The sequence below is a fragment of the Aedes albopictus genome, chromosome 1, assembly GCF_035046485.1.
Source record: "Aedes albopictus strain Foshan chromosome 1, AalbF5, whole genome shotgun sequence".
Taxonomy (NCBI): Eukaryota; Metazoa; Arthropoda; class Insecta; order Diptera; family Culicidae; genus Aedes; species Aedes albopictus.
In genome coordinates this window covers 59,376,616-59,520,794 of record NC_085136.1, presented here as the reverse complement: position 1 = coordinate 59,520,794, position 144,179 = coordinate 59,376,616, and the positions used below count along the sequence as shown (strand labels likewise).

Here is a 144,179-nt window from a genome sequence, read left to right as displayed (position 1 = left end):
TATCGGATTCTCCGCCCAAAAATTAGTCGAAATCCAAAATTTCATATTTTTTGAAGTCCACACACAAAAAAATGTTGCGGTTGAAAATACTATTTTAGGGGGTTAAATTAACCGCAATGTACCTACGTTTTTCAGAAGACAATATGTTGTTATTATCCTTACCAAAAATGCGGTCATTTTTACCATATTCAAAATTTTGGGCACTGCAGTAATTTTTACCATGTTTGCCGTATTCACATTTTACTACAGATATAGTTAAATTAATGAATGTTGCGTTTACACAATATATCTAAATCATAGTAAATTTAATCATATTTGACAATCTTTGTACTACGGGGACTACGGGTTACTGTGATACATGGTAAATTAGTAGACATTCTCTATAGAGAACATGACTTGGTCCGGCAAGCCCATAAACATCAATTGGTAGACGTATTGCCTAGTGAAAAGACAACGCAGATGGGCGAAAGCCAGGGGATGCGTTGATAATAGCAGAATAGCAGAATAGCAGAGCCGGCGAACGTTCGAGTACCCTGAGGTGAAAATCGATATTAGTCGGGCAAATAAAACTGATCGGTGGTCTCTCAAATCAAGAGAGTGACGTCATTCTACCACTGGAACGGGGTGAAATAGAACGCAGAATCACAACAAAACAACAAATAATGTGTCGAGGAGCGGACCTGGTGTGATGGTTAGAACACTTGACTATCACGCCGAGGACCTGGGATCGAATCCCACTCCCGACAAACTCACAAAATGTGGAAGGGAAGTGAAGCGTGGGTCCCGAGATGAATTAGCCTAGGGCTAAAAATCTCGTTAAAACGGATAAAAAAAAACAAATAATGTTGCCAGCAGTGTGTTTTTTCCGACGCCCACAGGGTTGCTAGAAGTTCAAATTAAAAATGAGCCCCGTTGGTTTGCATGAGGTGTCGTTCATGTGCCAAATACTTTTGAAGAATGTTACGTCTGTTTGTGATTTTCTTGCGTCCACTCACACAATTTCCAACCATCTCGTGCAACAATAACGCCAATGATGTTGAAATATGAATTTGTTGTGACATTCCATTTAATGCAAGATAATATCACAGAGAAACAGACTTCACACTGTAATAGTCTCGGTTTGGCTGTGATATTATGGAGAGGCAATCCGTTCAGGTTCGCGTGGTGAATAAGACTGATTTTTATTCATTAAATATTAATCTACATACGAAGCTTAACTCTACACAGCTTATTTTAAGGGGAGGTACCATATTCGGTGTATAAAACGTAGTTCAAAACATAGTCAACCAATCGCGTAGGATTTCCGTACGTCTTGGTGACGAAGGTTACTAAAAAGAAATAAGCAAGAAATTTGGGTGATGTTATGCCACAACAATCATGCTGTGTTTGGGTCGTACATTTTAGACCACCGGAAAATAAACATGTGGTAACAATAACTTCGAGTGTAACAGTTTTCTCTGGGACAACAAGTGCGGAAGGCACTTGTGGCACTCAAGTGGCGGCCTGGCTAAGCACAGTATATTTATGATTGGGCGATTACGTTTTCGTGACGATGTTTTTTATGAAGTTTGTTTTATGTGTTACGTCTGTTTCTCTGTGATATCTTTGACAAAAAAAAAGTTGATGTTGAGTTATGTCTGTGGTTGTTTACAACTTACATCTGAAGTAACGTACATGACGGCAGTACATTAGTAAACGGAGTGTTTGTTACTTCCGGTAAATATGCACTGAAAAACAGTGTCGCTAGTCAAAACGTCGTTGCTGGTTTTTGTGCTGTATCCAGAGAATAAAAAAATCGAAGATTCAAAATGAAAATTGACATTCTCATTTTTTCATTCGAGCTTTGCCACATTCATTGTCAACTGAATGCTTCTCTTTTTCCATTCAATTCCCTGTCATGAGTATTATCTTGCACATCAGAAAATAATCAATTTCTGTTAACAAACACAAAATTCGACTTGTTCGGATAAACGGGAATGGACTGTATAGTGGTGAATCCCCCGTCAGCTCATGCAGAGATAGACGTCAACAGGGGGATGACGAAGGGCCCGAATCATCTACCCAGCATTCAATTCAACATGGCGTCCAATGTTTTTGTTTTGATTGCTTAATTCATGGAAAACATGCGCTGGAAACATCGACACTGCTTCGCTGCTACATATTCTCAATTTAGTTGAAAATCGGAGTTTTCGACTAGCGAAGTTGGATTTTTCTCCAAATCCATGCGTCGGACCTAACTTCGGAAGTGGTGCGCTGTATAGTAAACCTGGTCCGCTATACAGCGCACCACTTCCGAAGTTAGGTCCGACGCACGGATTTGGAGAAAAATCCAACTTCGCTAGTCGAAAATTCCGGGATTCAACTGCAAGGACAATATAATATCGTGCAAAGTGATAAGGAAAGAGAAACAATCATCAAAAACAACGATTTCGTTTGAAATGTGTAATTTCTGAAATAAGCACTAGCAACACACGAGCCACACACCCGAAAATCAGGAGCAAGTTAGGGTAAACCGACCAGAAAGTGGGTACCAAAACGCGCCGTACCAAAAATGATGTTGGGTGGAGCGGCGATGTACCGAGTTTGACAGCCGTGTCACCCCACCGGACGTCAACCACAATAGTAGTCAGACACAATAGAGGTAATCACGTTCAAATGTATGCGTGCCTTTTTTGTAGATGTAGTTGTGAAACTGCGAGGAAAATATTTGCACTCTTGCCCCGGACGTTAGTTTTATCATTATTTACCCGTTTTACCCAAATCGATTGGGTAATATTTGCATATGCAATCTGAATAGCCTTTCAATCGGCGTGCACTTTTGTGTGAGGAAAAAATTGTGCTAGTGTTCGTGTGTTGAAATGTCACTTATCTCTATAGGAGATGCTATAGATCTAAAACACGTGAGGAATATATGTGATGCAGATGTGCTTATATGATCATTGCTTTAATATTGAATTATATCGATAAATTTATTGAATTGATTGTGGAATTGAGTTCTAATGGAATTATGTGAATGCTAGTGGCTATAGAGTGAGTGATAACTGTAGAAATTTTTTTTTTGCTATATATAACTATTTTTTCGCTCTGTAGGATAGGCATTGCTCGAATCATTGTCAGGCTTAGGGTGATCCAAATCCCAAACTATTTTTTCTTCTAAACCGTAAGTTTCTATTTGAATTTAGTCGTTATAAAATCTAATGCACTGATATCTTTAGTTAGATCCGTTATCAGAACTAGTTTGGGCTTCGTGCGTAAGGTAGTCATTCAGCAAGGAGAAAAATTAATGTGAGATGATTTGATACGCAACCTATAATGAATTCGAATACTAATTACATATATCATTTCAGCTTTGAGCGAATTGACCATAAACGCTTCAGAGAAGTTTTTCTACCAACACCTAGTCCGAACACGACTTAAGGAACAATTGAAACAGATGGTTAGTATTCCAATTAATTACTACTATACCCAAGTTTTGTGGTAATTGGAAGTTTAATCGGGAGTTATGGTCTAGTTTTGTTTCTCTGTGAAAATTGTCAGTGACAGAAAAACGAATGAATAGGTGAAAAATTCATTCACCAAAATGAATTTTATTCTGATCTTTCAGTTTAGAATTTTCAAAATTCGGTTCGATTTCACTCATTGAAAATGAAAGTTTTAAACTCTGGCTGTACCATATGATGAAGTTTGATGACCGCGTGCAAAGTATATCAAGGACAATTGAAATCCCGCTTCAACAGTGCATCCTAGAATGCAACAAAACTTCAGACGCACAAAGCTCAAGAAGCAAAATTCAAACAACAATACATTTTGTTATTCTGGTCTTGCTCACTTGTAATAAGCTTAAAATAAGAAGCTCAGGTGCGCTGGTTTTGTTTACAAATAGATTTGGCCCTCGAAATCGTGAGTAGGTGCCTAAATCGGCCATTGTGGCGGCCATTTTGGGATTCTAACAATTCTGTCCTTAACAGTTACTGCCAATAACCAGTAGCTGTCAAATTACGTTGGATCACGCAAATAAGGGGGTCTAGGAGATGGTCTTAGAGTATGAAGCCCGTTATTCGTGGTTGGAATACGACTTAACCCTTTCGGGACGGAGCCCCAAAAAGTGAAATCTTCATACAAATGGCTCAACTTTGGCTCTCCAGAACTTTTAGATTTCCCATCAAAACAACAATTATTTTTCCTCATTTAAAAGAAGTAGGGTAATTGTTCCCATCGTTGTGCTAGTACCTAATGTTGCGGTAATGGCGATTGAGCACTTTTTCGGCTGAAATTTTACCAAAAGGTATTTTTAATAGATGTAGGGGGATTAGTGGCATAATGGACAACCGGGGCGAAATGGACACCCCTGTTTTTGCCGAAACCGTTGACTTTTATGTAAAACTTTTAATGTATAAGTGTAAAGGAACAAGTCATGGTTCTATTTTTCAAAAGTACCATTTATATTGCTCCAAAATAACCAAAATATCATTGAAATTGAAATATGTTTTTCATATGGTGAAATTCTTATAATTTCGAAGCAGCATCAAATAAGCTATTACGAGTGTTTAAGTGTGTTTACCATGAAAACAAGTGAATTGTTACCTTATCTACACGTATACGAAGATTCAGCAATGGATGAAGTATTTTATTTTTGATCAGAATTTACTTAAAATAGCAATTTTAATGTTGTAGTCGATTCGGAGCGAAATGAACACTGGCAATTACGAATGGATGTACGTGCATTGCATACTATTAGGCGTTTTAGAGAGTTTGGAAAAAATCAATCCGATTATTTTAGCCTTAAGTTTATTTAATTTACTCAGATGTTACGTAAACTCGTCTAAGATGGAGTATTATATCTGTGGTATTGGTCTCCGTAAGCAAATTACTTAACTGGTCGATGTAACCAAAGAATTAGCATAAAATATGCAGGGGTGTCCATTATGCCCCGATGGGTGTCCATTTCGCCCCGTACCTTTCGTGCCAGCCCTGAAAAACACACGGTTTACAATTCGTTATTTCTTCACAATAAAGACATTCTACCTGCTGTAAATGATTGAAAGACGTAGTAAACAAGTTAGAGTTGTAAGTCAACTGATAATATGTTAAGTTTTACTCTGTTATACAGGTCTAACGCACTCATTTGCTTAGGGTGTCCATTATGCCCCTAATACCCCTATGGTGCTTAAATTATGAGATTGCACAATTTGTTTGCTTAAGATTTGCCCAAAAACCTATTTTAAAAAAATATTTTCCTTAATGTGTTTGCTGCTGTGTTTGCTGCTGTGTTTGTTGCGGTAGTGTTCCTAATGTTGCGGTATCCCATATGATTTCAATGAGATACCGCAACAATAGGAACAAATACCGCAATATTAGGAACACAATGTTCTTTCAGATAAAAACGAATAAAATGCTCATAACAACATCAAAGTGGCAATATTTCGTTATTTTCCCGTAGATTAAGGATGGATTTTATTATCTTTATTTTTCGAATTCTAGTTTTGACTACCTAGATAAATCAGAAATAGAAAATATGGAACAGATAAAACTTTTTCATGTTTTACGGTTTTTGTCCACTTTTTGTTTACCTTGTTATGGTAAATCGCACAGGTAACAAAAACAAAAGTTTGTTGGCACACATACAAGACACATACTTAGTATAAGTAATGGTTGAATTATATAAACAATTCACATCCCATAAAACAGAGTCTAAACAGGTGAAAAAAAATTGTTAAACTGTTACCGTTCAACAGTACAATTGTGTTGGTTCGTCACGAAAGGGTTAAAATGTTATTTAGATTTGCCCCTACAAAATTTAAAATAATTGAATTAAATGAAAACTACAATTATTTTATGAGAGTTAAATTACAATACACTACACAGTCAGTCAAAAACTTCCTACATCATCTCTACCAAAATATTCAACACCTACCAAAACACGATAAGGATAAAGCTGAAAACTGAAATTATACACGGTTTTGTGGTGCCAACGACAACGATGATGTGCCATTAGGCGATTTGCTACGGTTGATACGGTTTGTTGGTTTTCTCTTGTATTCTATCGGAGGCTACCACGTGGAAGCGAGTGCCAGAATCCGATGGCACTTTAGAATCGGCACGCTTCTTGCGTTGTGTGCGGTGTGGTTTCATGGCACGCACAGCAGTCAGTCACTGAGTTTAGCCAGCTAAAATTTCGCACCAAAAAGGATTTGGAGGAAGTTTGGGTTGATGATGATTTGAATATATTCCAGAGAGCAGTAGAGTCGGCGTATTATCATATCAAGTAGCATTCGTGAGCGACACGCGGAGAAAGGAAGTGAAAAGGAACACAATAATAATAAATATTTATCCTCGCAGCCGATACACAGGACACGCGGGCTTCCATTGCATTGTCGTCGTCGTCGGGATGATGAATCCTGGTCACGGACTAATCTGTGTGTATAAAAATCAACTGCGGCTACGGGTCAACCCCAAAAGTACGTAGAGAAGTCGAATAAATAGCGTAATTTGGCGACGCGTGGCGGCGTTTTATGCCGAATCAATAGCGGAGCGTGCACGCTCTTTTATGGCCCAAACGACTACCAATATTTGTATGTTTGCATTGTTATGAACAGCTAAACTGGAACTAATAATGCGCCTCGGTGACAATCGATATGCGAACGACGGAGTCTATCGTGCTAACATTCCTGACCCTTCTATACCTCCATTCCACGCAAGGGAGAAGGTCAATCATTCCACTTATAGGACTTATCGTCGAATCTTTTCCAGCGTTCCCCTCGAAAACTGCCGTCCGCATCTCCATTAAAAGGTTTTTAAAATCCTTTTCAATGATCATAATCGATACGTTCCACCATGGCCGTCTAATGGCACAGACTGCATGCGGGAGCGCACAACCCTATTAAACATTCATCCGACCATAAATCAAACGATATGCGATGCAGCGCCCAGGAAAAAATAGCATTTCACTTGTTCGCTTCGACTTTTGGGCAATAAAAGTTTTTTAAACCAAAAAAAAAAAAATCAGGAACCATCCATTATCTGATTTGCAACATAAAAGATATGGATTTTCCCTCCGGTCGATCGGTCTGTCGATTTGGGTAGATGTTTATCTGCGTTTTCAGGCATGCTAGATACAGGAGGAAAAAGTTTACAACCAATAAAAGGACCGACAGAGGTAGAGTGAGTGAGTTGTTTTAGAATTTCCAGTTCATCTGAAACGATGACGAAATGGGCAAATTTCCTCTCCGAGGGGTGAGGGAAAAATGTTTTCCGACCTGCTGGACGATTCCATTTGGTAAATCGTTGAAAACTTTGTAGTTGTATTTTTCATTGACGATCTGTGAAGTCGTTCAATCGGAACGATTGTAACCAAAGCCTATAGATTTTCAAAATGACCAAAGTTACAGCACGTGGAATCATGGAAATATGTTTGGAGGAATTTTTGGGCTGTTTCATATTGATTTCTTGTGTGACTATGAAGAAGTTTTAGAAAAAATCTTCGAAGAAGGTTTAGAAGACTTCATGGAATCTGAGAGAGCTATATCAAAAAATATGACTGAACCTGGACTGAACTTCAAAAATGGTAACCGTTGAAGCAAATTCAAAGAAGAACTCCTGATGGAACTCATTAGTTAGTGAAAAACATTCACTAGCTGAGTTGAGTTTTCAGTTGTCAAATTATCTCTAACAATAGGCCTCTTCAGCTGACAGGTCCGTGTATGCCATTGTTTACAACCGCCGAACAAAGGCGCAAACGCTAAACTGTCATTTTTATAGAAGAACTGTCAAAGGCCCGAAAAATCAGCTGATTTAAGACGTCAAATGAACAGGCCCATAGAGCTCCAGAGCTACCAACCTCGAGAAATCGTGTTTCACGTCCAAAAGTGTCGTTTGACTTCGTTTTAACTGGGCTATAGCCCACCTAACGGGTGCGCAGTTATATCGTAGGCCACCTACGTACCTGAATTAATGTATTCGCAGAATTGGTTCTTTCGAGCGAACCAATCAAGCTCAATCGTACAATGAATTAAAAATGTTTTTTTTTTCTGTGTGATAAATTCCTTGATGAACTCCTGGTGGAATCTGTAGAGGAATTTTGGGAAGGACCTCTGGTAGAATTCCCGGAGAAATCCCTAGATGAATTCCTAGAGAAATCTCTGGAGGAATTCCTGAATAAATTCGTAGAGGAATTCCTAAAGGAATTCCTGCAGGAAAAACTGGAGGAAACCCTGAAAGAATCCCTGGAGGAATTCCTGAAGAAATTCCTTGATGGATTCCTGGAGCAAACCCTGGAAGAAATCCTGAAAGAGTCTCTGGATGAATTCCTGGAGGATTCACTAGATGAAATCTGGGAGGTATACCTGGAGAAATTTCTGCAGAAACCTCTTGAGGAATTCCTGGAGGAATTCTTGGAGAAATTTCTGGAGAAATTCTTGGAAGATTTCCAGGGAGAATTCTTGAAAAAATCCCTGGAGAAACTCCTGGAGGAATCCCTAAAGCAATTTCTAGAGGAATCTCAGAAGGAATACCTGTAGAAATTCTTGGAGGAATTCTTGGAGAAATTCCGGGAAGTTATCCCTGAATGAATTCCTGGAGGAATCTCTAAAGGAATTTTGAGAGGAATTCCTGCAGAAATCCCTGAAGCAACTCCTAGAGGAATCGCTGAAGGAAATCCTTGAGAAACTTCTGGACAAATTTTGGTGGTATTTCTGGATAAATTTCTGAAAGTGTACCTGGTGGAATTCTTGGAGAAATCGCTAGAGGAATCACTGAAAGAATTTCTGAAGGAATAATTTCCTGAAGACATCTTTGGAAATTCCAGGACGAATGCCTGGAGCAAACCCTGGATAAATGCCTAAATTAATTCCTGGTGGAATCTCTTGAGAAATTCTGGAAGGGAACTCTGATAGAATTTCCGGAGCAATCCCTAGATGAATTCCTTGATGATTCCCTATATGCATTCGCTGGAGGAATTCTGAGATGAATTCGTGGAGGAACTCCCAAAGGAATTCCTGGAGAAAACCCTGGAGGCGAAATTCCAGGAGGACTCCCTCAAGAAATTCCTGGATGAATTCCTGGAGGATTCCCTAGAGGAAATATGGGAGAAATATCTGGAGAAATTTCTGGAGGAGTTTCTGGACAGATTCCTGGCGGAATCCCGGGAGGAATTCCTGGCGGAATCCCGGGAGGAAATCCTGGCAAATTCCCTAGAGGAATTACACTAGTTTACAAAATAAAACGAAAGTCGTGAACTTCTGTCAACGACCAAAATTTTTGAAGCATAATTTAGTGCTGATTTCGAAACCGTGCTTCAAAAAAAAAACAAAGTAGAACAGTTTTTGAGTTTTAGCTCAATATCGAGTTTTATAACTTTTTAAAATATGGAATTTAATAATATTCAAGTATCTTGCGTTTTGATCAACCAATTTTAAATCTTTTTCCATAAATTAAAAGCTGAATATAATACCATTCGATCATCTGAATGCAGGTTTAGCGTTAGATTGATGAAATTCAAGATATTGGTGAGTTTTAGGGACGATTTCCTTAAATTTCAGCAAGTTTTCCAAAAATATATGAAGAAATGTATTTTTTTTCTCAATAAGAAAAAACAATTTAAAAATTCTTTCTCAACATTTATTTGACATATCATATGTAGGCGAGTTACAGTAAAAAAATCAGCTCAATCGGAGCATTGATTACGTAGAATGAGATGTGTGAAGTGAGCGACTTTGCTTAAAAATAGAACAAAAATCGATTTCAAATCATCAACCTTGTATGGAAAGTCGAAAAATTTTCCGCTCTACTGTAATTTTTATCCTTCGCGTTTTTGAACTCAGGGCTTGATTCTACACCAAAAATAATCATCAGCTTACCGAGTTCAAAAATGCTGTAAACTAGTGTTATTGGAGAAATTCCGTGGAACTATTCCTGGAAGAATTCCTGAAGAAATCCTGTGCAATTCTGAGTATTAATCGGAAAAGGAATCACCCAGCCAGCGTAGTCACTGTCCGTACTTCTTGCCTCGTTGACTGCCGGATGCGAAAGAGGACAACATGAAGATGGCTACTGTTGATGAGGGCTCACTCGTATGACACCTCATGTCAAGACTCGGGTGCAGAGAAGTTAGCTCTTGTTCAGCTCCTGACACACTTAGCATTGGGAGCTCTTTCACACCCACACAAATCCCTAAATGAATTTCTGGTGAAATCTCCAGAGAAATTCTGGAAGGATTCTTTGGAGGATTTTTGAAGAATCTCTAGTGGAATTCTGGAGAATTTTCTTGAGAAATTTGTAGAGGAACTCCAAGAGGAATTTCTGGAGAAATTCCAGGAAGAATTCTTGAAGGAATATCTGGAGGAATCATCGGACGAATTCCAGGAAGATTTTTTTGAAGAAATTGCTAGATAAATTCCTAGAGGAATTCCCAGAAGAATTACTGGAAGAATTTCAGATGGAATTCTTGGAGGAACCATTGGAAGAATACCTGAAAGAATTTCTGGGAGAATCCTAAGAGGAAGCCTTTGAGAAATTTCTGAAGAAATTCCTAGATGAATTCCTGAAAGAATCTCTGGAGGAGAAATTCCTGGAGGAAAGAATCTTTAGAGGATTTCCTGGAGAAAGATCTGGATGAATTGCTGAAGGAGTTTCCGAATGAATTCCTGGAGAAATTCCTGGCCCAATACCTGGGGTAATTCCTGGCGGAATTTTTGGTGGAAATCCTGGAGCAATATCTGGAATAATTCCAGATTAGGGAAATTTCTGAATGAACCCCTGGAGGATTTCCTGGAAGATTCCTGAAGGAATTTCTAGCAGAATCTTGGGAAGAATTCATGCAGGAATCCCTGGAGGAATTCTGGCAATGATTCCTGTATAAATTCCGGGAGGAATTCCTGGGGAATTTTCTGAAGGAATCCCTAGAGGATTTCCTGGGAAAATTGCTTTGGTAATTTCAGAAGGAATTCCTGGAGTAATTCCTATGGTGAAATTCTTAATGGTATTCCTGGATGAATGGATGAGTTTTTGAATGAAATTATGGAGGGATTCCTATAGAAATCCCTGGAGAAATTCCTGGAGACATGTCTATAGGAATTTCTGGAGGAATCTCTACGGAAATTTCTTGTGAAATCTCCAGAGGAATTCCTGGAGGATTCCCTGCATAAATTCCATGAGGAATCCTTGGAGGAATCCCCAGAGAAGTCCCTGGAGGAATTCTTGGAGAATTTCCTTGAAGAACCACTGGAGCACTGTCAAGAAGAATCCCTGGAGGAATCCCTGGAGGAATTCCTGGAGGAATTCCTGGAGCAATCCCTGGAGAAATTTCTGGAACATACCTGTAGGAATTTCTGGAGGAATCTCTACAGAAATTTCTTGTGAAATCTGCAGGAGTCCCTTCTCTGATACAGAAATTTCTTGTGAAATCTCTAGAGGAATTCCTGGAGGAATCCCTTCATAAATTCCATGAGGGATCCCTGGAGGAATCTCTTAAGAAGTTCCTGGAGGGATTCCTGGAGAATTTCCTTGAAGAACCACCAGAGCACTTTCAGGCAGAATCTCTGCAAGAATCCCTGAAGGAATTCCTTGAGGAATTCCTGGAGGACCCAAGGATCAATTTTCATGGGAATTCTAGGAGGAGTTTCTGAAGATATCCCAGAAAGAAATCGCCGAAATTCCTGAGGAAATTCTGAAGAAATCCTAAAACGAGTACGTAGAGGAACTCTTGGAGGAATTCCTGTAGCAGTTCCTGAAGGAATCCCTGGAGGAGTTCCTGAAGAAACCTCAGGAGCAAATCCTGAATGGATCTAAATAAGAATTCTTGAAGGCATTTTTAAAATAATCCTGAAAGTTGTTCCTGAAAGAATCAAAGAAGGCATTCCCGGGTGAATCTCTGGAAGAATTCTTGGAGGAATTTGTGATAAGAAACTCCATGATGAATCCAGGAAGCAATCCCATAAGAAATTCCTTAGGTTACTCAGGAGAGCGTCTTAGCGAATTCCTGGAAGAATTTCTGTAGGAATCTCTAGATAAAACTCTGAAGAAATCCACGTCAGCAGTAACTCCAGGACGTATTATTGAAGGAATAGGAGTCCATCGTACTCCTAAAGATTTTTTTTGCAACCTCTAGCGGAATTGTGGAAGAACTATATGAAGAAATCCCTGATGAAATCTCTGAATGAATACCTTAACCCATTTACGCCCAACGATCTATTTTGAGATCACCCCCTACAGAAAAAAAAAACATAGCTACGCCAATGCTCCATATCTCCTTATAAGCGGAGATGAATCTGCCTCGGGCTAAAAATCTTCATGATAAAGAGACCTTAGTTAATTATTTTGTCTGTAATTCAATTTGTAATTAATAGTATTTTGAATGAAAAAATATTTTTTATGTAATTTAAGGCTTTAAGGATTCAATTCTATTCTTAATAAAAAAAAACTGTGACTGAACTTACATTTTCATTTGAATTCGTATACAAAAATATAACTCAGACAAACGAACTTTATCAGCCTATCGTTTTCTGACGTCCATAAACGACCAAAATCGGCCAACAATAGGCCAAACAAATTGCCTGTTTATATTCCGAATGATAGTGCCATAAATCAGGGTCCCGTCCCTGACTGCCAGACTCGATGAAAAGAACGATCGGAAATAGGAAAATTTTCTCCAGTTATACCACATTTAGGAAGCAGAAACGACACAGTTGCCAAACCATGTACCAATAAAAGGATGTGCTCCGTCCCACATCCATCCATGTAGATTTTCCATGGCTGCACAGACGCTGGGAGGAAATTCGCCTCACATTCAGCATCTCAGACCGGAAATATTATCGAAACTGGTTTCGTTCTATTTGGTTACCCCCCCGTCTTCGTCTCCACGCCAGAGTGTGTATTTGCATATGATTTCCTGTGGCGCGGCGGTCGATCGCGTGTATGTGTGTGATGTCGCATGTCGGTTGAAACGAAAATTGAAAGCCATTTCCGTTTGTCGCGCTCTTCCGGTCGTAATGTCGCGTGAAAAGAATTCGGTAAACAAACTTTTTCGTTTGATTCAATGGTAGAGCTAATCTATTCCGATGGTTTCCTTTTTGTCTGGGCTAATGTGCACATTGTGTTCGATAAAGATTCTTCCAAAGGATTTCTCTCAGTGGAATGAATCACTTAACCAAGGCGTAAAATGGTTTATCTTCAACACGTTTCTGCATCTTCATAATCTTCATCGCCATGACTAATAAAGCTTTTCAGCTTTGGCTTCGTGGCTTGGCCTTTTCATTCACCCTCTTATGAGTGGTCTGGTCATATAGAAGAAGCGTGAAAAGGTTGTAAATGTTTCCTTGCATCACAGCAAGAACGTAGGGGAGATGAAAAGCAAACGAAAGCAGGAGGTCGTCTCTAAATTCACAACATTACTCCATAAAAGTGAACAAACGGTCATGCATATTAACTATCACGAGACAGGAGACATAGGCATTACTCTTGGCTTCAAGCAGGCTCCTTTTTAGTTTTTTTTTCTTTGTTTTAGCGATCCGGACTGGAACGTGCAAAATTTAAGTGGCAAAAACTCTGCAAAACTTCTAGTTTTAACCAGCAGTGCTGTTGAATGTTCTTGTTAGGAATCATATTTGGAATTATTTGAAACACAGGAATATTGAGAAATGTTAGGTATGCATCAAGCTCGGAATCGCTCAAGTAATTTGAGTTCGATGCAATATTTTTCTTTGACCCGAGGCCAAGAACTTTCAAGCGATTTGCGGGGAGAAATTGATCTTTCAGAAACTAAATTGTAATTATGTATTACGAACTTCTAAACGTCCATTATGATCATAAACTCCTTAATTTATCTAGTTCATAGATGTCTAGAGATTAGTATGAACTTTTCATTTTTCAGAAATGGTTAGTATTGCATTATTTCTTTTTGGGTCTTTTTTGGACCTATTCGCGATTTTATGCGCACAAATCTCACGAATAACTAAACCTTCACACATCTTCTTGATTACTTGCTTGAATGCATCCGGAGGGAGTAAACCGAACAATAAACTTATTTCCTGTTGAGGTTTCCAAGTGGTTAGTTCAGAGATGAGTGTAGTAACCATTGCGTTGTTGACAAGCACACATGCTCGAGGCATGACACGCAAGTTTGCCATTTCATTTTTACTGAAAGTAGCAAACACCGGATTCACAAGGTTTCCTAGATAGAAAAGTAAGGTTCTTGGACTCACGTCACTTGGGCTGTACCATTTTGCAAAAGTCTGCAAAGATTGATCGTTGCTGTTCTTTTGTGCTAAAGATTGATCTGAACTATTCTAACCGTAGCCACTACCCAAACTAGGCAAGATTAAACTCTTAACAATCACAGCACAAAAAGAACAACCAGAACCAGGGAGGGTTCTGTGCAACTCAGTTTGATACATTCTGCAAAAACAAAAAAAGGCAATTTTCTCGCTCAAATTTTCTTGTTCGGTTTTGAAAAATAATCAATCTGATTTTATAGGCCTTTTCAATATGCACCGATTTGAATTGCACCTTAAGCTCATTACAAGTGAGCAAAAACAAAATCTAAAACCTGATTCATTCCACCTATTTTGAACAGAACTCTTCTGTTTTAACATATTTATTTTGTGTGATTGTGCCTTTTGGTCATTCTAGAAAATATTGTGGATTTGGCATCTAGTGGATTGGTTTCCAACATAGAATCACCCAAGAAACAGAACTAACTAAATAGCAGTTTCTTAAGCTAAAGTTTGCTTAAGTGTCGTTTGTTCCACTTTTACTCAGCGAAAATGTTTCTTGGGCATCGACCATGGACTAAACTACCAGATATGCCAGGCAGAATATTCTGGAATATGGAATCTCGTTTTAACTGCCAATCGATTAACAAATGAAAAAGAAAATAATCGAGACACACTTTGTTTGATATTCTCAATCAATCGAATAAATTAGTTCCGAAGTACTTGGGACTCATGGTTATGGATCAAAACCAAGCGTCATTTATACAACTCTAATGATACATATAGAAAGGAAAAAAAAAACGACATATATACTATTTTAATCAGTGTTGGTCAGTGTGAGTTATCTTGGCTATTAAGTTATAAATCTGCATGGTATATTGAAAATAAGTTTGTCCGGTTCTTGCATTTTCCCACAATATATAGATTCGAAGCTTTCACTTAACATACCGTCGTTGGGGGTAAGAATGGGTCAAAAAAGGATACTCCAAGATTGTTTATTATATAACTAATGCAATTGAAGTCTGAATATCTTTTTATTTGGTATGTATACTCTTCTATGTAGTAATGATAGTTTAGCATGAAAGTATCACATTATATGTTTTACTTACTAAACTACATATGGATAAAAATTGACCCAATCTCACCCCTTAGAGGGGGTGAGAATGGGTCAAAGTATTCGAAGTCGCTTATCTAAGAATATAAGTTAATTTTATTGATCATATCTAGTAAACCTACTTGAAATACAATGTAACCGCATGTAACCATGACGAGTAAAAACTTAGGTAATTTTAAAAGATGATTAATCCTCCTAAAAGGGCTAATACAACCGAAAAAATTGTTGAAATTTGATAAAATAACGTTTGTATGTTGTATCGCCATTTTTAGCCAACATAATCATCCTCATTTAAAGTTTCGACCTCCATGAGAGGAGTAGAATTACAATAAGGGAGGAGAGCATTGAAAGATTGATTAAAAAAAACAATATATTTTTTAATGTTAACCAAACTCTCTGTTATAAACTCGTATGTACATGATCATGGACCTCTATTTTGCCAAAGCAAATCATTCCCTCTCAAGACAGAAGGTCGTTCAAATATTATGTTACACAACGTTTCACATTACTAGACCCTCTTCCGCAAAAACATTTAAACGGATTTTTTAATAAATTTTGTATGAGTCCTAGCCATTAGCGGAGCCAGCTTTTTCTTTTTTCTTACTCACTCTCCTAAACATGCGGGAAAAAGAACGAGATGAAAGAGGAGGCAAGTTGCCCCCTCTTCCATCTGTTTCTTTCTCGTGTATGTTTAGGAGAGTGAGTAAGAAAGAAGAAAATGATGGCTCCGCTAATGGTCCTAGCACAACGGTAGACTTATTCTGCTTTCTTTAGTTTTTTTTATGTATTTTATGAATGATCCTCGCTTGACACTTCTTCAACATGTTTTCTAAAACAAAAAGTGCTTTTATGAAGATACGGTAAACATGGCATCACTCTAACATCAAATGGGGACTAGATAACAAGTTTATTTTTAGTTAAGGTTATAAGCACTCGATAACTTGCTTGACCCAATCTCACCCCCATTCTTAATATTTAGACATAGGGTCGAAAATACTGAATTTTTAAATAAAAAGTGCAATGACAGCCCACTTTTTTCGTTGCATCAACCAGGTAATACCGTAATACCCTGAGAGAGAGGAGACAGCTCACTGACAGCCACGATGTTTACATTTCTTCTTCTTACTTGTTTGTACAACTTTGGGCGCCGCACAATGGTTTGAAAATATAAAATTGGACAAAAATGATTTTCATATTGAGTTCGCTGCTACAAACCATGAACAATTAATGGATTCGTTACGCTGGTTTGGGAAAACTGACCATCATTATTTCATCTTTTTTAATTACAAAGAACGGAGCCGTATTTTAAATAGAAATTTTGGAAATTTGACCACCTTATACCATCAATGTGCGATTTTCAGTTGGGTTCGCGGTGACAGTTTGTGACAGGTCCTCCTTGACATTAAGTAGCACGCAATCGAAGCCAGCTGTCTCCTCTCTCTCAGGTAATACCTACAGCTAACCACTTATAAGAAAATTTATGGTTAGGTACACGGAAAAACGAAAGTACCCAAAAGTGAGTTCATTCCACCCAACTTCGAGGTTGCGTGCGGGAAGCCAATTTTGAGTTGCTGGAGTCGATGTTTAGGTAGGTAGTTTGCATTTAGGCGTATATGGCCAAAGTACCTTAAGTCATGGTTCTTTTTACTCAACCGTCAGTTAAAATTACTCAACTTTCGGTACTGTGCCACTTACTCAATTTTGGCTTCCCGCATCGAACTCTCAAAGTTGGGTTGTTTTGCTATTCACTCTCTGACAACAATAAAGAGAGCGAATGAAACAGGATGCAAAAAAGAACTCAAAAGTGAGTTTAAAAATACTTAAATTTGGGTTCTCTTGTTTTTCAGTGTACATGTGTGAAACATTACGAAGAATAATTTTTTTCAGAGTGATTAACTAGTAGTTTTATCATATGAGTTTAGCCACAAATATAACAAAAAACGAATATTGCTAAACATCTTATTCTGCATCATGACGTGTAAAAATATCTCCTCTTTGAAATAATATAAAGTTTTTGATATAAATTAGCGATGGTTGATGAGCTATTTCAAATCTCATGATTCTCCGTTTTGACCTCGGTTTTGACCCAATCTCACCCCCCAGACCCATTGTCACCCCCTCGGTCACCCCCATAGACGGTAACATCAATAATTAAGTCAACAGAAAGCAGCAAACGAATGTATGTTACATTCACGCCGTGGAGAGTTGCTTTCACAGCTCGCTCACGACTTTGGTATGCGTGCACACTTAATCTCCAAATTTGATCTCGGTAAACATGAATAACGAACTCAATCGGTAAAGGTTATTTTAACTGAAATGTCGTTAAAATTTGACAGTTCATCAAAAATAACTTGTCAAAAATAACGAAATTCGGTAATTTGCGTTCATCACCGAATATCGGCAAACTTTTTTGCCACAGCAATCGGCAATCTAATCATGTTGCTGAATTTCGGTGAAGCGCATCTGTCAAATATGAAAACGAAGCGCGTTGCCGGGTGCCATCTTGAAAAGAAAAGGATTTTTGAAGCGAATCATCGCTCGAATGATTTTCTCGTAAGTAAACCAATTGAATTCATTAACTTCATCAATAAATGGATGTCTTTCTTAATTTTCTTTGCAGTTTGTTATTTTGGTGGTGGAGCGCTGCAGGAGGAGTGTCGGATCCTCGCTTCCAAGGTGCATGTTTGTTTGCTGCTGGACTTAACAACACCGACGAACCGACGTGACAGCTAGAACAAATAAATTCAAATTTGTTGTCCGCGACGCCATGATGAAAAATAGCCGAACACTATCGCCACCTCTATAACGGCTCGCGATGATTTGATAGCTCGACACCAAACCCCCGTGTGTTCATATAGGAAACGGTTCGCGTCTGTGCTGATTTGACAGAAGCGATCGCTCGCTTCGCTGGTCGACCGTTAAATTAGGGGGGGACAGTTTTGGATCGCCACTGTCACGTCGGTTCGTCGGTGTTAACAAGCCGAAGCAAAAATGGTCCGTACCGCTCGTAAATCCACTGGAGAAAAGGCTCCCCGTAAGCAGCTGGCCTCAAAAGCCGCCCACGAAAATGCTCCCTCGACCGGTGGAGTGAAGAAGCTGCATCGTTACCGACCGGGAACGCAAGTTGCCGTTCCAGCGCTTAGAGCGTGAAATTGCGCATGTTTTCGAGACGGATGTGTTTCCGAAAGTGCCGCCGTTACTGCCCTGCAGGAAGCCTGATCGGATTGTTTGTGAGCGATCGACGCCGAGCGGGTCACCATCATGACAACGGCGCATCCGTGGAGGAGGAGCTCGAGGAGGAGTAGGAGGAAGTGACTCAGAGGAAGTGTGAAATTATGTTTTTACCGCAGACAGACGTTCAAGTTTGACTCAGCAGCTTGTGTAAAAAACATGGCCGCCACAAATTGCCAAGTGGCAATCAGCGAACAGATGGCGTTAGCGACGTTCATATTCAATCGCTGCCTCACATGTGCGTTGCGACCAACAACTGTCACCACGGTCGTCTTCCAGCCGGATGGCGGGAAAAGACCGCACGTGTTGCACGCTAATATTGCATCTTGCATTGCTTTATAGATTACCGTGCAAATGTTCAATCGTCTAAAATATTTGTTCACACGTCAAACACCAAGGAAAGTAGCAAGTAAACAAACCGATTATTCCATGCACCACCCAAAAAGTGTAACCGACGCTTAAACTTTCTAGCAGCGAAACGAACCAATGTATGCTTAAACTGGTGGGAACATATTGTGGTGTGACAAAAAATTTCTGCAGGGGGTCGAATACGGTGCAAAAAAAGCAATAATGTTTCCACATAATTTGTGCAGAGTAAATGACTTTTATTTAATGTCTAAAATCTTTTGCACAAATTAGCGCAGGACTCTTGTAAAATAGTTTACACATTATTACTTTTATTTTACATATATTTGCTTGAATAAAACTGCATTTGGATGAACTTCACTAGCATTGGGAAATCTTTGTGAATGTGACGCAAATGTAGGAATGATTTTGACAGTGTTTGTTTTGATTTTATTTTTCGGTGGGTGGTGAATTGGGTGGTAAGTAAGCGGCTGGAAGCACGTGGTTTCTCAAACTGTCAATTGCACGCGACTGCACTGTGGCAATCGGTTGCCTAGGTGTCGCTAGTGAAAATTTACATAGAAAATTTGAATAAATTTGTTCGAGCTAGAACGTCTGTCTGCGTTTTTACCATTGATGTACTGTTAAAGAAACGATTAAAAGCCAAAATGTCCTACCCAGGATTAGCGTAAATAAAATTGTTTACCTAATCATGATTTTCGTTTTATTTTACTTCTTCTTATCAATAAGCATGAAAGAAAATCAACATTTACTGTATTTCGGTAACCATGTATTGCCGAACCACTCGTCAAAGTTTGACAGTTGATCTTTGTCAAGTTTGCAGACTAGTCGGCAATTTGAACTTTTACCGAGATTTTTACCGAGCTCTCAGCTGTTGGATTCTCGGCGATTTATTTTGCCGGCCTCGGCAATTTAAATTAAGTGTGTGTGCGACCCAAATGTCGTTTGGCAAACTTTCAGATAAAACTACAAGGTTAAATTCATCCATGCATTGTTTTTTTGATAGCATGCTTCTGAACTGAGATAGTAGCAAGTGAATGTTATTCTTTTGGTATACTGTATGGTGCAGGAATGGTTTTCACCAAACATTCTATGGTTAGTTTTTATCCGGGAAGCCTCAAAACAGTGATTCACTTTCACCTTAAGGCCCCTTAGGGAACGTTCAAAAATTACGTCCAACATTTGGGGGAGGGGGGGGGGGGTGTAGGAAAGTGTGACAGTACGTGTATAAGGTATAGGGAAGTAGCGTGACAGAGGGGGGAGGGGGGGTCTAGAATTCCCGAAAAACGATGGACGTAATAAATGAACCTTCCCTTAGCGTGTCAGCTCAAATTTTGCTCTTCTTATTTGGTTCTTATTCCAAACAATCATCAAGCACGATAGTAGTTGTGTAACCTTTCTATACCAATTCCATAAACAAACAAACAAAAATAGCACCTCTTTGTCTCGGTACCTCCAATGTAAACATTTCGAGAATATGAATCATTTGAAAGCAACTCAAGCAGTAAACTACTCTACTTCAATGAATAACAAGGAAACATATCCAAATGTCACGAAAAATGTTAGATTTTTTGTGTAACAAGCTAGAAATGATCGAATTATTTTGGTACGCTCTCTCACTGTTTATGTTTGCTGCAACAGCAGTGCTGGCGGACCGCTTGGTGAAGATTTCGTAAATTATAATGCTTTGCTTATTTCACTAACAATTGTGGTAAAAAAGTTGAAAAATAATAACCCCACAAATTATTTTTGATTTCATGACGCATAACCAATGTGTTTGACTGGATTTTTTAATTGATTTCGATCAATTTCATTGATGCTTTGTCCAGCAGGATCGACATCACTGCGTGCAATGATCGATGATTGTGCGCGCCAAAAGACATCACCGCGCTGCCGCCGTCGTCGTTGGTACTGCGGTGGGTGGTAAACACCGCCAACCACATTTTAGTTCGGTCGAAGCAAATCGTTAAAAATTTCTACTTTCGAGTGAACTAATGCTTAGTAATCGTGATTACTTTGAAAGAGGCTTGTATTTGAAGTAGTGTGAATACATTTTTATGCCGAATATCTCGCGTGGAATTGATTATTTTATAGAATAAGATAAGTGTCGATTTTTTACAAACATGTATTGGTGCAATGTTGTGTAAAGTTGATTTCGGTGAATGATTTTGAAGAAGCCATTTTGCGATGACACGCTAAGGGGCCTTAACAATAATTCTCTTCCTGCACGCAGTGATGCCACATACACAGATTTACCTAGAATTACACAGATTTTTTCCCATTTTCGGCTACAGATATCTGTGATCACAGATCAAAGATTTTTCAAATAAAAAAGATTTTTAAAATAATGACAATGACTTTCGTGAATAAAAGCTTTATTATAATTTTCATGCACTCAAATTTAAATAATAAAAATTAAATCTTCTAGTTGGATGGCCTAGGCCAAGCCTCAGGCGCATTGTTTTCGACGTTCTTGTGGTTTCTGATGATCTTCAGATGCAACATGGGAGTGTTTTGGTCGACTTTATTCTAAGAACATTTTTTCCGTTTTTTTTAACCAGGCCCCTGGCATCAATGAAATTTATCGTAGCCAACATCTAACTGCCTTATACTCATATTCGTGCAAATTAAAACGAGCGTGTAGTCAACAAACGCAGCTTTTGTTTGATGTTGTGAGCCACACACGAAATCACATTCACAATGCGTGTTTGTTGGGTTTGTTCTGGCAGCACTGCACGAGCGCCGGTTACCACACGGCATATTTTGGACGATGAGGCAGCGTGCGTAAGTATCGGTTGACAGGTGTCAGAATGACAGAAGAGATGACAGAATAGGAAGAGAGACGGAGAGCCGTCAAAGGTCAGTTGAAAAGAAAACAAAAACAAATGTAGTACAGAGCAGATAGGTTGTCGATGTTAGAGGAGTAAAGTAGAAGAAATTGAATTCGATAAAGAAAATAGTATTGACTAAGTCGGTTTAGAGTGGATCGTGGTGAGTGGACGAGAAATTCCGTAATCGATATAGGAGTGAAAGGTAGATGGTATTAACCATACACGAGGAAGTAAGTCGGAACATGCACATCATAGAAGGCAAATAAAATAACGTTTAATTCAATTAGGTGTTCAGGTATCCACTTATCCACGAGCGGCAATGGCAGCGGCGGGCATAACCAACCGGTTCGGATTTTGACGTTTCTTGGGGGAAAGTCAAAACAGTTTCATTCTCCTCCTCACCCCTTCACCCACCGTTCGGTGGCGCCAACCGATTGCGATCCCCAAGAAACGTCAAAATTCGAATCGGTTATTTATGCCCGCCGCCGCCATTACCGCTCGCGGATAAGTGGATACAGTGAGGTTGTGCAGTGCTTGTACCGACGTGCGAAAAGAAGATTTACAGTTGCATCGTACAGGTAATACATAAAACACTGTGAAAATAAATAAGATGCAATTGAGATTTTTATTAGATCGAGAAGCGTAGACGAAAAGGGATACCAGGATCGCTACTAGGTATCGCGCGGAATAATACTGTAAGTACAAAATTGTGAACACATAAATCAAAATGTAACTGGGAAAAATTCAATTTGATTCGATAGGAGTTTAGTGACCTTGAAGCAAGGAGGACGGAAGAGGAAAGCAAAAAGGGGAACGCAAACTAAAATGTAAGTTATGCGAGGAAATTACTAGTTTGAAGTCATAAATTTAACATCAAAAATTGTTTATAAATATTTACAGTTTTGATCTCCCTGACAAGGTAGATTTGCAGAAACGGTTTTGTTTCTTCCTGATCCGAACAGGGTTGTTTTATTCAACTAATCGCATGCTCCTCTTACCGTACATTAATATTAAAGCGAGTTTGAAATGTTTTGTGATCATAAGCGATGAAAAAAAACAGTCTTCAAGGTGCAGCCCCGCGCGGATGTGTAGCCGTGCTCACACTCTCCAAAGAACATTAGCTTCGAGTTCATGCATGCACACGTCGGGATGAACATGCACTCGAGCTCAAGCTCAATGCTCATGTTTTGCACCGCGCTCGCAGCGGCGCTCACAGCCGCGCTGAAAACATCGGTGTTTGCAGCTTCGCACTCGTTTCGGTTTTGCACTGCGGTCAAGCTGGGTAAGGAGATCATGTTCTAAATTGAATTTTCGTTTTGTTTTGTTGTGGAAGGATATTAAATTTTAATTCATTAATTAGGATTCAGCTCTATTCAGATGACCAGGACAAGACAGACTCTTTAGTGGCAAATGTGTGCAGCGCAGTGACTTCTTTACCGGTCGAAAATTGACAGTGGATCCTAGCTTTGTGAAACTGAACTTTGTGAACGGCGCCCATATTTTGTTAGCTATTTTAGTGATGAGCCTTGTACTGCATCTTTCGAAAAACGGATTCGCAAACAAATCGAAAAAAAGTTTCCAGAATTGAAAACTATAGAGTTTTAACTACCTATTATGTTTTGAAGTGCGGGAGCCAAATTGCTACTATGGATAAAGGTGTGTAGTTGAAATACAGTGTAAGCCGGAGTTGGGGGACCGCTGGACGTTTTTTTTTTTTTTTTGTAATGTGCGAGGTGTACGGGCTCGGTGGTGTGGCGCTTAATTCGTGGCGGACCGGTTCGGCGGAGATTTTGGTTGTCGCCGTGGAGGTTCGTGGATTTTGATTTGTATTGGGGTGGTTGGGTTCGGTCCATTGCTTCTGGGGTTGCAGATGTACGACGGAACATTAGGGCTAATATTCAACGTTGCTTGTTTGTGATGAATTTAGTTAAAGCTCTCATGTTTCTCAATGGCAACATAATCCTGACACTAGTAAAACAATTCTTGAGCATCAGACGCTCATATAGAGTGTTGTGCCGGCTGGGCAGATGGGCCCATTTTGAGCGCTTTCCGCTGTAGCTCAACTCTGTTGGGTTAACTTTTTACCTACTAACATATCTTTTGGCACATGGAGGGAAACGTACAGTATCTAACTTTATACAAAAATTCAAATCATTTGGTATGAAGTTGACTTGGTTGGAGCGGGGAGTGCTCGGGATGGGTGCACCTGCTTCTGTAATGACAATCTGAAAGTGGTCCTACTGTTTCGTCGAGATGTGTATCTGGGAGCTCTGATGTGGTGGGCTGGATTTGATCGGTTCAGTACGGGTTGGAGTGGTTTCGTGACGGCTGCTGGAATTTCGGTCGAATCGGTTCGCTTGGGGCCGGAATATATGTCGTCGAGTCCTGCCATTTTTGATATGGGGGATGGCTGTTGGTATTATAGCTCTGACCAACACTGTAGAATTGCCCTCTATATATGATAGACTGTTCATGATTTATCGTAGAAAATATGTTAAAAAACACGCACAAATAGTTAAGATTCCAGTATTTGTAAGCACTTATTAGTTACTTTTATTTTATTTTCATTAAACAAAAAAAGCTTATCATCTACAATCTACACATGATTATCCGTGCGAAATCAAACTGTGGGCTACTATGTCTCAGGCAAGGATTCTGAAAGGAGAAAGAATAAATCAACACTATTGAATACTTATAATTATATTCACCTAGTCGATAACTTTTGCCACACATATAACATTAAATCGTCAAACGAAGCGTTCTAACCATTAAATTCTTGTTTTTCCGTCTCAACCATACAAACTCCTGCAGATCGATTATTTATGCTAACTATTTATCAAGGGATTCACACTGCAAAAGTTACCGACCTACCTTTTCCTACCTACCCCAATCACTGCAATCAGACTCCTCCTTGTCGTAAATTTCCAACAATTTCTTATGAAATTTTTCGCGATCCAAAGCCAAATCCTTCCATTCTTCGTAAGTCAAGTTGCCGTACCGCTCCATATTTTGTCTGACGGTATTCCGCCACGTAAAACCTGGTCGACATGATCGAAGTTTCGTAGCTCGTAGCCGGGCTGCGGCTCGTGTAGGATGCGACACAGGACGACGGCGCACATGTCCCCACCATCTCATCTGATGCATACGAACTTTTTTGGTAATTCTTCGCTTTTGCAGTAGTTTATTTATGGAATCGTTAGCCTGTCCGTCGTCGCGACATAAATTGGCCATAGCTCGAACTATCTGCCTCTCGTACCCTCTAAGAGATCTCCTACTGTACTTCGTAATAACGGCTACCTGTGTGCCGTATAACATAGCCGGAGCGATCACTGCCTCGTAGATCACCCTCCCTAGCTGCCAGGAAGGCTTATACCTCTTTAAAAACTCCATGATTGCTCGAGCTACCTTAACGGTATTTCGACATCTTGTTCGCACAGTTTTCTGTCGTTCGAGCCTAGGAGTAAGATGTATCCCAAGATAACGCACGGGATCGGTTGTCTTATAAACCTTTCCACAGATCGCAACCTCAGATATCGCTTCTGATCGTGGCTCCCGGACTAAAACCTTACATTTACTCTCGTTGAGCGTAAGTCCCACGTACGACAAATACTCGACCAACTTCGATAGTATGGTCTCAACATCATCGATGCTCTCCGCGATAATAATTAGATCATCGGCAAAGGCTAGTATTATAGGTAATGTCAAATGACCTTCCTGGTCCAATCGTAGGTTTGGTATCTCATCCGCTACCGACTCTAAAACGGCCTCCATTATAACGTTGAAAATAAATGGGGACAAGGGACATCCTTGCTTGATCCCTCGTTTCCGAATCATAGGCCGACTCATCTGACCCTGCCAGAGCACTTGCATTTGCTCCCCTCGCAAGCACTCAAGAACTCGATTGATGAACTTCACAGGAGCACCTTTTCCTTGTAAAAAAGTAGATTGTCAAAGAAAAAATATATTAAAACTACCTATAAAATTATCGACACAGATCTCGTGAATAGCCATGGACTAATCACGTCCCACTTTCTGTCGTAAATTCTAGTCTTGAAGGATACAATGAAACATCAACTTACCTCGCAAAATTGCAGGCAGCGATTCCAATGACACTTGGTCAAATGCCTTTTCAATGTCTAAAGACATTAAAACGAGTGGCTTCCCGCCATTCCAATACTCTTGCAATATCCTTTGAAGCACATGAAGATGGTCAGTAGTGGATCTGCCATTTAGGAAAGCAGCTTGATGCAAGCCCAAAGGAGTCGTAATGCTTTGCAGTTTCTCCAAAACCCAGGTGGCATAAACTTTGTATCCCGTACAACTCAAACAAATCCGCCGATATTCACCTACAGTTTTGGGGTTTTTAGTCTTCGGAATCGGTACCACCACAACGCGTTTCCATTCTTCGGGTAATTCATTTTGCTCCCAAACTTTCAATAGGAGCTGGTGTAATTCCTGTACGGTTGATTCGTCGCAATACTTAAAGAACTCACTGTATAACCCGTCCACTCCAGGAGTTTTGCCGTTTTTCATTCGAGAAACAATAGTTTCAACCTCCGCTAAAGTTGGGCCGGCGATCAGGGCTTCGCCTGCCGACTCGGGTAAGGGAGCCGGTATCTGAGATGGAGAATCAACATCATCCACCACCCAATCGCTGAGACGAATCGAGGTTGAACGCCTAGACGATGTTTTCTTTTTTTGGTGACGTTTCAAGTACCGAAATGTACGGTTAATCCTCTCACCTGTGGGATACTTAAGAAGATCCTTGAAAAATCCTTCCACCTCTTTCTCCTCATAGTCATTCTGCGCCCTTTTCAACTCTTGCCTTGCTTCCAATAGCTTATAACCCCATTTCGGATGCCCAGAACGACCTGCCCAAAAAGAATACTTCTTGACTTTGGCAAGAGCCTTCCTACACTCCCGGTTTATAAAGTAACGCGAAGGTTTCTTCAAAACCGTCTCAGCTGCACTTTGTACTTTATGATGGAGCTTACTCCATTGGTCATCTATCGAATCGAAGGATACAGGTAGGGGTTGTTTACACAACTGCTCCCTAAATTTCTGTTTTACAAGATCATTCCGTAGTGGTGCAGGGTCGATACGTGCACCAGACTGACGCTTTTCTTTTCTTCGTGGAGGAGGTGCTTGCGTTGTAGTATGACTTTTAACAACATCAAACCACATGATCTTATGGTCGGTTGAAAAGCTTTTGGGGACTACACATTGTAGATGCCGTAAAAAAAGTGTCGAATTGGTATGAGTCAGTATATGATCCACTTGACTTCTGACGTTACCGTTAGTCCACGTCCACTTGAATCCACTATTGGCTACCGATTGCGTACTGCGCACGGCGAAGGAGTATAGGTTCAGGAATAGCTTCATCTGTAACCCATTTGCATTAAAATGATCATGACCAGCGTATTTTCCAATTAAAACAGATTCAGACGAACTGAGTCCCTGGCTACTCAAATGACTGTTGAAATCACCTAAAATGATTACGCGGTCGACTTCCGATAGGGAACTTACAAGTTGACCCAAATCGGAGAAAAAAATATCCGCATCTTGATTTGGTCCGTGAACGTTGATCAACTGGAGACTGTAGGAGATGTTTTCAATCTACAATTGAACAAAATAGGCTTATATCTTGTCATCATAAATACAAACTAAATATAAAATAGAATCATACCTGGTAGGCTACCTTCAAGTATTGCACGTTGGCTCCTTTATCCTTGCTAGCAAGCAACTGCACATCCAAACCACGACGAACCAGGATGGCAAGACCTCGTTTTCGAGATCCCGATGTTTCTCCCATATGCCACTGATAGTTACTTGTCATGCACTGAAGGCAATCGAGATTTACTTCTTGAAGAGCTGCTACGTGGACAAGCCTGGACACTAAATATGCGTCAATATCATCTCGTTTTCTTTTCGCTCTACATCCATTAACATTGAGGGACGCCACTCGCATTCCTCGTGCGGGTAGCACAAGCGCTTCAGCTTCAATAGTTGCCTGAGATGCGGACTGATCACGGGCTACCTTGGTTGCGACAGCCATAGGGTCTGGCAGCAATCTCCGCCGCATTTGTGAATGCTCAGAAGAACGCAGGTGTTCCAGATGCACTATGCTCGCATATACGCTACGATCATTTGCTTCTTCCTCGAATATGTGAAGGGCGACGCTTTGCTTAATTCCAATAGGTTCAATAAGGTTAGTAACGTTCGAAGCGCTATGAACATATATCTTGAAACCGAAAAGCGAAGACATAAGAGACAGCGTTGCCAAACCGCCATCGTGTCTACCAATACGTAAACGAAGCAAAAAGGTCTCGAAGTCCTGCTCTGAAGAAATCCCCAAAGACGACAGGAACAAGCTTGTCTGATTCTCAAGTTCACTTGCGATGAGGCCTCGATAGATATTCAATTCTTCTTCAGTTGGTATCCTCCGTGTTAGTTGATGATGGAGTGCAGTGAATACGGACTGATTGGCATCTCCGATACGCACAACATCTGCAACTGTCGTGGAATTCGACAACATAACCTTGTCTGCTTCCAAATCGATAAATTGAAAGGGTGGTAATTCGGCTAGTCGGAAACACAAAACGCTGTCATAATGGGTTCGAACTCCATCAACCAGATCCTTATAGAAGATCCTATACACCGGCCACTCCGCAGTTTCGGATCGTGTTGGGGTAAATTCTACTTTTCCGTTGTCTTGATGTATAGTTATAGCTATCTGATGAAGGTTGCAAATCGCAGCTATACAGTCAGCTCCGACCCACGTACCATCAGCCCTAAGCTGCTCTAAATATCGCTGAACTTTATCCGTAACAGGGATATCGTCAGCAATAGCATCCTCAGCAAAGACCACAAGCTGTTCTGTATAATATTCCAAGTGACCGATAATCTCATCTACCGACGCTTCTCTTAGTTGCCGCTTGTAGAGCTCGAACAAATGATGAGCAGGAGTTATTCCATAAATTTGATGGACAACTGACCCAAAGAGGCAATTGCCATCCCCGGGGATACTTAACAACCAGAACCGAGACCCATGATTATCCACAACCTGATCCACAGCCATAATCTAAAATGATGATAAATACTGTAATACACCAATAAAAATTGGAAAGATCTTAGAAATAAAACCCGAGGGGCTTTTGTGTTTTGTGTTTATTTCTCATACCTTGAAGCAAGAGTAATGGAAAATTAAGAACGTTGAACGGGCAACCCAACTCCCACCAAAACTTCCGCAAAGCTGACTGAAAAATTGACGTGAAGAACTTCGCAGTAACGCTCGGAGGACGAAATTATTTTTTAACTCCGAGAAGGCTATAGCTGTAATCAAAACATAAACACAGAAAAACCAATCTTATAATCTTAGAGATCAAGTTCCCAATAAGACACGCGTAGGAATTCTAACATGACTCAAAAAAATGGGAAAAATATACACTTAAACAAATCGTGCTATAAAAATCAACAAATAAATTTTGCCTAAAGTGTAAAAAAACAATAATAACAATGCATAACAGTAATTAAAAATAAATATAACTAAAAAACAAAGAAAAACGAATCATTTGCGCTCCAATGAGAAGAAGAAGGGGTCGTATTGGCACATCTGCAGCATCGAGAGGTCGTCGTGGTCGACATGCCGTGTTTTTGTACCTAAATTGGCAAAGTGAGGAGAGTTCTCGTCGTGTTCTTACCGCGCGTCGTTGATTTCAGTGGCTGTGGGGAACCAAGAGTGACTGCATGGGAGCTTGTACAATGACGTCATCATTATCCAGTGCTTGTGGAGAATGAAAAGCGTCTTTTTCGCTGAAATTCATCAATTACAATTGGTGACTTGTTCGTACTGTGTGTGGTGCGATACTCGGCGAGTGGTGCAAACGAGTGAACATTCGATATCGACTCAAGGTCATCAAGGTAACTAGTTGAATGGAGTCATTCGGTGAGTTCGTTCCTTATTATTGTTTTATTTTTTTCTCTCTGCGATTCTCTTTCTATTATTTTAGTGGTTCCGTCTTTTGTCATAGATAATAATGTATATATTTTTACTATTATCCAGCATTTTGCGGGCGCGGGGAGCAGCTGTTTTGGCGTTTGGCTTGTGGCGTCTGGCGGCTGATTGATAAGATCGATCATCAGTCTTATCGGTCGGCTGTCGAGCGGCACAGGCGGAGCGTCGGATCGGCTGATCCCTGCCAGGGGATGAACCACATTCGGGAAGCTGTTAGCGCTTGTAAGGTGCTGGATATATATGTATGATTGGTGTTGGAATATTCTTTCACATAATCTGTATGGTTCGTTACCACTGTAACTTTGCTGTAAACAACAAATGTTCTGGATTTTATTTAGCTAACTATCTATCCCGCTTCTTTTAATATCTCAAATAGATTTTCTATATTATCGGTTTGTACATACTTGTGTATATTTGTGATTTGTGTTATCTGTTCTAATGTGTGCGCGTTGGTTTTTTTTTTTTTTTTGGACGTCAAATTTTGTGGTCGGACGTTGCTACCGTCGGTCGCTCGGGAGAAACTTGCCTCTCGTCGCGTTGGTAAGTGATCTCATGTTCTCATGGGCGTCAAATAGAAGAGTGCACCGATGAGCTGAGTTCAGTGGCAGATTTTGGAGGCGACGTCTAATCAATGGTATAGCATTGATTATACGTCGTTTTCAAAATGTATTACTGAGTTAGTCACGGTCCGAGAGTTTTGACACTGGAGCGGAGCCGTTCGCAGTCAGAATTGTTCAATTCTGATTGGAAACCGTTCACTTCTGATTGGGAGCGGCCCCGCTCTGGTGTCTTGGTTCTCGGACCGCGATGAATTCGGTTCATCGACGCACTCGTCTATCTTGCTTGCGGTGAGTGTGAAGATACAACGAATGAGAGTTCTACGCGGTCGCTGGATTGGCTCTGCTTGGAGGTCGGGGGATCTTTTGTTTTCCTGCTCGGTTGCGTTGGAAGTGGGACAACTTGTCCCATTGTTGGCGGCAACTGAATAGGAGGAAGATTGTTTGATTTCTTGGTGGGCCGGCTCGGTGATTGAGTGGGACTCTCCTCGGGGTAAAACTCGGAGAGAACGATTCGATTTTCCATCGCGATCGGCGTCGTCGTGGGTTCTATTTATTTTATTTTATTTTATTTTATTTTATTTTTTATTTTTTAGATTATTCGTTTCGTTCGATTCACATGCATTTCAGTGATGCACTAACTAATGCAAAGATAAGGCTCGGAAAGAACGAATTGATTTTCCATCACGGTCGTCGTATAGATTTCATGTTCGTCTCATTCACAAGCAGGCACGCAATACAGTAAGACAAAACATTCCTGAGCCGTTATTTTATGAGACGATTCGTACGTATTTCGCGTCAGTTTAGTCTGAAGGTTTTTGCCGTCAAACATGACGTTGTGCGTTTTTGTTCTTGATGAATAAATAATGAGCGGGTGATCGATTGTTTACTTCCCGTACAAAACGAACTATAACGCGCAGGGGCGCCAACTTGGTCAAATTATTGGGGGGGCAAAGCCTGTTTTTCCTGATTTTTTGTATGGGAAAATTTGAAAATCGTCAATTATTGGGGGGGCAAAACCATACTTGCCCCCCCTAAGTTGGCGCCTATGATAACGCGTCATATTAAATATTTTGTCGCGTTATGTATAGTAGATATTGGACGACCACCTGACGCGGGTGGTCGATTGTTTGCTTTCCGCGTGAAGCGAGCAATAGCGTTATATTCTGCATGACGTGGTTAACCGTTATGTGGCCGGCAAACTTTTTGCTTTTTTCTACATCGTATATTTTAAATGGGTGCTGGGTACCCGGGTACCCTGCCGGCCACATAAGGGTTAAATGCCAAAAGGTCATAGGGGCTGCTCATAAACCATGTAGACCGAATTTTGGCCATCTCAGACCCCCCCCCCCTCCCCCCTCGTAAACTTTTGTCCATACAAAAATTTTGAAATTTGTATAGAGCGTAGACTTTTGCCAGACCCCCCCCCCTCCCCCCAAAAAGTCCACGTGGTTTATGAACGGCCCCATATCACTTATCAAAGTGAATCCAGACCCAACGATACCTTCCCTACTAACAAGCAACCCTTCCTACAACCTTTGGTGAAGACGTGCGGTAAACGCCAACTTTCACAAAACAAAGGTTGTTATTAATATTCCTTCCTTCTTCCAACCTGACTGCAAGGACGTGGTCGGCGCCGTTATTGTACCGTTAAAGAGAGCCTCTGAAGCGTGCACGGTGAGAATTGTTGACCACTCCCAGTCAATCGTTCAGTTGATTCATTGTGCAACTATCATTGGTTCGGGTCAATCACGGAGTAGCAACCATAGATATGTGCAGTCAGCTAAGCTAAGCTAAGCTAAGCTAAGCTAAGCTAAGCTAAGCACTGCGGTCAAGCTGGGTAAGCTGAGAAATGTTCTAATGGTTCAATGCCACATTTGCAGTTGCTGTCGTCACAGTTGTTGATGGCGTGATTCACCGGCGATGATAAATTCATTTTTTTTTCTGGTCCATTTTTAAGAACCTATATTGTGATTGGGAATTATGGTATACAAACTTCGATTAAGTATGGGTTGTTTTTTTTTTATTTAATAAACACATTGCTGGTCGCCATGACGTATTTTAGGCCTCCAAAGGGCGGCTGGGTTAAAATATTGTAAGTTCTTCAGTTGGGTCAAAAAAGCTTCCGAATTAAATTTTTATATTAAGCAACATTTGTAGTGCTGAAGGTCGCTGTCGATAGTACGTACTAGCGTTGTTTTAGGAAAATTACAACACATTTCGTTTTTTTTTTTGATTTTTATTTACGTGTACTTAGGCTAATTCTACACTTACGGAACGTTTCGGTCCTTCTTAGCGTTCCAAAATAACCGTGGGGGAGGGGCGTTCATAAAGCACGTAAACTTCTAAATAAGAGGAGAGGGACAGGGGACTAGCCAAAGTATACGCTTCATTCAAAAAATTTTCAAGTGTTTGTGTGATCAAAAGTCGACGGGGGAAGGAGGGGTTCCGAAGTCACCAACATGCAAAACATGAGTGCAAATTTTTATGTCTTCACGGTCCGAATGATGATTTGTAAGGGTTACCGTTGGGGAAAATGTTGGTAAAAATGAAGAAAAGTCAAATTTTAACCACAAGATGAAACATGAACCATGTTGATCTCTCCAAATACGTATCCTCGGGCGTCACTCGCTAGCATAGCGCGGTTATCAAAAGTGCGTGTTGAAGGTAATTGTTGAAGTGATTGTGGTCTACAAAAGACTGTAGACGACAGTAAAAACGGAACTGGTTAGCACAGCATGAATCATAACACTTAGCTTTGATTAGCTGTCAACGCATGTAAATGAACCAACAACTGCTAAATATGTTTAATTCATACTGCCTGAACTGGCTCCCTTCTTCGGAAAATATGCATACGGGAAGGATACTATACGAATAGTATTGGTATACAAGAAACCAATGATTCTGCATCACACAATATAAATAATCGTGGCTCGAAAGCTGTATGGACTATTGCTGACGAAATTAATTGGATGTGTTTTAACCCTTATGTGGCCGGCAGGGTACCCGGGTACCCAGCACCCATTTAAAATACACGGTGTAGAAAAAAGCAAAAAGTTTGCCGGCCACATAACGGTTAATGGCGTGAAATATCCAACGATTTTTTTAATAAAACTGAATCAACTCAGAAGTTTTTAATTTGTGATCATAGAATCATATCTATAGTTCCATAATCTATATGGTTTTCATTGTTTTATCCATGAAAACTATCTTATTTTAGGCTTATTATGAGGAGTTAGCCTTATGACTGTTAATTTCCGACTACTGTGAAGGAAAACTGCTAATAATTCTAAAAATAATCCAGGTTTCGATATGAATTAAGTTGGGCCACTTGAAATAGGGAATTGTAGATGTAGTTGAGTAAAATTATGCTTTGAATATAGCGTGAATGGACAATAAGGCTATAAGCTTATTATGGTCTTGTGAACCATATTTGTCTAGAGTTTAATGTCGTAACTTGGTTTGAGCATATCTTTGATGAATATAATTTTGTTTCTTGTGGAAATATCAGCCCGTAAGCTGTGAAATTTGCAAATGTTGACGATCATTGGTTTGTGCAGAATAAAATGGTAAGAATTCAAAATCAGGTCAAAATTTTATCTTGAGGAAATAAAAACTTAATTTTTCTTATTCTTCCTACAAAATACAATAAATGAGCTTCATTTACAGCTCTTACTTCTTAGCTTCTTACAACATTTTTTTCTAGGTTAAACCGTTTTTGATCTGCAGCCGGTTGAAAGTGTACCGATTCTAAAGTGCGCAGGCTTTAACTTTCCGTTTTAATTTCCCAAGTGTTTTAGTCGAAATCATCGCTGGCTGCATGTCCATGATACACACTCAATACTGGGAGCGGTTACGCCAATAACAGAAGAGGACGCTAATCACAACAACAAAACTGCTAAAAAGAATTCTTGAAGATTGTACTAGAGGAATCCATGGATTTTTTTTTTAAGGAATCTGTATTGAAGGATCCCAAGAGCATCCTGGAGAAAACTGAAATCACTTGAGAAATCCTTGGTAAAATTCCAAATAAACGTTCTCTAGAGGAACCCGTGGAAGAAACCTCTGGAGGAGTTCCCGGGTGAATCCCTGGAGTAACTCATATAAGAATCATTGGTGGATTTGCTATTGAAATCTCTGAAGAAATCTCTATCGGGATTATAGATAAAATTCCTGGGATGTGCTCCTTCAATTCCAAGAGAAGTCCTAGAAGAAATAAATTGCTAATTGTAGCATGATTCCCAGTGAATTTGAAGCAAAAATTTCTAGAAGAATCTCTGTAGGAATCTTACATGTAGCGTCACATGTTTGGGGATGTCTTACTGTAAATTTACTTAAAAAAAGACACAACTTTGGCAACCAGTTTCACTGCAATTACCATGAGCAGTCTTAGCAGCAATCATATCACTCCGTCATGGGGGGACCTTTTTTCAAGAATTAGCAAAGAGCACTAGGATGTAGCATTTTATTACAGATCTGTTTCTCTAGGCGGGTATCTCGCGCGTATGAATACGGCTGCATGCGGGTAAAAGCATTGTGGATTTACTGTCTACTGGCTATTCCACCGGTCACTTCAGTAGGGCCTCCAAAAGTAGCCGTTTAATAAAAAGAGTGACTTAAAAATGAGCTTTAACATTTTTTGTAAATGCGCGATTATTTGTTGACACCAGCTACTCAATAACGTTAATTTTTTGAAAATTAAGTTGACTTTAATATGAAAACGGCTAGTTTGGAACGGTTGCTTAAGGCGAAACTGGTTCCATTTTTTTTTACATTTTTGGTTTTTTATTTTGAATGAAATAACGAAGCAATATTTTCAAAATCGGTTTTCGTACACATGTACAGTAAGGATCAAGGTATCTCCTGAAATTGTTTCGTCGTGGAGAATGTTTTTCGTTGCTGCAAAAACAATTTTTAAACAAAATTTCACAAAAAAGGTTGATCCATATTCTACATGTCCAGAGGTGGGCACATTTGCCGTTAACCGTTATCGCATTTTAGATGAACATTTGCCTCTATTTCCATAAAGACCACTTCAAAGTTCTCTATCAGTGTTCTCCAATCTGCTAGTTAGGTGTACCTTTCTATTATAGATATCATTTAAAAGCTTAACCCTCATGCGATCGCGGTGTTGTATTTTGTACAACACATTGAAAAAAATCTCGCTTTTTGCACTCACCCAACAGTGGTGGCCAGCCGCGCGAGTTACGGAAGGATAAGTTAATTAATTAGGGGGACATTTAGCCATAGCTATGAAGGCGTGGGAATTCAGCCTCATTGAACTGGCTGAGAAGCAGGCCTTGTTCCAGCAGAGACGTTAAAAAAAGAGTTCCGGCTATTACCAACAATAATCAGAATAATCTCAAATTGAACCATACGGATCTTAATGATCCATAAGATCCTAACGATCCTAACGAATAGTCGACGAGCAACTTAGTTATTAATAACAAAATGGGTATACATACTATTTTTTTAAAACGGGGAACTGTAAAGGAATATTGTGTCCATGTACTGGTGTATTTAGATAAGATCATGGTGATGATATTGTAAGCCTTACTATGTCGGCATGGTAATCGGCGGCTGCGTGAAAACCATGCGGCTAAAGAGCAACAGCAACAAACCCAGGAATCAACTGTGGCATATCAAATCTAGTCACTAAAAAATAGTACATAAACATTGTTCTCGATCACTTGAGAAACCGCACACCGGTGTCACGCAAGCAACGGCAATCCACCTAGCTCTAGGATATTGTCCTTGCAGTTGAATCCCGGAATTTTCGACTAGCGAAGTTGGATTTTTCTCCAAATCCGTGCGTCGGACCTAACTTCGGAAGTGGTGCGCTGTATAGCGGACCAGGTTTACTATACAGCGCACCACTTCCGAAGTTAGGTCCGACGCATGGATTTGGAGAAAAATCCAACTTCGCTAGTCGAAAACTCCGATTTTCAACTAAATTGAGAATACCTAGCTTTGCCACCGCGCACCGCCTGCCGAAGAACGACAAACACAAGCTGGCTAGTAGGCTCGCACACACAGCTTAAACACTAGGCTTGAGCCTGAGTTTTGCGCTTGAGCTCGAGCGCGCCGTGTTCATTTTTTCCTTGTCTGCTCGTTGCTCTCGACAAACACGAACATGAGAGAGAATGCGCGCTCGGGATGAACGCGCATTTGCAAAATTGAGCTCAGGCTCAACGCCGCTCGTGTTTTTGGGAAGACTGTGAAAAAACGATTCCAAAAGCTGATCAACAAACCAAAATAAACGTTAAACAAAAAATTGTTGATGTTTTCGCATTTGACAGTGGGCGCTATTTATTGGCGCCCAGGACATCCTGTCTACCATGATTCCAATGCATTGATATAGGCCGTGTCAGGGGCCTGTTTTTAACAAATTGTTCAAAAATATTCGATTTTGGAGACATTAACCTATCACAGATTTTTACTAAGATTTTCTGAAATTTCCTACAGATGAAAAAGATTTTTTTTGACCAAAATCACAGATGAAAACCGATAAAAATGTGGCAACACTGCCTGCACGGTATCCCACACGCGCAGTCGCAGGGTTGTTAGGAAGGCAAGTGTTTTTGTAAATTTTGACGTTTCTCCCTTTCGGCCGGTGCTTGTTGCGCTGCCGATGCGAGATGCACGTGCGTCTGTTTTGATTCTGCTCATTCGTATGCTGTGTTGTTGATTGAGTTGAACGTGATTCTCGCGCGCGTGTTCCCGTTTTGAAATTGCGTCGATTTTTGTGAAAATTTTTGTATTAAAAAGTGCCAAAATATGGATCTAATGCTAAGCAACTTCATCACCGACGATGGTCCGGTGTTGGAAAAGGTAAGTGGTGCTGATTTTGTGGGTAATTTCGTAAATTTTACACCGAATTACATTGTTTCAGAAAAAGAAGAAAGGGGCCGGAACGGATGACGGTGGAGGGAAGTTCTCCATGGTGTTCAGTAAAAGCCAACCGGTCAAGGCTGTCGTGGCTAGGAAAAGACCTTCCGTTGCACTCAAACCTAAAACTCAGGAAGGTGAGAAAGTGGTTAAGAAACCAACGTTCTCATTAAAGCCACCGGAAGCTGTGCCGGTGAAGAAGACAGTTCCTCCGGAAAAGAAACCGGTTTCCTTCCTAGATAAGAAGAAAGAAAAGCCATTTGACTCCGGGCAAAAGAAGGAGAAACCAGAGGGAAAGACCCCGAAATTTTCCCTAACGGAAAAGTTTGAAGAGGTCAAAAAGCACCGGAAGTCAAACATGTTTGATCGGATGAAGAACGATATGCCCAAGGTGGACCTCCCGGAGGTACACCCGCTGACGGAGAAGGTTTTTAGCGATTCCACCATCGACTCACTGGACATCCATCCGCACTCGAAGAAGAACATTGCAGATTTATTGCATTTTAAGCACCTGACGGTGGTTCAAGACCTATCGATTCCGAAGATACTGGCCGGGAAGGATGTTTTGATTCGGGCGCAGACCGGATCCGGAAAGACGCTGGCCTATGCGCTGCCGCTGGTGGAGCGATTGCATTCCCAGGAGGTGAAAGTTTCCCGATCGGATGGCATTCTGGCGGTGGTCATTGTTCCGACGAGGGAATTGGCCCTGCAGACCTATGAGCTGTTTGTGAAGCTGCTGAAACCGTACACGTGGATCGTGTCCGGATATTTGAGTGGCGGTGAGAAGCGGAAAGCGGAGAAGGCCCGGCTGAGAGCTGGGTTGAACATACTGATATCGACTCCGGGGCGGTTTTGTGACCACTTGAAGAACACGGAATCGATGAAGATGAATGCGGTGCGGTATCTGATTCTGGATGAAGCGGATCGTTTGCTTGAATTGGGATACGAAAAGGACGTGAAAGAGATAGTGGAATCCATTAAGGCAAACCGTAACGAAGACGATTCATCAATTCAAACGGTCCTGCTGTCTGCAACCCTAACGGCTTCCGTCAAAGAACTGGCTGGGCTAACCCTGAAAGATCCGGACTATGTGGACACGAGTGACATTGCTGTGGAGCGTCGGTTCGACAACGTCGAGGACATGGAGGAGCGGATTACCATTCCGGCTACGGTCCGGCAAAGTTATATAGTTATACCTCCGAAGTTGCGATTGGTTACCCTAAGCGGAGTGATTGCTTACGAGTTCAACCGGCAGGCCAACAAGTGCCTCGTCTTTATGGCCACACAGGATATGGTGAGTAGTTACTCTGTATTCTTTCACAATTGTATGTACATAAATAAATGCAAAAGTTTTAAAAGACATCTGCTTACAATAGACAAATCTTGCATTTATCTATTGGATAATATAGCCGAGACAGGGGATAGGGAATCGCGCCACTTTCCACTATAACTCAGTCAAATTTGAACCAATTGACATAATTTTTGGAATGCAGTGAGATAGGTATAGTATCTACCCGTGTACAACATTTCAAGTCAATTGGTTCAAAATTGACTGAGTTATAGTGGAAAACAGACGAATATAGAAGCCACCGCCCAAGTAGCGTGATACCCTACTAATTTAACAATGGCATACGCTTGAAAATATAACGTTGTTAAAAACGTCAACGTTCTAGCGGCCGTTTTTAGGTTGTAATGTTCGTTAAATTACTCTCAGTCGACCATCAGGAACTTCTTCAGGTGTTTCTTCGGGAATTTCCTTAGGAATGTCATCGAGATTTCCTCCAGAAGATACTCCAGGAATTCCTCTAGGATTTTCGAGATTTTCGCTTGGAATTTCATCGGGAATTTCTTCAGCTATTTCTTTAGGAATTCGAGGTTCTCCTTCAGGGAATTTCTAGATGTATTTCTGGATGATTAATTGAAGCAATTCTTGGAGATATCTCTAAAAGAATCCTTGAAGGAATTTCGAGGGAAATTCTGAAGAAATTTCTCAAAGTATACCTGGAGGAATTCTTGGAAATCCCCAAAAAAATTCCTGGAGGAATCCCTGAAAGATTCCCTGGAGAAATTCCGGGTGGAATCGCTGAAGAAATTTTTGAATATATCTTTCGATGAATTCCTAGAGAAATTTCTGGAGGAATCCCAGGAGGAATCCCCGAAGGAATTCTTGGAGGAATCTCTGGAAGAATCCTTGAAGGTATCCCTAGAGGAATTCCTGAATAAATTCTCGAAGGAATTCCTAAGGGAATTCCTGGAGTAATCTCTGAAAAAAAAAATTCTGAAGGATTTCCTGTAGAAACTCCTGGAGAAATTACTGTACAAATTTCTGAGCGAATTCCTGGAGGAATTCCTTAAACTATTCCTGAAGATATCCCTGGAGGAATTCCTGAAGAAATTCCTGGGTTAATTCCTGGAGGAATTCTGGGAAGGTGTCCTGGAGGAGTCCCTGGAGAAGTTCCAAGATGAAATCCAGGAGGAATGCCTAGAAAAATCCCTTGAGGAATTCCTGGGGAAACACGTAGAAGAATTTTTAGAAGTTCCTCTGGAGGAATGCCTGTAAGCATATCTAGAGGAGTGTCTGGATGAAATTCCGGAGGAATCCCTGACGGAATTCCTGGAGGAATATCTGGAGATCTTGGAGACTCAGATCGCTGGAGGAATTGATGGGAGGGTTTCTGGATAAACTCCGAGAGGAATTTCTGGAAGATTTTTGAAGGAATCCCTGGAGAATTTCTTGGAGAATTTACTGGAGAAATTTCTAGAGAAATTACTGTAGGTATTCCTGGAAACATTCCTTGATCAATTCCTGGAGGAACTTCTGAAGGAGTCCCTGGAGGAATTCCTGGGGTAATTTCTCGAAGGATTCTTGAAGAAATGTTTGATTAAGTCAATTTCTGGAGGTATTCCTGGAGTATTTCTTGGTGGAATGCTTGGAGGTAAGCCTAGAGGAATCCCTGGAGGAATCCATACAGATATTTCAATAGAAAACCCTGGAGGAATTCTTGGAGGAACTTTTGGAGGAATCCTTATCGCAATCCCTACAGATTTCCCTTGAGGAATTCCTGAAGGAATTACTAGTAGAATGCCTCGAGCAATTCCTGGAGGAATTACTGGGGACATTCCTGGAGGTATCTGTAGACAAATTCTTGGAGGAATCGCTGCATAAATTCTCGGAGGAATCCTTAGAGTAATTCTTAGAGAAATCCCTGAAGGAATTCCAAGAGGAGTCCCTAGAGAAATCTCTGGAAGAATTTCTTGAAGATTCACTGGAGCATTTCCAAGAGGAAGCCCTGGAGGAATTCTTCGGGGAACCCTTGAAGATATTATGGAGGAATCTCTAGAAGAGTTCTGGAGAATCTATTGGAATTCCTGAAGGAGTTTTTGAAGGAATACTTGCAAGAATTCCCTGAGGAATTCCTGGAAGAATTTTTAAATTCGCGGAGGAATTCCTCGATTAATTCATGAAGGAATCCCTGGAGGAATTCCAAGAGGAATGCCAGGAAGAATTCATAGGCTTCCCTACGGCAGTTCCTTAAGGAATTCTTGGAGGGATTCCTGAAGAAACCCCAGGAGAATCCCCGGAAGAATCCCACGAGAAATTCCTAAAAGAATCTCGAAACTTAACAGTTCCTGGAGGAAGTCCTGGATTAATTCCTGGTGGAGCTCTTAAAGGAATTCTAGGAGGTATTCCTAAAGAAATCCAAAGAAGTGTTACTAGAGGAATCCTTGGAGGAATTTTTAGAATAATCCCTAAAGTTGTTCCTGAAAAAAATACAGAAAGAATTCTTAGAGGAATTCTTGATGAAATTCCCTGAAGAAGACCGGAAGCAATACCATGAGAAATTTGCTAAGGAAATCCTGGAGGAGCTTTCCTTACGAAGAATTTCTGTAGGAATACCTAGAAAAAATCGGAAGGAATGCATGTCTGCAGTAATTTCTGGATGAATTATTGAAGGAAATACAGAAATATTTCGAATGATTTCATATGGAAAATATATGGAGATTCTTTAGATTTTTTTTTCAGGAACTCTTAATTATTGATAATCTTGAGATGGCTCGAATTAAAAAAAAACTGGTTGCCAGGGGGCACGCCCCCTGACCCCATCTGGCTACGCCCATGCCCAATGGAACACACGGAGAAATTTACAATTAAGTTACTAGAGAAATTGCAATTGAAATATTTAGCGATTTTTGTTGGAACTTCTGGAGAAATTTTTACCGGAACTCCTGAAAGAATTTTCAAAAGAGCGCCCGGAGGAATTCCAGAAAGGTCTTTGAGCAATTGCCGATTGAACTCATGAAGCAATTCCCAATCCAAACCTTGGAGGAATTTCCAATGGAACTATTGGAGGAATTCCTAATTGATTTAATAAAGGAATCGCTAATCCTACACCTGGAGAAATTCCCAAGGGAACTCTTGAAGAGAATCCCAATAGACTCCTGGAATTCCAGATGGAATTCCTGAAGAAAATTCCAAAAAATTGAGGAATCGCCAATGGAAATCCCTGAGGAATACCCATTAGAACTCCTGTAAAAATTCTCGAAGAAACTCGTAAAGGATTGATTACAGCAGGGCTTTTCAATTAAGTGCTGATGTGGTTACAACAAGATTGCTGCAGGATTCGATGAATTCTTGAGGGATTGTCGATAATACTCTTGAAGCCATTATAGAGGAAACTCCCGGATGAATCCTGAATGAGCTGTCCTAGCTTCGGCTGGACATATACTAAATCCTGAATGAAATTCTTGGAAAAATTCGCCATTAGAATTCTTCAAGAGATTTCTAATGGAAATTTCAGCGCAATTCCCAATGCAGCTCGTGGTGAGATTATCGGAAGAACTCCTAGAAAAAATCTAATAAAAGCTCTTGAAGGAGTTCACGCAGCAATGTTTCTATGGAACTCTTGGTGAAATTTTCGAAGGGCGGAGAGACGAACCAGCCAAGGGCTGAAAGTCTCTTTAATAAAGACAAATCAATCAAATCAATTCGAAGGTGAGGTTCCCAAAAGAACCCTTAGAGGAATCCCCGGAGGAACACCAGGGGGATGTTAAAGCATCTACTATAATAATTCTTGAAGGAACTTGCAAAAAAGTTCTTAAGGAAACTCCTGAAGAAATTTCCGACAGTACTCATGCAAATATTCTCGAACGAACTCCAGAAATAGTTCCCATTTCCAAAAGAACTCCTGTATAAATTCCATGTGGAACTCCAGAATGAAATGTTGAAAAAAAAAACATGAAACTGACCCTAGAGGATATGGCGAAATATTTCCTGGTGGGATCTTCTATGAAAATCCTAGGATAATTCCCGAACTCCAGGAGAAATTCCTGAAGGAACTTTTGGAGAAACTTCCGATGGAACTTTCTGTAGGGAACTTTGACAGGAAGCCCTGTTCTGGGGTTCCTGGGGAATTTTTAAGGAACTTTCGAAGTAATTGTCAAAGGAACCTTTGGAGAAATTCTCGTTGAAACTTCCGAAGGAATTGCCAATGAAACTCGTTGGAACCATTGGAAGAATTTTCGATAGAACACCGGTAGGAGATGCTAATTGATGCCCCGGAAGAATTCTCAATAAAGCTATCAGAAAAGTTGCCGATAAAACTCTTGGAGAAAAAAAATCCTCGGAGATTTTCCAAGGAAATTCTGAAGTAATTATTGGAGGAACTACTGGAGAATTTTCCGAGAATCTTTTGAACAAAAACAAAAAAACTTCAAGGATTTTCTGGAAAAACTTTTGAAAGAATTTTTAAAGATTTTTTTAGTAAAAATGTTGCAATTTCTCGAAAAAAATCATTAAAGAATTTCCGATAGAACTCCTGGAGAAATCCCCGATGAAACTACTGGAGAAATTTGGGGGAGGGGCAGTCTCTGAAATTGCAACGAGCCATGTATTAGGTATGGGAAAATGGGCTGCGAGTAGACCTGTGCCCCGCGCCACGCCGCCGCCGCCGACACTTTTTGTCCCACGCCGACGCCGACGGACATCTCTTCAGAAGTTTCTTCAGAAAATCTTCCAGAAGGATTCAGTGATGCCTACAGGGTCCAGAATATCCATCAGGGATTTCTACAGAAAAATCTTCAGGAATGCCTCCAGGAGTTTCATCATTGATTGTTTTTTTTTTCAGCAGATCTCTCAGGAAAATCTCAACAGGAGTACCTTCAGGGAAAACCCCAGGAGTTCCTTCAAAATTCTTTCAGGAAGATTCAGGGATGCCTCCTAGAGATACATCAGAAATTGATAGAGAAGATCCTTCAGGGATTCCCATAAGAAGTCCTTCAGAAATTAGCCTGAGGGTTCCTTCAAAGATTCCTTCTGAAGTTCCTTCAGGAATTTTCACAGGATTTTCTTTAGGAACTAGTCCAGGAGTTCCCTCAGAGATTCCTCCAGGAGATTCTTCACAAATTCCTCTAGAATTCTGAAAAGGGATTTCTCCTGACGTTCTGTAGGGATCGCTGAAGGAGATCCTTCAGGGATAACTCCGGGAGTTTCATCAAGGGTTCCCACAGGAATTTTTTACATAGCATCCCTCCTGGAATTTCTTCAAGAATGTCTCCTGAAATTCTTTCGGAAATTCCTCTTTACTTCGGGGTGCCTTATGAACATTTTCCAGAGATTCTTTCAGGAGTTTTTTCAAGGTTTGCTCCAGAAGTTCCTAAAGTTCCAGGTCCAGGAGTTCGTTCAGGGATCTCCCCAATAGCTACAGGAGGGCTCAGGTATGCCTCCAGGTATTCATTAGGAATTCCTTCAGAAGTTCCCTAAGCTATTTCAACAGAAGTTCGCTATGCTTCCTGGAGATCCATCAAAAATTCCGTAAGTACCTTCTTCAGGAACTCCTGCAGGAGTTCTTAAGAAATTAATCTAGTAGTTCCTGCAAGAATTTCTTCTGCAGTTCCTTTAGAAATTCCTACACAAGTTCTTACATAAATCATTCCAGGAGTTCCTTCACAGATTCCTCAAGAAGATTCAGGGATCCTTGCAGATGTTTCTTCAGAGATTCCTCCCAAATTTCCTCAGGGATTTCTATACAAGTTACTTCAGAAATCTCTCCAGGAGTTCCTTCAGAGAATTTTATAGGAGTATTCAAGGATACCTCTAGGAAAATTCAGGGATTGAGTGTGCGGTAGTTCGGCAGCAGCAAAGTTTCGCGCGCTCGCTTTGCTAGATTTTTGCGAGAGTGAGTTTTTGGAGGCAAAGTGTACAGGCCGCGTATTCATTCGGTCGTCGTCGTCGTCTATTTGACTGCTCATCTTCGTACGGGGCGATTTATGATACGATAAATGCAACAAACAACATTTTTTGCGATTTTAGTCAACAGACATTGAAATGTTCGTCACGTCAAGTGTCGGCCCAAGTTCCAAAGCCACGTTGATTCAAATCACTTTATTTTCTCTTTCGTTAATTTTCGCACTTCGAAAACTATCTGAATGGTTCGTCATCTTCGATGTCGGCATGTGTTTTGTTTTAGTCCAAATGAAAATAAGTGGTTTGATATTAATAGGGTTGCATGAATCACTCCACTTACCAAAGTGAACTCATATCATGCGCCCGTTCCCCTCCCCACTAACAAAAAGTCCTTCCCATGACAGACGTGGAGACGCAGAGGTGATCTCGGTCTTTAGTAAGCAACGCACGTCATAATAACATTCCTTTCCTTCCTCGATGACCGTAAGGACGTGGCCGGCGCCGTTATTGACCTAATAAAGTTTGGAATTCTCGAAGATGCACATTGAGGACGGTAAGCTACTCCCAAGCTCCGTCTGTTGGTTCCTTGTGCAACTTAGATTGTTCTGGTCAATCACGGAGTAGCAACTACGAATAGTACGGTCATCTATGCTCATGCTCATGCTCATACCTCTAGGAAAATTCAGGGATTCCCTCAGAAGTTTTTCAAAATTTTCATATATAAGAGTTCCTTCTAAGATTCCTTCAGGATAGCCTTAGGGGATTCTTCGAGAAGTTCCTTTACGGATTCTGCCAGGAGTTCTTCCCGGGATCACTCCTGGGGTTCCTTCAGATTGTTGATTTAGATTGAGATTTTTCCTAGAGGACTCACGGACACCTCCAGAAGTTATATCAGAGATTTCTCCAGAAAGGCATTTAGGAATTCCCACATGAGTTTCTTCGGGGAATCTTGTAGGAGATCCTTGAATAATTTGAATTTCCATAGGATTATAATCAGGCATATCTCCAAGATATTCTTGAGGGATACCTCCTGCAAATCTTTCTTCCTACTCGTAAATTTTCTGGGATTTCTCTTGAATTTCCTTCGGGGGTTCCTGCTGGAGTTCCTTCGTGGATTCCTCCTAAAATTCTTTCGGGGATTTCTATAAAAAAAAAAACAATTACATCGTCTTCGACCTTGCGGCCTCTACAGACTGAACGTTACAAACATTTGACAACGGACAACACATATTACACCCAGTGGCCCAGTGGAGAATTTTCCGTGACGAAAAGTTTTCCCCGACTGGTGCGAGAATCGAACCCACACTCCGAGGCTTACGAGACACCTAAACGACTGACACCGTTAACCGCTCGGCCACGAAGCCCACCAGAGTTTCTTCTGATATTCTGAAATTCCTTCGGTGATTTCTCCTATTTCTCAGTTCTTCTTCGGGGATACCTTATGCATTTCGCTCAGGGATTTCTCTTGGAGTTCCTTCGGGAATTCCTCCTGGAATTCCTTCGAAGATTTTTCCTGGACTTCATATGGAGATTCCTTTCGGAATCCCTTCTGGCTTTCCTCTTGAAAATTCTTAGAGTATACTGCTTGGAAACCCTTCGAAGATCCCTCCCAGAATTCTTTCATGGGTTCCCCTAGGATTCCTGCAGGGATTTCTTCTGTATATTTTTCGGGGATTTCTCCTGAATTTCTTTCAAGAAACTCTCCTGGAATTTCGTCGGGCATACTTCCTGGACTTCCTTTGGGGATTCCTCCTGGAATTAATACAAAGATGGCTCCTAGAATTTCTTCGAGGATTCCTCCTGAAATTTCTTCGAGGATTCCTGCTGGAATTTCTTCGGAGATTCTTTTGGTTTTCCTTAGGAGTTTCCTCTTGGAATTCTTTCGGTGATTCCTTTTCGATTTTTTCGTAGATTTCTCCTGGAATTCCTTCTGAAATTCCTCCTTAAATTCGGAGATTCTTCCTAAAATTCCTTCGGTTCTTCGGAGATCTCTTCTGGACTTCCTATGGGGAAGGGGTTTCTCTTGAAAAACCCTTGAGGATTCCGCTTGGAATTCCCAGTGGTCCCCCTGGGATTCCTGCAGGGATTTCTCCTGTAATTTCTTAGGAGATTCCTTCTGGAGTTATTTGGTGGATTCCTCCTGAAATTCCTGCGGGGATTCTTTCCGGACTGCCTTCGCAGATTCCTCCTAACATTCCTTCCTCCTGATATTCCGTCGGAGATTCCTCATAGAGTTCCTTCGGGATTTTCTCTTGTATCTCCTTTGGTGATTGCTTTTGAAATTTCTTCGGAGATTCCTCCTGGCATTCCTTTGGGATTCCCTCTTGAAATTGCTTTAGTGATTCCTTTTCGTATTTTTCTTTGGAGTTCTGAATTCCTCCGGGGATTCCTCTTAGAATTCTTTCGGGGGTTCTTCCTAGGATTCCTTCGGGGATTCCTGCTGGACATACCCCTGGATTTTCTTCGACGATTCCTCGTGGAATGCTTTCGGCAATTGCTCCTGGAATTCTCTCAGGGGCTTCTCCTGGTCGGAATTCCTTCAGAGATTTCTCCTGGGTGTTTTTCGTTGATTCCTCCTAGAAATCCTTTAGGGATTCTTTTTTGAATTCACTTGGAAATTAGCACTGGAATTCTTTTGATGGTTCCTGCTGGAAATCCTATGGAGATTCCTGCTTGTATTTCTTGGGGTTCCTCCTGGATATTTTTCGCTGATTTCTCCTAGAAATCCTTAGAGGATTTCTTCTCGAATTCCTTTAGAAATTTCCGCTGCATATCCTTCGAGGATTTCTCCTAGAGTTTCCTTACGGATTCATGCTGTATTTCTTCTAGAATTCTTGCTTGAATTAATTTCGGAATCGTCGCGGAATTCCTTCGGAGATTCTTCCTAGATTTCCTTTTAAAATTCCTCGATAATTCCAATCAGAGATTTATTTAGAAGTTTCTGCAGGGATCTCTCTAGATTCTTGAATCACCAAAGATTCCTGCAGAAATTCCTTCAGAGTTTCATACAGCAGTTCCTGCAGAGATTCGTCCAGAATTTTCTTCATGGATTCCTCCAGGAGTTTCTTTAAGGCTCCTCCTGGAATTCCTTCTGAGATTCCTTCCTGAAATCATTCGGGGATTCCTAGGTGTAAGTAGTTCGACCTTATGATCATCGCAGTGAAGGACCAGAAATAATAAAGGCATTCTTCAAACGTATTAGTTTATGTCATGAATGGTCATTAAAAAGCTAAACAAAATCTAGAGCGTAATGACAATTTCTTCGCTTTGCTTTGGTCAAATTTTGGTCACGCCGATTCACGCCGCAACCGCCGCCGAAAGTAGCCACCGGCGTGACGCCGCCGCTGTCGGTTAAAAATAGTTGGCGCACAGGTCTAAGAGGGGAAGGGGGTCGGTGGCCAAAAAATGCTACGTCATTTATGGACGACCTTTTAGCTGGCTTGTGTCAGGGTTTACAGGTATACTTTCCTTCCGAAGGATTTTGCATAATCACCCATACCTCTGATGCAATCTATCAAACCATAGAATTGTCGTTTGAATTCCTTGCAGAAACCTTATAGAAATACATTAGGAATAATTAGGAATATTACCGGTCGTCCCAACAAAATTCTACTGGCTCTGTTGACCCTAAATGAGATATCTTTTTTCTGTCCAATAAGCTATCCTTACATCACACACTACATGTACCTACCTATATTGAGGAGAATCTGATTTTCTCCACTATATCTTATGATCCTCACAGGTTGACTTCCACTACGACGTCATGGTTGAAGTGCTCACCCAGAAAAAGCCCGATTCAGATGATGAGAAAGATTCCGACGATGACGACGACGACGACGAAAAAGCCATCAGCGAATCGGAATCCGAACCGGACGACACCAACCCCTCCGACATAATCCTCCTCCCGAAAGTGTCCTTCTTCAAACTGCACGGCAAAATGACCCAAATCGAGCGCAGCTCGGTGTTCAAAGAGTTCCGTGCCGCCAAATCCGCCGTCCTCCTCTGCACGGACGTAGTCGCCCGCGGAATAGACGTGCCCAGTGTGGACCTCGTCGTCCAGTACCACGCTCCGCAAATCCTGGCCGATTACGTCCACCGGGTGGGCCGAACGGCCCGGGCCGGCCAGTCCGGAAAGGCTCTGCTCTTTGTCGAACCGGCCGAAATCGAGTTCGTCAAGTACCTAGCCGCCAAGCAAATCAAACTCGCCGAGGAACGGGTGGATCCGATTTTCGGCCGGATCGGGGTGCTCATTAACAGCGTCCCCGGCCGGAAGAACAAAAACAAGGAACAAGCGGCCATCGAGCTGCAGCATCGGTTCGAAAAGCTCGTCGCCGGGGAGAAGCAACTCTACGGGTCCGCTAGCAAAGGTAAGTGTATTATCTGTATATCTGCCCAATAATTTGATTTTGTGTGGAATGTAATGTGTACGACAGAGGACCGCGTTTCCTGGCATGGAGTGCTCCTAATTAGAGGCCTACAATGGGAACGAACGATGGTCTAAATATCGTTAGATTTAATTGGGATTATTTATTTGCTCATGTGGCGTTTTCGTTGTCTTGTCGTGGGGAGTAGCGAACACAAACATTCGACATTTGTGGGTGGATTCGTTCTCATTACTTGAATCACATTACAAATAAGTGAATAAAATGAGTGAACAATGCGTATCGCTGCAGCGCGCCGCTTAGACGGAACGATACAAATACGGAGAGCGTTCGAATGGTTCGAATCCTTTATGCCAGTTGCTTGGCATTGAATTATTTTCGAAATGGATAAGATAATGAAAATTATTTATTGATGATGTACTGTGGGTTAAGCTATTCTTCAAGCAAGGGGTCAGCGAGATAGAGAAGGATGAGAGAGGAGACACTTGCCAAGCACCTTGTTTTATATTTTATTTCATTTATTTATTTGTACGCAATAATTTGTACAATATGTTTTTTTAACCTTCTTCGTGCATTAGCTTGCGCGCACCTCGCTGACCTAGTGCACGTTCAGGGGTCATAATGACCCTAATGCACGAAGAGGGTTAAAGATCTAACATTGAGACACGGGAATCCTTACAACAATAACGTACATTGTTTTATATGTTGTGTTGCTGAGTAATCAAAAGGCCAAAGCTACAATTGGTCTTCTAAAAAACAAATTCAAGGCACTACCACGTGTATGTAATCATAAGAAAGGCTCACAAAAAGGAAGGAAAACTAGTCAAGATCTCTTCAGCGAACAGTTTTATTCCTATCGATGTTGCTTTTAGGCTAGAAATTATCGTAAGTATCAATAGATCAACAAATTTGGGGTACAATTCGACTTACAGTTTCGTTGACGATTTATGTTTTGTCCCTTCTCGACTTCCACTCATAATAATTATTACATTTTCAAATTCACGATATGATCTCCTTTGTAGGAAATATTCTGATAATTAATAATGCAATTTGACATAGTTTTACTTACATACAATCCAGAGTAGAATAAAAACGTAATTTCCTCCGTACTATAACGTTACTTTTCCGTACTCTTAGTTACCCAGTCAACCAGTGATCGTATAAGATGTTGCATAAAATGTTAAAGTGGAGGCGATATGCGTACATTTAACATGCGCCTGAATGGAGGCATGCACGTATATGCCTCCACATTATCATCAAATGCAACATCTTATATGATCACTGGTTGTCTGGGTAGCTATTGAAACTAATTATGGCTTAGAAATTATTAGGAAATAATTCATTTTTCTTCGTACTTATATTAGGAATCAAATTATACAATAACTAGAAATTATTTCCTCAAAATTATCAAACCACCAAACTACGTATGCAAAATATTATTTGTTTGTTGAATTCTGCAACTCATTTCATCTGAACACCCTACGCTATGTTTTCCCTTTATCGGTTACATGGTTTTAGAAAAATTCGAGCTTGTTGTGAGAGAAATGCAAAAACGTGTGTTTTCCCATGTAAAACCCCATACAAACTTCAAACACGATGCGCAAAACGTAGACATAACCGATCCTGCCCAAATTTTGCACACTTATTTGGGTCTTGAAATGGGATCAAAAAAGCTTTGATCTGATGGGATACCATTGAATTTTTCATGTTTCCATATAAACGATGACCCACTCTAATGTGCATAGCCTTTCGATTGGTACTTGTTGCGATAACATTTCGCGACTGTATTTTAGCGTATACAAACCGCTAAGTGGGAATCAAGTTTCTATCGAGGTTCAGAATAAGAAAGGAAAGTAGTGCACTTGTTAATTATATGAATTGAGTGGCGCGAATTAATTCGAATAATGCATTTTCTTTGATTGAAAGTGTAGAATAAGTAAGTAAAACCAGGAAATAGTTGGATAGTGTACTAATGAAGTGCCCTTCAACCAAACTACAGCTAACACCACATAGATTGGGCCTGGGAATTTATTAATTTGCCAGGATTCGGCAAAATCGATGCCAGCTGACGTTTGCCAAACTGGATGATAGGGCAAAGATGAAGGTTGAACTGAAAAATTGTAATATGACCTTACAAACATTATTATAAGTGAATTAATAAAGTGTTTATTTTAGCTTTAGCTTATCCACCCATCTGGACGGTTTTGATTTGCTGAAAGCATTTCATCCCACGACCATTTGCTCTACCCTTCGGCAGCAGTACTCGATGATCTGCTTATCCAGATTGTCACGCAACCCCGGATGTGCTCGAAGTCGGCGCTCCATGCAGTAAAACCTTCTGGCAGCCATGTCATAACTTGGTGGAAACTCGAACTCATCGTAGCGCCAAAGTAAACCAGTTTCGTAATGCCCGTCGTTGCCCTTCCTTGTGGTTTCTAGTAGAATAGCTTTGGCCCGAGGATCTTCAACGCCTTCTGGCAAAGGTCCGCTTACTATTCCTACGTTTTCAGCTGCAAAGAATTTCTTTACCAAGTTGTGTAACTTTTCATCGGTTGTGCACTTACATATATGGAATGAGTGAGACGCGTTAGATTCGGCCATGCTGCCGAATACTGTCTAGCCCAGTCTAGTCTTGGTCGCTACAGGCTGATTACCACGACCTTCACGACATTTCAACGGAACCGCAAGTTGCAGCTTAGGGCAGTTCAGACTTTAAACATGTCAAAAATTCAAAGCTCCCATATGTTCATTACATTCCTTGGTGCAAAACTAAAGTCCTGTCAAATTTTCAGCCATTTCGGTGGTGATTAAATGGTGGCCCAAAAGCAAAATAGGTTTATATGGGAATTACTATGGAGAATTTTTGAAAAAGGTTCTCCTCGTTGTAGAGCTTCACCACATGGATGAAGTCATAGGGTCAAAGCCGAATTAAATTCTTCAGACTTCAATGATGAATGTTGCCGAAGACTGCAACTCGTTTCGACTCACGAGACAGAAGTTATTAATCGATATTCATCCATGCATGCATGAACAGAAGACCACAGCTCGATCGACATGCTTGACACGCAATCATAGTATGCGTGTTACCTTCTTGCGCAACTTGAAGGGAATCATGTATGAAGGATTCTATAACATTCCCCAGAATTCCATTCCCCAGAATGTACCATTCCCCAGAAAAAAATAAAACTATTGCTTTAATTCTGAATGGTTTATATTAATAGCTAAAAATCAAATATTTGTTCGTAAAAAATCACCGGAAGAAACATCCTGCCAAAAATTCTTATTTGACAAGAAAAACTTCGGAAATAAGCATGATTTGCCTTTACAATTTAGGCTATTGGTATAATTATTGGCATCGCAACTGCTTACTTTTTCAACATACATTTTTCCTTCTTTTCTGCATAGGCTGTTCTTTCGAATTGTACTTTTCAGTAAATTATTAGTTTATTAGTTTGACGTTTGCTCACTACTGCCATCTAGTTGATGATTGGCCAAATTCATTCCTTTTAGAATTAAGCGAACCTATTTCCGAGACTAAAATTTAAATCGAAAAATGTTCGAAGTGTTACGTCTGTTTGTCTGTGGTGACATTGTTTTCCTTGCGGCATTCAAAAGCCCAACACTGTTCCTTTTTTTAAACAAGCTTTTTTTAGAATTTAGGCAATTGGTACAATTATTGGAATTATAACTGCTTTCATTTTCAACATAGACTTTTCCTTCTTTGCTGCATAGGCTGTTCTTTCGAATTGCACTTTTCAGGAAATTATCGGCATCACAACTGCTTACTTTTTCAACATAGATTTTCCTTTATTTTCTACATAGGCTGTTCTTTCGAGTTACAATGTTTAGGCTAGTTACAATCGGCACCACAAGCACAGATGTTTAGAAATTTGAAAAAAAAAGTTATAATAAATATAACAGCAATTTAACACCGGTGGTTGTAATAATGCCCATAATTTCCTGAAAAGTGCAATTCGAAAGAACAGCCTATGTAGAAAAGATGGGAGAATCTATGTTGAAAATGTAAGCAGCTATAATTTAAAAAAAATTACTAATTGCCTTAAATTTAAGAAGAATATTGTTTAAAAAGAAGGAACATTGTTGGGTTTTTGAATGCCAAAAGGAAAACAATGATACTTTTTCCCTTCTTCATTAAAAATATTTAGAATTGTTGGCATTAAAACTGCTTATATGTTCACTTTTTCTATTCCATTCCATAGTGTTGGAATAATGATGAAAGCCCTTCTCATACCGCATGAATGAAGAGCCTTTGAAGCGAATAATTAGGAACAGCCATTGGGATAGATCCCTCCAACCGTTTGCAAAGAAAAACGTGGTCAGTTGAGTCTTCAGTATCTTGTACACTGAACAACATCAGAAGAATATGCGTTTTCTCTGTAAATTTTGTACATCACTTTTAAAACGTTATTCATCGTAAAACAAGTGCTGCACAATTTTCACAAATCTGTCAAAAACAAAACATTTTATAGCAACGCAACTAACAGTTTGTGAACTTTCAAGATAGGTTTAAATATCAACATGCAACTGTGTACAATGGTAATTAAACGTTTGAACCATTGTAGAATATTTTTATGGATATGTATGTATGTATACATTTTTACCTTAATTTGTTACATATACCGTACAAGAAATAGATATTTGCTCGTAATAACACTATAATGTTAAAATCCTTGCCTATAATACTTATGACACACATGTGATACAAGAATCACTGTACAATTGCGCTTGAAATGAGTGCCATACTGAAAATTCTCTCAGTTCAAGTCAGTCTTGTTAGAATTTTCTTGACACTGCGTACCGTTTGTAACTGCCGATGGGACGCTCCACGAGTCCTGTGGCATCGGCGTCCATACGCCCAGGCCAGCTCACCTTTGAAGTCCCTCAGGGTCGGCATTGACCAGGGGGAAACCCGAGCAATCCTACACTTACCTGCCAACTGAACAATTAGCGAACAATAGGGGAGGCCAAATTAACAGTTTGGAAGAAACTCTCTTGGTTTTTTTTTTAATAAAAGATATAAGTTTAGATAACCTACATATATTCTGGGTCGTGAAGGGTTAGTTGTACATGCTTTTGTTTGATCGTTGGGGCCCATTGGTGTCGATGTCGGTGGAAGGGGAGGAGAGGACGTACCTGCTGAAGCACATGGCGTCGTCGCGGGGTGTTGAGCCACGGAGAGAACGGAGAGGACGGCGCCTCGGGCGCCGGTTAGCTTCTAGCCGGATTCGGAATCGACGGTCGAACGCCCGATATCGGTAGTGGCGATGGCTGGGCGGGATGCTTAGCCGTTGGAGATGCACGCCGTGCACAATAGGGTGAAGGGCCAAAATCCTGGCGAAAATTCTACCATTCCCATAGACCATTGACGGTAGGTCTAGGGGTCTGTAACACAAGTTGCTAACGACCCTGGCACGGGATCGTAATAGCCACACTTCAAACTTATGTCCGTACTACACTTCACTTGGGCTTGGCGGCACCCTTTAAAAACACATGTGGCTTCTTTGCTATCCCAGACTACAATCTCTTTACAATATCCACTCTTCATCCGATAATCCTCATCTCGCGCTTAAAATCCTCGCTCCTCACTCTCCTCCCATCCTACTCCATTCATCCCCTCCTTCCATAGTCTTTTATTTCATCAGGTTTAGTGTTATCGTGTTCACATTTCTTCCCTTTCCAAAACAGGTTCAAAACTAGGGGTACATCATTCGGTTTAATGGAATTTTGAATTTAATTTACTAACAGTGATTCTCAAATTATCTTTTTTTTTTACTAATAATACTAATATAACAAAGTTTTATTTTAAATAATTGCATGAAAAAAACTAATTTTACTAACATATATTTTATTTATTTTAATTTTAACACAAAAAAGGTTTATATTTAACAAATCTAACAAAAAACTAACAAAAATTTTAAACAAATAAACATAACTTGACCTCTCACTTTTATTGTTGCCGATATTGTCGGTAACACGTTGTACAGGAATCATACTCGTATCACATGTCTGTCCGGGGTAAACATATCATTATGATCAACATTTTACTGTTTGTGTATCGAATTAAACTTTTTAGCAGAGTATATTAAGCTTTTCTGGGGAATGGATTTCTGGGGAATGGATTTCTGGGAAATGGTACATTCTGGGGAATGGTACATTCTGGGAAATGGTTTTCTGGGGAATGGAATTCTGAGGATTGGTATTCTGGGGAATGGTTTTCTGGGGAATGTTATAGAATCGTATGAAGATGCACATGCGAGTGAGAATTTTTTTAATAACTTTTTACCCGATTGTCGAAATGAGTTCCGGTCTTCGGCAACATTCATCATTGAAATCTGAAGAATTCAATTCGGCATTGACCCTATGACTTCATCCATGTGGTAATGCTCTACAACGAAGAGAACCTATTTCGAAAATTCTCCATAGTGATTCCCATATAAACCTATTTTGCTTTTGGGCCACCATTAAATCACCACGGAAATGGCTGAAAATTTTACAGGACTCTAGTTCTGCACCAAGTATTGTAATGAACATATGGGAGTTTTGAATATTTGACATGTTTAAAGCCTGAACTGCCCTAAGCTGCAACTTGCGGTTCCGTTGAAATGTCGTGAAGGTCGTGGTAATCAGCCTGTAGCGACCAAGACTAGACTGGGCTAGACAGTATTCGGCAGCTTGATCAGTCCGATTAACAACCTCGGAGTTGCGTTCTCGTAGCTACAGATAGGCAATTTCTGCAAATGGGGAAAGTTTTCTGCCAACCGGACGTAATCCAATGTTTGAAGGGGCAAGTCTAAACGTCCAACAGTGCACACGTTCTTTAAAGGGAAGCGTTTACCACTCCTGGCTCCACTTTTCTCCAGGTTGATCTTTCTAGAGTTTGACTCTTCTCTAGTGACGTTCGAAGTCTACTTCAAACATACAGATTTCTTTGTTCACCTTCGACTTCCAGCAGATCGGCGATTTGTTCGACGATTAGCGTTAAATCCGATCCTTCGTCCTCCAGTTGCGTTGTTTTGCCGTACAAAACAATAGGGATGATCCTCAAAATCGTTACGCTTCTTGGTTGACGGTGTACGGGTACTACGGCGATATCGGATGATTCGGGAACGTTTGCTGAGCAGTGCACTGTGGGCGTTCAGGAACGACTTCTCCTTTGAGTTCTGCTGCTCGTTTCTAGATGATTGTTGAATATCGAGATCACTGAAATGCGTAAGGTCGCTTGCTGCTGAAATGATCTCCGTTTCCAGGTCGGCAGCAACCACATGCTTCTTGTAGAGTGCCCAATCCAGTCGGATATTCGCAGGAAGTTTACCAACAAAATCGTGCAGCAAGGAAGGATTCGTAAGATAAACTTGTTGATTGGCTGCCTTCAGATGTTGAACAACAATCCCGAAGTTTATCAGCGTTTCTAGCCTGTACGACTTTGGTGCCACTTTCGCACTCTAGTTAGTAAGGACTGAATACGCCATTATGAATTTGCCGAAAAATGTTTCTAATGTATCCAAGACTTGCGGAACCGAAGATGGAAGCAGCAGATTGCTTCGTACTAGCACCAATGCATTCCCACGGATCTAAGGCTTCGAGGCGCTGTAAAATCTCAATAGGAGATATATTACCTACTACAATGTCTTTGGTCGGTTCTGGAAGGAAAGAGAAATAATCGTATTCTCGAATATTATTTTCATGAGTTGTATAAATGTTCTGGAAGAAATCGGCGAATAAATTACTTACATCATCTGATTTTTTTTCTACCTTATCATTTAATTGCATATTTGACGGAAAGTTGTTGGATTTTTGTTTGTCTTTTACGTATTCAAAAAAAAAAAAAAAAACAATTTAGGGTCTGACTTGATATTGCTTTCAATTTTGTTGATATCGCTGTCATGCGCTCTTTTAATCTCTAAGTTTAACTGATCACATATTGACAAGTAGAACGCAAGGTTTGAATCGTTCCTATTGCGTTTGTAGGCTTTATGAGCCTTTTGTTTTCTATTTTTAAGATTTACTATGTCATGATTGTACCATACTGGTACTCTATGTATGTTCACTTTCTTCCGCTTTTAGGAAATGTCTGTTCAATTATATCGAAGATAGTACGATAGAATATATCGACACCCTGATCAATGTTTGAGTCACGAATAAGTGTCTGCCAATCTATAAAGTTCAGTTTTCTTTTAATGAGTTCAAAGTTAGCATTTTTGTAATCGAAGCTTGGTTCGAAAAAAATATCATCAGGCCTCACCGAGGTACTATGTAATGGAAAATTCAATTGCGGTATGAAATTTTCCATTTTGCCATAGCGGGCTTAATGCTTCTGTCACACTAAAATCATCAGTCATATTAGTGCGATTATATAGCTGCCAACGATAATTCTGATGATGGTTGGAAGTGGTTCAAGGCCACTGTGCCTTTCGTGTGCATTATAGAGTATAAGTGTCTTCGGAAGAAATGTCAAACATATCAGAATGAACAACTTTGCAGAAGAAAGTTTTCTTCTGTGACGCTTCTATAAAAAGCTAAAACTGGTCTAGATCAGTTGCAACTTATCTAGATCAATTATTGAGTCACCAGATTTCAGTCAAAACTCTTACAAGACACTTCTCTAAAGACACCAAATCTCTAGGATGCATATCCAGAGCACTAGAGGTTTTGTCTGTCCATAACTGCGATCTGCCCCAGTGTGTGGAGCAAACAAATTCAAATCGATGTCTTCCAATTGGGTTGTTTAGTGAATAAAATATTGCTATTTTCTATAGCCTAATCCAGGGGTTCTCAAACTTTTTCAGCCTGCGATCCACTTTTGATTGTTATAGAATTTAGCGACCCACCAGCCCGTTTTTTCATAACATAAGTCATTTTAAAATATTTGGACTAAGTTTTTGCACAAATATATTTATCGCTTTCATTTGTTTTAGTGATTACGTAATACGAAGCACTTAATCCTACATTTTTTTATGTTTTTTAATGAACAGTGTACTTTTCATACTTTGGAAAAGTCAGAATAAGGTTAAAGTACCTAAGTGATTAGTTTCAGTGAACTCAGATAAATTTGCAAGCTTCTAACTCGAATTTAATCAGTTTGGCTTCATTCAACACCAGAACACCACGGATTTTAGGTGATCTATCACACATTTTACGTACTTGTTTTACTTATATTTTGTTGATATCTTTTTTCTGTTCTTCTGATATCTGTAAAAGTTCAATTTAACGAAATTCAGAATAATGTTACCAAAGTTCGGCAAAAATAAACAAAATATTCGGTAGAGATTACCAAACATGCATGGAAACCAATGTCGAAATTTGATAATTTTGAAATTTGTTGTTTGGTATTTATATATTTTTAACTAACAACTTTGAAAGAGAGAAAAGCTCTTTAAAGTGATTTTAACTATTTTTAAATTTTGCTCAAGAGACACAAAACCTCTTGATCTTTTCCATTACAACGTTATAAAAAATCTAAAATCTAATGACTCCTCCGGAAACAGTATACATAATGGAATCGCGATCTTGATGAAGGTTCGTCAAGCAATAAACAAGACCCAAGGTACTCTGTCTGCAAGCAGATCAGGGATGATATTCGTCGTGTCTAATGGACGTAGTTCTCAAAATCTTTAGTTCTACAGGGGATACTCAAAATAACTGGGACAGGTAAAATTTTCACTTTTCAAAAAATGCTCAACTCGCTGTAACTTTTTGAAAAGGGCATCAAATATTCTCAAATTTTTACTGTAAGTTCATCAACTAGTGTGTATCAATGGTTTAAATTTGGAAAAGATCGGGCTATTCTTCACGAAGATATAAAGATTCTTGAAAAGGGTATAATTATTCGATAGCCAACTTTGAGCTTTTATATCTCCGGATTCAATGAACTGATTGAAATGAAATTTTGACCATTCATGACTTATATGATGAACTCGAGCCTAGCTATTTAGCACTGTAGTTGGAGGAAATGCCAATGCAGAACCCGTAGCTTCCGGGAAGGTAAGCCCAGCTCCCTGGGTTAGTGGGTTGGTGACAGGCCCTGCGAGCGTCAAGATCATCATAGGGGATCTAAACGCTCAGGTAGGCCAGGAGGAGGAATTCAGACCGACGATTGGAAAGTTCAGCGCCCACCAGCTGACGAACGAAAATGGCCTACGCCTCATCGATTTCGCCGCCTCCAAGAACATGGCCATTCGTAGCACCTTCTTCCAGCACAGCCTCCCGTTTCGTTACACCTGGAGATCACCACAACAAACGGAATCGCAAATCGACCACGTTCTGATTGATGGACGGCACTTCTCCGACATTATCGACGTCAGGACCTATCGTGGCGCTAATATCGACTCTGATCACTACCTGGTGATGGTTAAACTGCGCCCAAAACTCTCCGTTATTAACAATGTACAGTACCAGCGGCCGCCCCGGTACGATCTAGAGGGTGTGCTCGATGTGGCCCCTCTAGAGGACTGCTGGAGTACAGTCAAAGCAGCCATCAACAACGCAGCCGAGAGCACTATCGGGTACGTAGAACGGAGTCGACGAAACGATTGGTTCGACGAGGAATGCAGAGCGGTTCTGGAGGAGAAGGATGCAGCGCGGGCGGTAATGCTGCAGCATGGAACCCGACAGAATGTGGAGCGATACAGACAGAAGCGGAAGCAGCAGACCCGTCTCTTCCGGGAGAAAAAGCGCCGCCTGGAAGAAGCGGAGTGCGAGGAAATGGAACTGCTGTGCCGTTCACAAGAAACACGCAAGTTCTACCAGAAGCTCAACGCATCCCGCAAAGGCTACGTGCCGCAAGCCGAAATCTGCAGGGATAAGGAAGAGAGCCTCCTGACGGACAAACGTGAGGTGATCGAAAGGTGGAAGCAGCACTTCGACGAGCACCTGAATGGCGAAGAGAATGTAGGCACGGAGGACCAAGGCAGCGGAGAAAATGACTATGTTGGTGCAGCAGAGGACGGGAACGAACCAACCCCCACGCTGAGGGAAGTTAAGGATGCCATCCACCAGCTCAAAAACAACAAAGCGGCTGGTAAGGACGGTATCGCAGCAGAACTCATCAAGATGGGCCCGGAAAAGTTGGCCACCTGTCTGCACCAGTTAGTAGTCAAGATCTGGGAAACCGAACAGCTACCGGAGGAGTGGAAGGAAGGGATAATCTGTCCCATCCACAAGAAAGGCGACAAGTTAATGTGTGAGAACTTTCGAGCGAACACCGTTTTGAATGCCGCCTACAAAGTGCTATCCCAGATCATCTTCCGTCGTCTTTCACCTAAAGTAAATGAGTTCGTGGGAAGTTACCAAGCCGGTTTCATCGACGGCCGGTCGACAACGGACCAGATCTTCACCGTACGGCAAATCCTCCAGAAATGCCGTGAATACCAGGTCCCAACGCATCACCTGTTCATCGACTTCAAAGCGGCATACGACAGTATCGACCGCACAGAGCTATGGAAAATTATGGACGAGAACAGCTTTCCCGGGAAGCTGACTAGACTGATAAGAGCAACGATGGACGGTGTGCAGAACAGCGTAAGGATTTCGGGTGAGCTATCCAGTTCATTTGAATCTCGACGGGGACTACGACAAGGTGATGGACTTTCCTGCCTACTCTTCAACATCGCCCTGGAAGGTGTTATGCGACGAGCCGGGCTCAACAGCCGGAGTACGATCTTCACGAAATCCAGCCAATTTGTCTGTTTTGCGGATGACATGGATATTATTGCCAGAACATTTGGAACGGTGGCAGAACAGTACACCCGCCTGAAACGTGAAGCAGCAAAGGTCGGGCTGGTGGTGAATGCGGCTAAGACAAAGTACATGCTGGTAGGTGGGACTGAGCGAGACAGGACAAGCCTTGGCAGCAATGTTACGATAGACGGGGATACTTTCGAGGTGGTAGAAGAATTCGTCTACCTCGGTTCCTTGCTAACGGCTGACAATAACGTGAGCCGTGAAATACGAATGCGCATCATCAGTGGAAGTCGTGCCTACTATGGGCTCCAGAAGAAACTGCGGTCAAAAAAGATCCACCCCCCCCACCAAATGTACCATGTACAAGACGTTAATAAGACCGGTGGTTCTCTACGGACACGAGACATGGACGATGCTCGAGGAGGACCTGCAAGCACTCGGAGTTTTCGAGCGACGGGTGCTAAGGACGATCTTCGGCGGTGTGCAGGATAATGGTGTGTGGCGGAGAAGGATGAACCACGAGCTCGCTGCACGGCGAACACAGTATCCAGAAAGTAGCCAAAGCTGGAAGGATACGGTGGGCAGGGCATGTTGCAAGAATGCCGGGCAACAACCCTGCAAAGTTGGTGTTTGCTAACCATCCGGTTGGTACAAGAAGGCGTGGAGCGCAGAGAGCACGATGGGCGGACCAGGTGGAGCGTTATCTGGCGAGTGTTGGGCGTGACCGAGGATGGAGAGCTGCAGCTGCAAATCGAGTATTATGGCGGCAAATTGTTGATTCAGCATTATCATGAATTTGATGTGAACTAAATAAATGAAAAAAAATGAAATGATGAACTCCTAAAACGTTTAACTTAACTTTAAATTTTTAACAACAGAAAAAGTTATAACGATTTCATTCATTTCACGATTTTTTAGTAAATTCATCACTTCTAATATGCATCCCATTACTTTTCAATTTATTAGCGGCTATGTTGTAACTTTCCTTCAAAACACATTTATATATAAGTCATTTTGAGGGAAATTAATTGAACTATAATTTGCATCTTGAATTTTGAAACGATGTTGAAGTTTTGGATAATTTGGTGTTTTATTAGAAAAATAATCTAATCGTTTTAATTTTCTTCCGTGTTAAGAATTTTAAGTGAAGTCAAAGGTTTTTCATAGCTCATTATACAAGTCATGAATGGTCAAAATTTCATTGCATTCGGTTCATTGAATCCGGAGATATAACAGCTCAAAGCTGGCAATCGGATAATTTTACCTTTTTCTAGAATCTTTATAACTCCGTGGACAATAGTCCGATCTTCTCCAAAATTTACTGATTACTGATACACAACTAGTTGATGAACTTACAGTAAAAAATTGAGAATATTTGATGCACTTTTCGAAAAGTTACAGCGAGTTGAACATTTTTTGAAAAGTGAAAATTTTACCTGTCCCAGTTATTTTGAGTAACCCCTGTAGCTGCCGCATTTGGCATGTGAATCTTACTGAAATTCAAACTGCAAGCAACAACTGGAAGCCTTTCTTTTTTCAGAGCACAAATAAAATCTATAATTTTACCAGAATAGTATACCGTCTGATTGAAAACTTATAGTTTCAGAATCGATTTCAGAATGCAGACAGGAGTTTGAAAATTCAATATAATCCAAACCAAGACTAGAATACAAAAATATTGAATGGTTTAAGAAGAAATCTCATGTTCAAAAATAAATGCCGAGAGAATATTTGAAAATTAGGTAACAATATATAGAAACAACTGGACATTATGTTAACAATATCATTCGACATAAATTAATGAAGACATTCATAACAATATTGACCAAACCTTCGCGACCCACCACAAATCAGCCCGCGACCCACCAGTGGGTTGCGACCCATAGCTGGCCTAATCGAAAGACCTCATTTTTCTGAGTATAACGTGATTTTATTGGATTCTAATACCTTTGTTTTGATGGTTAAATTAACAAAACCGTTTTAGTTTTTGTGGATAGAATGACAGTTCAATCGATAAAGTGACAGTTCGACCCGAACAAAAAAAAAAATCCCCATACAAACTTTAAATGCATTTAAAAATAGTTCCCGAACTCCAAAAAATATGATTTTTTGGATTTCGACTAATTTTTGGGCGGAGAATCCGATTATGGAATAATCTAGATACCCCTAAAGAACCCAATTCGTCAGCAATTCAGGCCAAACATGTCTGAAGGTCCTATCTGCAGAAGAGAGGCTCTCTTTGGTTTCCCTCTCTTTCGTTAATATCTCAGCTGTTTATTTGTATTATGATTGTCTCCTTGCATTGGACGATGGTTAAAACAATCGTCTTTTGATTTGTACTGCAAAAGTAGTTGAAAAGTGTACCATTACATTGCAATAATTGAAAGAGAAAGCGAACAAAGAGAGTCTCTCAAATGCAGATAGGACCTATTGAAATGTTTGGCCTGAATTGTTGAGGTAGGGCATATCAAAGGAGCTTGTAGCTTTGTCTCGAAACTGGTGAAAGCGGCAGACAAGGCTTTTAATTCATCTAACATATTCATATTGACAGGATTTGTATGATGAACCTCCTTACAGTGATGAAGAAGCTTATCAGATTTTTCAGTAGTCATAATTCCGATGCCGTCAATTCCATTTTGCACTGAAACCATCGATGACGTGAGTGATTCAATTACTTTAGTGTTAACAACTTCTAGCATGTCGTCGAAAAATGATGACACTTGATTTTTGATGGTGGAAATAGCAGCAGTGGTGGAGGTAGGGTCTGGGACCATTTGGGCAGGAGCACCTATTTTGGGCACTTGCTGCTATAACTCAGTCCATTTCAAACCGATTAACCTGAATTTTTGAACACAGCTAGATACTGCGCTTTCCTGATCGTGTTTCAAAAATCAAGTCAATCGGTTCAAAATTGGCTGAGTTATAGCAGCAAGTGCCCAAAATAGGTGCTCCTGCCCAAATGGTCCCAGACCCTACCTTTGTTTGCTTTTTTTAGCTCGCTTTTTATGCAATCGAGCTGAGCCTCAATGTGGTCAAGCGCCCCATGTAAAACGCTATCGTTCAGCAGTTTTTGCGTAGACCGATGATTCAATTCAGTTTGAAGTTTAATTTGGTCAGAAAGAAGTGACTGTTGGCATATCAACTCTTTTATATTAAGATCCACACTAGCGCGAGATTGGCACTCACTACATGCTGGAATCATATATTCACTCACCAAGCCTTCATGCTCTAGTTTGACTCCGATAAAAGCAGCATGAAACCGCTTTCAGCCAAATCCATTGAAATTAAGAGGTGCATCAAATCAATTTTGTGTTTTTCGACTATTTTTGAACTTCAAAAAATCATAACTACACTAAAACTTGTCAAAACTTAATTCTTTCGACAGAAATTGAAAGATATACTTGTTTGCTACAAGTTCTCCGAAGAACGCATGCCAATAAAATTGAAGGAAACATATGTAATTATCATATTTGTAATCAGAAAAACCTTAAAAAGTTGATTTTTTGATAGATATTGTTCTGGCCCGTGCAGAAGGGAATTACAACAGCATAAGAAAATGTGTTATTGTAGCAAAATAACTGAGTAATGAAATAGGTTATTTTCATGTTATTAAAATAACAAATTATGTTATAAACTTGGCTGTCATAAGCGGCCAAATAACAAAAATCATAACAAAAAAATGTTCCTGGAATACCAATTCAATAACATGTTACGTTAGTTTGATAACAACATAATAACAATGGATTTGGGAAATATTTCAATAACAAATGATGTTATTTTAAAGTTATTGATAACAATCCGAAAGCAAAATTAGTTATGATATCAAACTAATGACAAAGTTAGTAATAAAGCTTATGTCTTGTACCATTTGGGCAGGTGTAACTATTTTTGGCACTTGTCGTTGTAACCAAATTAATTAAAATTAATTGGCACACGATAAGTTGCGTACAGTATCTAACCCTATACAAAAATTCAAATCAATTGGTCTGAAATTGACTCAATTAAAGCATCAAGTGCCAAAAATAGGTATACCTGACCAAATGGTACAAGGCCTTAGATGAATAACAAAACAAGCGTTTAGAGCATATCAATAACCATTGCTAGTTATTATATAAAATCAATTGAAAATTGCACAACGAAAAATATAAGATGAGAAAATTTCTAATAATACAAGATGTACAAATCATGGCTTGCTCACTGTGCCCCACCTACAATCTTCATTTGCAAAAAGAGAAACTACAGAAGAAATTATATCAAGATACTCTCTTCTTGGTGTAACGTCCCCATTGGGACAAAGCCTGCTTCTCAGCTTAGTGTTCTATGAGCACTTCCACAGTTATTAACTGAGAGCTTTCTCTGCCAATGACCATTTTGCATGCGTATATCGTGTGGCAGGCACGAAGATACTCGATGCCCAAGGAAGTCAACCGTGACATCACCTAATTCCAATCACTTTTTTTTTGTTTCGTTTTGGTTGGTTTCGTTCAGTTCCAATTAGAGGAACTAATTAGATCATACGCACGGTAAACAATTTGATGTAAACAAAATTTCGAATTATGTAGTTTTGATTTCAAAACTTGTTATTGTTGTGCTATTGTTTATTAACCTTCGAGCGATCGCGCTGTTGTATTTTGTACAACACGTTGAAAAAATCTCGCTTTTTGTACTCAGCATTAGCGTGGTGCTGGCGGTGGTGTCCAACCGCGCGAGTTACGGAAGGTTAACTATTTTTACACTCTCAATAGTATAATAATAACTTAATTTGTTCCATAACAAAACATATGATAAAAATATTATTTTATGGGTGTATAGGGGAGATCGGGGAGACTTGATCCCTTTTTCTTAATTTGCCTGTAACATTAAGAAAAAACACAAAACTAGATCCATTTTTCGTACAAAATGGCAGGTACACATCTATTGCAAGTTTATACACATCAGAAGAACTTTAGATTATTGTTAAAGTTTTCAAAACTGTGTTTTTATGGAGGCATGTCTTATGATGTATTTTTCAAAAATGGGTCACAATTGATCCCCTTTTGAGCACATGTTTAATTTCAAGGGAAAATAACTCCAGAAGCTTCCTGTTCATTTTCTTTTCAAGTTTTCTTACATTTTTGATGAATATGGTGTATTTGAAATTATAAGATTTCCTTAAATTGTTAAGGATATGCCGTATTTTGAAAATGGGGAGACTTGATCCCCCTTTTAATGGTGTGTAATAAAATAATAATTATCTGACACGTTTTATCATTGAACATAATAGAATTCCGAATAAATAGAGGCTTCCAAATAGAATTTTATTTTTCACATGTATACTGCCGTAATTCTGCAAAGTGACGTAAGCGACATTGATGGTTTTGGTTCATTTTTTGGTTATTATGCATAAAACTCTTGGTCATCCTCTAAGTTTCTTTCCATAGATGATAGATTACGACTGGGTATTGCATTCTAATACAGCAGGCATATCACAGCGTTATTTTTACACCAGATATTATATATAATATACACAAAAATATCGACATTTTCAATGGCGCTTACGTCACTTTGCAGAATTACGGCAGTATAATGTGTGTGTAATCCTCGAGGGATCAAGTCTCCCCATGTCACTGTTGTATACACTAAGCTACATTAATTGAAATATTTATATAACAACCTTATTTGGATAAATACGTTTGATAGTGTTTTATTTATACTATGTGCTGTGAAATTTTGACACGATTTGGTTCAATTTTCACAAAGTTATTGAGATTTTTCGGAATCGCCTAAAAGATTTCTGAAGGACTGAAACCAAACCATCAGCCATTAAAAAATAATGCAATACACAATTTGAATCAATTGTAGCCAAAACATTGTCGTCTGTCCAGATGTTGTTTTGGAAAAAATATGCTAGAAGAAAACTGTTTTTGATTCCGAGAAAATATGGGGGGAACAAGTCTCCCCAGGGATCAAGTCTCCTCAGTCTCCCCTATCAATAGCTTAATCATAACAAAATAAGATTGTCGAACAAAACATGTAATGGGAAAGTAATGGTTTGATAAGTTAATAATAACAAAACAAGATATAAAAACAGATTATGCGATTTGATAGTTATTAGTTTGATATTCCCCTCTGCTCGGGGGAACATCCTAATATACGTAGTAAGTTGGATATTTTTAAACGGCATCGTATTCTCTAATGTTTTGTGACTATTTGCTTTTTTGACATCAATGCTGTAGGAATTGAGCAAAAATTATTAAAATTCGTGAAAGCCAATTTCGTCCAAAAAACTAGCTTTTCGGAGGCAATCACGCTGCGGCGCGAAATTGTACTGAACGTAGTAACTTTGCTTCCTTGCGGTTTACCTTGGCTACCCATTATCACGGGTGTAAACAAACAAGCGTGTTGGCCCTCAATATCAATGCTGACGCGATGCCACTTTCGGCGCGCCCAAGCATGATTGCGCTCGAAAAGCTAGTTTTTAGGACACTATTGGCTTTCTCGAATTTTAATAATTTTTGCTTAACTCCTACAGAATTCAGTAACAAATTTTGATAACGACGTATAATCAATGGTGTAGCATTGATTATACGTCGTTTTCAAAATTTGTTACTGAATTGATGTCTAAGAAGCAAATAATTACAAAACATTTGAGAATATAATACCGTTTTAAAAAATCTAACATATTACGTATATTAGGGTGTTCTAGAACAAAATCTATCAAAAAATCAACTTTTTAAGGTTTTTCTGAATACAAATGTGGTAATTACACATGTTTCCTTCAATTTTATTGGCATGCAAAGTTCGGAGAACTTGTAGCAAACAAGTATATCTTTTAATTTGTGCCGAAAGAATTACATTTTGACAAGTTTTAGTGTAGTTATGATTTTTCGAAGTGCGAAAATAGTCGAAAACACAAAATTGATTTGATGCACCTCTTAATTTCAATGGATTTGGCTGAAATTGACCTACGCCGACGGTCTAAGGACTCTTAAGGTTCAGAAAGACTGGAACCGATTAGCCTTGGACCGAGCCTAGTACAGACGAATGATTCAATCATCGTAGGTTTACCGCTACGACTTGTAGCCTATCAAGTGTCATGGATATTTTCATAAAATAAAAGATTCGTAATCAGTAATCTCACGCTCCCATATTCATCTTATTCGAAAACTAGCGATTACGGCACCGATTGATTCCGTTCTTTTTGTTTTCATGCGTGCTCACTCCTAACAAAAATACAAAAATAAGAAACAAAACAAACAACGCTTCAATCCTTTGTTTTTCGTAGGATGAAAATGGGAGCCACATGCTTGATAAGGCAACCAGTACCCTAGACATCATCAACATTGTTGTCACTTCGTAAAATGGCTCATAGGGCACTGCATGAAAATATCTCCTTCTCTTTCACTCTTACAGAGATTTTGTAAACAACAAGGCCAAGAAACGTCAAAATCCCATACAAAATCAAAACAATGCAGTGCCCTATTGGCTTACTACTGTGGCAAATATTTGTAGTTTCTTCTCAGCTCCGTACTGGACTGAGGTCAAGAAAAATGCCGCGCTTGCTCATTTCTTGAGCGACTTCCAGCCTGAATTTTCCGCGCGTCGAGATAGGCCAAGAAATTTCTTGCGATGTGCGTACTGCCCATAACACTGTAATCTATAAGTTTTAACTCCTCAGAAACAAGCATACGTTGAAAATGGTTTAAATGATCTATTCTGAAATCTTTCAGAACGCATGCCTTAAAATTCGACTGATTATCGCTCATTAACAGATAATCCAATTTCGAAGCGAATCGTTTGAGGTTCCTTTTACATATAACAATCGAATTAGCCTTCCAACGGAGCGTTTGTCTCACCGAAGAACTCACATATGGTAACAATATCAGTCAGCTACTTCCGAGAGTTGGCATGCAGCGCACCCCTAGCTTGTGCAACAGATCTCCCGCGGCTTTCCATTGACTCGCTAACAATCTGCCAATCCAATCTGGTTAACTCGAACAACAATTAGGATAGGTATTCGCTTGGGCACGAGCTCCGCTGTAATTCGATATTTAAATGCACTTTCAATATAATGGAGATGGAAAAGACGCGGCGGGTTTTTGCAACTAAATTATTTTGATATTTACGTCAATTGGCTGCCGTCGTCATCGTCGTTAGCGTGCAGCCGCCCATAATGGAAATGACCAGAAGCAAAATTCGCACCTTCTTTCGATTGTTTTCAAAACTGCGTGAAAGCTCGTGCCCTAAGGCGCCAGCCAATCTCTCGTGTGTTCGATTCCCGGTGCGCGAGGCTTCCTATTGTTGTTTCGGGGTTTTCAGCGCTCCCTAATCGTTGAGACAGAACCAAAAAAAATCAAAGCAAGCTGACTGACTGTCAATTGAATGAATTGTTATTTATATTATTTGATAATAATTGTCCCATGGCTATTTCTCGCTTTGGCACTTTTGTCGCAGCAGGCATTGATTTCCCCTTGGTGAAATTTTCGTTTGCGCGCACAGAACAAAGCAGGCGAGGACAGCGATTGCGGACGATAGAATAGAACACCCGAAATGGTTCCGTTATATTATGGTAATAGCAACAATATCAACTTCAATACAACGGCAATAACGAGATAATAAATTCGGATCCAGAATCTACTGTGTAGAGGGTTTTAGGTACCGTATCGGGACGGCCACGCTGTTGTAGACAACGACCCTCTCCGAGACCAGCAGCAGACATGTCGGGTTATTAGTGAGGAGATCTATTGTCGCTTATTCGCGATTCAACGAGCCGAGCGCTGGCTGAGTGGATTGAGAGTTATTTCTAGTGAATTTAATTACGGTTAAAAACACACGTACCTACTACCTAGAGCACGGAAATGTGCTCGGCAGAGCGTTTTGGGACACTTTTCGGGGTGTACTATGAACGGTAGTTCTAATTGAACATGGTAGTACGGGAACGGTGTTGCTATGATTGGACTATATGTAAAAAAATGAATCTTCAAAGTTCTTCTCAAATTTCTGTCAAAATCATTTTAAAATATGCTGTAACTTATTCCACAAACACCTAGAACCCTTTTAAAATAAACACTGAAGGATGGACGGTCTGGGATAGTCAAAAATTACTCTACGGAGATTATGGACGCCTTATGAATTCTTAAAATTTTCTCCAAAATATCTCCATATTTCCCAAGTATTCCAGTATCTTGCGTAGACTTTTATTTGCAAATTTGTTGAACACACCCGGGACGATCTTCTTTTGGTAGAAATGCAATATCTTTTTTGTTGTAAATCATTTTACCCTGGAGTCTTTTTTATAGTGAAGGGGAATAGTGCTTAGAAATGCATGGTACCTCCCCCTTTGTACCATCCCCCTTTTGCTGGTAGCCGAAAATACGCGGCTTTTTTTGTATTTTTTATAATTCTACATGTTTTTGTTCAAATTTCATTGTTAATCATTAATAGTTTTCACTATTCCTTGACATGCAATGTATTACTACTATCACAGTCTGATGAAGTTTTGATCCCAGTGCCCAGAGCCATTCTAAGGCCTCCAAATTATTCCGAAGTTTGTTCCACAAATCCAACAATCTAAACCAAATTTTATACACGATGAATGATCACAGAACATAGTCTACAGTATACAAGAAGTCTCAAAGCACCACTAAAAATGGTACATGAACTGGGTGATCTAGGTCAACCAAACTACTCTGGAGTTCATTTTCTTAAGATCTACAACATCTACCGTAATTTGTGTTTACTCTGTTCAAGAAATATAGTCACTTTGATGTCCATTAGACCTCGCAATGCTACGAGCGACTCAATATTGTGGAAGTTGGACATTCCGTGAAATACAAATGGCCTCCAATAAACTTTGAAGTTTGGGCTACAATATCTACATACTGGATCATGCTTTAATTGTAAAAAAAAAAAATCGTGGAATGTAGTCTATACTGCTGATGGAGCCTCAGTGCACAACTTTAATGGTTTTGGTACATTCATGAGGTATTCCAGGCTTTCCAAACTGTTCTGGAATTAAGACCTTCAAGGTCTACAGGCTCTACTTTTGTTTCTCTTCATTCATAATTCACAGCATAATTCTTTCACGATTGTGTCTGTTGAACCTCATAATATTACGAGTATCTCTATGTGTTGCTATTTGGGTTTCCAGTGGCATACAAACGGATCCAATGTATTTTTATGTATGGGTCGCAATATCTGTAAATCTTAGGATATTTTTATTGCAGCGAATGCTCGCGGAATATATTCTACGCTACTCTTAGAGCCTCAGAGTGCAATTCTGATAACTTAGCAACATTCACTTGGTCATGTAGGTTGTAGGTCATCCAAACTATTCTTGAATTTAGACCTCCAAGCTCTACAAGCTCTACTCTTGTATCTCTTTACTTTATCAATGTAATTCTTTCACGATTATTTCTGTTGTATCTCATAATACTTTGAATATCTCTTTGTGTTATTGGTGCATCCTTTGGCATACAAATGATCTTTGTAACATTTTGAAGTGTCGGAAATTACCCAAGAATTCCTCCAGGCGTTCCTCGGAAATTCCTCCAGAAGTGCCTCAGAAATCTATCGTGATGTTCTCCGAGAATACCTCCAGGACATCCCTTGAAATCCTGCACGAGTTTTCCGGCAATTTCTTGGAAAGTTCTTCAGGAGCTATTCTGGAATTCCATCAGGAGTTCCTCAGAAATTACTTCAAAAACGTTTCGAAAAATCCTTCTGGAGTTCCTCGGGAATTCCTCCGGGAGTTCCAGGAATTCCTCACAGGGATTCCGTCTGAAATTCTTCCTGGAATTCCATCAGTCATTCCTCATGGAATTCCTCCAGGTATGCCTTCAGAAATTCCTCAAGGAATTTCTCCTGGATATACTCCAGGATACAATCCAGAAATCCTTCCAGAAAATACTCCTGGAATTCCTTCAGGAATAACTCCAGGAATTCCTCCTGGAATTTATCTAAGAATTACTCTACGAATTCCTCCTGGAATTACTACAGGATTTCCTTTAGGAATTGTTCCGGGAATTCCTCCAGGAATCCCACCAGAAATACGTGAATTCTTTCAGGATATACTCCAAAAGTTCTCGTGGAATTACTACAGGATTTCCTTTATGAATTGTTCCGGAAATTCCTCCAAGAATTCCTCTAGAAATTCCTCCACGAATCCTTTCAGGAAATACTTTAGAAATTCCTCCAGGAATTGTTCCGGGAAATAATTTAGGAATTTCTCGCTTGAATTCTTCCAGGAATTACTTTAGGAATTCCTCCAAGAATTACTCCATGAATTCTCCAGAAATTCCTCTATAAAAAAACTTCAAAACTCCTTCAGGAATTCTTCTAAGAATTCTCCCTGGAAATTCTTTAAAAATTCCTTCACAAATTACTACATGAATTCCAGAAAGTACTCCAGAGATTCCTGCAGGATTTCCTCTAGAATTTTTTTTCTTGAAATTCTTGAAAAAAATCCTGGAAGCATTCCTGTAGGAATTCTTGGAGGAATTCCTGAAAGAATTTTGGAGGAATTCCTGCAAGAATTCTTCAAGGAATTCCTGGAGAAATTCCTAGATAGATTATTGGTGGAATTCTTGAAAGAAGTCTTGGACATATTTCTGAATGAATTCTTGGAAGGAAACTCTGGAAGGGATTGTTGGAGAAATTCTTGGCGAATGTCTTGGAGGAATTCTTGGAGGATTTCCTAAAGAAATTCTTGGAGAAATTCCTGGGGTGATTCCTAAAGGCAGTTCTGGAGGAATTTCCGAAGGATTTCCTGTAATAATAATTTCTGGAGGTATTCCTAGCAGAATTTATAAAGATCAAATTTCTGGAGGAATTCTTGGAGGATTTTTTGACAGAAGTATTCGAGCTACATACGATTTCCTCCAGGAATTCCACCAGAAATTGTTCCAGGAATTCTTTCAGGAAATGCTCCAGAAAGTTCTCGTGGAATTACTACAGGATTTCCTTTAGGAATTGTTCCGGAAATTCCTCCAAGAATTCCTCCAAGAATTCCTCCAGAAATTCCTTCGAGAATTTCTCCAGGAATCCTTTCAGGAAATACTTTAGAAATTCCTCCAAAAATTGTTCCGGGAAATAATTCAGGAATTTCTCGCGTCCTCCAGAAGTTATTTTAGGAATTCCTCCAAGAATTACTCCATTAATTTTTACAGGAAAAACTCATGGAAATTTTTCAGAAATTCCTCAAAAAAATAAAAAAATAACTTCAAAACTCCTTCAGGAATTCTTCTAAGAATTCTCCCAGGAAATTACTACATGAATTCTTCCAGAAAGTACTCCAGGGATTCCTGCAGGATTTCCTCTAGAAATTTCTTCTAGAAATTCCTGAAAGAATTCTTCAAGGAATTCCTGGAGAAATTCCTAGATAGATTCTTGGAGGAATTCTTGAAAGAAGTCTTGGACATATTCCTGAATAAATTCTTGGAAGGAAGCTCTGGAAGGGATTGTTGGAGAAATTCTTGACGGATGTCTTGAGGAATTCCTGGAGGAATTCTAGGAAGATTTCCTTAAGGAATTATTGGAGAAATTCCTGGGGTGATTCCTAAAGGCATTTCTGGAGGAATTTCTGAAGGATTTCCTGTAATAATTCTTGAAGGTATTTATTGAAAAATGCCTGGAGCTATTCCTAGAAGAATTTATAAAGGAATCCCTGGTCGAATTTCTGAAGGAATTCTTGGAGGAATTTTTGACAGAAGTATTCGAGCAGGTCTTGGAGAAATTCTTTTTAGAGATCGTATCGGAATTCTTGAAAGCATTTCTGGAGAAATTCCTGGACGGATTTTTTGAGGAATTCTTAGCAGAAGTTTTGGAGGAATATCTGTAGAAATTCTTAGAAAAAATCCTGGTGGGACTCTTTGAGGAATTTTTGATAGAATTCTTGGAGTATATCCTGGTTAAATTCTTGATGGAATTGTTGGAGGAATTCTTGGCAAAAGTCTTAGAGGGATCCCTGGTGAAATTCTTGGGAAAAATTCTGTAGGATTTTTTAGAAGAATTCCTGGAGGGATTCTTGGAGAAATTCCTTGAGGCATTCTTGCTGGAATTCCTGGAGGTATTTTTGGAGGAAGAATATTATAAGAGGAATTCTTGGATGAATTGCTGGAGGACTTCCTGAAGGAATTTCCAGAGTAATTTTTGGGGGAATTTCTGGAAGATTTCCTGGTAGAATTCTAAAAACAATTTGTTAAGGAATTCCTGAAGTAGTTCCTGGAGTAATTCCTGAACAAGTTTCTGAAGTAATTTCGGGAGAAATTTTTGGCGTAATTCCTAAAGAAGTTTCTAAAGTAATTTCGGCAGGAATATTTGGTGTAATTCCTTATGAAATTTTTAGAGGAATTTCTGACGAAATCCCTGGAGGAATTCTCGGACGAATTCTCACAGTAACCACGGGAGTATTTTTTTAAAGGAATTTTTAGAGGTTTCCTAAAATAACCGGGAGGTATTTATGGAGGAATTTCTAAAGGAATTCTTGAAAAAAAAAAATCATTAAAAATCCCTGGGAGAATTCCTGGAAGAAGTTTCTGGAGGAATTCCTTGAAAAATTTCTTCACGGATTCCTGGAGGTATTTCTGGACAAATGCCTGAAAGCAATCTTGGATGAATCCCTCGAGTAATTTTTGGAACAATTTCTGGAGGATTTTCTGCAGGTTTATGGGTAAATTCTTCGAGGAATTCTGGAGATATTCGTAGAGGGATTCTTAGAGAAATAACATATAATGTTGGGATTGTTTAGTAGATTTAATCATTAGTTTCTTATACTTCCTTGATCAATCGACTGGTGAACGACTCACATCAATGACGATAGTTCAGAAAAAAGAAAGTCTTCTTACGTTTTCTGATGTTCCGTAAACTAACAATAGTAATAAATTTATTGCAAAAAAAAACTTCCATTTCAAACACCGTCACCAATAATGAACAAAAGAGAAGAGTGAGAGAACAATCCAAATTGAAATAAATTCATAATATTTCATATCCTCCTGTGGCTCTAATATACCGCAAAATGATACAGAAATGGGAGACGCAGCCACGAGTAAATAACAGCGTTCCTATTCGCGTGGAAAGGGAAATTTGTCGTATCTAGTCGGATTGCTGTTATCCAGCCATCGACGCCCTACGAATTGAATCGTCGTTGATGTGGCGCATTCATGCAGCTATATCTCTTCCAATTAGTCAGTTAGGGGTGGAAATGAAATTAAGAGGATAATGCATAAAACCAATTGTAATACACATGACAGAACAACAACTGTTGGAAGGAGACTTTCAGTGAAGTCAAGAGCGTTAGACAAACTCGACGGAGTAGGCGATTATGGTTCTGGTGGTGGATAATTGATTGGCGTATATTTCTTTATGTTTCTTCATTGACTGGGTAGGTGTAGTTTTGGGAGAAGTGTATTGTTTATCGTTGGCCGTATATTAATTTGGTTATTGCGATACTGATTTTTTATTTGGGCCTAACTGACATTTTCGAGTTCTCTTCATCGATCCTCTCTTTGTGTTATCACAGAATGTGTATTGAGTTTTCCAAAGATTTTTTGGTTGAAATGCGAAGAAGACGACTACATGTTGCTATAGAAACAAAAAGAATTATGATTTTGTTTGTTTTGATCAAGTTATTAGCAAAAGATAGAGTCGACGAAGAGAAATCGATCAAGCCAGTTAGGCCCTTATAAAAATCATTGTCGAATTGAACTATTACTTATATTTGTATGTGTGCAAACAAACTTTGTTGACGTTGCATATTGAGTTGTCCAATAGTCTCACGAAACCTACTGCAAGCCTATCCATATACACTACCCGTCATAAGTACGGACTCACAAAAATTATTGCAACAATATTGCATCACCCTGACTCACCTCGATATCTCAAAAACCCGAGGACTTACAAAGATGCGGTCTTCAGGAAAGTTATTCAGAAGACCAAAAGCAATAACTTTTCTCAATGCGGCATATTTGTAGGTGCTCTGGTTTTAGAGATATCGAGGTGAGTTAGGGTGATGCAATATTGTTGCAATACTTTTTGTGAGTCCGTACTTATGACGGGTAGTGTACGTGAGAACAAAAGAAGTTCTTACAGATAGATTACCACGGGAAATCTGAACACAAACCACTACCACATAGGAATTTGGATTGGTCAATGGGATTTACCACAAAAAGTTGAACAAAAAGTGGCCAAAAACCGTAAAACATGGAAAAGATTTATCTGTCGCATATTTTTTTATTTTCGATTTATCTAAGTAGTCAAAGCTAGAAATTGAAAGATTGAGAGTAATTTTTCCAAATGAGGGATAACAATTCTCGCGTTTAGTATCATACAGGCGTAACTGCAATGATCGATTTCTCTTCATCGATTTTCTCTTTGGTTAATAACTTAGCTGGCAAAACAGTTTCGGTTGTTTTCATTGTTCTAGATGCTAGTCCTAGTTGTCCTTCACCGTAAGGTACCAAGAGATTATCCGAGCATTAGACGAATTCCCCGGAATAATCCGAAGAGAAAATCGATGAAGAGAAATCGATCATTGTAGATACGCCCGTATGATACTCAGCGCGAGAATTGTTGTTTTGTTGGGAAATCGAAGAGTTCTGGAGAGCTGAAGTTAAGCATTTTGCATTTTGCGCTCCGTCCCGAAAGGGTTATGGAGGGCGCGTGCTAAAAAGAGGTGTAACTTTGGTTCTAGTACTCCAATATATTATGAAATTTGGAATGTGTATTGTCTAGCTAGTAGATTATGCAAAAAAAAAACAGTTCGATTTTTCATCCGCGCAAGGTATGTGATCCCTTCACTAAAAAGCTGCAACATTAACATTGTCCTTCTTCCCATCAACGCTACAGCCGACCGTCTCTATAGAGATGAGTGACAATTCAATACACGAACATTAGCGCGAGTTTTTCCTTACACAAAATTGCACGCCAATTGATAGGCTATTTAGATTGCGTATGCAAATATTACCCAATCGAATTGAGTAAAACGGATAAATAATGATAAAAATAACGTCCGAGGTGAGAGTGCAAATGTTTTCCTCACGTATCACAACATCTACAGGGTGCGGCAGGAAAAAAATGCGAAAAGTTCAAGGCGCTATTACACGCTGAATATGGGAAATATATGACTATTTTTAATGACAGTGTATCAGTCAACGTCTATATTCTAGCACTACAAAATAAAAATTAACATATTTGATTTTTAACATGTGATAATGTAAGCCTAAAAAATTGGTATCAAAAAACTGCGCGCCCTATGGCCATACGACAAAATGGCTATAATAGTAAAAAAATAACTTCATTTCAATGAAAAACCAAGCCATACAAGTCCAGAGCCATGTAGTTTCACATACCAGATGAAATAAACACATATATACGATGATATTGTAGAGAAAATTAAAAGTTTTGTTTTATCAGATATGAAATTTAGCGACCTTTTCAGTGGTTTGAAATTTTGATTGTCTTCTGCTTCAGGCGCCGTCTTGTAAAGGTGTGTGACCAAGAAGGGATTTTTCAACTTTTCAAAAAATTGGCCTGTTAGAGATCGTGGAACGTTGAAACATAGATTGGTTATCCCTTTTTAAGGCAGTGGCAACTATATTGCCTCCTTATACGCATATTTTTTTTCTGTTCGTTTAGAAAATTTTTACAACTTCTGTTTTATCTGATGGACACATAAGGCCTTTGTGAACACTCATGATTTTTTTGAGCCATCACAAATATGAATGGGCTTTTTTAGAACAAAATGTCTCTCCAAAAACTGCCATTTTTGAGTGCATAAAGGTTTATAAGCTCGAAATTCTGTTATGGTGAGCGAATTGAAAATCGAATGATGGGGAATGAAAGACCTATGTTCCTTTTACTTGTGGACAAAATTTCAACTTGATTGCTTAATTACTTTTAGAAACTTAGCCTTTTGAAAAAATGTACTATAATAAATGGGCATGTACTAAAATTGTATATTTCACATTTGACCTCAATTTTCAATCATTCCATTATAGGATTTTTTTCTTTCGATTTGAATTTAATAAAAAAAGTATTACGAAACATAAAACGTCCTAGATACAGTGCCGGATTTAGGCTTCGGGGGGCCCGGGGCAAACTTTATAAAGTGGGCCCCTAAAAACAAAATTTTGAATATGTCAACTATAAAAATGTATGAATATGTCAACTATAAATAAATATATTTGATTTTTAACTTGTAATAATGTAAGTTGGGAAAGTGAGTATCAATAAACTGCGCGCCAATTGTCATTAGACAAAATGGCTAATATATTACATTTTTTAAATATAATAAGATGAAAACCCAAACCATACTAATCCAGAGCCATGTAGTTTCATTGAAATTAGCACATGCATTTGATGATATTATGGTTTGAAAACGATGATTGTCATCAGTTTCAAGCGCTCCCAAGTAACAATTCCATCGCTGATTGGTTTTGTTTGATTTTTATTAATGTTTTATTACAGCAATAATTAAAACTCACAGTTTTATGATTGCTTTTATGAAAACCATTAACAAAATGTTTTATAGTATACTTGAAGATATCTATAAAGACAGATTTTAAGAGTAAACAAAACTTTCCGATATGTAAACCTTCTGGTAATCATTATTACCGCAATAAAACTGTTAAAACTCTCAACAGATGGCGATCCGTTCGATTAGTAACGACATCTGTTGGTGGAAAAGCAGAAACTGCGACACTGCTAGGTTTATTGTGGTCATCATAAAAGTAAACTTGCTTTCGTTTTATTTTTGCTGATTATGGTGGTCGCCATATTGAAGATTTAGCTTACGTAAATGAAAAATAGTTAATTTTGCTTAAATTAGCAATGAATTGGTAGTTTGCAACCATTTTCATAACATGCTCACATAAATAAACTCTCTCTGCTGAGTTTTCTTGTGATCCGGAATAGTTTTATTAAATTCACAAATTGATTTATTTCATTTCAAGATGATAATATTCACTATTTTCGAAGCGCATTAATTTTTTGATTCTGCAACCCCGATATTCACGGTAAATTCGAATGCGCATAAGCCTACCAGCACAATAACTACTAGAATACTACTTTGAAATAATCGCTTTCTACTTACGAATGATGTATCCTCCTGAACTTTACGTGCCATCGAAGAAGCTTCTCTGCATCTTTAGCTGTCACAAAGCTGTCATAGTTTTTGTTGAAAAAAAAAACAACAACAATCGAGAATGGGAAATATTTCAACTAGGTTTTAAAACGGGTTTATTGCTACTCTTAATGCGGTTTGCAAAACCTCTCCGAGAGTGGTCCACTTAGCCGGAAGATACTCTTAAAGAGGTTATCAAGAGGTTTTGATGTATGATTCAGTTTTATTGCAAGTTTTATAAAATTGGTCATTAAGATCTCTTGTAGAGCCGAACAAAACTTAAAATGTTACTTGGGCTGTCTTGTAAAGGTAGTGACAAAAACGAAAAAAAGAATCAAAAAAATTTCAGAGAATTACAAGGGTGCGACCATTCATTTGCAAAGATTTACATTCACTTGCTATTATCTCAGTTCAGAAGCATGCTATCGAAAAACAATGTATGGATGAATTTAACCTTGTAGTTTTAACTGAAAGTTTGCCGAATAACATTGGTAAATTAGATTCACGCTGTGGAGAGTTGCCTTCGCAGCTCGCTCACGACTTTGGTATACATTTGCGATCCCAATGTTATTCGGCAAACTTTAAGATAAAACTACAATGTTAAATTCATCCATACATTGTTTTTCGATAGCATGCTTCTGAACTGAGATAATACCAATTGAATGAAAATTTTTGCAAATGAATGGTCGCATCCCTGGAAAGTTAGGCTGTTAGAGATCATTGAACATGAAAACAGAGATTGATTTGACGCTAATAAGGTTTGAAGTTGAAAAACACCTTCGCATTTTTCCTGCCACATAGGGTACTGGTTAACTTCCTAAGCATGTGGCTCCCATTTTCATCCTACGAAAAACAAAGGATTCAATCCTGTTTGTTTTGTTTCTTATTTTTGTATTTTTTGTTGGAAGTGAGCACGCATGAAAACAAAAAGAACGGAATCAATCAGTGCCGTAATCGCTTGTTTTCGAATAGGATTATTATGGGAGCGTGGTATGTTTGCACCAAACATGATAAAACATAGGATTTTGATATAAAATTATCAAAAATTATGAAACTTTTCAAGTGAAAATTTAGTTATGAAATAATCTGAATGCCTTAAAAGAACCCATTTATAACAGCTCTAGGACATCTATAAAATTTAATCGTCTGTTGAAGTGCATTTTATATAATTTTGTTGAACAAAATATACAGTGCTTCAGGATTCTTGAGGGGCCCCCCTAATCGGGGGGCCCGGGGCATTTGCCCCCTTTGCCCCCCCTTAAATCCGGGCCTGCCTAGATATGAAATAAGCATACGTTAAGGGCGGGTTTCTTTAATTTTTATCACGTTGAAATCTTAATCTTTTGAAATATAACTTTTCAACCTTCGCTCAAAATTAAGTTTTTCAGCCAGTTTTCAAAGATTATGTTGTTATATGAAAAGGCGAATAAAGTATATCTTTGCTAATTTTTTTATGTGTATTGCTGTTTGCTTGACAATTTGCAAGAGTCGCGAATTTCCAGAGAAATACTAAGTTGTAAGGAAAATTTAAGCTTTAAGTACTGAACATGAAAAATGAAATAAAAGTTGGAAACTTTGCTAAGCAAAACACCTGGTTTTCTTTATGCTCCTAATTCTTATATGTAGAAAGAACATAATGAGAAAACTTACGAATATTGTTTTTGTTGTAAATTGAAAATAATGACAGCTTTTTAAATAATAATATCGAATCGAACCTGAGAAGAAATAGCCAGTACACACCTTTTTAGACAACTGAGTTACTAACTATAAAATTGTGTTGAAGATTACAAATCGATAGAGCTTTTGGAAACTACAGAGTATGAAAACAACCTGCAAAAATATGCATCGAACGTAGTAAAAAGGAACACGTCATATGTGATGGGAATTTTTGAACATTCTCAACGTTACCTTGCAGATGAAAAGAATTGCGTACGCGAATTGAACTCAGGTCCTTTGGGTGTGAATATCACGCTCTAGCAATTTTGGCCATCTTAGCTTGTTGAAGCACGGGGTTTGTTTTTATAATTTCGGTGAAAGGCGGAAAGGCGCCTAGTGTATGGAACACCGGTAATTGAAAGGTTTTTTAAAGAAATTCTTGCAGAGATTCCTTGAGAAATTTCTAGAGGGCATTATTAAGATATTCCTTGATTGATTTCTCCAGGAATTCTTTTGAATAGATTTCTATGAGTTCTTTCTTAAACTCCAGCAAGAAAAACTTTACATACTCTTTTGTTTGAGAAATTATCTAAAACTTCTTGTTGACGGATAACTCCATTAATATCTCCACGGATTCTACGGAAATTCCTTAAAAATTCTAAAGAATTTATTTCTGGGATCTTTGCAAATGTTTTGTAATGCGTTCCACCAAGGATTTCCCGAAATGTTTCTCCAGATTTGCCCAGGAAGTTCTTAAGAAACATCTTCTAGGATGTAAAAAAAGAAATTCGAGTTAAGTACTGTTCCTTTCAATTCCACTAAGAATTTTGCATCCTTTGACAGATACGTATTTGGATCTGAACTGTAAGGCCGTCTTCGGTATCTCGTACTTGACTCGACTGGACTTGACTGGAGTCAAGTCAAGTACGAGATACCGAAGACGACCTTACAGTTCAGATCCAAATACGTGTCTGTCAAAGGATGCAAATTCTTAGTGGAATTAAAAGGAACAGTGTTTCACCCGATTTTCTTTTAACTTACCACTAACTTTACTTCCTCTAACTCTTTCTTTCAGATTCAGTGATTCTTTCTTTCTGCTTAGATTTCTTCAGAAATTCATATGTAAAGATATATTTATCTCCAGAGATTTCTTCAAAATTGAGAAGATCCCTCATTGAGTTTTCCTACAAAATAAAAAAATCTGAAATTCTTCAAGTTAATTATTTACAAATCCTAACGGGATTTGTTCGGAAACTCTTCCCAGGGTTCTCCAAGACTTTTTTGAGAAAATCGTTCAGTGATTACTGCAGAAACTCATTCATGTTTTTTTTCAGTAAAAAAATGAAAAAAAAATCTTGATACACTTCTGGAGTAACGATATCAATGAAAGAATACTTGAGAAACTTCTGCAGTGATTCCTGGATAATCCGTGGAGGAATTTCTGAAGAAAACTCTTAAAAAATGCAGACGTTGCAGACAACGGTACTTGTACATTTTTTAAGAAATCCTTCATTGAATTTCTAAAGATTCCCTGGAGGATTTTCTGAAGGAATCCGTGATAGAACTGCTGGAGGTACTTCTGAAGGATTCATCGAAAAAAGAATCTCGTGCAGTTTATGAAGAGATTTCTTGAAAGAATTCTTTAGAGAACCAATAAAGAAATTAAAAAAAAAAAGATTTTTCAAAGAATCTTTGAAAAACCTTGAGAGCCCTATACAAATATTCTTTGAAACATTCCTAGAAAAAATCTTTGAAAATGCAGCAATTGTTGAGAGAATCATTTGGAAAAAAATGAAAAAATCCCTGAAGAAAGGTCTGAACAAATCCAAAGCAATGCCTGGAGTAATACCTCAAGGAACTATAAGATTCCTGGAGGAACTTTCCAGAAAAATCTTTTGAGAATTTCTAGAGGAATTTCCAAAAAATCCCTGAAAAAATGGAGTAATCCTTTAGGAAAAAAAATCAAGTAATACTTTCTTGAAGTTTATTTTTTATAACATTTCTTTTTTGGTGTATTTTAACTTATGCTAGTTCTTCATACAAACTGATTTTGATAAAATCTCTGAATGTATGTTAAAGAAAATATCTCCTGAAATTGCATCTTTTAAAGATACGTGAGAAGAAATTATTGGAGAAACCCCTGTAGAAATTCATTGATAATTTTTTGGAGAAATGTTATAGAAAAACTCCTGAAAAACATTTGAAGGAATTTCTCCAAAAACATTGAAAAAAAATATATTAAGAAATACAAGCATAACTTATCTAGCAACCGCTGAAGGAATGTTCTCTTTAATCCTTTAAAGAATCCCATGAGGGTTTTCGAAAGGAATTTCTGCGGAAACTGGTGAACCAGTTTCAGGATATTTTTTGAGAAACTCCTAGGCAAGTCCCAGGGAAAATTCATGGAAGACTTCCTGGAGAAATTTTCACAGAAATCCGGCGACGTGTAAGTTTGGAATTATTAAGAATATACATATTTATTTTACTATGCAAAATCATGACGTTCTGCTATTTACACCATTTAGTGAAAACTTACTGCAATTACAAATGTTCGTGCACAATTCGGGACACAAAAATTTACATGTTCAATACACAAATTTCTTACGGGGTCTGACTGGATTTACGGAAGCTTGATGTTTTTTTTTGGATTTCAGTCACAGTTTCAAAATACAGACAAATGCAGATTTTCTAAAATCCCGATACAGATTTTTGGAAAAATCACCTGGCATCCCTGCTCCAAACCAATCGTCATGTCCAGCACACCTCCTACAGCGCTACGATACCGAATCCGCGGTCCTTCAGTAGATCGGCAAGTATGCGGGTGCTCCCAATGAAGTCGGGAAATCGACAGTTTCTCGTATACCGAGTTTCCAATCGCAAGTCCTTTTTGTTCGCAGGAGTCGCACAGTGGTTCCATTTGTTCAGGGATGCGGTCATAAATCATTTTCTTCGTTTTTTGAAGGGCAGAATCCATTATAAGTGACCAGAAATAGCATGTTATGACTAAAAAAGGATATTCCAGTTCATTTTCATGATCATCACTTAAAAAATATGAACTTTGAACATTTTTATTTATGATAAATGAAAATACCATTTAAAACCTTTATTTTGCACGGAAATCAGTAATCAAATATTTTTAATTATTATGAAGAGTGGGTCGAATTCTGAGGAATTTCTGCTAAGTATTGCACGTTAAGACATGTATAGTACGACAGTATCATAATAGATTCTTGTGAATAGAACCAGTATTAACACTATAATTGTGATTTTATTAGTACATAGGTTCTATTTATACTGCAATAAAATAAATATATGAAACTGAATATTTTTTTTTTTTCAGAAATAAGACAGTTTGCATTGTCGAAACATAGAAAAAATCATCACATATCAAACTAGCAGGTATAACTACAGTACCTAATGCCCAAAAGCGATAATCTTGAAACAATAGTAACAACAGTGCAATTACAGAATCAATTACTTCTGAAATTATTTCAAACAAATATTCAGGATTAATTCACAAAACGTACGTAAAAGGAAATTTTTCAACCACTGCTTTACACAGCTATATGTCATATAATTCATGGGCCTGCGTTTTGCACAATAAAAAAGATTCAAGTATGTTCCAGTCGTATTTGTTTCTTACAATTGCATTGCAACTGCTATCCAGTAATATAGTAAGTGGAATTTTAATCATGTATAGCTCTAACCCAATAAAAGAAATATATATAAATACCCCTCGTCATTGCAATTTAATCGGCGCCTGCTATTTCAAAAGAAATCAATTTGTACACTAAGATATAACGTTAATGAATTTATCAAGTATTCCGATTTGGGAAGGAAATATGAGGAGCAAATACGCTCTTTTAGTAAATATGTATTACTAAAAGAACGTGTTTACTCCTTCTTCTTCCAGCACTACAGTCAGTACCTGAATGAATTTTGAGGATTTTTTTTAAATGTTGGCTTCAATAGCTCCAGAAGTGTATATTTTGTTCATAATTAAAAAAAAAACTTTTCAAAGATTGTTTTCAAATAAAATATCCCTCAATTATTGTCAAAAGCTTTGAAATATCTCCTGTAAAAATTTCAGTCATTTTGGTACGCATTTCAGACAATTACAGAAATACTAGTATATATATATATATATATATAATTTTGTAGTTATTTTATTACATATTTTTTATAAAAATAACGGGTAACTTCCAATACATCCTGCAAGCTTGTATGCAGATATTTGCAGCTACAACCTTCACAGATTGATTTTCCTACTCAAATCTGATCATTTGCTGGCGGACGATTGATTAAATATGGTTAAGAACATGTTTGAAATGTTACATGAATTTTTATTATGTATATATTTTATTGGTAAAATTATGTGCCTATTGCTCACATCCCCATTGGTCCGAAAACATCCAGACCCGGTTTTTTGCGCTTTGAATTGGAAGATAAACATCTATTCTGATTCTTTGCGTTGAAAACCAATTGAAAATCTACTTGGTTTTGTTTTACGAAGACGCAAAGTACAACTCAAAAGTCATGTGATTTTTTCGACAAATTTTAAGAATGTAAAATTGCATATCAGTACCCATGCTCTCATGCAAAATATGCATCACAAATTTACATAAAAATGGATTTTCTGCATTCTTGGGAACATTATTGATTTATAAAAATTATACAAACTCATAAATTAGACAATCAATTTTTCGATTTTTGGCCTATGGCGGTACCACTGTGAGTCGTTGCCGTTGTTTTCATTATTCTGTTGCTGATTTTCCATTGTAGTAGTTCTTTTTAACAGCTGACTCGCAGGGCCGGGCACCAACTTCCTAATTTTCTGGACGACGATATGGTACACATTTGAGCTTAGAGTCCTTCACTGGCACTCAGAGTCGATGAGGTACCCCAACATAGGGAACAGACGCTGTTGTAAGCCGCTCCTCCTGGAAAACGGACGCTAAGGTTTGCATAAGCAATCTTCTCTTTCCTGTCAGCCTACAACTAAAGTTCCCACTCTGGTTGATTACGTGGCCTTCCCTAAAGTTGCAGCCCGGCTGAAGCCATGAGGACCTTTTCCCAACTAGAGACATATTGAAATTATATTACTTTGACAAAAAATACTTCATAAGACTAAACCTTTCAAATGGAGACGTTAGGCACGAAAATCTTACTGATTTCCCACGAAATTCGATTCGAAATTGAATAGCCACTCCACGCCCAAGAACCGATTCATCGTCCAGCAGCTTCAAAATGTACATTGTTTCACAAAGTCACAAATCTTCCAAATCTGTATACCACGCCTCTCCGTCCACTCCTCACCTTATATATTCAAAGCCACAATAATTGAACCTCCCGAATGAAACCACCACACCATTCAACAACTCATTAACCATCCATTAGGAAGCTTCTACCGAATAAGTCTCGCATTTCCCACCCCGTTTGATATATGACCTCCGTCCGTGTCCATACGGCTCGCGCTCTTCACATTGACTGTTGTAACTCTGGCTCAATGACTATGATCCCGTCCCGGCCGTGGTCGTCGAGAAATTCAATTACCACTTGAAAGTACCACACCGCTGCTGCTGCTCACTCGCTCACCTCACCGTCTTACCATAATACTTAGACGACCGACGACGATTTATCGATATATTCTCCGAATGATTCTATCCCAAGTCATCAGCATCTCTTCTTTTGAGAGGAACGGAACCTGGGAATCTGTTCCCCCTCGGCGGCGGCGCGACGGCAATTCGATGCGTGATGGGTGCCAAAGTGGAAAATATTTCCCGTTCATTAAATGTAACTTCCATTAATTATTGCTTCCTTCTCCGAGGCGGTGGTGCGAGAAGCTAGGCTAGGGGTTGGGAGAAGTCAAGAGTCAAGATATTCCCTCCGTGTCGTCAAGGAGTGCGTGTGTGGCTTGCTGTTGCTGCTGACGGCGAACAGAACAATCACCATTTCAAATCCCATTAAGCATTCTCCCGGAGTCGGGAGTCACCGCAAAACGCCTCGACGACCGACCGACCGACCGACCGTCGATTGCTCACAATTTCCCATTCAAATTTACATCAATTCAATGCTTGATTAATCTCCTTCCTGATGTGTTTTCCTTCCCCCTTCGGGGTTAAATCTCTTCGGATCTCGGTGCACGACCGGCGGCTTTGCTACGACCTCCCGTGTTTCGTGCCGTACAGCGATCCAAATGATATAATAATTGTTACCGATTTCTAAGGTGGTACTTTTGTAAATCTGGAGAGCACTCGTACCTATTCGTAGCACTTGAAAAAAGTGCCCGTGGAAAAATAACCGAGATTTATTCATCTAAGAATTGTGAGAGATTTTCTCACAGCCATTCCATAGAAAAACGATATAGTGCATCTCAAATTGTCGTGAAACTTGGTGGGCTTGTAGTTCTTCGGAAATAATTAGACCCGTATTTTTTTATTTCGTCATTAGGGTGACCAATTTTCATATAGGGTGGTCCAAATAATCAAAGTTTTTCAAAACTAAAAATTTTTCAAAAATCGTAACTTTTGAACCATTTGACCAATTTTAAACTTCTTTTTTTTGTTTGAAAGCTATTGAATTGTAGTTTTCAGGAAAAAGTTAAAGGGGCTAAAATGTAAAGAGTTCTATAAAATATGCAAATATAATATTTTTTTCACGTTTTCATGGTCTCGGGACCAAAGAGGTACCCTGGTTTTATATTTTTATCAGAAAATTCAGGAAATTTGGCGTAACATATCAAAAAATCAAAAATGTTTGTTGTTCAGTTTTTGAGATATGATTTTTTGAATATAGAGAGTCATATATTTTAGTACTAGCTACTCTTAAATTGCTTGAAATTGCAAATTCTCATAAAACTATGCATAGTATTGCTTTTTAAAGTGATTCTTGGTGGTTTTGGTATCCATAATATTATAAGGAATCAAAATATAATCAAATTTGAAAAAGTGTCTTGTATGGGAAAAATTTGACCTTTTATTTTAAAAAAATCATGTCTCAAAAACTAAAAAACATACATCTCTGATTTTTTGATATGTAACGCCAAATTTCTGATAAAAATATAAAACCAGGGTACCTCTTTGGTCCCGAGACCATGAAAGTAGTACTCTTTACATTTTAGCCCCTTTAACTTTTTCCTGAAAACTACAATTCAATAGCTTTCAAACAAAAAAAAAAAGTTTAAAATCGGTCAAATGGTTCAAAAGTAACGATTTTTTGAAAAAAATTAGTTTTGAAAAACCTTGATTTTTTGGACCACCCTATATGAAAATTGGTCACCCTAATAACGAAATAAAAAAATACGGGTCTAATTATTTCCGAAGAACTACAAGCCCACCAAGTTTCACGACAATCGGAGATGCACTATATCGTTTTTGTATGGAATGGCTGCTCAATAACATTGATTTCTTTGGAATATACCTAGGAAATAACTAGGGAAGTGGATTCATCTCGGCAGGGGTTCCAATTTGGGCACTTTTCTGCTATAACTCAGCTAATTCTGAATCAATTGACATAATTTTTGGAACGCGATGAGATACGTATAGTATCTAGCCGTGTACAAAATTTCAAGTCTATTGGTTTGGAATTGATTGAGTTATAGCAAAGTGTGCCCAAAATACCGGCCGCAGCCCAAGTGGTTCGCTACCCTACATACATTATCCGAAAATTTCCTCGAGAACTTTCTTGAAATTTACTTCACGAGCTCCCTAGAAAATCTCACGTAATAATGTATGGTTCTCTCAGAATTTCCCTGGGGGTTTCCCGGTTTTCCCCGAAATAGCTAAAGAAGTTCCTCTGATTTATTTCCACAAGTTCCATCAATAAATCCGGGAATCACTCCAGGAGTTCCTCGGATATTCCTCCAGGAATTTCTTGGTAATTCCTCCAAGAGATCCTCGAAAATTTCTCCAAGAGTTCCTCGGGAATTCCTCCAGAAGTTAATCGGGAATTCCTACAACAGGTTTTCGGAGATTCCTTCAGGAGTATCTTGGAAATTCCTCCAGAAGATCCTCGGGAATTATTCCAAGAGTTTTACGGAAACTTCTCCAAGAGTATCTTGTGAATTCCTCCTAGAGATCCTCGGGAAATCCAACGGCAGACCCTAGGGAATTCTTCTAGGAGATATTCTTCCAGAAGTTCCTTCGAGAATTCCTACAGGAGATCCTCGGGATTCAGTTCTTCGGAAATTCCTGCATGAGTTTCCATGCAATTTCTACAAGAAGTTCCCAAGAGTTTATCTTGGAGCTCCCAAGGAAATCCTTTGGGAGTTTCATCGAAATTTCTCCACGAGTCCTCAAGAATTTCTCCAGGAATTAGCCGCAAATCCCCCCTTGGCTTCCCCACGAATACCACGGGAATTTCTCTAGAAGCTCCTGTAGTAGCTGTAGTAGAATCCCGCCCTGGTTCCCTGGGAATTTCTCAATGGGTTTTCTGAAAATAACTACATAAATTATCCGAGAAGTCCATCCAGAATTTCCACGAAATTTACTTCAGATAATCTCTGTTTCCATTAATTTGAGAGACTGCATGCCAAATCATGTTTACTTCAGAAGTTCACCAAGAAGTCCTCCAGCAATAAGGCATGGTTCTCTCCAGGATTTCTCAGGTGTGTTTCCAGGTTTTCCCGAAAATTCCTTGGATTTCCTTGGATCCTTGGGAATTTCTCTACGAGTTCATCAGGAATCCCTCCAGTAATTTCTACTGGGGTAAAGGGCGAACACGATGAAATTGCCACACAGAAAATATTGTATAACCTTTGATTGCGTTCGCCAAAATAGCTAATTTTTTTACCATGAATAGTATATTATGTGTAGCTAATACCATAAAATTTTCATTAAAATCGGTTGAGTATTTGCGGAGATATCGTTGAAACAAGGAAATTGCCACTTGAGAATCTTGTGCAGACAAACATTTTGGAAAATATCACTTTTTTGCCGTTTCAACGCTGGCGCCAAAAACACTGAACCGATTTCAATGAAAATTTTTGTGTACGTAAAGTATGTATGTAGAAGTAGTTTGTCAAAATTTGATTCAATTTGATCATACCGTTAAAAAGTTATAGCCATATATGTCGCACTATGTCACAATAAGCAGATGTGGGTTTTGGTATAGTAAAATTCAAACTGCTCTTACTTTGAAAGTACTCAACAAAAATGGCTGAAATTTTCACTGTAAACAGTTTAACACAATTTTACACTGTCAAAGTTTTATAAAAAACGGGACAGTGTTACCAGTTCTACAGTCAAAATAGTGCACGCGGAACTAAAAATGGTCAAAAAGTACCTAAAATTTATCTTGAAGCGATTTGAGCTTTGGAAATTTACTAGAAAAAGTACTGAACCGATTTCGATCAAATTTTTACCACTTAATTGATACTATGTTAAGAATATCGAGTTAAATTTTCAAACGTTTTGATGAGGTAACAAAAAAGTTATAGCCTAAGTAATTTTTTGAAATGGATGCACAAATTTTCTAAAATCTCATTTTCTGATATCGACAATATATGCGCCGATTTTAATGAAAATTTTATGGTATTAGCTACATATAATATACTATTCATGGTAAAAAAAAGCTATTTTGACGAACGCAATCAAAAGTTATACAATATTTTCTGTGTGGCAATTTCATCGTGTTCGCCCTTTACTAGTACTAGTACCCTAGGGTTCCTCGAGAACCCCTCTAAGAATTCCACGAGAATTCCCCGAGAATTTATTGAGATTTTTTCCGGCAGTTCCCCGGGAATTCCTCTAGGTTCCCTGGAAACCAAATCCAGGAGATTCTCGCAAATTTCCGAGGATTTTCTGGAGTTTTTCATAGGAATATCCAGTCAAACTTCTGATGAACTCTTGAAAGATTACTTGAGAATCTCCTGGAAGTATTCCCGAGAAAATGCTAGAGGGATTCTCGAGGAACTCCTAAAGGTATACCCAACAGTATACCCGCGGAACTCCTGGAGAGATTCCCGTAAAAATCCTGGAAGAATTTCCAAGGAAGTCCTGGAGGGATTCCTGAGGAACCCCTAAAGGAATACCCGAGTAATTCCGAGAGAAATTCTCAAGGAACTGCTGAAGAAATTCGCGAAGAACTTTGGAAAAAGTTCTCGGCAAACTCCTGGAGCAATTCCCAAAAAAATCTTGAAAAAAAATCTCGAGCAACTGCTGGAGGAATATCAAGGAACCTCTAAAAGAATTGTCAAGGAATTCATTTTCATTTATTTAGTTCAACATCAAATTCATGATAACACTGAATCAACAATTTGACGCCATAATACTCGATTTGCAGCTGCAGCTCTCCAACGTCGGTCACGCCCAACGCTCGCCAGATCGCGCTCCACCTGGTCCGCCCATCGTGCTCTCTGCGCTCCACGTCTTCTTGTACCAACCGGATGGTTAGCAAACATCAACTTTGCAGGGTTGGTGTCCGGCATTCTTACAACATGCCCTGCCCACCGTATCCGTCCAGCTTTAGACACTTTCAGGATGTTGGGTTCGTCGTAAAGTGCAGCGAGCTCGTGGTTCATCCTTCTCCGCCACATACCGTTCTCCTGCACGCCGCCGAAGATCGTCCTTAGCACGCGTCGCTCGAAAACTCCGAGTGCTTGCAGGTCCTCCTCGAACATGGTCCATGTCTCGTGTCCGTAGAGGACCACCGGTCTTATTAGCGTTTTGTCCATGTCGTCCGCAAAGCACACAAATTGTCCGGATTTTGTGAAAATCGTTCCCCGGTTGTTGAGCCCGGCTTGTCGCATCACACCTTCCAGAGCGATGTTGAAGAGTAGGCATGAGAGTCCATCACCTTGTCGCAGTCCCCGGTGAGATTCGAATGAACTGGATAGTTCACCCGAAACCCTTACGCAGTTTTGCACACCGTCCATCGTTGCTTTAATCAGTCTTGTCAGCTTCCCAGGAAAGCCGTTTTCGTCCATGATTTTCCATAGCTCTGTGCGGTCAATACTGTCGTAACCCGCTTTGAAGTCGATGAACAGGTGATGCGTTGGGACCTGGTATTCACGGCATTTCTGGAGGATTTGCCGTGCGGTAAAGATCTGGTCCGCTGTCGACCGGCCGTCGATGAAGCCGGCTTGATAACTTCCCACGAACTCATTCGTTTTAGGTGACAGACGATTTAAGATGATCTGGGATAGCACTTGGAAGGCAGCATTCAAAATAGTAATCGCCCTGAAATTCTCATATCTCAAATGATCGCCTTTCTTGTGAATGAGGCAGATTATCCCTTCCTTCCACTCCTCCGGTAGCTGTTCGGTTTCCCAGATCCTGACTATCAGCCGATGCAGACAGGTGGCCAACTTTTCTGGGCCCATATTGATGAGTTCAGCTGCGATACCATCCTTACCAGCTGCATTGTTGGTTTTGAGCTGGTGAATGGCATCCTTAACTTCCCTCAGCGTGGGAGTTGGTTCATTTCCGTCCTCCGCTGCACTAGCGTCATCGTTTCCTCCGTTGCCGTGGGCTCCCGTGCCTACGTTCTCCACGCCGTTCAGGTGCTGATCGAAGTGCTGCTTCCACCTTTCGATCACCTCTCTTCCGTCTGTCAAATGGCTTCCGTCTTTATCCCTGCATATTTCGGCTCGCGGCCGTTGCGGGATGCGTTGAGCTTTTGATAGAACTTTCGTGCTTCTTGGGAATGGCACAGCAATTCTATTTCTTCACACTCCGCTTTTTCCAGGCGGCGCTTTTTCTCCCGAAAGAGGCGGGTCTGCTGTTTCCGCTTCTGTTTGTAACGTTCCACGTTCTGTCGAGTCCCTTGCTGCAGCATTACCGCCCTCGCTGCATTCTTCTCCTCCAAAACCGTTCTGCACTCTTCGTCGAACCATTCGAGGACTCTAGCAGTCCTCTAGAGGGGCCTCATCGAGCTCGCCCTCGTCTGGCAACGCGGCCTCGAGATTCTGCGCGTATGCTGAGGCGACATCCGGTTGCCTCATTGTTGATGACGGAGAGTTTTGGGCGCAGTTTGACCATCACCAGATAGTGGTCGGAGTCGATGTTGGCGCCACGATAGGTTCTGACGTGGATAATGTCGGAGAAGTGCCGTCCGTCAATCAGAACGTGGTCTATTTGAGATTCCGTCTGCTGTGGTGATCTCCAGGTGTAACGGTAAGGGAGACTGTGTTGGAAAAAGGTGCTACGTATGGCCATATTTTTGGAGGCGGCGAAATCAATGAGTCGTAGGCCGTTTTCGTTCGTCTGCTGGTGGGCGCTGAACTTACCAATCGTCGGTCTGAATTCCTCCTCCTGGCCTACCTGAGCGTTCAAATCACCTATGATGATCTTGAAGTCGTGGCTTGGGCAGCGATCGTACTCGCGTTCGAGCTGCGCGTAAAATGCGTCCTTGTCATCATCACTACTTCCGGAGTGTGGGCTGTGCACGTTTATTATGATGAAGTTGAAGAGTCGGCCCTTGATCCTCAACCTGCACATTTTTTCGTCGATCGGCCACCAACCGATCACGCGCCTCTGCATATCACCCATCACGATGAAAGCTGTTCCCAGCTCACGTGTGTTGCCGCAGCTAGGTAGATGGTATGATTACCTCTAAACGTTCGCACCATGATGGATCCTGTCCAACACACCTCCTGCAGCGCTACGATGCCGAACCCGCGGTCCTTCAGTAGATAGGCGAGTATGCGGGTGCTCCCAATGAAGTTGAGAGATCGGCAGTTCCACGTACTGAGTTTCCAATCGCAAGTTCTTTTTGTTCGCAGGGGTCGTGGCCGTTGGTCTCGGTTCGTATTATTCTGTTGCTGATTTTCCGTTACAATGGTTTTTTACGGCTGGCTCGTAGGGCCTGACACCAACCTCCTACTTTCCGGAGGACCATAGTGCACCTTAGAGTCCTTCCCTGGCACTCGGACGTAGATCAGCCGCCCCTGACATGGGGATCAGACGCTGTTGTGAGCCATTTCTCCTGGAGAACAGACGCTCAGATTTACCGAAGCAAACCCAAATTTTAATAAAAGACTTAGACATATTTTCCTTAGAAACCAGCTTTTTATGGGTGGTTTGATTGCATTCAAAATGTTCGGTTCGCGTGTGTGAGAAATTATGCTGATTTATGGCTGGGGTTGCCAGAGTTACTTATGAGCTTATGAGATTCCATTGGGGCTTTATTAGGTGTTTTTTTTTTTCAAAAGTTTCCTTTGGAATTCTTCCTTCAAGTGCTAAGGGGATTCCTTCTAAAGATTCCGTTATGCATTTCTTGAAGAACTCCATACGTAATTCCTCCAGATAAAGAGACAAACCAGCCAAGGGCTGAAAGTCTCTGAAATAAAGACAAATCAATCAAATCCTCCAGAAGTTCTTTCTAGGGTTCTTCTTGGTTTTTTTTACTGGTACCGTCGTTCGGGGTGACATTGAGCCTAGAGGGTAGCATTGGTCCATCGATCCCACGGATTTAATATAAGTCGGAGAATTCGACGGAGGATGCAAAGTATCTTAGAATTATGTATTCTTGTAGTCTAGCACACAATGTGTATTCACATAGCATTTTAAACGTGCGGAAAAGTGGCCCATTATCACCCCACTTTGGCCCAATGGCACGACGGTACCTTCCATAATTTCCTCTGGAGTTCATCAAGGATTTTCTTCTGGGATTACACCTGGAGTTCCTTCTGGTGTTCTTCCTGCAATTTTTCCTAGGGATATCTTCTGGGATTCTTCCAGAAGTTCTTTCCGGTATAATTTCAGGAACTCTTTTCAAAATTTCTTCAGAGAATCTTCAGGCAACATCCAGGAATTGCATGCGGGATTTCTCTAGGCGTTTCTTCTGTGATTTCTTCAGATTCTAATCTAATTACTTGAAGAAGTTCTTCCAGGTTTCCTCCAGTAACTCCTTCTGGAATTCATTCACAAACAGATTTCGGTATTGCTTAGAGACCTATTTTCGGTAGGGGAACTGGGGGTAAGACGCCCACGTTGAAACCGGAATTTTTCCAAACGTTATTCTGGAGTTTTTTCTACATTTTTCTGTAGTTTTGGCATTCAATAGTACAAAAACGGTAGAATATTATACGGAATATTTTTTCTGGACATCCTAGGTCATCCAAACTATTCTTGAGTTTAGATTCTTAAGTCTATGGGTGCAACGGTAACTTCTTTCATTATACAAAGCTACGATTTGTAATCTATCATGTCCAGAAAGTCTTCTGAAAATTTAATAGACAGTATCAGATCAGTCGGGGTATCCTAGGTCATCCAAACTGTTCTTGAGTTTAGATCCTAAAGTCTACGGGTGTAACGGTAACTTCTTTCATTATACAAAGCTGCGATTTGTAATCCATCATGTCCAGCAAGCCTTCTGAAAGGTAAATAGAAAATATCAGATCAGTTGGGATATCCTAGGTCATCCAAACTGTCCTTGAGTTTATATCCTTAAGTCTATGGGTGTAACGGTAACTTCTTTCACTACACAAAGCTACAATTTGTAATCTATCATGTCCAGTAAGTCTTCTGTAAGTTCAATCGACAGTATCAGATCAGTCGGAATATCCTAGGTCATCCAAACTGTCCTTGAGTTTAGATCCTAAAGTCTACGGGTGCACACTGGGGCAGGATTGAAAATACATGGAAAAACCTCTAGCTCGTCGAGATGTCGAGATCCACACTTGGTGTCTTCAGAGAAATATTTCTATGATCAAGGTCGATTTTCTGAACGGTAGCATATTTTTCTTACGTTATTCGCATAAAAGTCCTATAAGTCATTTTGGCCACCTTTCATTTTAGCGGTATGGTGTCTTCGGCAAAATTGTTCGGCTATTTATGCTAAAAAAGTTTGCCGAAGACGTCAAATTTCCAAAGCCTACTGTTCTTGAGATATTAGTCGTTTTATAAAATACCTACCTAAAATCGAGTTTTTTAATTAAATTACGTTTGTAAACAAATTTAATGTCCGTTTTCAAGTTATAATAATGAAAAATACTAAAATAAAACATATATCAAAGAAATTAGTTGGAAAAAAACAAAATATGCATTGATTTTTTTTATAGAAAGTTCCTGAAAATCACATAAAATGTATATAGGACGTTCTTGCAGTCGGGCAAGTTCGGGCAAGTGTTTTCACCGGCAATCACCCAAAAAATACATAAGCTTTCATGTAATTTTTTTTCACCGACATGATATTTGATGATTTTTTTCAAAATAGCGTTCAAAGTTTACTGTTTTGTGTTAATTAGTTCAACATTTTTGCAGATATATTACCATGTTGCATGATGTCAAGTAAACCATGAGTAGTATAAATGCAATCTACGTTACAGGTTTAGTTATTTTTACAATCAGTACAATCAGTTACAGGTTTAGTTATTTTTAAGCTTCAAACAAATTGTTAAACATAAAAATGTCCGAAAGGCCAATAAAAGTGAGTTTTTAGATCATTGAACACACAAACAATATTTCTATTAGACACATTCCACGCACTTCTACACCGTGCTTTTTGAACTTCGTTGAACGATATTTTAGTGCTACAGCTATCGATTTTTAATCTTTTTGCACCAAAATGAAGATTATTACTTCTATTTTTCTTGTAGCATTTGAAACTTTGATAAATGTTCCGAAAAAGTAGCAAATTTGTTGTCGTTAAGTCAAAATTTGCCGTTTTTTGCGATGGTGTCCCGTTACGCTCTATTTCTTGATGTTTCTTGAAGTAAAAAGTTCCAATTCACATTTGCAAAGCATTAAATGAAGCTTCTAATCAAATCTGATCGTTTGATATACTGGTTGGCATGTATTTAACAACATAACCATTTTTGGAAGCAAAAGTTTGATTCTCGCGCAAAACGTAACGCGTGGAATGTGTCATTAAATAAGATTATATAAGATAATGATAAAACCAAGGCTAAATGGCGTGTTTAGGACATTTTTGTGTTTTAGAATTTCGCCGAAGACACCATACCGCTAAAATGAAAGGTGGCCAAAATGACTTATAGGACTTTTATGCGAATAACGTAAGAAAAATATGCTACCGTTCAGAAAATCGACCTTGATCATAGAAATATTTTCTCTGAAGACACCAAGTGTGGATCTCGACATCTCGACGAGCTAGAGGTTTTTTTCCATGTATTTTCAATCCTGCCCCAGTGTGCACCCGTAGACTTTAGGATCTAAACTCAAGGACAGTTTGGATGACCTAGGATACCCCGACTGATCTGATTCTGTCTATTGAACTTACAGAAGACTTACTGGACATGATAGATTACAAACTGTAGCTTTGTGTAGTGAAAGAAGTTACCGTTACATCCATAGACTTAAGGATATAAACTCAAGGACAGTTTGGATGACCTAGGGTATCCCAACTGATCTGATATTGTCTATTTACCTTTCAGAAGGCTTGCTGGACATGATGCGAATAACGTAAGAAAAATATGCTACCGTTCAGAAAATCGACCTTGATCATAGAAATATTTTCTCTGAAGACACCTCGACATCTCGACGAGCTAGAGGTTTTTTCCGTGTATTTTCAATCCTGCCCCAGTGTGGGGTGTAACGGTAACTTCTTTCATTATACAAAGCTGCGATTTGCAATCCATCATGTCCAGCAAGCCTTCTGAAAGATAAATAGACAATATCAGATCAGTCGGAATATCCTAGGTCATCCAAACTGTTCTTGAGTTTTGATCCTAAAGTCTACGGGTGTAACGGTAACTTCTTTCATTATACAAAGCTACGATTTGTAATCTATCATGCCCAGCAAGTCTTCTGAAAGTTACAAAGGTTGTTTTTATCAACTAACCTACTGTTATGAAGCCCATAATATCCCAAAACATATAACAACGCGCATTGTTTCTCTAACTGCTTTGGTAAGTACAGTGGATTATGTAACACCTTAACGTAGTGGCAAAAGCTATTATCACAAGTGTAGACCTGAAGCTATGGCCTCCAGAGTAGTGATGTTGATCTGGAATATCTCAAAACTATCTTGAAATGACTCATGATATGCCAGAGGGATTACAGATTATAGTCCAAAGTTCATTGTGAGAACAACTACTGTTACTATCAAGAGCTAAACTTCAAGATAATTTGGACGACCCTCAATGTCCCAAAGGTTCATAATAATATATAGAAGACTTCAGGTCGGTCCAGTCACCGCTATTGATTATGAAACGTTACTCAGTATGTCAGATATAGCTGATGTTACGAGTGTAGACCTGAAGCTCTGAACTCAAAGATAGTTTGGCTGACCTGGAAGGAACATTCCCATAGTGTTTCTAAATGACATTTGAGATTTCAAGAGCTTCACGGATCTCAGCAGATTATTCTATGCTATTATTTATGATGAAAACAAATGAAGTTTTTCTTAATGATTTGAAGGACTTAATTACAGAACAGTTTGGACGACCGTGAATGTCCCAAAGGTTTATTACAAAAAAGTAGACTTCAGATTGATCCAGTAACTGCAGTTGATTATGCAGCGTTACTCAATATAACAGATATGGATACTGTTACGAGTGTAGACCTGAAGTCCTGAACTCCAAGGTAGTTTGGCTGACCTGGAATATCCCTATAGTGTCTATAAATGACATAGTAGATGTCAAGAGCTTCACGGATCTCAGTAGGTTGTGCAATGCTATTAATTGTGGCGAAAATACATAAAATTATTCTTGTAGATTTGAAGGACTACACTATAGGACAGTTTGGAACACCTAGAACATCCCAGAATATAATATACCTTTTGATATCCTTGATAAAGGCTAAATGGATACATATACACCAAACCCGCATCCAAATTCAGCTTTTAGAACAACTGGTATGTCAATTATTTCGTTTTTGCAGTTTTTCGGTGTTCAGGATGTTCTAGGTAATCAATGAAGTCTCAAATACAAATATCCCCATTTTTCCCTAATAGAGGACTCAATTTTCAACAACTTTGCCGGAGACAGTATTCTGTTTTATCGAATGGGTGTACAGTCGTTTCTATGTTGGGGTCATATATGAACCCTCCGGCTCCAAAGGGTTAAGGAAGAGTCCAATTTTAACCACGAAACACTTCATAATACACACTTTTTTGGCACTAACATTAAGAACCAAAATCTTTTTTTGAAGTTTTTGTACAATTTTTTAAGTAAAAATATGTAAACTCTAATGTAAAGAAGCATTTTTATTCCTATTTTAACGATTGCAGTTGAAAAAAATGCTGAAAATAACGTGGTTTGCCTAAAACAAGGGTGGCGCAACTTGCCCCCTATGGGCGTTATGGCCGCAGTTCCCCTAATCCTAAGAGAATTCTACCGGGAACTCCTTCTGGGATTTCTCCAAGAATTTCTTCAGCGATTCTATCGGGAACTTTTTTCCGGATTTCTCCAAAAGCTTCTTCCAGCCCAGGAAGCCTCTAGAAATTTCCTATAGATTTTTTTCGGCAGTTCCTTCTTGGACTCCTTTTCTGGATTCCTCCAGGAATTCCTTTTAGAATCCCTAAAGAACCTTCCAACAGAGGATTCCCGGAAGTTGTGGAAAATCTCGTAAGGAATCTCAGAAGGAATCCTTAAAGACGTTCCTGCAGAAATCCGAAAAGAAATTACTGAAGTAATATCAGAAGTAATTTCTTTAGGAATCGTAGTTAGGATTTCTTGCGGAATCTTGAATAAAATGAAAGAATTCCAAGAAAAATATCGGAAGGAAGTTCTGGATGAATTCAGGAAGTCCTGGAGGAATCATACTACTGCTTTCAACCCTGAGGAACCCCAGACGGCATTATAAAACAATATCTGATGGAATCCCGGGAGGATTTCCTGGGGCAATTCTGGAAAAAAACTTCTAGAGGAATCTCACATGAAACCTGTTATTGGGACCGATCATAAACCACGTAGACAATTTGATTCATTTCAGACACGCATCTCCTCTCGTAGACTTTTGTCCAGGGAGGAATTCCCGAAAGAATCACTGAAGAAGTAATTGGAGGAATACCGAAAGTTGTTCCTGAAGGAATTCCGGAAGAAGTTCTTGGAGGATTCCCGGAAGGATTTGTTAGATGAAGCTCAGAAAGAATTCCTAGGAAAATCCCAGGAGTAAACCGCATAACATTTTTGGAGGAGTGCTGAAGAAACACCAGGGTGCGATGACGTCATATTTTCGATTCCTGCATCTTGTACCTGTTGAGTATGACGATTTCGTTCAGTGCACCTATGGGAAGCGAATACCGCCGACGGCGGATATCATAATCAATATGCTTGTAGTTGTAAGATACTATTGGATACAATGTTTACTGTTGTTGTTGATAGCCCTTTTGAAGAAGAAATACAATCACCTATTGTTGACATGGGATATAAATAATACGAAGCTAATAAACGGGATCATTCGAAAGTTGAACAACAAACCTGGTGTTTAGTTTATTTCAGTTGGCGACGAAGATAAAGTTCGTAGTGCGGTAGTGCGACGGCGTTAAAGCCTAATAGTTGGCAGTGTAAATAATCGGTGATAGAACAAAAGCGGTGCATCGAACATTCAGTGCGAAAGGAGCCATTGGTCGCGAAGTGAATTCTAAAATCCAATTTGGCGAAATTTCGGTCGGTGGAAAAGCTATTCAGGCAGTGAAAATTGTACGGGGTGCGCACAAGGTGAGATCTTGTCCGGCGAGTTGTGCAATGGTAGAAGAAGTTATTGGGAAAGAGTGCTAATCGGAGTTATTTTGTTTCCATTTTGGGTCAGCCGGTCGTGTAGCGACGCCGACGTGTTGTTTGTTCAGGGTGAAGCTGGTGTGAAAGCGGTGGCTTAGCGAGGTCGGAATCTGTTGACGGAATTCTAGCTGGTGGTTTTGCGGATTGTGAGGTGCATACGGTGTTTGAGAAGTTTCGGGGTGCTGTAGAACGTCGAGCCGGTAGTAGGACCGGGCACATCAAGCAGACGGCCTTCTGTGGAACGGATCGGTTAATTGAAGGAACTGTGCAACGAGGATTGTTTTCGAACCGAGTCTCGGACATCTTGGAGAGTGGTTATAAGGTACGTGGTTTTTCTCTATTCTATTGTTTTTCCTTGCTGTTGCAAATATTTATACCTTTTTATTCTGGTGCAGTCAACAATGGCGTTGATCGGCACGATTGATCCGTACGTGCCAGGCACGAAATTCACTAACTATGTGGAGTTAATAGACTACTTTTTTTCATCAAATAACATTGCGGATGATCGCAAGAAAGACATTTTCTTGAGTTGTGCGGGTCTGGCAGTTTTTGAGGAGCTCAAGCTGTTGTACCCAGCTACCGACCTCAAAACACTATCGTACGCGGAAATCACTAAAAAGTTAAAAGAGAGATTCGACAAAATTGATTCGGAGATAATGTTAAGATACAAATTTCGTTGTAGACGCCAGAGTCCAAGTGAAAGTGGCGAAAACTTTATTTTAGCGGTGAAACTTTTAGCAGAATCGTGTGATTTCGGTGCTTTTCGAGACTCAGCTATTCGAGATCAGTTAGTTTTTGGTGTTTACAATAGGGAATTACAGAAGCGGTTGCTTAACGAAGAAGACCTCAATGTCCGTTCCGCGGAAAGAATAATTAAGGGTTTTGAAATGGCGAATAGTAATACGCAGTATTTCCACTCAGAATCAGGCGAAAATCATGGCGTAGTCAATTCGGTGAAATATAGGCTCGGAGATAGGCAATCCAGGGCGGATAGACATGATCGCAGCCGGAGTAGGTCTATGGACAGACCCTATTATAGGAATCAGGGTTCTCGGAGTAATTACAGGCAAGATTACAGGAGGTATGAAGGACGTTCGAGGTCGGGCCACAGGAGTTCGAGTCGAGGCAGATATGCAAATTTTGTGTGCCATTTCTGCAAGAAACGCGGCCATATTCAAAAAAATTGCTATCGGTACTTAGACAGCCAGAAGAGTTCCGTAAAGTTCGTGAAGGAAGTACATACGGAGAAGGAAGATGAAAACGCTGCTGGAGATGTTCACGATTACTTCAAACGGCTTCGAGTACAGTATGACTCCGATACTGAGGAAGAAGATCGCCATCGGGTCAACCCTCGTCTCGGCCCACAAGGGGCAGGTGAGAATTCAGAATAGCCAGACTGGACGAAGGCGTAATAGTACGCTCCAGGTTCAGCAGCCTAACTGTGAGCATGGGAAAACGCAGCCAAACCGAGAGGAAATGGAGGGATTGCAACAGGACGAAACGCAACAACGAGGATCAAAGAGAAGTCTCACGGAACGGGATGATAGCGAGGATGAATTCTACGGGTTCCCGTCCAGTGCAGAGCAACCGTTGCCAGCAAGTAGTGAGTTGCATCCCAAATCCTTGCAGCAGCAGTTAGGGCAGCATTCTACATCTCAAACCTCAGTGCTACGAAGATCAAGCAGATTAAAAAAGAAGAAAATTGACGACGCTTTTGTCTATACAAAATGAACTAAAATATTTATACAATTTAATGAAGTATGAAATAATATTTTGAACTTGTACATAAACTTTCTTAATTCAATCAAAGGGGGAAGGTATTGTTGAGTATGACGATTTCGTTCAGTGCACCTATGGGAAGCGAATACCGCCGACGGCGGATATCATAATCAATATGCTTGTAGTTGTAAGATACTATTGGATACAATGTTTACTGTTGTTGTTGATAGCCCTTTTGAAGAAGAAATACAATCACCTATTGTTGACATGGGATATAAATAATACGAAGCTAATAAACGGGATCATTCGAAAGTTGAACAAACCTGGTGTTTAGTTTATTTCAGTACCAATGTCCCAATCCCAGATGAAATCCCTGGTGAAATTGCTGGTACGATCTCAGAAAGAACTCCTAGTGTTATCTAAGAAGAAGAAAATCCTTGATGAATCCCAGATGTAACTATAGAAGTAGATCTGGGAAATCCCGGAGGGAACATTTGATAGATACTAAATAAACCTCCAGAATAAATATCTCTGGAAGCCCCAACTACTGGAGAAGTCCTGGAAGAAGTTGGTGGAGAAACCGCGAAGTAATTCCTGGAGAAATCCCGGATGAAAGTCACGTGGAATCCCAGAAGAAGTTCCTGTAGTTTAACATAGGCTATACCTAAACGTAATACTCTTTCTAAGCAGCTTGTCCTATCCTTTGGATGTTACAATAAAATAAAATAAAAAACTGTAGAGGACGAAGCTCGCTGCTGCTTCCTTAGTTGTCGTTCGCAAACATGTCGGGTATCTATCTGCCAAACTGCATACTTTTTCGCTTTGACACTTATATCCTTGTCTATCTTTGCCAGCATGCAGCATGAGATTCCTACATTTCTCTAAGGTGTACAACTAACCATTCTTTGCCATTCCTCAGCAGTTGTAAGGACGTCGCCAGGACAGCTCTCGACCGTTTGAGGATTACGTCATGTTTGTCGAAGAGTCGGATAATTGATCATCTTTCTTTTAATTCATTGTCATCTCAATATTCTTATTCTCTTTTCTTTTCTTTTCATATATGTCTGTTTTAGCATTCGTCTCCTGGGTGCGGTACTACTCCAACTTCCCGAAGGAATTGCGACGGATTTTCTCCATCAAAGCGGTCAACATGGGCCATTACGCCAAATGTTTGGGTCTACGGGATCCACCGAAGCAGTTCATGCGGCAGCACACCGGACCCAAGGATGGCGGAGAACAGGAGGGGAATGATGGCAGAGGTGAAGGTCGCCCCAGGAAGTTTGGTGCTCAGAGGGGACGAGGCGGTGGAGGTGGTCGCGGTCGAGGAGGGTAAGTACATTGTTTTAAATTAACTTTTGGTCATTTCAGGTTTAATCAAATCATCCCTCGTCTATTTCACAGCAAACCATTCGCCGGTAATCCTCGGAAGCGATCGTTTACCGCTGCCAAGGGGGGCGGCTCATCGGGTGCTGGCGCTGCCAACCGGAAGCACAAAGACCTTGCCAGCTACGCACAGAGCTCGCGCATGATCAACACGTCCGAATTTGCCAGTGGTTTGGCACCGGCTCGGAAAAAGCCCCGAAAGAACTGATTCTCTGCTGCCGCGCGCCTGGTTTGTAAATATCCTACCTACTTTCAGCGCAGGAGATGAAGCAAAAGTGGAAGAGAGTATGTACATCATATTTGTTTTTATAACAATCAGAGTCGATTGATCGAGTGTAGGCAATATAATTCGCTTTACAGAAATAAATTAAGGAAAACCAACGCTAAAAATGGTTATTACCTATTATTGGCTGGGGTGGCGCCGGCGCCGGCTTCCACACTGGCGGCAACGGCGGCGGCGGGATGCAACCGAAACCGAAAGAAACGAACAATGATGAGGCGGATAAGTATTGTGGGTCAGAGCCGAGCAGTCAGCAGAGCCAAACAAACTAATAATAATGGTGGTAAAAGTGAGTGCGGTTCGGAATCGGGCGGCGGCGGCGGCGGACTCATCATCTTCATCATCATCATGATCCAATGAGTGGTACCAAATTGGAAAAGCGGTAAATCGCTTACGCAAAAACCGCAAAACAATTGGCCTTTTGGAGGGGGAGGGCGGGAGGGAATTGGCTGCTTGCGCCCGTCAGCATTGATCGATTTGACTGGCCATGGCGACGATATGGATCATGCAAACGAGAAACGGCTACCGAACTGGGATTGATTGAGGTTGGTCAGGTGCGTGCAGGGATGCTAGCCCGAGTTACATTCTCATTGATTGACTTTTTTAAGGATTTATTGATTAGGTCTCTCGAGATTTTTATCAACCCTTAGGGAAGAATATTTGAAAGAATCTGAAATTCTGAATCCATGGATCTATCTAACAATTGAGTCTATGATTCGTGATTTATTCTTGATTCAATCCAAGAATTTCACCAGGGATTAATCAAGATATTCCACGAAGAATTTATTTGGTAGCAGTTCTAGGGATTTCGGGAGTGCCTCCTCCGGGAATCTCACCAGCAAATATCTATACAGGAATTCATGTAGGATTACTTCATGTATTCTTACAGAGATTCCTCCATAAATTACTCTTCAGGGGTTCCACAACATCATAAAAGATTCGTCCAGGAATTCTCTGGAGATTTGAACAGGGGTCCCCAAAAGCTTGCTTTCATGCCGAATTGAATGCAGAATGAACTCTTTTAGGGGCTTATCGAAGATTTCCTCCAGGAATTTTGCTAGGATTTCCAGGGTTTGCCAGATCGGCAATTCCTCCAGGCATTTCCAAGAGTTCTTCTCGGAATGTTTCCACGGATTTCGATAAGGATGTCTCCATAGATTTATCTGGGTATTCCACAAAGGATTTTTTTTCCTATCAACAATAGTGAGAGTATGCGACCGAAGGAGGTGGAGAGTTGTGAACAAGAACGTAGATGAGGTTGACTCTTCATAATCATTACATGTTCTGTAGAAAAGTTGGTTAACGCGCCTTGTCTTGCGAACTTGTGGAGACGTGGGTTCAAATCACATCAGAACAGTGTGTTTTTTATTTCGCAATTTTTCCATCTCAATTTGTCTTATTTTTCAAAAAACTGTGCCTATGCACTTTAGGCATTACGTATGTGTAACATACCATTTCGATTGGTTATCCGAAAAACATAAACATTCATTGTGGACACGAATGCCAACTTATTTGGTAAAGTGTCTTTAATAAAATATAATAATAATAATAATTGATGTGTTTAGGTTCAGTGTGCATTAAGATGCAAATGTTAAGCGTGCAACAGACGATTCGAATTCGTTAAATGGGAGAAGGTCTGTCGAAAGGGAAAATAAAACTTGGATTCATTCCTATCTGAAAGTTAGCTAGAAGCAGTTCAATTTTTATTTCTCTTACAAAAATCACAAACCTATGTTTGTATGCGAGCTTAGTATTAGTGAACGTGTTAAGTACAACAGGTCTGAACTGGATCAAAAAGAAAAACGGCATAAGTCCCTAACGCGGACTTTTCAGCTGGCGACGAGTGTGAAAGGAAGAATACTTAAGAGCAAGTGACAGTTTAACAGCAGGCTGAGGATTCTCGGCGAAGAAGTATCCTTGTGCCCAACGGTGGAACCGCTGGAACGTTTTTTTTATTCGTACGGCATTCTTCGGACAGACGCCATACCGGCGGTAGATGCCATGCCATTGCAATGTGATTGCTGGAAGCTTTCGTGGAATGATTTATTTTGCGACGTACGACAGCAACCGGTAGTAAATTTATTTGACGAAAGCTATCAGTTCCATTTGAGTGCGGTAAGTTGTGCAAAAAGATATAATGAGTTACTGTTAGTGAAGTCGGCACTTTCTGATCCCCAGTGGCTTGTGGAAGCGCCATTTTATAAAATGGAATAGTGAATGGCGCATTGAATGCAATTTCCTTGTACTTTAACAGCAAAATAATACACCAAGAAATTGAAAAGAATAGTGGCGTAACAAATGCTTTGTTATTTGCTTTTATTGACAGTGGTTTTCTTTTATTTATTTAGAAAACAAATCAAGGACTAATTAGTCAACAAGGATCGTCAACGTGGGGCGTTGTTGAATCATCTCTGATGGATATTTGTACAGTTTCTCAGTAGTACAACCAGTACAGTTTTATTCCGATCGGCTCTTCGCTGCCGTTAATCGCAAGTCAGCCCCATCTGCAAAAAGTAAGCATTGAGAAGATGGACTCTGAAGTTTTCAAATTCGATTTCTATGTGAAACTTAAAAAAAACGCCATGAATTGAAAAATTCTGCTATCATCATGAAACTTTCACACATTGTTAAAACGTAACAGTGAAAAATATAAAACTGGCTAAAACAGTGTTAAGTTTTGTATTGCAGGGTACACAAGTTCGTAATGGGACTGACTTGCGATTACATTTCATTATGGGACAATCTGACTTGGTGTTGTTTTTTAACTTTACTGAACAAACTATATATTTTTATTCACGCAGCTGAAAGATCATCCCAAGAAAGGTCGAAAACGGCCATTAACTCATTTTTGTCCAAAATGCAGATGGGACTGACTTGCGATTCACGGTAGTCCGGTTGTACCAAAACCTACGTCTAGTGTTGGGAATACTCACTTGTGAAAAATTATACTCACTTGCTTCTATCTCAGTCCAAAAGCATGCTATCAAAAAATGATGTTTGAAGGACTTTTAGATTGTAGTTTAAGGTGAAGATATGGCGAAGCCACAGGTCAAATTTTCAAGAGCACAAATCTGAAGAACCGAAAGTCGTATTGCTCTGAAAATTTGATCGATTGGTAACCACCAGTGGGTTACCAATCGATTAACTTTTTAGCGAAATCCTACGTTCGGTTCTTCAGATTTGTGCTCTTGAAAATTTGAGCTGTGGCTTCGTCATATCTTCACCTTAATCTGAAAGTTTGCCGAGTAAACCAAAGGTCGCAGACGCATATAAAAACCGTGAGATAGCTGTGAGCACAAGGTGAGTATAAATCACACGTATTTTACTCACCTCGTACTCACAGCTCTCTCACAACTTTGGTATGCGTCTGCGATCTTTACTTTATTCGGCAAACTTTTAGATTAAACTACAATCTAAAAGCCCTTCAACCATCATTTTTTGATAGCATGCTTCTGGACTGAGATAGAAGCAAGTGAGTATCACTCTTGCAAGTGAGTATTCTCAACACTGCCTACGTCAACTGACGGCTTGCGAGGTTGTCGAAGGGCGAAGACCGCGAGTGACGAAATCTTTATCTTACCCTTGGTCGGCAAAGGCTAAAGGACATCCTCGGTACACACTCAGATTGAAATTCGCTGTTCGGTAATTATTTTAAAGGAACAATTCGGTAAAGTGAAAAAAAAAAAACAACCGCACTGTGAAAGGGAGAGATTACCGTATCCTGTAAAAAAGTACCGAAAAAGTTTGTACATCTCACGCTTTATGACCGAAATACGTTAAACTGTTTGTTTTGTCAAAGTAGTCGCATTGTCGATGTGATTTCTACTCCAGTTAACTTGTTTGGTGAAGTTGAGCTGATATTATTTGTTAATAATAAGTAAAGTGACCCAATAAAAGTGCAACGATTGTAACAGATCCTATCATCGTTTCCGCAGCAACAGCGTAAGTGTTCATAAATTTATTTTCATAATTTCGCACACAAATAAACAACGTGACGTTCCAGGTGCTCCTGCGTTCCATTAACACGAAAACTTGGCTAGCTGATAAACGCTCAAGCAATCCATCAATGTTCCAGCAAATATGTTCCGGAAAGTATGCTACTTAACTACGTTGTACGAAATTCTGCCCAATAAATTACTAAAATGCAAACTGTGTCTGTTTTTTTTCCAATTCAATAATGTACCGAAGTACTGTAAACCTACAAAAGAAAATAAATAACTACCGGAGTTCTACGGTAACCCACGACTCACAATTACCGGAGAAATTCGGTAATTTTTGACATCTCGTCGAAAATCTAAATTACCGTACGTTCGGTACTCGTTTCGATTACCGAACGTACAGCTGTTGGGAGTTCGGTAAAAAATTACAGTATACTGTAAAAAAATCTAAGTGTGTAAGTTGAATTCTTTTTATCTTTTGGAATCAGTTAAAGCATTCTTCTGTAAGATTCCATTGTTTTCTTTTAGATTTTTTTTTTACAATTGGTAATCGCTTTTGTGGTTTTTACAATTGAACATGGCTCAATCCAACATAAACAGTACATTGGAACCTTTTCCTAAGGGCAATTGCTTTGGGGAACGTTGGTTGGTTGAACGTTTGGGCTTCTTTTTGACATGAACAAGGTACCCGATGAAGAGAAACGGGCTCATTTAGTTACGTTGGGTGGTCCTACAGTTTTTAGGGTACTGAAATTGTTGTTCCCAAATACGAATTTGACGGAAGTTGCATAGGTATACGGAAATGATTACTAAATTGAAAGCACGTCTAGATAAGACCGAATCGGACTTAGTGCAAAGGTTGAAGATTAATTTAAGAGTGCAGCAACCGGATGAATCCCTGCAAGATTTTGTGTTGTCTGGTCAACTTCATGCTGAATTTTGTAGCTTTGAAAATTTCAAACAAATGGCCATTCGGGATCGCATTGTTGCTGGAATCCGTGATAAAGCACTTCAGCAAAGATTGTTGAACGAAGAGAAGTTGACAGATTGGGATTCTCTCCTTATAAGCAAAAGCAATGGCAGAGCAGAATATGGCGGCATCGTGGACAGGACAAGGAAAATGCTTTAAATTAAAGAACATGCATAGGGACGCGGTAAACATGGTCGACCAAAACACTTCTGGATCCAACCCGGACGAATTCTTGAACGGTCTGATGAGCAGGATGCGAACGGATTCGGAAAGTGATGATGATGCAGATGGTGAGAATGGAAACAACTCTTTTCAATGTATGCTTGTGTCGTGTATTTGTAAAATAATTGAGCCTTGCCTTTTGAGAGTAGAGATCGATAATGTTTTGGTTAATATGGAGGTGGATTGAGGTTCGTCTGTTCCTGTTATGAGTAAAAAACAATACTTTGAAAATTTTACGAAAGATTTAACGAAAAGTTGAAGAAATCTGGTAGTGGTTAATGGTGCAAGAAGTAGAAGTTTTGGTAAATTTCAAGGGGACTTCGAAGTTTTTAAAACTTTTGGTACTGAATTGCAATAACAGTTTTATCCCTTATTAGGAAGACCGTGGCTAGACGTATTTTTTCCCCACTACTCAAGACGTTTTTGCCGGCTTGGCTGGATGCAAAGTATTTTGCTCATTGGACCTGGAAGGTGCCTACACACAATTGTCATTATCTGTGAGATCTAAAGAATTTATGGTGATCAACACAGCTATACAGATATAATCGATTACCACAGGGTGCAACATCCAACGCATCGATATTTCAGCAGGTAATGGACCAGATTCTTAAGGGCGGACGGGACGGTCGGGGAAATATCCGCCATTGCTCTGTTTCTACTAAGATGGTAATCTCAGATTCTACTTCATATTTTGCAACAAAAACCTATCACTGTGTATTCTCACTTGCAGTGCATATGCTGATTGTTTTTCAGCATCTTCAGTGCGATAGAACTCGAGATTACCATCTTCAAAATCACGAGGCAAATTGTTAGAAAGAGAGGCAAGATAGGAAAAATAACACGGCGTCCCGTTTCACCTTAATGGAATTGAGAATGTTTCGGTGTATTTGGATGATGTGTTGATTGCCGGAAAAGATTTGGATGATTGTAATGTCGTTTTCGTTTTTGCGGTGGAGCTACACCGGTGTAGCATTTTTGCACCGAAGGTGTTCGTTTTTGATTTTCGTGCTGCACCGGTGTAGCACTTTTTCTGCACCGCTCAAGATGGTGCAGCACTCAAAAATTCGAGAGTGTAGCAGGTGCTGCACCGTTTCCACCAATCAGCGTTTGCAAAGTTGTAAATGTTTTGGTTTTTATTCACGCACACCAATGCAACTGCACCGAAAATGTTCGTTTTTGTAGAGAAAAGTGTAGCACGAAGCACCGCCACAAAAACGAAAACGACATAAGAGAAAACTGGTTATTGTACTGGTTATTGTACACTCAAACCTCCATTTAGGTAGGATCCATTTAGGTCGAATCTATTTAGGTCCCTCCGTTTAGGTAACGTTACCTAAATTGAATTTGATTGTGTTTGCCATTATTGATGACGTCAAACCCGACATCAACCTATCATTGACCTGTTTTCATTTTGGCCGGCAAACCCAATATAGACCCAACAGTAGTTCGATGTTGGTTCAACAGTGGCCCAACATTCGATAAAAATTGACCCGACTTTGACCCGACATTTAATAATTTTTCAGTCTGGCGGAATTTTGAAGTGTTTTTCGTGTTTCGTGCCCATCTAGTTATTTGAATGACAAGGCTGACCTAAGACCCTCCAAAACCCCCGAAATGCCCCTAAAGCCCCTCCTTTCCTGAGACTCCCTTGAAAGCCCTCTGAAACTTCGCATGACCCCTTTAAATCTTCTAGTTACTCTCCTTTCTTGAACTTTTTTTCAACCTTGTACTCCATTTAGGTAATAGACTGAATCCATTTAGGTAAAAATTCTATTTAGGCAGTCCCGACTCATTACCTAAATGGAGGTTTTGGTGTACTTGAAAGACTTCGGAAAGCTAATATCAAAGTTAATTGGGATAAATGCAGATTTTTTGTTACGGAACTACACAGTAAAACCGCTCAGCACTAAAATGTGTAAGCCCTACTCATAAGTGCATAATTTCCAGACCACACAAAAATGTGTTACAGTTACACATTCTCAAAACCAGCTCGTACACTCGTCTAGATGTGAAATGTCGATATTTTTTTGTTTTCCAAGGTCACTAGTAAACCTAGCTAGATTGCTGTACAAAATATTTTGCGAATTTAACGATTTTGCGGACACAGGAGCTGATTTTGTGAATGTGCAAGGGTTACAAATTTTTGGAGTAGTCTGGAAATTATGCATTTCAGTGCTGAGCGGCGTTAGCGTGTAGTGCATCTGGGACATATAATAAGAGGAAACGGTTTAATGCCGTGTCAAGACAAAATTTCTACAATTAAAAAAGCAAAAGTGCCTCAAAATGTTACCGAGTTGAAATCATTTCTAGGATTAATAAATTATTATCACAAATTCATTCCCAATCTCTCCACAATACTTTTTCATTTGTATAATTTATTGAAAAATGACGTTAAACTCAACTGGGCAGTAATTGCGTTTGCGATGAGGCTTTTGAATTTAATGACCCAAATAAACCAATCGTCATCGTGTCTGATGCTTCAGGATATGGTTTGGATGCTGTAATAGCACATTTGGTTGATGGCGTTGAAAAACCTATACATTTCACATCCTTTTCGCTGAATGCAGCCCATAGAAAATATCCAATTCTTCATTTAGAGGCTCTCGCTTTAGTGTGCACTGTGAAAAAGTTCCACAAATTTTGCCCCCTTGATGCTAGAACTTGGTAACTGGTTCTGCGAAATTTCGAGAGTTTTGTTTATATCTGAAAATGCACCATAATAAACGAAAGTTTATTCATTGGAACTACGAAAACACATAATGATTCATCTTTTAAAATCAACAAAGTATTATACAAGGATTAGTTTTACCAGCCATTTTTATCCGCACTTCCAAAAACGAGTTACCTAGTTCTAGCATTAAGGGGGCAATTTTTTGTTGAAGATTGAAGTAATCAAGTACCCCGTACGTTATCCTAGTTACCCGATCAATACATTACCCTAGTAACCTGGTTGTTGACGAGTGTCAACAAGTGAAAATTTCTATTCATTCTCTGTTAAACCTCCGTCCTGTGAAGACCTAAAGTTGTTCTTAGTTCAACCACTGCGTTAGTTTCTACCTTCAAGAGGTTATGGGCGACACACGTAGAGAGCTGGTGCACGAAATCCCGCAGTTCATCGGAACTGGATTCGAGAACTGGAAATTTAGAGTCGAGAAACTGCTGAAGTTGGCCGGATTGCTGGACGCGGTCAAGAAGGATGCGCCAACCGTTGCAGCCGAATTAGCGGAGTTTCAAGAGATGGACGGGAAGGCAGTGAACCTTACCATTTCCTTCATTCACGACGATTTGTTGGATTTGATACGGAAGAAGGAAACGGCCAAGGACATCTAGGCGACGTTGGAAAGTGTCTACATCAAGAAGTCGGTTTCGTCACAAACGTTCATACGCAAGCAACTCGCGAAGCTCAAGATGGCGGAAGATTCGTCAATCAGGGACCATCTGAAGACGTTCGATGAGCTCATCCAGAAACTTAAGCCAGCGGGAGCGAAACTTGAAGAAGGCGATTTGGTTTCGCAGCTGTTCGTCACTCTTCCGGAATCCTACAATCCGTTGGTGACGGCTTTGGAAAACCTGGACGAAGACAAATTGACCCTGGATGCCGTAAGAGAAAGGCTGTTGGCAGAAAATGTGAAGAAGAGTGACCGCATGACCGACGTGCATAAGGACGATCCATTAGCGTTTGCTGGGAACAGCCGTGGAATGAACAACGAAAGGAGTCATGGAAGCTCCAAGGGATATGTCATCGATGTCACAAGACGGGGCATAAGGCGAAGGACTGCAGGAACGATCCAGTAGAAGATGAGTCAGAAGCAAACACAGTGAGCGGCAGAAAGTCGGTTGTGTTCATGAGCGGGAAGTGCAAGGAGAACTGCAGCCGGAGAAAAATTACCTTCAAGCTGGACTCCGGTGCTAGCAATCATCTAGTGAATCAGAAGGAGTATTTCGTTCGCTTGAAGAAACTGAAGCATCTAGTCAACATTGCTGTAGCAAAGGACTATGAACCGATTACCGCGTGGAACAAAGGACAAATCGTGGGAATCAATAGCCAAGGAGTTGAGTGGCTCATAGATGACGTTCTGTATGTGCCTGATGCAAGAGCGTATCTGCTTTCCGTAAAGAAGATGGCCGAAGCTAGAGTGAACGTTTATTTCGGGGCATTGGCAGCTGAGATGAAATACGACGGCAACATCATTGGTGTGTGTCCTGTGAGAGGCAATTTTTACAAGGTGGATATCTATCAGGATCAGGCGGCTGCAAATTTGTGCGATCAAGCTCGGGGCGTTAAAGGACCTTCGGAAAAGATGAATCAATCTGCTACCGGAAGACTTGAGCAAGAGGGGGAGAGGCCAGATGAGGACAGCGATGGTCAAGAAAGCTTCTGTGATGATGGAGAAATTGTAGACGATGCTCAAGACCCTTCGCAACTTGAACATAGTCAATACCTCGATATGGTGACCATGAGGCGCAGCAAATGGGAGCGCATGTATCCTGGTAAGTTACGACATACTTTGAATGAGAACTCTTTTACTGCATACACATTCCCCGTAGATCGACATTCGGAGATAGCACGAACCAAGCACGTGCTGGTCGGTGCAAACAGTATTGTTGCGAGACGTTCAGGATCGCAGTTCCGTCCCCGAGATGAGTCAATATCATTCGATACGATTGCTGGCCTCCCTGATGAAGCGCCATAGATGATGACGAATTCGAACGGCGTTTGGAAGTTGGAAATGCACCCGCCTGATATCGAACCGCGACAGTCGAAGCAAGTAGTCCGGCCAAAGCATCGGAAACTGACGAAGCGTAAGGGATCGAATGATTGAGAGGGGTGTTGATGATCGAAGTAATCAAGTACCCCGTACGCTATCCTAGTTAGCTAGTTACCCGATCAATACATTATCCTAGTGACCTGGTTGGGCTGCAAAACGGTGAGTCGATAAAGAGAGCGTCCAACATAGCTCTATTCCTCACAAGTTCCTACCTCATGCTTCCACGGGTCAAGCGATGACAAAGACCGCCTGCTAAGAGTTGTGTGCTTAGCTGGTAGTGCAGCCTGGGCACTGTTGTCCTTCTGACATCAGCTAGATTGAGGAGGTACGATCCGAGTGTCTGTTCACCAAGGAGGTGCGGCTCAAACAGCGTCTGTTCTGGCATCCAGCGGCTGAGTAAGAAACGCTGCACCACGCCCAGCTAGATCCAAGGTGGTAGCCCCATCAGCGTGGTCGTCCCAGTGTTGGTTGGGACGTTAAACAGAACTGGCACGATGGCCCTCCGGCGAGACAGGAGTGTTGGCGTAGGCCCAATAAGCCACCCGTAAAAATCCCCATTGCGAATAACATAGGAGAAAATACGACTCGATACAATCGGCAAAGACCCACGCGACGAAATAAGGACTACGATTGGAAACTTGGAACATGGAATTGCAAGTCACTAGGTTTCGCAGGATGTGACAGGATAATCTACGACGAACTACATCCCCGCAACTTCGACATCGTGGCGTTGCAGGAACTTTGTTGGACTGGACAGAAAGTGTGGAAAAGCGGGCATCGAGCGGCTACCTTCTACCAAAGCTGTGGCACCACCAATGAACTGGGAACAGGATTTATAGTGTTGGGCAAGATGCGACAACGTGTGATCGGGTGGCAGCCGATCAACGCAAGGATGTGCATGTTGAGAGTTAAGGGCCGTTTCTTCAACTACAGCATCATCAACGTCCACTGCCCACACGAAGGGAGACCCGATGACGAGAAAGAAGCGTTCTACGCGCAGTTAGAGCAAACATACGATGGTTGCTCGCCGCGTGACGTGAAAATCGTTGTCGGCGACATGAACGCGCAAGTAGGAAGGGAGGAAATGTACAGATCGGTAATCGGGCGAAACAGCCTGCACGCCGTATCGAATGATAACGGCCAGCGATGCGTAAACTTTGCAGCCTCTCGTGGTATGGTAGTCCGAAGCACCTTCTTTCCCGCAAAGATATCCACAAAGCCACCTGGAGATCACCCGACCAACAAACAGAAAATCAAATCGACCACGTTCTAATCGACGGTAAATTCTTCTCGGATATAACCAACGTCCGCACATACCGCAGTGCGAATATAGATTCGGATCACTACTTAGTCGCTGTATGCATGCGCTCAAAACTTTCGACAGTTATCACCACCGGCTCAATATCGAGCAACTTCGTAACGTAGAAGTGGCTCAAGACTACGCGCAGCAGTTATCAGTGGCCCTACCAACGGAAGAGCAGCTTGGCGCAGCTACACTTGAAGATGGCTGGAGGGATATCCGATCCGCCATAGGTAGTACCTCGGTTACAGCACTAGGCTTCGTGACTCCGAATCACAGAAACGACTGGTACGACGGCCAATGTGAACAGTTGAAAAACGAGAAGAATGCAGCATGGGCGAGAATGATGCAACACCGTACGAGAGCGAATGAGGCACGTTACAAACAGGCGCGGAACAGGCAGAACTCAGTCTTCCGGATGAAGAAGCGCCAGCAGGAAGATCGAGATCGCGAAGCAATGGAAGAGCTGTACCGCGCTAAGGACACACGAAAGTTCTACGAGAAGCTGAACCGCTCGCGCAGAGGCTTTGTGCCACAAGCCGACATGTGCCGAGATAATCACGGGAATATTCTCACGAGCGAGCGTGAGGTGGTCGAGAGGTGGCGGCAGCATTACGATGAGCACCTCAATGGCGACGTTGCAAGTACCGAAGGTGGCGTGGTAACAGATCTAGGAGTATGTGCACAGGATGAAAGACTTCCGGCCCCTGACCTCCAAGAGATTGAGGAGGAGGTTGGCCGGTTGAAAAACAACAAAGCCGCTGGAGCAGATCAACTACCAAGCGAGCTTCTAAAATACGGTGGAGAAGCACTGGTGAGAGCACTACACTGGGTCATTACCAAGATTTGGGAGGAGGAAGTATTACCGGAGGAATGGATGGAAGGTATCGTGTGTCCCATCTACAAAAAGGGCGACAAGTTGGATTGCGGGTACTACCGCGCGATCACACTACAAAGCGCTGCCTACAAGATACTCTCTCAAATTTTATGCCGCCGTCTATCACCGATTGCAAGAGAGTTCGTGGGGCAATATCAGGCTGGATTTATGGGTGAACGCGCTACAACGGGCCAGATGTTCGCCATCCGCCAGGTGTTGCAGAAATGCCGCGAATACAACGTGCCCACACATCACTTGTTCATCGATTTCAAATCGGCGTATGATACAATCGATCGAGAACAGCTATGGCAGATTATGCACGAATACGGATTCCCGGATAAACTGATATGGTTGATCAAGGCGACGATGGATCGAGTGATGTGCGTAGTTCGAGTATCAGGGACACTCTCGAGTCCCTTCGAATCTCGCAGAGGGTTACGGCAAGATGATGGTCTTTCGTGCTTGCTGTTCAACATTGCTTTGGAGGGTGTAATAAGAAGAGCGGGGATAAACACGAGTGGGACGATTTTCACGAAGTCTGTTCAGCTGCTTGGTTTCGCCGATGATATTGATATTATTGCTCGTAAATTTGAGACGATGGCGGAAACGTACATCCGACTAAAGAGTGAAGCCAGGCGAATCGGATTAGTCATTAATGTGTCGAAGACAAAGTACATGATGGCAAAGGGCTCCAGGGAGGAATCACCGCGCCCGCCACCCCGAATTCATATCGACGGTGATGAAATCGAGGCGGTTGAAGAATTCGTGTACTTGGGCTCACTGGTGACCGCCGACAACGACACCAGCAGAGAAATTCAGAGGCGCATTGTGACAGGAAATCGTGCCTACTTTGGACTCCGCAGAACTCTACGATCGAACAAAGTTCGCCGTAACACGAAGTTAACCATCTACAAAACATTGATTAGACCGGTCGTCCTCTATGGGCACGGAACATGGACCCTACGTGCAGAGGACCAACGCGCCCTTGGAGTTTTCGAACGGAAGGTGCTGCGTACCATCTACGGCGGAGTGCAGATGGAAGACGGGACTTGGAGAAGGCGAGCTGCATCAGCTGCTGGGAGAACCAACCATCGTCCATACCGCGAAAATCGGGAGGCTACGGTGGGCGGGTCACGTCATCAGGATGTCGGATAGCAACCCGACTAAAATGGTTCTCGAGAGTCATCCGCCCGGTACAAGAAGACGTGGAGCGCAGCGAGCTAGGTGGGTCGACCAAGTGGAGGACGATCTGCGGACCCTACGCAGAGTGCGAAACTGGAGACAAACTGCCGTGGACCGAGTGGAAAGGAGGCGGCTACTATGTACAGCAGAGGCCACCCCGGCCTTAGCCTGACCGGTAAGGTAAGTAAGTGACCTGGTTGTTGACGAGTGTCAACACGTGAAAATTTCTATTCATTCTCTGTTAAACCTCCATCCTGTGAAGACCTAAATATAAGTTGTTCTTAGTTCAACCACTGCGTTAGTTTCTACCTTCAAGATTTTTGTATGGTTAAAAGTTTTATATTTACACGGACCCACGGTGTACAACATACAGAAGGTGATATCTTCCGGAAAACTGACAGTTTTTTTTATGACGTAATTCAAATCGTTCAGAGGCGATCTAGTACTCCAGATCAATTTGATCATGTGAAGCAGGGATGCCAGATGATTTTTCCAAAAATCTGTATCAGGATTTTAGAAAATCTGTATTTGTCTGTATTTAGAAACTGTGACTGAAAGCCAAAAAAACACCAAGTTTCCGTAAATCCTGTCAGACCCAGTAAGAAATCTGTGGGTTCAACATGTCAACAACATGTTTGTGTCCCGAATTTTGCACGAACATTTCTATTTGTAGTGAGTTTTCACTAAATGGTGTAAATAGCAGAACGTTATGGTTTTGAATAGTAAAATAAATATGTCTATTCTTAACAATTCTGAACTTTAACGTCGCCGGATTTCTGTGAAAATTTCTCCAGGGATCTTCCAAGAATTTTCCCTGGGACTTTCCTGGGAGTTTCTAAAAAAATATCCTAAAACTGGTTCACGGGTTTCCGCAGAAATTCTTTTCCAAAATCCTCATGGGATTCTTTAAAGGATTAAAGAGAAAATTCCTTCAGGGATTGCTACATAAGCTATGCTTGTTAAAATAAGTTAAAATACACATAAATAGAGAGATTATAAAAAATAATCTACAAGAACCATTCCAGAAATTTTTGCTTGAATTTCTACCTAAAGGATTACTTCATTTTTTAAGAAATTTTCTCGGGATTTTTTTGGAAATTCCTCCAGAAATTCTCGAAAGATTTTTCTGTAAAGTTCCTCCAGGAGTTTATCCAATAGTTCCTTGAAAAATGCATCTAGGCATTGCTTTGGATTTGTTCAGACCTTTCTTCAGGGTTTTTTTTTTCATTTTTTTCCAAAAGATTTTCTCAACAATTAGTTCTGCAGCAATTGTTGGGAGAATCTTTTGGAACTATTAATAAGCTTAATTCAAAGATTTTTCTAGACATGTTTCAAAGTATATTTGTAGGGTTCTCCAGTTCTTGTAGGTTTCTCAAAGATTCCTTGAGAAATCTCTTTTTTTTATTTCTTTATTGATTCTCTAAAATATTCTTCCAAGAAATCTCTTCATAAACTGCACGAGTTTTTTTTTATGAATCCTTCAGAAGTACCTCCAGCAGTTCTTCCAAAGATTCCTTCAGAAAATCCTCCAGGGAATCTTTAGAAACTCAATGAAGGATTTGTTAGAAAAATCCACAAGTACCTTTGCCTGCAATGTCTGCATTTTTTAAGAGATTTCTTTAGAAATTCCTCCACGGATTTTCCAGGAATCACTGCAGAAATTTTTCAAGGATTCTTGCATTGATAGAGTTACTCCAGAAGTCTATCAAGATTGTTTTTCATTTAAAAAAAACATGAAAGAGTTTCTGCAGGAATCACTGAACGAATTTCTCAAAAAATCTTGGAGATCCCTGGGAAGAGTTTCCGAACAAATTTGTTTAGGATTTGTGAATAATGTAGGGTATGTGTGCCATCAGTAATCTCACGCTCCCATATTCATCCTATTCAAAAACAAGCGAATACGGCCCCGATTGATGCCGTTCTTTTTGTTTTCATGCATGCTCACTTCTAACAAAAAATACAAAAATAAGAAACAAAACAAAGTGCGCTTCAATCCTTTGGGAGCTACATGCTTAATAAGGGAACCAATACCCAACTTGAAGAATTTCAGAATTTTCATTTTTTTTCAGGTATACTCCATGAAGGAAATTCTAAATTTTGAAATCTTGATGAAATCTCTGGAGATAAATATATCTTCACATTCGAATTTCTAAAGAAATCAATGCAGAAAGTTCTGAAAGAAATGTAACTCTTAAGTAAAGTAAAGTTAGTGGTAAGTAAAAAGAAAATCGGGTTATGTACTGTGCCTTTGAAGTCCACTAAGAATTTGCATCCTTTGACAGATACGTATTTCGGCCTCAACTGTAAGGTCGTCTTCGGTATCTCGTACTTGACTCGACTTCAGTCAAGTCCAGTCGAGTCAAGTGCGAGACACTGAAGACGACCTCTCAGTTGAGGTCAAAATACGTATCTGTCAAAGGCTGCAAATTCTTAGTGGAATTGAAAAGAACAGTACTTAACCAGAATTTCTTCTTTTACATCATAGAAGAAGTACCTGGAGAAACATTTCGGGAAATCCTTGGTGAAACGCATTACAAAGCATTTGCAAAGATCTCAGAAATCAATTATTCAGGAATTTCTTAAAGAATTTTCGTAGAAATTCATTGAAAATATTCCTGAATGAATTTCTCAAAGAATCCGTGGAGATATCAGTGGAGTTATCCGTCGACAAAACATTTTCGATAACTTTTTAAACAAATCTTCAGAAGAGTGTGTAAAGTTTTTCTTACTGGAGTTTAAGAAGGAACCCATAGAAATCTATTCAAAAGAATTCCTGGAGAAATCTCAATCTTAAGAATGCCCTCTAGAAATTTCTCAAGGAAATCCTGCAAGAGCTTCTTAAAAAAAAACCCTTCCCATTACCGGTGTTCCATACACTAGACGCCTCTCCGCCTTTTACCGATATTAGAAAAAAAAAATCCCTGCCATGCCGCTTTTTCTGTGCTTCAACAAGCTATGATGGGCAAAATTGCTAGGGCGTTATTTTCACACGCAAAGGACCTGAGTTCATTTCACGTTTGCATTTTTTTTTCATTTCATCTGCAAGGTAACGTTGAAAATGTTCAAATATTTTCATCACATATGAAGTGTTCCTATTGCTTCATTCGATGCATCATATTTTTGCAGGTTGTATTCGTACTCTGTAATTTCCAAAAGCTCTATCGATTTTTTATCTTCAACACAATTTTATAGTTGTTTAAAAAGGTGTGTACTGGCTATTTCTTCTCTGGTTCGATTCGATATTATTTTTTTAAAAAACTGTTTTTCAATTTTCAACGAAAACATTATTCGTAAGTTTTCTCATTCAACATATAAGAATGAAAAGCATAAAGAAAACCATGTCTTTAGCTTAGCAAAGTTTCCAACTTTTATTTAATTTTTCATGTACTGAAGCTTAAATTTTCCTTACATCTTTATATTTCACTGGAAATTCGCGACTCTTGCAAATTGTCAAGCAAACAACAATACACCTAAAAAGAATCAGCAAAGATATAGTTAATTCGACCTTTCCTTATACTAACATAATCTTTGAAAACCTGCTAAAAACCTTCATTTTGGGCGAAGGTTAAAAACTTTTATATTACAAGATTAAGATTTAAACTTGATAAAACATAAAAAACGCCCTTAACGTATGCTTATCACATATCTAGGACGTTTTGTTTCGTAATATTTGTTTTATTAGTCGTTATGTGGCCGACAGGGTACCCGGGTACCCAGCTTCCATTTTAAAAGCACGGTGTAGAAAAAAGCAAAAATTTTGTCGGACACATAACGGGTAAATTCAATTCTAAAGAAAAGTTTCGTGTAATGAAATGATTGAAAATTGAGGTCAAATGTGGAAAATATAGATAACACTAGTTTACAGCATTTTTGAACTCGGTAAGCTGATGATCGTTTTTGGTGTAGAATCATGCCCTGAGTTCGAAAACGTAAAAAGATTTAAAATTGGTTGAACAAACGCAAGATATTTGAATTTTATTAAATTCCATATTTTAAAAAGTTCTAAAACTCGATATTTGGCTAAAACTCAAAAACTGTTCTACTTAAATTTTTTTGAAGCACGGTTTCGAAGTCAGCGCTAAATTATGCTTCAAAAATTTGAATCGTTGACAGAAGTTCACGACTTTCGTTTTATTTTGTAAACTAGTGTTGTTTAATGGGTTTGTACTCTCAATAATTTTTATTACTTTATTTTCCATCTTGCATGAATGTATGAGGAAAAAAAATATGTGGAGGAATAATCTGTATCAAGATCATGAAATCTGTATTTTTTCTGTACTCTGTATCCTGTCTGTATCAAACTCTAAAAATCTGTATAATACAGAAAAATCTGTATATCTGGCATCTCTGATGTGAAGTACGATTAGAATGACGTCACATGTTTACATCCAAAATGTATGTTTACATAGGTTACTAGCCTGGCTTGTGATATTTATACCGTGACACGGACCATAAGCCTCTGGTTGGAGTGTTTGGTAAGGAAGGAAGAAACTCAATTATTGCCACAAGATTACAGAGATTTGTCTTAGAATTGGCAATTTATGATTTTGAGATACAATATAGACCATCGAAGCGCATGGGAAACGCTGATTTTTATTCACGTTTTCCATTGGACAGTGCTGTTCCCGCTGAATGGGATGTTGAGCTTGTCAACAGTATCAATTTTGGTAGGGAAATCCCTATTGATCCAAATGAATACCAACGACGAGGCCATTCAGTAGGATACATATTGACTTTTTTACTTTGAACACCGGACATACATATTGATGGTAGATGCGTGTCCTGTTCAACAGACTGTGACCGCTGGATGAGTGCTTCTTTAGTGAATACCAGGCTAGTCGCCGATCAACGACGGATCAAATGGTTAGGTATCATGCGGATGATCCTAGACAAATTTCAGGGGTATAACTTGCAGACTCAACATCTGGCCATCGATTTCAAAGCAGCAGAGTGCGATTCAGTGAAAAGAAATTAACGATTGGCAGATAATGTCAGAACATGGTCTACCGGCGAAACTAATTGGGCAGCAACGCTGAATGGATCAATATCAAGTGTTCGGATCGCAGAAGAACTGTCTATCTCGTTTGTGACTTTAGATAGATTGAATCCTTACCCGGGTTCACCAGTTCTAAGTTGCAACAATTACCGAAAGGAATGGAATTCAATCAAGACGGAATGACTTGACCGCAAGACTCCGCCTAAACAAACGAAAGTCGACTAGCAATCAATTTGTGTTCTTCATAATGAGATATTTGCGTGCATTTCCTGCTTCCGAACTGGCCGACCGACGCAATCGGAAGGCGCCTCAGGCAGCAATGGAATGCGAGAAATTTCTCTCCATCCGGAATCGATCGATGATCGGGCGGAAAAGACAGAACTTTTCTTTTCAACCTAGCCAACCAGTCAGCCAGAGTCTCTCACCCATCATCAGGCGGCTGGCCGAGACCAGCTGATTTACTTGTGGGAAAATGGTTCAAAAGGCTCTTTGGGGGAAGGCAGTACCCTGATCATTCCCCATTGTAGTATGTTTGATTCACGACCAGACTGAAAATATTCGTCGGCGTGGCATCGTCGGGAGTAAACTATTCCTATTTCGTGCATTTGATAGCGGTAGTAGCGATTCCCTTATAAATTGGTGAGCTCGTTCCATATTACTGCACCTATTCATTCTATAAATCAGTTTGTTTCTTTTTTTGCTTGCGTCAGTTTTTTCAGCTAATATTTGATTAATGCCATTTTGAACCACACGCCCCAAAACTGACTGATTGGGCGCAAAGAACTATAAAGACTCGACCCAAGTGGGTGATGATAAGCTTGAGAAAGAACAAAAGATGCAACGTGATGGAATGGAGGATGTCTGTCGGTACACAAAGCAAGCAAGCGAGCAAGGAAGGAAGGAAAAAGCTCATAGGAAATTGGCTCGAATTGGAGATAATGATGAGAATTTTCCCTCTTTGGATGGGGATGAGGAGAAGAAGTGGTTATTTACGCACCCAGCTCAAATGCGTTTTTTTTCTGCCCTCAGCAGTAGGGTAAGTACCACCAGTGGCTGCGGGAAATGGAAGAAGTGCTCTCAAACACTCACTCCGACCGAGATGATGTCTGTATTGATGTGGCTAATTGAGCGCAGGGCTCCAGTTAAAAGCCTTTGAAGTGGGTTGATGATGCCCGGCATTCGGTAGCAATATGAGCTAATTGCGCCCATGCTCGTTGGGGTGAGAAAACGAACCTCTCTCGGCCACTTTGTCGGAATGAGCCGGAAAACAAACAAGTTTTCACTAATGGTCGGCATGTCGGGGTAAAAAAGAGATGGTGCAAAACCCCTCTTAGGTATGGCCATAAACAACACAGGTAGCAAACGGTGGAGCCGCGCCGGTTTGCTACCAAATTCGATCTCTGATCTTGGAAATTTGGTAATTGATGGTGGAATCAAAATCAGTAAATAGCCCTCAAATTGGCAATTGAGCTTGAGCAAGCGCGCGCAAAACTGGCGGTGCGGTGCGGTCTCATCACAGCGCCAGCGGTCCAGCAGAGAGACAGCAAAGGGGATTTATCCACTTGGTGGCCGGGAATGCCACATATGAAGGCAAGTGTTCATTTTGAAACGAGTTGATTACTGTCGAGCTATAAACTTTTTGAAAACTTCATCTGTTTTATTTTTTATGCGCTAAACACCATGTCCTATTTTTTCCAGCAGAATAAAATAAATCCTAGGCTAGTTCATCTCGCTTTACTTCCCTTCCAAAGGATAAACTCACATTTTTGTGAGCTTGTCGGGAGTGGGATTCAATCCCAGGCAGTCTTGTAAACATTCGACACTTTTCACTATGTAGGGTGCGGGCACCGGTTTTGGCCAGTCTAAGGGAAATCATTTTTATAAAAATAACCAATAATCCAATGAAAACTACCAATGTGTTAAATGAAAGGTTTCGATCTATACTTTATTAGAAAAATAAAGAAATCAAGCTAATACTTGATTTTTGTACTAAAAATAGCACTGGCCAAAATAGAAGCATTGCCGCAGTTTTGGCCATATTCTCAGCTTTGGTTTCTATTTTGGCCAATCACGTGTATTTCTTATGGGAGTGGCCAAATTAGAAGCACCCAGGCCAAAATAGATATATGGGAGCTGATTTTTTAAGGAAAATTATTTTTTTCTTCCAGTTTTTAATGAAAATGTATGGTGTTCACAGCTGTAATCATCATATTATATTAGAATCTACTAGTAAAAAAAAAAAATATATCAATTTAGATCGTAACAGGCTGAATACCGCACTATGGCCAAAACTCCGGGCTGGCCAAAACTGAAGCTTCTATCCTACCTTTATTTCGTTGCTTTGTTACACTCGTGCGCTACCGTTACCTCTTACACACAACACGAGTGATAGAACGAAGATCAATCAACATAACAAAAGGTCAAATCAATGTCGTCTGACACGATGACATTTGTCTGATTCCAGCGTTTCGCATAGATTTTCAGTCAATCTCGATTATGCACGTTACCCGACGTCTCCACTAGACATAAATGTCTTGCCATTTTGCTGGACAGATGTGTCATGACAGAAATGTTCTCTCGCTATTTGCATGGATAGCAGCGGTGTTGATCATTTCTGTTACGTTTACTCTTTCTTGCAGTAAAATGGTAAGACATTTCTGTCTAGTGGAGACGCAGGGTTATTCAGTCTTGTTAGAGATCACAGTCTTTCGCAGCTTTTCGTCGATATTCGGCCTCCTTGACCCCGACATTCGCAACACAAGCAATCAAATTACCGTACGAAACAAAAATGTCAAACGAATGCATTTCACCACGATAGCGTCTTCGAGAGACGGTTCGGCTTTTGTTATTCCTGTCTTCTTCGATAATTAGACCTGTGCTGGCCATATTTGTGTGGTATTCAATGCAACATGCAAGAATAAACTAATATTAACATTCATAATCGAAATTGGCTGAAAATCTATGCGAAAAACTAGAATTAGACAAATGTCATCGTATCAGACGACATTGATTTGACCCTTTATTATGTTTATTATTCTTCGTTTTACCGCTCGTGGTGTAAGAGGTAACGGTAGCGCACGGATGTAACAAAGCAAGCTGACACACGACTGCGGCAACAAAATAAAGGTAGTGAAAAGTGTCGAATGTTTACAAGACTGACGTTAATATTAGTTTATTCTTGCATGTTGCATTGAATACGACACACATATGGCCAATACAGGTCTTATTATCGAAGAAGACAGGAATAACAAAAGCCGAACCGTCTCCCGAAGACGCTATCGTGGTGAAATGCATTCGTTTGACGTTTTTGTTTCGTGCGGTAGTTTGATTACTTGTGTTGCGAATGTCGGAGACAAAGGAGGCCGAATATCGACGAAAAGGTTCCAATGACTGTGATCTCTAACAAGACTGATCCCATCCCATGGGCTTCGTGGCCGAGCGGTTAGCGGCGTCAGCCGTTTAGGTGTCTCGTAAGCCTCGGAGTGTGGGTTCGATTCCCGCTCTAGTCGGGGAAAACTTTTCGTCAAACGGAAAATTCTCCACTGGGCCACTGGGTGTTATATGTGTTGTCCGTTGTCGAATGTTTGTATTGTTCAGTCTGTAGAGGTCGTAAGGTCGAAGACGGTGTAGTTGTCTTTTTAAGACTGATCCCAGGTCCTCAACGTGATGGTCACGTGCTTTAACCATTAAACCATGTTTTAGTTTCACATCGAAAATTGGGTTGTTTAGCGAATAAAATGCTATTTTCTAAAACCATTCAATAGATCTATTTTTTTACATACGAATTTATTACGTTCCAATACATGTACTTGTTCAACCGCAGACAAACAGACATAACACTCTGGTGATACCCATTGTACATCGATTTGAAGGCCTATTTAAAAATGTGATAGTTGGCCAACTGGCCATCCGTGGAGCTCGCATCGTTTTTACACGACCTTGAAGTTTGCCCACTACCGCCACCTAGTTGATGGTCGGCTAAACACAGTCCTTTTGGCATTGGGCGAACATGTTGCCGTACCCAAGTAACAATTTCTTTGCTGATTGGTTTTATTTGATTTTTGTTAGGGTTTTATTACAGCAATAATTAAAACTCGCAGTTTTATGACTGCTTTTATGAAAACCATTGATAAAATGTTTTATAGTATACTTGAAGATATCCATAAAGACAGATTTTAAGAGTAAACAGAACTTTCCGATTTGTTAACCTTCTGGCAATCATTATTACCACAATAAAACTGTTAAAACTCTCAACAGATGGCGATCCGTTCGATTAGTATTGACATCTGTTGGTGGCAAAGCAGAACTACGACATTTCTAGGTTTATTGCGGTTGTTAGTGAATTTGAATATTGAACTATTAAACTGACTAAATTGAATTCCTAATCTAATTACTAGAACAAAATTTGTTAAACCTACTTAAAATTAAATGACCACTTTTTACTGTATACCACAGATCGAATGCAATCTAATGCCGAACATCGGCGATCGTAAAATGTACCCACATACATACACATATTGTACAACACAGCTAGGTTAAGAAATGTTAATTATATATCAGTTGAAGACACTCTGGCGATGTGATCGGACGAATTATTACAAACGTGCTCCGAAACCCCGTTTTCTGCTACTCCAGTCGGTCGGTTGCGAGTTAGCGTAGTAAGGTCCAATATCCCCAGTGAAATCTTCTAAGTGCCAAATTAGAAGAACACTTAGCGCGATCGAACGCCGCCGGTTCGTAGTGGAGAATTAGCTCAGCACTTTTCGACAAAGTGGAGCAATTCAGGTGATTGGTTTGGGGCTAGTGAAATATCCCTAGCAGATGCAATATCTGTTAGCCCTCCCGTTGTGCAGTGTGGGTAGCTTCGTTCCGCGAGGCTAGAAAGCCGTTTAGAAAGCCTGTGCATGACCGGTAAAGTCTAGATTGAGTTTAAATAACGGCGAAAGTAACATGAGAGAGTTCTCTTCATCGACACTATTTTTGAAGCGCATTAATTTTATGATTCTGCAACCCCAATATTCACGGTAAAATTGAATGCGCATAAGCCTACCAACACAATAATAACTAAAATATTACTTTGAAATGACCGCTTCTATTTACGAATGATGTATCGTCCTGAACTTTGAGTTCCATCGAAGAAGCTTTCTCTGCATCTTGAGCTGTCATAGTTTTTGTTGAAAAAAACAACAACAATCGAGAATGGGAAATGTTTCTACTAGGTTTTAAAACGATTTTATTGCTACTCTTAAAGTGGTTTGAGAAACCTCTCCGAGAGTGGTCCACTTAGGCGGAAGATGCACTTAAAGAGGTTATCAAGAGGTTTTGATGTATAAATCAGTTTTATTGCAAGTTTTCTGAAATTTGTCAGGAAGATCTCTTGTAGAGCCTAACAAAACTTAAAATGTTACTTGGGTAGCTATGATGTGAATCGAATAATGATCGAAGTGTTACGTTTGTTTGTTTATGGTTCAACCATTCTATTGATTGCTCGCTTGGACAGCAAGCTTCTAAGAAAAAAGAACCTACACAAAATGAAAATGAATTAAAAACAAAACCATTGTTTTCGGGAGCCAAAATGATGAAATTTTGGATTTCGATCAATTTTGGGGTGGAGATTTCTACTATGGAATAGGTACACTGGAACCTCTTTTTATGTACATGGCTGGGACTGCAAAAAATAAAAAAAAGCATAAAAAGAGGGAAGTTTATGCGTAAATTAAGATTGGGCTTTGATGAGGGAATCTAGTTCGTGAAAATAGGCCTTGCCCCTTGGGGATTAGAGGTACGGCTAAGGGGGTTCCAAGGAGCTTCAGGAGTGTTTCAGGGGATGTGAGGATCCTTTTAAGAGCATTCTGTCAAGATTTGTTGGCGTTTTAATGGGATTACGGGAAATTCAGGGGTATTTCAAAAGTGTTAAGGGGGTTTCAGGGATGTTTCAAACGGATTTAAGGGTAATTCAAGGGATCTCAGGTGCCTTTAAAGGACGTTGCAAGGAGTTTAGGAGCGTTCCAAGGTATTTCAGAATCATTTAAGAGTTTCAGGGTGTTTCAGGTGTTGGAGTAGACGAGAGTAGAGCACAAGATCAGAAGCGTGCGAACAATAAACGATGGATGGACGACTTTCCTTGTGATTTTGTCTAAAAGTTTTCCAAATAGAGTTAGGGTCGCAAACGCATACCGAACTCGTGAGGGAGCTGCAAAGGTAGTTGTAAATTATGTATGTAAATTACACTCACCTCGTGAAGAGTCGCTTTCACAGATCTGTCACGACTTTGGTATGCGTGTGCGACCCTAACTCTATTTGGCAAACTTTTAGACAAAATCACAAGGCAAACATACGTTCGTACATCGTTTATTGATAGCACAAGCTGAGCAAATAGCAAGTGAGTGTAACTCTTTCCAAGTGAGTGTTCCCATCCCTGGAGTAGAGTAGTGGCAGCCCCTCATAAGATGAGCAGAAAGCCAGGAGTTGGGAACCTTTGATGGATGACAGATGACTGTGTGTGTCTGAGTGTATACGTGTGTAAAAGACGAAGCATAACTTGCAGTACGCATTGACCAATCCAAATGCCTCTGTAGTAGTGATTTGTGTTCAAATTTCCCTATTACACGAATCCCGGGACGGGTGTAATTGTCCAGTCGATCGGTTTAAGGAGAAACTTCAGAGAAGACAAATATGACTGCCACAATGGCTGACATGGACCCCTACTCACGTTTTCAAGAGCACCAATCTTAACAATTCGTAAACAAAAAAGCGCTCGGGTTGGAAAAGCTGCCTCTTGGTTTGATGCTTTGTTCGTCAGATTTGTGCCTCTGAAGTTTGTTTGCAAAATTGCAATGGGATTTCTTGATGTTCAAAAGGAATCTCTCAAGAAAATTCTTGAGAGGAATCGCAGCAGAGTGTCTGAAAGCTCATGTATACATGAATGAGACAGTGTGCCATGCGCTGGTTTAAAATGCGTCTCAAGAAAATTTGTGAGATTTGAGATCATAATGCTCTTAAAAACTCTTGCGTATGTGCCTCAATGAGACGCCGCGTGAGACTCATCTCATTGAGATGTTCGTCAGTTGAAAGCTGATAACACGAATTGCCCAGATTAGATCCTGTGAACCTGGTCCTACTCCAGAATTGAAGCAGCCACAGCAAGATGGATTATTATCAGGAGAGTCGGTTCCCTTAACCACGAGCGGCAATGGATGCATTATCTACAAGCGGGCAGTTCGAATTTTGACGTTACTTGGGGGAAAATCAAGGCAGTTCGATACCCCATCCGCACTTTTTTGCAGACCATTCGGTGGCGCCAACCATTGCTACCCTCACGAAACGTCAAACCGATGATGGTATTGTTAGGAGAAAAAAAGTACCTTAGAAGATACTTCCGTTTCCGCCGATTAACAATCCTCGGATTGATAAACGTTAAAACCATTTCCCATCAACTCAAATGACCCTTCATCCCTCTCGATTGGTCAAATAAAACACGCCCAAAAAATCACCAATCGGAAGCACACGAACCGGGGGGCTGTTCATTACTTACGTAAGGGTTTATGGGGAGGGAGGAGGAGGGGGTTTGAGAAATCTTACGCGTCATACGAAAATATTTGGGTTCTCAAACAAATAAATTGACGAATACCAACAGCATCAGCACACTCTTACGCAGTCTCCCAAAACATGATGGTCATTAGGCATACTTCGAAAGAAGCATGTCCCAGGATTGTTCCTCTTACCACCTTTCCCGTCGTAAAACAAACTTCGGCTACATTCCATCTGCCGCAGCATACTTATGACCCAAACCCCCTCCGCACCCGGAAAACGTCAACCCAGTCCCAACTGAACTTTATTTGTTAATGTGATCATAGTGAAGGATTCGAGAGTGTATCAAGCGGGTGTACCTGGACACCTGGAGCTTGTCTCATTGAGATGTCTCATTGAGACTCGCAATGCTAATGTGATGTGCACCAACATCGCGAGTCTCAAGCTCAAGGAATTTTCATGTGCTCACAGCCAACTATTCTCAATCTCATATTGAGATTTGCGCGTACATATACTCTGCCTGGCAGTAACTTTTCACAGTGACTGCCATTTGAATTGTCATTCCTTCGCAACTGCGTACTACGATCGAAGGAAAACGGTTTCTTGGGCGATTCAGGCAAGGAATTTCCCATGCATCAAGATAGGTCATAATAGTTATTTATGCAACAAGTTGCAAAATGATGATTTTTTCAGCACGAGTCGTACATTTATCCAACGAGGCTTGCCGAGTTGGATAAATACGACGAGTGCTGAAAAAATCGAGTTTTGCAGCGAGTTGCATACAAAATGTTTTGCCATTACGAAAAATACCCATTCAATATGATCTTTTCTAGCTGCACAAACATGTATCAGAGAACCACGTGCGAGCATCCATGCTTGCCAGCGAAGGTTTTTGTTCGATCAGGTAGGCTGGGATGTATTTAGTAGTTGTCAACAATGTTTGAGCTCCCAGCACTCTTAAGAGTGCCGAAAAGTAGTACTTTTCGGCACACTTGCATCAGCGGTGAAAAGTAGGCCATTGCAACATACTTCAGCCAATAGGAGGCAATCAGTGAAGTACTAGATTGAAAGTAGTGAGCTGGATTTTTGTATGGTGAGATGATCGATTCTCCATTTCTGCAATGAAATGGTGCAAACAGCGTGGGTTATATGATTTTTTGTCTAATTTGATGCTGTTTGAGCAAAAGTTTGGGTAACTGTGTGGTTGAAGTTGCAAGAAATAAATAATACAACAACACAGTTACCCAAACTTTTGCTCAACCAGCATCAAATTAGACAAGAAATCATATAACCCACGCTGTTTGCACCATTTCATTGCAGACATGGAGAATCGATCATCTCACCATACAAAAATCCAGCTCACTACTTTCAATCTAGTACTTCACTGATTGCCTCCTATTGAAATGTCCTATTTTTCACAACTTAATGGCAAAAAATTCCTTCTGAACTGCAAACAACGCTTATACCGTGTCTACTGCGCCTGGGTTTCCAGGAACATTTTAAGGGCTTTCCTAGAGGTTTTAGGGGCGTTTGATAGTATTTCATGTGAGTTTCAGAGAGTTTGTGGGCCCTATTAGAGGCGCCCAAAGGGATCTCAGAGGCATTTCAAATTGATTATGATGATTTCAAGGGCGTTTCAATGGGATTACGGAGGTTTCAGGAGCATTTCGAGGCATTTTAGGTCAGGATCGTATCAGGCGGTTTTAAGAATATCTTTATATAAAAGGGTATTTCAGGGGCGCCTAAAAAGATATTGTGATGGGATCTCTAAAAACCCCCTGAAACTTCCTCAAATGCCTCTAAGATCCCCCTGAAACCCCCTCGGACCACACGTTACACCCCTGACACGGTCCGAAACCCCGAAAACTCCTCCGTAACTCTTCCGCAACGTCTGAATCCCGCCAAAAATACTCTGAACCTCCCTGAAATGCCTCCAAAATCCCCCTTAAACCCCCTCGGAGCCTAGGTAACGCATCAGAGATTCTTCAAAACCCCCAAAAACGCCTCTGCAACGCCTTTAAAACCAACTTAAAATTCTCTGAGACTTCCTGAAATGCCTCTGAAACCCCCTTAAGACCCACTCGGACCCCATGTAAACCCCCGAAAACGTACCTGTAACGCCTACAAAACCCGTCGAAAATCCTCTGAAACTCTTCGAAATGCTTTCGAAAATCTCCTCAGACCCCCAGAAAACCCCTGAGATCTTCTGGTACCTCGCTGAAACCCCTTGGGACCCGCCTGAAACGCCTCTGTAACCTTCCTTTGTTTTCCCCTATAAACACCCCCTAGCCACCATTGCAATAGTTCCCGTCAATGTTAAATATTCTTATGCATAATATTGGTTCTGAGTAGCTTTGCCTCTTTTAATGCAGGGCAAAAGGTGCATAAATTAAAAGTGTTTTATTGTACCGTCTACCCCCGTTGCTTTGACCGCATCTAATCTGAACACTTTTTAATTTGACCCCCGCTAATCTGCACATCGTTCAAACTAAAAATGGTTCAAACGTCATTCTGCTCATGGAACGGGGTGAAACGGAACGCAGAATCAAAACAAAACAGCAAAAAGGGTTGCCATCAGTGTGTTTTACGATGCCACCCTGTGTGTGTGTGCCCAGAAGTTCAAATTAAAAAATGAACCCCGTTGGTTTGCATGAGGTGTCGTTCAAAGCAGCGGGGGTAGACGGTAATCGGGAGATTACATGGTGAATATCAACTGGCATTTTTCGAAGGTAGTCCGTGACATTTATCTTAAATATTCGAAAAGAGCAGTTTTTCCGACTTTCTTGTAGAACTGGTCTAGCCGCACAAGTTTTTCATACACCACATTCTCAATTTGAACTTCTAAAATGAGCTGGATCTGGTTGAATTAAGATATGTCGAAATGACATTCTCAGCACTGGATGGAATACGGAACGTGGAGAAGGCGAATTAATCATGAGCTGCATCATCTGTTAAGAGAACCAAACCATCGTCTACACCGCGGAAATCGGGAGGCTACGGTGGACGGGACACGTCCCCAGGATGTCGGGTAACAACCGGCAAAAATGTTATTCGAAGTCAATCCGACTGGTACAAGACGACGTGGAGCGCATCGTGCGAGATGGATCGTTCAAGTGGAGGACGATCTGCGGACGCTACGCAGAGTGCGGAACTGGAGACGCACAGCCATGGACCGAGTCGAATGGAGACGACTCCTCTACGTGCAGCAGAGGACTTAGTCTGACCGGCAAGACAAAATCAAGTAAACTGCTCGTTGTAATTGAATACCTAGTCTAAATCAGGCTTAACTTATATTGGGAAAACAAAGTTTGTCACAATTTTGTTCAAGAAAATTGCAAAATTGTACAATAACTTTGACTACATTAATTTAAGCTGATTCTTAACTTCGGTGAATCCTGAAGTTCTTTGCACAATTTATTTATGACAGTGAGTTTAACAGTTAAACCTTAAAGACTACTCAGTGGCACCGAACATACGGTAGGTTCCCTTATGAATTGCATCAACTTTGCACCCCTTCTGCATCGCTCGCCAAAGGGTTTTCACTTCATTTCACGCTTGGAATCGCGCAATCATCGTTCGTTCGTCCATAGTCCAAGTCCAAGCTGCGGCTGAATAATTTATGATTCTCATTCATTCGCACATGCTCCTTATATGTCTGAGCGAGCGCACTTATTCATCTGCGGATGGATGGAATGACCTGTGCTGTGCTGTGCAGATGCAAGTGTTGGCCACAAGATTGCCGTCGTCCGCCGTTCTTGGATGCACGTTTCGATTCTCAGCGGAAAACGACGTCGACAACGGCGATAATGCGGTGCGCCAATAGGACAGATCGGTGAAGTACTAGATTTGTAGTAATGAGCTGAATTTTAGTATGGTGAGAAGGTCAATTCTCCGTTCCTGCAATGAAATGGTGCAAAAAGCGTGGGTATTATGATTCCTTGCCTAATTTGATGCTGTTTGAGCAAAACTTTGAACAACAGTGTTGTTATTTTCTTCATTTCTTGCAACATAAACAACATAGTAATCCAAAGTTTTGCTCAAACAGCATCAAATTAGGCAAGGAATCATAATACCCACGCTTTTTGCACCATTTCATTGCAGAAACGGAGAATTGAACTTCTCACCATACTAAAATTCAGCTCATTACTACAAATCTAGTACTACACCGAACGTGCTCCATTGCGAAAGGATTCTAGTGGCGATGATGATGATGGAACGTCTCTCCCTTTTCGGGATGCTGCACAGCACAGCAATGAGTGTGAATTAGGTTGGTGTTTTGCGACGCGGCGGCGTTGACGACGACCACTCAATTAGTTTGCGGAATGAGTTATGGCACCGAATCAGTTTTAATGCGAACCATCATCATTCATCCATCATCATTGTCATAGGGGGGAAACAAGTGCTGTGATGTGATGGGTGAGATGATTGGAATTGAAGGTGTAATCACTATGGATGGCAAATTGTATCGATATTCCCGCGTGATGAATAATGGATGTTTAAATGTATTCTCAAAATTACATAACTGCAGGCTGTAGCTCAGTAGCTCTACACCCCGCGAATAAACGAAAACATTTTGACGCTGGAGTCGTACTCTTGGTCGTATTCGAGACTCTCGAGTGAGAGCGTCAACCTAGCTCTGTCAGACATGACAAGAAGTATTAAGAAACAACAAGATTTCATCCAAAATGAACGAGTGTAGTACATAGTAGTATGTAATGTATCATACTAAAAATGAGATAACAATAGGAAAGACATTCCCCTATTTCATCACGAATAAGTTCGTGGGATGTTATCAAGCCGGCCTAATCGACGGCCGATCGACAACGGACCAAATCTTCTCGGTAGTACGGGTAACCCTCTGGAAAACCGTGAATATCAGGTCCCAACGCATCACTTATTGATCGACTTCAATGCGGCATGCGACAGTATTGAACGTACAGAGCTCTGGGAAATCGTGGACGAAAATGACTTACCTGGGAAGCTAACCAGAGTCATAAAACAACGATTTGAGACTTGCCGAAATGAGGGCTATACCTGACCCAGACAATGAAACAGGATTCCAGCCACGTTCATCTCTACTTCTTCTGATTCTTGGTGCAACGCCCCAACTAGAACAAAGCCAGCTTCTCAGCTGTTCTATGACAGCTCTGCAGTTATTAACTGAGAGCTTACTCTACCAATGATCGTTTTGCATGTGCATAATATGCTCAACAGTCACCTGAACAGGGAGGTCCAGGTAGTGTGGGACGGGGACTGTCTTCTACAGCCAAAGGAGAAGCCAGAACTACCATTTATCCGACCCCATAAACAACATTCTCATTGACGCCAAACCCTTCGTCTCTCCGGAGCCACCACGAAGGCATTGCTTCAGAGAGGGGCTAGTGCACATCGCACTCTCAAGGTTAGCTGCGTAGCCCACTGCAACGAACATGGATGACTAGCCTTGGAGAGTCCACCAAGGTAACACGCTGGCGCTTAACCAGTTTCCCGAGTGGTCCAATCTTTGACCTCGGATGGCGGGCAGGGTCAAAAACCGCACCCAACTGTTCTGCAAGCTTCAAGAACTGATACTATGACGCGATTTGACCTTCTGAAGGCTCAGGACCTATCAGCTAGCACCAGGAGGAGTTGCTGACAGTGGGGCCTTCCCCTGCCTCGGTCCTTACCGTGGACTCCTTTGCAACCGAGGGCTCGGATCCAACCCAGTAGACTGACGCCACGACAGCAGCGCTACCAGGATATTATACCCGCGGCCACTTAATCGCTGTAAGGGTCGATTTCGACCGCAGAGCAGCGGTATGACCTACGTAGCCAACTACGAACCCTTGAACCACCTCTTGTATAGCGTCTGAACTAGCCATTCTCCGAGTCCACGTGCCACCTCCTATGTAGCTTCAAGACGATGTGGGTAATTGGCGTTGGAACGACATCCCAGCCAAACTCATCATTACTCATCCTCTGGACAAAATTTTTCGGGGTTGTGTCCTCCCCGCATGCGGTCACGCAATTGTGTGAAAACGCGGGCACACGAATAAACGTGTTCCACCGTTTCCTCTAAACCAGCACAAACCGGACTTTTGGAAAAACCCGCATGACCGAAACGATGTAGATATTGTCGGAAGCAACCATGGCCTGAAATGACCTGGGTCAGGTGGAACGTTACATCCCCATGACGCCTGTTAACCCAACTATCTCCCCTCGGGATCAATCTATGATCCCTGGCAGTCCTGATTATGCCTCTTGAGCCACTCTATGTCTTGCTCGATAAGGATACCGGTAGGCACCATACCAGAGATGATGCAGAGTACATTGAATGATACGGTATGGTACGCGCACGCAACCGTCAGTCATATTAGCCTATAAGTACTTTCCAGATTACCACAGTAGCTCACCGTCGATCAACACCCCAAGTGTTTGACGGAGCACTTCGAAGTGATAGTGCAATTGTCTACACTGATTACCGCTTGCTGCTCCGACTTTCGGTTGTTCACAACCACCACCTCAGTATTTGGTGAGCCAATTCCAGTTTCTCATCCACTCCACAACTGTGATCGAGTGGGCAGCAGTCAATTCCACTTCTTCGATCGATTCATCGTAGACTTCCAGCGTAATATCGTCAGGAAAGTTAAACTTTAAAGTCGACATCAGGGCGTTTATGACATTCCTTAACACCAGACCTGAGATGGAAGCTTGCGGGACCCCTGCGGTTATATGAAACCACTTCCGACCCACCTCTGTGGCGTAATCTGGTACTCGATTCTGTAAGTAACTTCCAAGAATCTTGTACGAGTACCCGAGTAGCCCCAGACGTCACTCTGGTGTGTTCCGAGCTTTCCGATGTGGTTACACTTCTACTATTATTGTTTATTTTGAGCTTCTCAATAATGACATTTCCATAGACAAATAGACGACCAAAGCTTGAACCAAAGCGTCATAGACAATAGACATGCAAATGACAAATATAATACAAATCTAATTACCGCATGGTACATCAATAGTGTTTATATACTCTACTACACCTTCCAGCCCAGTCCCCGGCTGTCCTACGAAAAGAGGCCAAAGACTAGGGCCATGACGCGGAAAAAAGCCTCTCGATGATTCCCTCCAACATTTCTGGAGACAGCTCTGTCGGAGCCATTACACCTCTTGTCTTGGCCATCACGATCCTATAGGCATCACCTCACGAGTTCGTATTGGTGTTTTGGTAGATACCTTGGCAGAGACCATCGGAGGTTCGTTACGGTCTTCCTCAGACCATGATCACTGCCCGTAGGAAGGCGCCGCGCAGATCCGCAATCGCTTGAATCCACCAGTAAGCCGGTGGTCTCACATTTCTAGGGTGGACTCGCCTAGACATAGTCGCATCGCACGCACGCGAGAGCACAGCTACCAGCTCGTCGCCGTCTAAAACAAGTAGGTTTCGCTCACGGCGGAGCACCTCCCTAAATACCCCTTCGTCGAAGTATGATGTCTTCCATCTTCGAGGGCTTGTACTTGGCTCTTCCTCCTCCTCCTCCTCCTCCTCCTCCTCCTCCTCCTCCTCCTCCTCCTCCTCCTCCTCCTGCTTCTCCTTTTCCTCCTCCCAAAAGCAGCCCTCGCCTTCTTGATCTGTGCACCTATGTCGATCTTGATGCCGCCATCGGCCGCCATTTGGTTATCAAGATATTGGAAGCTTTCAACATTCTCCACTGATTGCCCAGCTATCGTAAAGCTGGAAGGGTTGACCGTGTTTACAACCAACGATTTGGTCTTGTTGACGTTGATGGTAAGACCTGCCGCTGAGGAGCGATTGGCAAGATCATCGAGCTTGCTCTGCATATCAGAGCGCCGTTGAGTTAAGAGAGCAACGTCATCAGCCAATTCGAAGTCGTTTAGGTGCTTTATGGTAATGTGCTGCCACAGCAATCCACGATTTGGTTCATGGTCAATCGCACCAACCAGGATCTCGTCGATTACGATGAGGAACAGTACCGGTGATAGTGGTACATCCTTGCCTCACTCCAGCAACGACCCGGATGGGATCGGACAAAACACCGCTGTGCAGTACTCTGCACGAAAATGCCCTGTGCTGTGCTTCAATGAAGCCGATGATTTTCTCAGGGAGACCCTTGTGCCTGAGGGCTTCCCACATGTTTCCGTGATTGAGACGGTCGAAAGCTTTTTTCTAATCAATGAACACCAGGTGGAAAAACTCTTAGAATTCATTGATTTGTTCCAGAATGAAACGGAGCGTGACAATATTTGATCCACACAGGATCGTTCGTCACGGAATCCAGCTTCCTGCCGTCGGAGAGTTGCGTCAATCTTCTCCTGTATCCGATTAAGGATCACTTTGCACAGGACTTCGAGAACGTTGCACAGCAACATGATACCTCGCCAATTGTTGCATACAGTCAGGTCACCCTTTTTGAGTACACAGATAAAAATATGTAATTAAAATTCAGCTAGAAATCATGCACATAAAGGGAATGCTAGAGTTAGTGCATTTTCACATGATATGTAATGTAAAATTACATTACTATCGTGTAAATTTCCGCCAACCATCGCGTTATCCATCATGGACTCCAAACGGTTACGTGACTATTAGCGGAAATTTACACGATTATGACGTAATTTTACATGATATCTCATGTAAATATGCACTAACTCTAGCATTCCCTTTATGTGCATAATTCTGGCTGAATATCAATTACATATTTTTTTCTGTGTACCTTTACTAAGACGCCTTGCATCCATTTGGTTGGAAATGTCGCGGTTTCCCATATGTTGCAGAATAATTGATGCAGTAGTTGTGCGGATACTACGGGGTCAGCTTTGAGCATCTCAGCTGATAAGCGATCGACCCCTGGGGCTCTGTTCGATTTCATGCTACGGATGGCTGTTTCTATCTCCTGCACTGATGGAGCTTCAGTGTTGACACGGGTAATGCACCCTTGGCGAATCATGTGGGGTGTTGATGGCGTGGCCGACACTTGAACAGGGATGCCAGATGATTTTTTTAAAATCTGTATCATTTTTTCAAAAATCTGTATCCTATACAAAAATAAATTAGCTCACCTAGCTAAAATATTTGTATTTCATATAAAACGAAATCTGTACGGATACTCAACAATCTGTATAATACAGATAAATCTGTACATATGGCATCCCTGCACTTGAACCTCCCCCAAAATAACATTTTGATGGCCAATAAGTCTTGTAGAGGTTTCGAGAACCGTCATCTTTGGTTGGCCGAATATCTTTGGTTCAATGATAGCTTTAAGAACCTTTTCAAGTATATTTGACTATGAAATGTTACTTAAATGTTACTGTTACTACGGATCACCTGTTTTGATGGTAACTTTTACCACCGAAACAGGTGATCCGTAGTGCTATTCTAAACCAGCAGCTGCATAGAAGAGGAGACGCGTGTGGCGAACTTGCTGCACTCTACGGTGAACCCAGCATCCGGAAGGTCAAAGCCGAAAGGATATGGTAGTAGGGTGGGGCTAATTTTGAAAAAATCTCTCCGGGATATGACTTCCCAAGTGTGAAGTGATCTACTAGTCGAAATAAGTGTGCTGTTCGAAAATGAGCGGTTTTGGTTGATATTTAGGGGTGGCGCAATGGGTCAAATTTGAGCTCAAAATTGTGAAATCTGAAATTTTGAGCACAAATTTGGCCAAAGTGGGTTCTAGAACCACCGATTAAGTCTAGAAATGTTATGTTTGAAAATCAATTTTGAAATGATTGTTGAAGCCTTGCTCTAGAAAAAAAATCCACCTAAACCCTTTGCACCACTCCTAAATATCAACCGAAAATCGCTCATTTTTGTACAGCTCACTTATTTTGACTATAAGATCACTTTCTACTTGGGATATCCCGGAGAGATTTTTTTAAATTAGCCCCACTCTAATCAAGGGACTTCTCTGAAGTTTTTTTTTTCAAGAATTCATTCCATCATTATTCCAGAAATTCGTCGACAGATTTCGTCATAAACTTTTCCATAAATAACTCCGAAAAATCTTCCATAAATTTCTTCGAGAGTTTTTCAACGAAATCATTAACGGATTTTCAAAGACTCCTCTAGAAATTCTTCCAAAATGCTGCGAAGGATCCCTTCAAGGATGTTTTCAGAATTTCCTATGATAATTTGTCCCGAAGTTCATCTTAAGTTTCATAATTGTTAAAATGCCGCTTTGCTTTCAAAACTTTGTAAGCGGTTGGTTCCAATCTGTAGGTTTTCTTGTTGTATGATTGTTTGTTTTGTTAAAATTCACGTTTTAGATGATTAAGAACAGTAGGTTCACCCTAGCGAGAAACTGTGCCGAGAATTGAATTCAGGTTGTGCCAGAAACAGACGTGGACTTGACGGAAGCAGAACCCGATGGACAATAATTCAATCTTATTATTTTAAGTAAATTGTAGTTCTTTTACAATATTTTAACATGATATGGAAGCTTTATAAATAAGTAATTGATGGGAAATTGGCCATGGGGCGTAAGGCGAGGTACAAGAATAAATTCGATCATTACTGGTCGGAGCTTACATAGACGGAAATTAGGCAAATCTCTTTTTATGGAGTTTTAGAGCTCAGAGAATTCAATATCTTTAAACTGTTTCAAATGTAATTCAAGAAGAAAAGAAATATCCTGTACCGAATACGGACAGCCTATTATCCAGAGGCTAGCTGTTATGATTTATGTAACTCGACGGTTCAATGCATTGACATGCTGCCTGAGAGAGAAATAGCAAGCGATCAAGATGCTAATCTCCCCTCATCGGTTTTCATCGCGTCGTCGTTTGGCCTAGCTCAAACTAGCTATTTAACTGCCATGCGGTGGTGCAACGACGACAACACTGGCATGGCACTGTCTGTATGCGATGAGGTCCAGATAATCCATTTCTACACGGCAACGAGGTGACGTCGAGCATGGAAGTGGCTACGATGCTTGACACCCGCCCTCCTCACTAGGGACCATCGGGACGTATGTACGTATAATCCACTGGAACTGCATCTCTGATATCTATACTAGATCTACACAATACGCTACGTAGCCATCAGCCCAGTTGATTTAGGCTAATTGTACCACTTGATGGGTGGTGGTTGTTTGTATCTTGTAACCCGAGAGAACACGCACTCAATCTGAGTCCCTTTTATCGGCGGAGCAGGATCTTTTCAAGCTCAACGGCGTGTCGCTTGGTACGACCAACCAAGTTCATAATTTGAAACAATCCTGAGAGATAGCAATCGGTTATTCCTGCGTCTACCACCCCTCTAATAAATAGCTAGTCTTTATATGCCAACCGACAGAAGGTGATAAAAGGATTTTCCACTAACTGGTACCGTGTCGCTGGAAAGTGGAACGCCTGTGTAGCAATAGACTCAATTGCGAGTTGGTATCGCTTGGTGAAGATCTAAATCTCTTGCTCGTTACAAGTTTGGTTTGCCACCATCTGTGTAATGCGCGATTCACACTTACAGTAGCTTGTGCCCAGGTAGTGGTTATGGAACAACAAATAAACGAGCAGTAGAGAATGCTTCTAATATAGTGATGGACCTGAATCTCATCCTCAACATAGTGACGGAAGACATTATTTTAAGCGACGTCTAAAGGAAACGAAAGGATTGTAACACCTATGTGCCTGAGCCTCATTTTGCATCCAATTTCAAAACATCAAAAATCTGATTCTCAGCCGTTTCTCAACGAAAGTTAATGAAATTTTGACAGTTGATCACAAAATCCTTCTAGTTTATGTAACCGGGATCATGGTTCCGGATTTTTCCGTTGTTCCGGATTTATGGCCAGGGGTACTGAGGTAACCTCCTTATCAGATAGAGGTGCAACGTATTATTTGCCTTTGAAAACAAGCTTGCGGCATATCAAACTGCATCATTTTGCTAAAAAAGAGTATTGTACCATGTTTCTAGAGATTTCAGATACACTGGCCACTTCTCCGGATGTTCCAGACCCAGGTGCCCCCAGGAAAGTGGCCATTTACTGACCGGTTCTAAAACCTAGCTTGCAACATATCAAACTTTAAGATTTTGCAAAACAAGAGTATTGGACCATGCTTCTAGAAATTTCGGATATACTGGTCACTTCTCCGGTTGTTCCGGAAACCTAGTGCCCCCAGGGAAGTGGCACTTTCTGACCGGTTCTGAAACCTAGCTTGCGACATATCAAACTTCATGATTTTGCAAAACATAGCCCAATACTCTTGATTTGCAAAATCATAAAGTTTGATATGTCACAAGCTAGGTTTCAGAACCGGTCAGAAAGTGGTCACTTCCCTAGGGGCTCCAGGTTTCCGGAACATCCGGAGAAGTGGCCAGTGTATCCGAAATCTCTAGAAACATGGTCCAATGCTCTTGTTTTGCAAAATCATGAAGTCATATGTCGCAAGCTTGTTTTCGAAGGCAAATAATAGGTTGCACCTCTATCTGATAAGGAGGTTACCCTAGTACCCCCGGCCATAAATCCGGAACAACGGAAAATCCGGAACTATGATCCCAGTTACATAATCTAGAAGGATTTTGTGATAAACTGTCAAAATTTCATTACCTTTCGTTGAGAAACGGCTGAGAATCAGATTTTTGAAATTTTGAAACTGGGTGCAAAATGAGGCTCAGGCACATGGCTGAATAAAATCGTAATTCCTTGACATATTGCTTCAACGGCTTCACAATCATTTCTTCTAAATCCTGATCCTTAAAAAAAAACTCCTCTACGAATAATCTACTTTTCTATTAATCGTCCAATTCTTCCTACACTTCAAAAATTTCTCCAATGACCCTTCTTCTAAAATATCTCTAGAGAGTATTTGAGATACAATAACAGGAATCTTTGTTTGGGGATTTCCAATGATCCTTCTAAACATTAGTTAAGAGATTTTTGAATGATTCTTTTTTGGACTTTCTTCAGGAATTCCTTCAGGTATGCCTCCAGCGATTCCTACCGAAATTCCTCCTTGGATTCCTTCAAAAATATCTTCACGGAAGGTTTCACAAATCCATCAAAGATTTTTTCAGCGATTCCAAGAATTTATCCCGAGTTTCTGCTGGGACTTCTTCATTGTGATTCCTCAAAGAATTCTTTCGCAAATTTCTTAAGATCCGGATTTCTTTGGCATTTCCGCAGGAACTCATCTGAAAAATGCTCAATAGATTCTGTTAGAAGATCCGCTTCGGATTTCTCCAGAAGCTTTTTTAGTATTTCTCCAGGGGATTGCTTTATTTTCTTCCTGGGATTTATTCAGAATATTCTGCAGTGATTCTTGCAGGAAAATTTCCGGGAATCCTTCCGGACCATCCATAAATTACTTAGTATGTTAATGGAAAGGGTGATGGTGAAATCAAACCAAATTAAATCAATAGATATGGTGAAATAGGCTACGGGGAAGGAGGGGAATGTAAAGAATCGGCCAAAAAATGCTACGTCATTTGTAAATGCTTCCTAGCAATTCTTTCAGGAATTCATCCAGAAGTTCCTGCAAGATTTGTCATTTCCTCAGGAACCCTTCAAGATTGGATATTTGTTAAAAGATTCTTCCAGGAATTCCTTTTGTAAGTTTATCAGAGATTTTTGTTCAGTAATCCCTCCTAAAATTCTTCTAGGAATTCATCCAGTCCAGAGGTATCTCCAGTAGTTCTTCTAGATTTTCCTTCATGAATTCCTCGAGGAATTTTTCAGCTATATATGATGAGATTCCTGCGGAAATATCCGCAGAGGAGTCTGATAGAAATTCATTCTGGGATTCTTCCTGAAATACTCCCACAAAATGCCTTCAGAAATTTCTTTTGGCGGTCTCTTGGAATTCCTCTAGAAATTCCCCAGAAGTTTCTCAGAAGAATTCCTTTATGGGAATCAAGAGATTCTTTTCAAAATTTTCTTCCTGTGGTGTCTCTAGGAGATCCTTCAAGTATTCCCCGGAAATACTTTGAGAAAATCATTGGGAATTCCTTAAGAAGTTTTCATTAGGAGCCTTTCCAGCTCAACGCACGAATGGAGTAGATGCGACCTTTTTCAACACAAATAAAATTTTGTTAATGTGGTAGCTCCTATCTGAGTATGTTTTTTCATGATATTTGTTTTGAAATATTCTTCACCTAACTTTGGAAAAGGGGTATGAAAAAACCTGATAATTTCCTTCAAAAACTTATAATTCGAAAACGGTTTGTTGAATTTAAATGATGTCTTCGAAAATGTTTAAAGATTTCTGAAGGAATTTTAGAAAAAAAAACACATAAAAGTAATATTATTATAATTACAGTTTTTAAAAAAGCTTATCTATTTTTTTTATTTTTTTTTTTGTAGGAAGCTGATCCTTCAGCCTCAAAGATAGTTAGCATGGTGAAAAGCTTCTATTTTTTTCTCGAATTTTCATGTTCCATCTATTTTTAAAACGGACAAAAGAAAACAATTTTTTGGGATTTCAACAAATTCTGCTCAATTTTTCTCCTACATTCAATTATGTCTAAATTACAGCGAATTCACAACATAAAAAAATGGACCTTGTTAAATGTTAATCGAGAGGGCCAGAAAATTCACGAATCTGAGAAATAATTTATCCATTTTTAGATATAATTATAAACAGTAAATACAACTCGAACAGCATTTCACAAGGTCACATACCTTTTTCTTAATATATGTATATGTATAATAATTCCTGAAAAATTCCAAATATCGGAAGTAATTCTTCTCGAATTACGAGCGGAATTCTTGATGATTTTCAAGAAGATATCTCGAATTTTGGGAGAAATTCTTCTCGATTTTTTTGAAATTCTCCAATTTTAGAAGGTAATCTTCCTCAATTGGGTTTTTAAATTAAGAAAAATTTATTGATTTTTTGATTTTAAACGAAAGAGCACCTTTTTCTGAACCACCATGATTTTTTTCAGATTTTTAAAACTTCATTTTGGTACCTAAAATAGCTTTCGAAGAGATTTTTTGAAATCACCTTTTGGCAGCTGGCCAACTGCTTGACAGCTGCGCCCAGTACAAAATGCGACGAGGGGTTATTCGTCAAATCGCTCCCATACAAACTTCAAACTGATTTTTAAATAGGTTCCCGGGCACCAAAATTCATGAAAATTTGGATTTCGGCTCAGTTTTGCATGCAGATTCTGAATATGGAATTATCTCAACACCGCTAAAGAAGCCAATTCCGATAAAAAGTATTACCAGGA

The 144,179-nt window shown here is 40.2% G+C and overlaps 1 protein-coding gene across 1 annotated transcript; it reads left to right on the top strand.

Moving 5' to 3' along the window:
- The first annotated feature begins 36,980 nt into the window (after positions 1 to 36,980).
- LOC109427527 (probable ATP-dependent RNA helicase CG8611) lies at positions 36,981 to 103,614 on the top strand. The gene is made up of 5 exons (XM_062844632.1): positions 36,981 to 37,148; positions 37,210 to 38,499; positions 48,131 to 48,755; positions 102,637 to 102,892; positions 102,965 to 103,614. The coding sequence occupies exons 1-5, from the start codon at positions 37,095 to 37,097 to the stop codon at positions 103,152 to 103,154; spliced, it is 2,415 nt and encodes an 804-aa protein (XP_062700616.1). The 5' UTR covers positions 36,981 to 37,094; the 3' UTR covers positions 103,155 to 103,614.
- The last annotated feature ends 40,565 nt before the right edge of the window (positions 103,615 to 144,179 follow it).

What these genes read in the sequence shown, in the direction of transcription:
- LOC109427527 (XM_062844632.1), top strand. Translation starts at nt 37,095, where the DNA reads ATGGATCTAATGCTAAGCAACTTCATCACCGACGATGGTCCGGTGTTG. An exon ending in ATGGTCCGGTGTTGGAAAAG is followed by an intron (nt 37,149 to 37,209) that starts GTAAGTGGTGCT and finishes ACATTGTTTCAG; the next exon opens with AAAAAGAAGAAAGGGGCCGG. An exon ending in TTATGGCCACACAGGATATG is followed by an intron (nt 38,500 to 48,130) that starts GTGAGTAGTTAC and finishes TGATCCTCACAG; the next exon opens with GTTGACTTCCACTACGACGT.